This window comes from Sylvia atricapilla, chromosome 21 (genome assembly GCF_009819655.1).
Source record: "Sylvia atricapilla isolate bSylAtr1 chromosome 21, bSylAtr1.pri, whole genome shotgun sequence".
Taxonomy (NCBI): domain Eukaryota; kingdom Metazoa; phylum Chordata; class Aves; order Passeriformes; family Sylviidae; genus Sylvia; species Sylvia atricapilla.
In genome coordinates, this window is record NC_089160.1 from 356,687 (window position 1) to 459,698 (window position 103,012).

General features: G+C 60.5%; 9 protein-coding genes and 1 pseudogene across 22 annotated transcripts; 7 read left to right on the forward strand and 3 right to left on the reverse strand.

Annotated features, from left to right (window-relative positions):
• Positions 1-11,501: 11,501 nt before the first annotated feature.
• On the forward strand, positions 11,502-26,272 carry NHSL2 (NHS like 2). 5 transcript variants are annotated; one of them, XM_066333821.1, is made up of 8 exons: positions 11,502-11,699; positions 17,424-17,576; positions 18,347-18,518; positions 18,609-18,813; positions 19,695-19,826; positions 20,902-23,112; positions 23,201-23,333; positions 23,668-26,272. In XM_066333821.1, exons 2-8 carry the CDS (start codon positions 17,476-17,478, stop codon positions 23,978-23,980), a joined length of 3,267 nt encoding a protein of 1,088 aa, XP_066189918.1. In that variant the 5' UTR covers positions 11,502-11,699; positions 17,424-17,475; the 3' UTR covers positions 23,981-26,272. The 5 variants fall into 5 exon arrangements, with proteins under 5 accessions (XP_066189918.1, XP_066189917.1, XP_066189920.1 ...); XM_066333820.1 differs by having other exon boundaries at positions 18,382-18,518; XM_066333822.1 differs by lacking the exon at positions 11,502-11,699 and adding an exon at positions 15,636-15,670.
• On the forward strand, positions 14,484-16,732 carry LOC136370409 (uncharacterized; annotated as a pseudogene).
• Positions 26,273-26,890: 618 nt separating the features above from the next.
• On the forward strand, positions 26,891-27,922 carry PIN4 (peptidylprolyl cis/trans isomerase, NIMA-interacting 4). Its single transcript, XM_066333748.1, has 4 exons — positions 26,891-26,942; positions 27,329-27,399; positions 27,501-27,620; positions 27,747-27,922. Exons 1-4 carry the CDS (start codon positions 26,906-26,908, stop codon positions 27,903-27,905), a joined length of 387 nt encoding a protein of 128 aa, XP_066189845.1. The 5' UTR covers positions 26,891-26,905; the 3' UTR covers positions 27,906-27,922.
• A 1,545-nt stretch (positions 27,923-29,467) lies between these two features.
• On the reverse strand, positions 29,468-33,522 carry ERCC6L (ERCC excision repair 6 like, spindle assembly checkpoint helicase). The gene has a single exon (XM_066333825.1). It carries the CDS (start codon positions 33,410-33,412, stop codon positions 29,744-29,746), a length of 3,669 nt encoding a protein of 1,222 aa, XP_066189922.1. The 5' UTR covers positions 33,413-33,522; the 3' UTR covers positions 29,468-29,743.
• A 317-nt stretch (positions 33,523-33,839) lies between these two features.
• OCRL (OCRL inositol polyphosphate-5-phosphatase) lies at positions 33,840-55,377 on the forward strand. 5 transcript variants are annotated; one of them, XM_066333827.1, is made up of 24 exons: positions 34,065-34,185; positions 34,279-34,358; positions 34,815-34,894; positions 35,754-35,792; positions 36,189-36,299; positions 36,373-36,456; positions 36,754-36,874; positions 36,963-37,124; positions 38,005-38,106; positions 38,497-38,611; positions 40,119-40,235; positions 40,378-40,568; positions 41,904-42,015; positions 43,470-43,579; positions 44,507-44,642; positions 45,847-45,957; positions 46,263-46,428; positions 46,620-46,855; positions 50,183-50,206; positions 52,288-52,407; positions 52,641-52,725; positions 53,168-53,295; positions 53,776-53,887; positions 53,989-55,377. In XM_066333827.1, the coding sequence occupies exons 1-24, from the start codon at positions 34,153-34,155 to the stop codon at positions 54,111-54,113; spliced, it is 2,700 nt and encodes an 899-aa protein (XP_066189924.1). In that variant the 5' UTR covers positions 34,065-34,152; the 3' UTR covers positions 54,114-55,377. The 5 variants fall into 5 exon arrangements, with proteins under 5 accessions (XP_066189926.1, XP_066189927.1, XP_066189924.1 ...); XM_066333828.1 differs by having other exon boundaries at positions 36,192-36,299; XM_066333829.1 differs by lacking the exon at positions 34,815-34,894 and having other exon boundaries at positions 33,840-34,185.
• A 2,657-nt stretch (positions 55,378-58,034) lies between these two features.
• APLN (apelin) lies at positions 58,035-59,806 on the reverse strand. The gene is made up of 3 exons (XM_066333749.1): positions 59,730-59,806; positions 58,825-58,996; positions 58,035-58,734 (listed from the first exon to the last, which is right to left on the reverse strand). The coding sequence occupies exons 1-2, from the start codon at positions 59,803-59,805 to the stop codon at positions 58,830-58,832; spliced, it is 243 nt and encodes an 80-aa protein (XP_066189846.1). The 5' UTR covers position 59,806; the 3' UTR covers positions 58,035-58,734; positions 58,825-58,829.
• Positions 59,807-63,734: 3,928 nt separating this feature from the next.
• On the forward strand, positions 63,735-69,488 carry XPNPEP2 (X-prolyl aminopeptidase 2). The gene is made up of 21 exons (XM_066333832.1): positions 63,735-63,950; positions 64,526-64,599; positions 64,688-64,798; positions 64,878-64,941; positions 65,115-65,219; positions 65,357-65,443; positions 65,525-65,671; positions 65,779-65,880; positions 65,987-66,068; positions 66,444-66,639; positions 66,771-66,860; positions 66,961-67,070; positions 67,156-67,233; positions 67,313-67,384; positions 67,488-67,548; positions 67,694-67,763; positions 67,870-67,974; positions 68,365-68,424; positions 68,573-68,649; positions 68,774-68,872; positions 69,144-69,488. Exons 1-21 carry the CDS (start codon positions 63,905-63,907, stop codon positions 69,342-69,344), a joined length of 2,037 nt encoding a protein of 678 aa, XP_066189929.1. The 5' UTR covers positions 63,735-63,904; the 3' UTR covers positions 69,345-69,488.
• Positions 69,489-70,034: 546 nt separating this feature from the next.
• SASH3 (SAM and SH3 domain containing 3) lies at positions 70,035-75,048 on the forward strand. 4 transcript variants are annotated; one of them, XM_066333834.1, is made up of 8 exons: positions 70,035-70,270; positions 72,409-72,501; positions 72,703-72,852; positions 72,931-73,081; positions 73,155-73,303; positions 73,421-73,627; positions 73,885-74,035; positions 74,108-75,048. In XM_066333834.1, exons 1-8 carry the CDS (start codon positions 70,217-70,219, stop codon positions 74,443-74,445), a joined length of 1,293 nt encoding a protein of 430 aa, XP_066189931.1. In that variant the 5' UTR covers positions 70,035-70,216; the 3' UTR covers positions 74,446-75,048. The 4 variants fall into 4 exon arrangements, with proteins under 4 accessions (XP_066189931.1, XP_066189932.1, XP_066189934.1 ...); XM_066333835.1 differs by having other exon boundaries at positions 74,111-75,048; XM_066333837.1 differs by having other exon boundaries at positions 72,934-73,081.
• Positions 75,049-76,082: 1,034 nt separating this feature from the next.
• ZDHHC9 (zinc finger DHHC-type palmitoyltransferase 9) lies at positions 76,083-87,684 on the reverse strand. Of its 2 annotated transcripts, none has more exons than XM_066333838.1 (10): positions 87,618-87,684; positions 86,959-87,255; positions 80,112-80,272; positions 79,405-79,563; positions 78,451-78,588; positions 78,263-78,311; positions 77,896-77,998; positions 77,660-77,763; positions 77,385-77,550; positions 76,083-76,709 (listed from the first exon to the last, which is right to left on the reverse strand). In XM_066333838.1, the coding sequence occupies exons 2-10, from the start codon at positions 87,123-87,125 to the stop codon at positions 76,605-76,607; spliced, it is 1,152 nt and encodes a 383-aa protein (XP_066189935.1). In that variant the 5' UTR covers positions 87,126-87,255; positions 87,618-87,684; the 3' UTR covers positions 76,083-76,604. The 2 variants fall into 2 exon arrangements, with proteins under 2 accessions (XP_066189935.1, XP_066189936.1); XM_066333839.1 differs by having other exon boundaries at positions 77,896-77,993; positions 78,258-78,311.
• Positions 87,685-89,156: 1,472 nt separating this feature from the next.
• Positions 89,157-95,768, forward strand: UTP14A (UTP14A small subunit processome component). Of its 2 annotated transcripts, XM_066333841.1 has the most exons (15): positions 89,157-89,315; positions 89,567-89,631; positions 89,813-89,877; positions 89,990-90,132; positions 90,236-90,391; positions 91,272-91,391; positions 91,780-91,874; positions 91,974-92,097; positions 92,180-92,257; positions 92,698-93,040; positions 93,188-93,279; positions 93,319-93,861; positions 94,211-94,398; positions 94,466-94,565; positions 94,895-95,768. In XM_066333841.1, exons 1-15 carry the CDS (start codon positions 89,157-89,159, stop codon positions 95,294-95,296), a joined length of 2,673 nt encoding a protein of 890 aa, XP_066189938.1. In that variant the 3' UTR covers positions 95,297-95,768. The 2 variants fall into 2 exon arrangements, with proteins under 2 accessions (XP_066189938.1, XP_066189937.1); XM_066333840.1 differs by having other exon boundaries at positions 93,188-93,861.
• The last annotated feature ends 7,244 nt before the right edge of the window (positions 95,769-103,012 follow it).

A 103,012-nucleotide genomic window follows, 5' to 3' on the forward strand; every position in this document is an offset into this window, starting at 1 on the left:
CCCGCTCCGCGCCGCAGGTAAGGGAGCGCTCTGCGGGACGGGGCGTCCTGCGGGCCCCAGCGGCCGCTGCCGGAGCCGCCTCCCGCTCCGACACCTTCCCTGCCCTGCCCCGGGGCCGAGGGCTGCGCTGCCGCTCCTCCGACGTTGTCACCCCGCGTCCCCTCCCCGGGCGGGTGACCCGCGCCGGCTCCTGCTTTCGGGGCCCGTGGTCCCCGCTCCATCAGCGGGAGGGTCCGGGCGAGCAGGGCAGGAGTGGCAATGCCTCGCCGAAGCCCACGGTGCCAGCGGCCAGGGAACCGTGCCCGGCACCGGGGTGAGGTGTCGCTGGGATGCTGGTGGCCAGGGAACCTGGGGTGAGGCCAGGACAACCCCGCACCTTTTCCCTCTGCCCGGAGTTTATTCCCCTGCTCACAGCGGGCATTTTCCAGGTTGCCGGCCAAGCACACCTCACGCTGTGTCTGCAGTTACTGGGGGCTGTTTTGGGAAAGCGAGGACGCCAGGCTGTCAGGGCTGGCCCGTGCCACCCCTGCGCTGTCCCTGCCTCCGGTGCTTCACCTCATCCTGGAGCAGGGGACCGAGGGGGCTGTCCTGTCCTGTTTCACTCGGGGTGTTGTGTATCTGGGGAAAAGGTTGGGTTGTCACCCAGGCATCCTGTCAGCTCATCCCCTATCCTGGCAGCCAGCAGGGTTTGGGTTCCCTTGGACCGCTTCCACTTCCCATTCCAAGCATTTCGGTCTGGCACGGGCTGCTGTGCTGGGTCAAGAACAGGCAGCGCTTTTCGGGGGATCTTAAAATAGGCTCATTTAGGAGTTGTTTGTAGAAGTTTATTTTAAAGGCTTTGCGGGGTGGGGAGGGCAGGGCAGTGCTCCTCCAGCCCATTCCCCTTCAAGGACCGCACATTTCCCAGGCCCTTGGCAGAGCCTGTGCCTCTGCTTTCGGCAAATCCCCTCGCAAGGGTTCCCTTGCTGCTCCATCTGCCTGGAGCCATGGGAAACGACAGCTTGTGTCCCGGGTGTCCGGAAGGAGCAGAGCACCCAGCACCCTGGGATCTGCACTGCTCCTGGCGGTGCTGGGGACCCGTCGTTAGACCGAGAAAGCGGCTCCCACTGTCCCGGGCATGGACCAGGACAAATGAGGGGACAGCGAGGTTTCACAGTCACCCAAGCTGACCTGGGCACTGCACCCGAGTGTGCCAAACCTGGCAGCAGCATCACTGCCCGTGCTGGAGCAGGGTCTGCCGGTGGAGGAGGTGATTGTGTGGTAGGCAGATGGTCCCTCACTGCCTGTGTCTGGGGGGCTGGGGCTGCTCCAGGTGGCAGCGGGAGTACTGTGTGTGTGCCACGTGCTGGCAGAGGGTTAGTGTGGGGGGACAGTGGAGGACACCATGGAGGAGATGGCGTAGGGGACAGGGGTCAGTGTGGGGGGGATCGCCAGGGGACACCTGCAGCTGCTGCTGTGGGCAGGTGGAGCATTTAGCCCACGTTGTGTGTTCAGCTAATTCCAGGCACCTGGCGAGCAACACCACAGGTAGCTGCAGGTGTGTGTGTGTGAGGCAGCAGCACAAGGTCCTCCCGTGCTGCAGCTCCTCATTAGAACCATGAATATGTATGTATGGAGATGTGCTGGGCTGGCTCAGAGCTGAGGTCAGAGGTGTGTAGTGATAAAAATGCTATGATTTATCTTGTGGAAAGGGCTGGGGCGGTGTGAACAGAGCCAAGCTCACTTTCATTGCTGCTCAGTGGCACAGGGGCTTAGGAGGTCCATCTCCCCCTGCATCCTAAGAGAACACAGACCATTCACCCTCCCACGTCCTCCACATCCACCAGCTCTGGGGTGCCAGAGCTTCCAGTGTGACTGAACTTACTTGGGTAAAGAACAAAATCCCGACTGGTACTTCAGCAGCAGTGTGCTTTGCTGCAGCACCAGCCCTCGGTGAGGGGTCACATCACACATCTTGGGGGGACTGGATCTCCCTGTGAGCCCCCGGCACTGCGGGAGAGTGGTGGCTGCCCAGGCCTTGAGAACACCTCCCGCTGAGCTGCAGCACAGCAGGGACCGAGGAGTGAGGAGCAAACACTTAACAATGCCCCGCACTGGGCTTGGGGTTTATTTTCTCCTCTATTTCCATTTGTTGAAGAGGATCCAATGGCAAAAATCACATTTCCCCTCTTAAAATTGAATGGAAGCCCACGGAAGATGCTCCAGATGGAGCTCACCCAGGACCAGTTCTGCTCTGGTGCAGCCTCTGCTCAGCCACCATGGGTCCAGGTGACATGTCACAGCCTGTCTGGCTGCAGAGCAGCTCCCAAAGCTTTCCCCGACCTCCAAGACGTTTTCTCTGCCTGCATTTCTCCGAGCCAGCGGTGATTGCCGTGTCAGAGGGGTGAGCAGATCTCCCCAGGCTGCTGGTGCGCAGGAAGTGGGATGCTGACCAAGGCTGGATAGTTGGCTCGGCTGCCGGAGGAGGGGGAGAGGAGCCACACCCTCCTCTTAATCGTCTGCCGGCTCAGCGAGAGGCGGATGGATGTGTAACACAAGGCTCCCATCGGCCTCGCTCTGGCTGAACGCCGTCCTCGGCTCCGGGCTGCGGCCACTCCCTGAAAATGCGTGCTGCAGGCGGCGTGGGGGACAGGACACCCCAGCGCTGCTGCCAGGAGCTCCCCACACTGCCGACCTTCCTGCAAGAAAAGGGCAGCTCTGTCGGGCCTTTTGCAGCCTCCGTGGTCACAGTTTCCCCTGGCTCCCCGGCCCGTGGCAGAGCCTGGCCGTGCGGGGGGCACAGAGGGGACATCCTGAGAGCTGAGGATGGCACCTCCAGTTCATCGCTGTGACCTCCCTCCCACCCTGCTGAGCTTTCGTCAGGGCTGAGATTCCTGCTTGGATGGATCCAAATGCTCATTCCAAAAAAAACGTGTTTTCACCCTTGGGCGGTGTTTTGGGAGGGTTCATTTGAGAGCTGAGCTGGTGGCCCTTGCTCAGGAGCTGGGCTGTGGCGCTCGGGGGCAGTTAGGTCCCCTGGTCAGAGCAGGTCCTCCAGACCCCCGTCACCCAGTAAGAAGGGCATGAAAGCACGAGGGAGGACAGCTGCTGCTGTCCCCTCACAGCCTTGCCCCTGGTGTTTCTGCTGCCTCCTGCCCGGGCCGACTCTGCAGAGCAAGCTGAGGAGGAGCTCCACGAGCACCGGGGCTCCTGGTTCTTAGGAAGCACTTTCAGCCCCACTTCGGCTGGGAATACGGCAGCGCTTACGGACCAGGAACATGGATTGGCTTCAACTGTTTGTCTCCTTGGAGTTTGCGTCATCCTAAAGCAGCATGTGGGATGCATTCACCTCTGTGTGGAAGCAAGAGCTGGAGCCTGCCTTGGCAGCTGCCTCTCCAGCTGTGGGGAGCTCTGTGGTAGGGAGCTGCAGGGTCGCTCCCTGTGGCACCCGGGAGAGTTATCCATGCAGCAAGGCACCAGTGGCTGTGTTTGAGAGCAGATGACCCTTGGGGAGGGACACAGGAACCCAACAGAGACCCCCCCAGGCTGCTTAGGAACCCAGCAGTCCCTTGGGGATGCATATCCAGCTCCCAGGCTGGTCCGTGCTCCCTGGCTGCCCAGCACCATGCCCCTGGCCGTGCCCATTGCCCTGCAGGTGCTGGCACAGCGTGGCCACATGCCAGTCCCTGTGCGTGCACGGGAGCCCCTGGCTGCCAGCAGTCTGGACTGAGCAGGAGCTGGCACAGCATCCAACGGGCCAAGGATGCTGGCAAGTACAATCTTCTCCTTAGCCGTGCCAGCAGGCTGTGCCACATTCCTCCTGCTGTCCCGCTGGCCGCCCACCTTGGCATCGGGATGCCTGGCAGGGAATCAGGCTGGCGCCTCAGCCAGTGGCAGGCGTGTGGCTCTGTGGCATACCCACCAACACGGGGGGTGACTGTCCCCTGTCTGTCTGCTGGAGCCCAGCTCCACACGAGGCCAGCCTGGCACAGCAGTGCTGGCAGCTGGGCACAGCGCCAGGAGCCAGCGTGGAGCTCTGTGACATGGGGACACTGAGTGTGGCGGGCAGTGCAGGGATCAGGAGAGGATCATTACTCCTTGAGTTAATTAATGGCAGCAGATGAACGCAGACAGAGAACAAGGTAATTCCCCCTGTTACCCAGACAGTGGTTATGAGTGGCCATTTCCTCCCTTCCTGGCACCCTGAGTGGCTGGCTGCATCCATACGGAGCAGCACGGCCCCACCGTGAGCTTGGATCCTGACTCAGTGTCCTCATAGCCAGGGAGGAGGACGGGGACAGCAGGGCACCTCCCATCCCCAGCGCAGAGCATACCCCCCTGGCACACACGTGTCTGATTTTGTACATGTCTGAGTGCGCACACATGTCTCTGTTGCAGAGATGGGGGCTCATGGCATGCTGAGGTGCCAGGATCTGGGCTGTCAGTGCCCCTGGAAGGATGTTCCCAAGGAGCTTTGCTTGGTCTGTGCTTTGTGGCAATGTGGGGAGTCTCCACTACTGTGGGGTCAGCCTTGAGATCACCTCCCCTGGGTCGAGATTTTGCTCCAGTGCTTTCCCAGCCCTCCCAGCTGGCTGCTGTGGCTGCCCAGTGTCGGCACCTCTCCACTGGACAGGGCTTGTCCATCAGCATCCAGTCACTGCCATCCCCAGGGCTCCCTCACACAGCCGTGTCCTGTGAGCAGGGGGAGTAGATCCCCCGTTGCACAGCCAGCTTGGGGTGCCCTCTTGTCCAGAGCATGAGAAGGTTCCGGCGCTCCCCTGGGTGTTCCTCTCCCCACAGCTGCAGCCGGAGCCTCCCGGGTGGTCCTGGCTGTCAGGCAGAGCGTGGGCTGCCGAGGCCACCTGCGAGGGGCTGCCTGTGTGGGACCAGCTCCCTTTCGACTGCACTGGGACCCCGGCCAAGGGCAGGGGGGGTGGACAGCCACCTCCCTGACAGCCCTAGGGCGCTGCCAGCCTCAGGAAACCTTCACCTGGCTGCCTGTTAACTACAGGAGGGTCGGCTGCCCCTGCCCACAGCACCCCACGCAGGCTGGCACAGGTGGTGGATGCCATCTCCTCTCCAGGGGACCCACCATCACATCCCTTGCTGTGGCTCCCAGACCCACGGGCAAGACGCCGGCTGGCAGGATGCTCCATCCCTGCTCGATCTCCGTGCCTCCGGCACCCGCAGCAGGGATGTGTAGCTATGTCTTTAAGAAGGGCCTGGGCTGGGGTGGGAGAAGCGTTTTCATCCAGCCTTTCTCCAGAAACCTGGTTCGAGTTAGTGCGAGCAAGCGACTGCCAGAGCCGGCGCTCTTTGCCGTCCCCCGCTCCCGGCCGGGGCAGCCGCCAGCGCGGCCCGGCCACGGGGCTCGGGGCATCCCCTGAGGTGTGGGGCACTGCCGCAGCCCCTGGCCTCGGGCCCGCTGGGGAGAGGAAGAGGAGGAGGCAGAGTTGGGTAAGTGAGAGTTTTGTCCTTTCCTGCCTGTGGGACTCTCTGCCCCGCCCCGGGCGGGCCTGACGGCGCCGCAGGACAAGGGCACGGAGCCCTGGGTGTCACCGCGGTGGCTGTCACTGCAGGTGAGGGCGGCCAGCGGCAGCCCCGGGGCTGGCACAGCCCGGCTCCTCGCTCCTGCCTGTGTGCACCAAGGGACGGGTCCAGCTGGGCACCCAGTGCCCACCAAGGGGGGCTCACAGGCAGGACACACCGATGGTGGCAGCGGGCAGAGCCCCTGGAGGGGTGCAGTGCCCTCTGCTCCCTGGCACTGCCCTCTGCTCCCTGGCACTGCCCTCTGCTCCCTGGCAGTGGCCGTGCCCAGCACAAGAACTGGATGTGTCCCTCGTTTCCTGCTCACACACTCGTGGCACAGGTGACGGTGCCACAGCCCGTGGTGGCAGCCTGGCCCCGCACTGTTCTCTGGCACAGGGGGTTGGGGGGCGTTCAGAGGAAGCCTTGGGGGGCGTTCAGAGGAACCCTGGGGGGTGGGTGAAGGTTGTGGGGCGATCAGGGCTGGAGTGCCCCTGTCCTCTGCCTGACCCCACACTCAGCTTCCTGCTGAGCTCTCACACTGCCAGGAGTGCAGCAGCGCAAGGTGAGTGCATCCTACAGCCCCGGCACGGAGGGGGCACGGAGGGGACCCCTGGCAGTGCCTGTCCCGCGCAGGACAGCCGGGCCTCCGGTGCAGTTACCAGGACTTAGAACAAGGAAATGTGTTTGGTGCACTGGAGGAATCCCAGGAATGCAGAGCCTGGAGGGGGCTCGAAGTGGCACGAAGGTGTCACGGCAGCTCCAGCCCTGCGTGCAGATCCCCCGCCAGGCCTCGGGGGGTAGCTCGGGGGTCACCTTCAGCGGGGCGACAGAAGGTGCTGTGGGGCTCCTTGTCCCGGCTCTGCCCTCCAGCTTGGCAAGGACCCTGCCGGTGGCTTTGCCGGGACGTGGCAGCTCTCAGGGTCCAGTGCAGCCCTGGGAGTGACCTGTCCTGGTGCCGGCACGGGGCCGGGAGCCCTGGCCCTCTCCCCGGCTCTGGCCCGGCCCCAAGCCGTTGTTCTCCAATGAGCTCATCTGCCTCGCTGATTGTGAGCTTTAATATGGCCTCTCGTCCTGAAAATAACCAGCTCGGCCACTTAGCAAATGTTTATGGCTCCTCCAGAGCTGGGTTCTCCGCCAGGAGAGGGTCTGCTCTGGGAATGCAGAGCGGGGCCGTTCCTGCGCTGGGCTGGACGGGGCCCTGGTGGCACTGGCACTTCCCCGCTCAGTCCCCTGCACCCTCCTGCCCTCGGCCCGGGCACGGTGAGCCGGGTGTCCTGGGGAGCCGCCCAGACCTGCGGGGCTCCCGGCAGCCGTGTGGCCAGCACAGGGCAGGCAGCCGTCCTCGCGTGGGGCTCGAGGGGTCTGTGGGTCTGAGGCTGCCCCGCACAAGGTGACAAGTGGCTTGGGGTGACGGGCACCTTGTGTGGCTCCGCAGGGCAGGGAGCAGGACAATGGCCATGCTGTCGGATCACAGCCCCACGACCCGTAGTGCGGCTGTTGGTGCAGGGCCGCTGCCCCCTCCCTGACACCGTGTGCCGGGCTCAGCTGGGGCTGGGGGAAGCGGCAGAAAGTATTTTCTTGATGGAATTTCTGCGAACCGCCCCCAACTCGCCCCGGTCCTTCGCCTCCCTGGGGAGTGCAGAGGCTGGATGAGGTGGGTGGGAGGCAGCTCGCGCTGCCTACAGCCCCGTGCCCGGGTCCCTGTGAGCTGAAGCACTGCCACAGCCCAGCCCCAGAACAGGGACACAGCACGGGCAGCGGGGTGCCACGACGGGGCCCCTGCATCGCTGCAGCTGTCACACCCACCTGCTCCCACATCAGTCACACAAACTGCTCCTTGCACCAAGTACTGATCCAATTTGTGGCTGTTTCCATAACAACCTCCCAGCGCTTTCTGGTCCTTTCTGTTGCTATATGGATGCCAAGATCTGATGTGTCAGGGATGCTCCGTCCTGGGACACAGCGACTGGGCTGAACCATCCCAATCCCTCTTGGCTCCCAGAGGCAAAGGGCTGCACACCTGGGAGGTCTTGGCATGCTGGACAGGTCCTTCCACTCTGGGAAGGAGCTTTTTCTCCATGAGAGGGGTATGGTGAGGTTTGGGCCAGGGCAAGGAACCCAAGGGCAGTAGCTGATCCCAGACTCCTGGGGGCCCCAGCATAGAGCTGAGCTTTGTGCAGCTATGGTACTGCCCAGGATACTCAGTGCCAGGAATGGGGACCTTGGAGGCACTGGCAGACGGCCCTGTTTCTCCTACCTGAGATGGGATCACCACCAGGCCTGGCTCTTGCAATGTCCTGCAGCTCTCACACAGGGTTCCTGACCAAATCCAGCCCAAAACCTCTTGCCACACATCCTGTTTCCCTCTGCGCACGGCTCCAGCTGCTCTTGGAGCTGACCCCTGCCTCCTGTCAGAGGTCCTCGACCCCTTGCATCCATCCATCCATCCATCCATCCATCCATCCATCCATCCATCCATCCATCCCCTGCTCAGCCACCCACCCCACGGGGCCAGCATTAGGGTCCCCTCCCAGCCCCAACACCCCCGGTGTGCCCAGCCCCGGGACCTGACACGCATCCCCATCGCCCCAGGGGTGCCCAGCCCTGGCACCGCCTCATCCCCACCGCCCCGCTGGCTGTCCGGCCCCAGGACCCGCTCCGCTCATCCCTAAACCGAACAGCTCTGCCGGGGCTACCCAGCCCGAGGGCCCCCAACCCCACGTCCTCACCCTGGGGGCTCTCCAGCCCCGCTCCCCCGAACCGGCGGTGTGACGGCGCCCGGCCCCGGCGTCGCCCCACCGTCACCCCGACATCCCACACGCTCGGGGGGTGCCCAGCCGCGGTCTCGCCCTCCGCATCACCCCGGGAAGCCCCCCGGCCCATCCCCTCACCGTCTCCCCGCCGCCCCCGCCCGGCCCCCGCAGCCGCCGCCATTGGGCGCCCGTCGGGCTCGGCGGGGGCGGCGGGGCGGGGGCCGGGCCCGGTGCCGCCCGGCGCTGCGGGGCTCGGCCGGCCCGGGAGCGGAGCGGAGCGATGCGGCCCGGCCCCGCGGCTCCTCCCCGCGCGGCGCGGCGGGCCCGCCGGGGGGCGGCCGGGGGGCGGCCCGGGGGCGGCGGCGCGCGGAGCCCGGCCCGGGCGGCGGCGGAGGATGGGCAACGCGCAGCGGAAGGGGCCGCGCGGCCAGCGGCGGGGCAGGATGCGCTCGGCAACAGGTACCGGCGCGGGCGGGCCGGGAGCGAACCCGCGGCCCCGCCGCCCCCGGGAGCGCCGGCGGCCCCCCGAGCCCGGGGCCGCGGCCGAGGGCAGGGGCGGGCTCGGGCTCGGGCGGGCTGCGCTCGGCGCTCCCGGCCCCCCGCTCCCCGCGGGTCGCTTGGAGGACGCGGGCGGAGGTCACCCCGGCCGAGGCTCAGCCTCCTGCCGGGGACGGCGCGGGGTGAGGCTGGCGGCGGGGCCACCGCGGTCCCCGGCGTGTGGGACGGGTGCCGGCTGTCCGAGCTGCCGGGAGCCAGCCCCGTGCGGTGGGGGACCAGCCCTGGGTGCGGGGCTCCGGCCCCAAGTGCGGGGCTCCGGCCCCAGGCGGTGGGAAGCCGACTCCGAGCAGTGGGGATCCGGCCCCGACGTGCGAGGAGCCAGCCTGGGCGGTGGGGATCCGGCCCCGGGCATGGGAATCCAGTCCCAAGGTGTGGGAAGCGAGTCCCGGGTGTGGGGCTGCAGCCCAAGCCGTGGGGAGCCAGCCCTGGGGACAGGGATGCAGCCCCGAGGTGTGGGGTACCAGCCCCCTGCCATGGGAAGCCCTGCAGTTGCTGTCCCCGGAGCTGGGACTCCCCCTCCAGGCAGGGAGCCCAGTGCTGTCAGCCCCCACAGCCCAGCTCCCTTCTCCCACACACCGCACTGGTGGTGGGTGTCTGGGGGCTCTCGTACCACAAAGAACCCTGGGGAGGTGGACAGCCCTGCAGCTCTGCAGGGAGTTTTTGAGGGGGAGCAGAGGACTCACTCGGCACTGGGAGCGGGCACCGAGGGCAGGTGCCCTCTGAGGAAGCAGGGTCAGACGAGCATGACCTGTCTGGTCACTCCTTTGTCCCCAAGTAGCTGGTCCAGGCAGTTCAGCAACCCTCCCCAGTGCTCCAGCTCAGCTCCTGGGAATGCCAGAAGAGCCGGGAGCTGGGGTCTGCCACAACTCCTGGCGCCAGGCCCATCGGAGCCCTGGAGTCCCAGAGTGCAGCCTGCTGGGCTCTGCTGGCCCCAGCTCCTGCTGCCTTTTCCCTGCCTGCTGGCTTCGGAGTGGGACACAGCAGTGCAGGCAGCAGCGGGGAACTTCCAGCCCTGGGAGAGACCTCGGAAAGATTGCTTAGAAACTGCAGGAGAATGGGGACTGCTTGTCACAGCCCAAATGACTGTCACAGCTTAATAATCAGTGGGCAGAGAGGGTGGCAGCACAACCTGACGCTGTCTAATTTTGCAACCGCTGTTGTAGCAGTGGCTGCAAAGCACCAAATTGGGGCACAAGAACTTTGGGTTGCGCAGGAAGGGACCAGGAGAGAGGCTGAGCTGCAGGTCAGAGGGGGTGAGGGGTATGGGCTGGTCGGTGTTCATCACATCCCCCTTGGCTCCCCTCCTGGGAGCACGGCAAGTGGGCAGTGGGTGGACTGTGGGACTCAGGGGGACCATGGGATGCTGGCCTGTTCCCTACCAGGAGGAAGTGCCTGGACCACAGGGAGCTGGCCTGCAGGTCCTGAGGGATGAGGGGTGCTGTGCTGGCCACTACCCAGCACAGTGCCCTCGGCTCCCACTCGCAGGCATGGAAGATGAGCAGACCATCGGATGCTGCTCTGCTCCCTGCCCGCCTCTCCTACCTGGTGCCATTCCGAGGGAGAACTAATCACACTTCAGGGTTGTCAAAGGAATTCTTGGAGCTCCGGGAAGGGCCCAAGGGGGACTGTGGGGCCAGGCCCTGGCCAGAGCTGATTCATCTCTGTCCTCAGGTCACAGTTCCCCTCTAGCCTGGAGATCTCCAGCAGACCTCCGTCAGGTGCCTGGTTTCCCTGGAAAGACCTGCATCTGGCTGCTGGGGGCAGGGGAGAGTGGGATTTGGCACTGCATGGCTCTAAACTCACCTTGGGTGTAAACCTTGAGCAAATACTTGGACACTCACAGGGCTGGCAGTACCTCAGTGCCTGGGGGATTCCTGAGCAGTCGCACATGCTGAGCAGGCTTCCATGCAGAGAGGTGGCAGCAGGTCCCGGCTGGAGCTTATCCGCCAAGGGGCGGGAGCTGAGGCTCCGTAAGGAGCAGCCCTGTGGTGGGTGTGGGTCACTGATAGTGTGTGATATTCCTGAATGAAGTCTGCGCTGGGGGCAGCATTCTTGGCCCTGCCACAGCCCTGGCTCCCAGGAGCCTCCATCCTCGGGGAGAAGCCAGCTCAGCTTTACAAAGCCCTGGGGCACTGGGAAACCGGTCCCCAAGGAGCCTTTGCTCCAGGCTTTGGAAGGAGCTGAAGTGAGATGAAACTCTGGGAGCTCTGGCAGCTCCCCGGTCAGAGCCGGGGGGTTCAGAAGGGCCCCAGGTTTTGTTAGCTGTAAGGACTGAGGGAGCTGCTGGGCAGTGGCTCAGCTGGGCCGGGGGCAGCCACAGCCTCCAGGTGCTGGTTTCCCCACAAAGAGTCTCGTGGTTGCTCCATGTAGGAACAGCCATGCTCTGCTGGGGGGACAAACCCCACAAACTGTGTCCCCCCAGGTCACCCACCGCTCTCACATGGTGCTCCAGCCACAGTTGGGGGATATTTTGGTTCTGTGACCCTGTGCATCTCATGGAGTCCAGCCTGTCCTGGCTCTAGTGTCCCTCCCCAGGTGCTGCAGGAGGGATGCTCGTGGAGGGATGTGCATTCCTGAGTGACCCGCCGTGAGGGCGGGTGGATGTGGGATGGGCCATGCACAGCCACGGTCCCTACACTATCCTTCCCCAGGGAAGGAAGAGGGGCCGGGGCCAGGACAATGGGCTGTGGCTCTGACTCAAACAGCCAGTTCCTGGTTGCTTCCTCTCCGTGCTGGAGCTGCAGGCAGCGAGGACGGGGGAAGCTCAGTGCTCTCAGCCTGGTTTGAGGCAGAAGCTCCTGGGGGGCCGGAGCGAGAGGCCCCCAGCACTCACAGCCATGGCCAAGGTGGAGTGGCTCCTGGCACCCTGGCAGCGGGCAGGTAAGGCAGGCAGCAGGGCAGGGCTGAGGTGGGTGGTGGGGCAGAGGGGTCTGCAGGCACTGCTCATTCTGCACGGCAGGGCCCCGGGCTGGGGGCAGCTCTTAGGCACAGACCCTCTGCAGGCCATGCAATAGCCCAGGGGTCAGTGCTGTCCAGCAGTACCAGCCTTGTGCCACCTTTCCCAGACTGACCTGAGCTGTGCAGATCTCCTGTCCCTTTTAAATCTTTCTGCCATTCCCCAGCTGAGCGGGGTGTCCTTGCCCTTACAAAGCAAGAGAAAGACAGAGACATCCAGTCAATGTCCCACGGACCTCTCATCAGTCCTGCGGGGACAGATCCTGCCTGTACTGGTGCTACTGTGCCTTCCTGGCAGCTTCCACATGCTGATGGTAGCGGGAGGAGGGACCGTGGGACTGTGGACCATGGGTCGACACAAACAGCACAGACACCCAGGACCCTCACTGTTGTCACTGCTCTCACTCCTGCTGTAGCTGATTTCAGGTCTCAGGCCCCTTTGTCCCAGGACCTCTGGCCACATTCCCCTCTCAGGCGACTTCCTCGCATTGTCCCGGCCCCGCGGAGTGTAAAACCAGCCGGGCAGAGGGGAAGCTGCGCTTTCCTGGAAGGACCCCTCTGGAAGCAGGCTCTGGCACAGGCAGCCCACACTGGCCGGGGTGGTGAGCACTGCCTGGGCTTCCATGTGCCACTGAGCGGTCTCAGCCAGGCTGGGGACATCACAGTGAGAAGGCTGGTGGGCTACGGTCACCCTGTGCCCAGTGACTCCTTTGGTCATGACACTGTGATGTTGGGCTGCCAGGACCAGCTGGGTCTGACAGGTTGCTGTGCCAGGCTTCCTGAGGCTCTCAGGAAAGATTGTGCCTGGAGTTTTGCTGGGAAGCACGGGAGAGTGAGGGTTGCAGTATGAGGAGGCTGCCAGGGAGCCATGGCAGGGCTGGGAGAGGGCTCTGGGCACAGTCCTGCTGCCCGTGGTGGAAGGCTTGGTGCAGGAATCTGGGTCCAGCCAGACTCCAGGGCTCCAGTGCCTGTAACGGGGCTCCAGTGCTGCTGCTCTGCCCCAGGCAGCAGCCTGAGTCCACCTTGGCTGGAGTGGCCCCAGGCCAAGCCCTGCTGCAAGCGCGGCCACGGGCAGTTCCTGTCCCCACGGCACGGGCAGCGGGTGGCACACTGGGCTCCTCCCGGGCCAGCTTGGCCAGCCAAATCCTGCCGCACACATACCTCCCCTCCTGCCAAAACCCCCTGACCAGGGCCCGTTGCACTGCTGGGACTGAGTGCACACTGCACCTCTGAGTCCTGCTGATGGACAGGGACGTTATTGACTGGTTTGCTGCTGGTGGTTTTCACAGAAACCTCACATAAAACAGCCTTCTCCCCATGAGCTGAGGGACCGCCACAGCTGCCAAATCTGCCCTGCCGCCTGCAACTTCTGCAGTGCCCTTATCTCCCATCAGCACAACAATCAGCTGATTCCTTGTTAAACAGGGAGCTTGGAAGAGCTGAAAACCTCTGGCAGATCTGGTGTGTTGAGACAGTGTTGTTTCTCAGTGCCTGTGGTCCTGCTGGGCACCTGCATGGGAGCACGGGGACGTGCTGGACCAGGGTCCTGGCATGGCCAAGCTGGGGACTGGACATGGTGACCCTGAAAGGCTTCTGGCCCCTCTGGCCCCAAGCACTAGCAGGTCAGACGCCTGTGCAGGTGGCCCTGCCTCACTGGGGGATTGGAGCTATGCCACCAGACATGTGACAGTGTGTCCTGGAGAGCATCAGATTTGGACAGTGCACAGTCTCTTGACTTTTCCAGTGAGGGCTCATCCCAGGCAGAGCATGTGCAAGTGGCACACGGGGCAGGTCTGCTCAGTGAGTGGCACCTTGTGGCACTGGGCCTAGGGGTGTCGGCAGGGAGTCGCTTCAGGATTTCATTCAGACCTGGGTGGGCATCTGGCCCTGGGGCTGCCGTGCCCATGGACGTGGCTCTACATCCCGCAGGGGGCTGGTCCGGCAAGTCCGGTTCGGCAGGGGGTGAGCTTGGGACAGGAGGTGTTTCTGCAGCCGCTGCCAGCTCCCTCTGCGTGCCCTTTTCACTTCCTCTACACTAGCCGTGGAGCAGCATGTGCCTGGCTTGTACACGGGACCGTCCCCAAGCCGCACGCTCCGGCAGCAGACAGTCCGGGCTCGAGGGCAGGCCGCAGCGCTGGCTGGAGCCGGCGGCACACGGTCCCGGCACTGCGGCACACGGCTCCGCTGCCGGCAGCATCGGTCTGGGCGCCCGGGTTCAGTGCCCTCGGCCCGTGGCGAGCTCGGTGCTCCGGCCCGGCGGCGGCAGAAGCTGCTGCTGTGCCTGTACCCGTTGCCATGGCTGCTCTGCTGATGGCGCATCGCCTGCCGCTGCCGTTACATCATTGCTGCCAGGACTCCGCGCTGGCACACGGGGTCCGAGCGGCTCCAGGCGCGCCCCCGGCATCTCCTGCGCGTGGGGAGCGAGCCTGAGAGGGAAAATTTGGCGGTGAATTCAAGCAAGAGGCATCGTCTCACAGGAGCTTCGGCCTGGATTAAAACAGCTCTGATGGCTCTGTCAAATATCTCCCTGTGGATTCGGGATGCGTGGGCTGTGGGTGAGTAGGGGTGCTGGCATGGAGCAGGGGTGACTCAGGAGGTACTGAGGGGCTGGGGGTCCTGCAGGGACGCTGTTTCTGCAGGCGAGAGTGGAGCTCAGCTCCCCTTCAATGAACTTCTCTGGAATTCCACCTCAGTCCTTGTGTACCCGCCATGGCCACAATGCCCCGAGCCTGGACACTGGCTCATGCTCAGCAGGACCCTGAGGCTGCAGCATCGGCTGCAGCTGATGGTGCTGACTCTGGGGACGTCCCAGGCAGATGTCCATCGGCAGGCAGAGTAGGGGATGCTTCCTGCTCCTCTCCGCTTGTGCTGGGGCCAGGAGGGGGCCTGGTGCTAGCAGGGAGTGTGGTGAACCCTCCACCAGCCATGCCTCAGTTTCCCTCAGCAGCCAGGATCAGGTCAAGACCACGAGTTGGTGGGACAGAGCTGTCCCTCTGGCTCTGCTGTCCCAGGAAGCCCTTAATCTCCCGCAGGCATTCGCCACGGGGTTGGAGCACCTCAGAGGTATTTTGTGCTCTCTGATAAGCATGGCAGGAGGGTCACTGCCAAGGGCATTGGCTCAGCTCAGCTGCACTGTCCTGGCCGGCTGCTGTGTCCTCCTGCTGGACACTCCTGCTTGGCTGGGGCATCCCATGGCCACAGAGGGGTGGCAACTGAGCTTCCTTGGACACTTACAACCTGCCCTTGTAGTGAGCCTGCATCAGGCTGCTCTCAAATGCTGCCTGTCCCTTGGGAGCACTGTGGCAGTGGCACGGAATCAGGACTGCCAGCTCCTTACACCCTGTCGCTGAGCTGCCGTGCTGGGCTGGGCTGGGAGTGCTGCTCCCAACCCACCCTCAGAGCCACTGCTCCCAAACCACCCTCAGAGCCACTGCTCCCAAAACACCCTCGGAGCAGCGGCTCCCAGGGAGACAAAGCCTCAGGGTGCTGCTCTCTCTGGCACAGCGCTGTCCTTGCGGTTTGGGGCATCTGGGTGCCAGGAAGGTGCTTGGCTCATCCATTCCTGCCCCCAGCTGGGGAGATGAAACGCACGGTGCCTTGGTGATGCCAGCACCTTGGCAGTGCCAGCAGCTCGGCAGTGCCTGCCCCGCAGCCCACACTGGCTCAGGACCGCACTGTCACACTCCCGAAGGAGCACTGTCAGCAAAGAGGGGGAAGCTCCACGGGGCGGACCCCCGGCACTGCGGGTTCCTTTGCAGGGCAGGGTGCTGGGTGTGGGTGCTGCCGCGTTTCCGCCGCGCCCAGGGCAGCCCCGGGTTCGGTGCTGTGGTTTGCCCACGTGTCAGCACCCGGGCTGGGTGTCCCGGGTGACTGGGCTGCAGGGCCGAGGTGCAGAGGTGAGCTCCCGAATGCTGGGGAGGGCGGCAGGGGCTTGGAGAGCTGCAGGGGCTGCTCAGGATGTCCCCGAGCCCTCGGTGGGACGTGGCTGCACGGGGATATATGGGCAGAAGATGAGGAGCATCAGCTGTGCTGAGGCCAAAGGCTGGGGCTGTGTGAGCCAGGTAGTGGCTGCAGCAAGGCAGGATTCGGGGTGCACCCTTGGGGTGTTCTCAGAAATTACGGGGCAGCTTTGGACCTCCCACCTCGCCAAAAACATCAGGTTCTGGGGTCTGGGGTCTGCAGAGGTGAAGGTGTGGTCTCTGCCCGTGGCGCTGTGTGTCAGGGTTTTGGGGAGATGCCCAAACTTGCCCTGTGCATGGCACATGCACACATGCGCCCCAACACCTCTTGGTTGGTATGGAAACAAGTCAAATTATTTAGAGGAGGAAGAAGGGGGGAAAAAAAGGAAAAAACCCAGTGTTAAGGCCTGTCGTTATGGAAACAAATTATAAAAGTAACTAGGCTGGGGACATGGCACCTTGCTTTGGGGTGCTGGGCGTTGTGCAGGCTCCATCAGCTGGGGAAAGGGCATGAGGGCACCCAGGGGCACAGGAGTGTTGTAGGCAGGAGGGCACCTGGGGGCAGGAAGGCACCTGGGGGCAGGGGGATGCTCATGATGCAGTGCAGATGAGCTGGGCCCCAGCTGCCTGACTGGGGGCAGAGGGAAATGTGGCTTGTGCTGGGGGTCCCACACTTCTTTTGGGGCCATTTCCCTTTGCAGATGTGTGGGATTACTTCCGCTGCCTCAGCTGGGGCCTGGCATGGAGCCGCCTTTGGCAGCAGGGCAGTGGTGTGTCCCTGGGGCTGGGCACTGCACTGCAGGTGACCGAGGGGAAATGTTTGTCACTCACTGGTAATCGGAGCATCTCAGCTGATGGGGAAGGGGACAGGGACAGCCTAAATCCCCTAAAGACCCCGGTCATCCATATATCCCTGTGTAAAGCTCACAGAGACCCGCTTGTGCCTGCCAGGGTGTGGATGCCCTTGGAGACAATGTGCCAGTGGTGGCACTCCCTTGAATCCATGCTGAGTACAAACCCACATGCACTCTCAGCAGGCCAGCTGGGGCTGCAGCGTTCCCATGGCAAAGCCTGATTGTGGGAGCAGCGCTCAGCTCCCCACGGAGCCCGTTCCTGCTGAGCCCAGATCCTGCTCCCAGGGACTTTTCTATCCATCAGGGTGTTTCAGAGGGTCTGAGAGTCGTCACAGAGGTTTTCTTCCTTTGGAGAGATTCTGGGGTGTCCGTGCCAGGGAAGGGTTTCTGCAGCCACTGCCAGCTCCCTCTGTGTGCCCTTTTCACTTCCCTGTGAGCCCCAAGCTGCAGTGCAGTGGAAGTGACAGGTGCCTGGCTCCTGCCTTTCGTTGCAACTTCTGCTCCTCCACGGCCAGGATGTTGCTCCACCAGAACGTGCAGCATTTCCTGTGCCCGGGCGTGGTTAGGCAGGGGTGGCAGGGCTGCCTTCCTTCCCCAATTTCAGCCAGCTCCCTTCTTGGCAGCCCTCAGGGATAGTGTCCAGCCCCCAAAGTGGTGGTGGCAATAAGGGCTGGTCCCAGCAGTCAGCAGCCTGCCAGGGTGGGATACAGCCACATCTTGGCATTCCTGGAGAGCTGGGGTGGGATGAGCACTGTGCTGGCAGTGTTATCCCACAGCAGCACCTGCAGGGAAGCCACCCCCCACCTGCCTCTGACGCCACTCTCTCCTGCCTGCAGCCACCTCTAACCTGGACCTCGAGAGCAAGAAAGCCACCCCCACCAAGCTGCCATGGCAGCAGCCTGTGAACGTCTTCTTGGCCGCTGGGCGCCCACCCGGCATGGAGCAGCTGCACCAGGAGGCCCAGCTCAACCTCCAGAGCTTGCTGCAAGGTAGCAAGGAGAGGGGCTGGGGTGGGCTGGGTGAGGGTGGTGGGTGGGTGCTGCCTGGGCTAGGTGACCACTGTGAGCTCATTTCTCACTCGCATGTCTGAGCCACTCCTTGGACCTCACGAGGCTGCAGGAGTTGGGTCCTTGGGGTCCCAGCCTCCAGTAGCTCCTCACCAATCTCTGCCCCCAAGTCACTGCTGCAGGTGCCAAAGCAGCTGGGACCAGGATTGCCTGCTGGGGCCACTGAGGCCAGGGGGGCCACCAGAGCCCCACCACAACACAGGTCTCATAAGGACCTCAGGGATCTCCCACTGATTTGCCTAACTGGATCAACGTGGCCAGTGATTTTGTTTCCTCCCAATCTCTGGCCCAGGCTGTCACGTAGCCCTGGCGCTGATGCTCCTCAGGCATCAGATGAGATCAGCAACCCAGCCATCCAAAAGCTTGTAATCTCATTAAGTCAGCCTGAGCAGCCCTGCTTTCTGCCAGTCCACAGCCACCAGCATCAATTAGCTCAACAATTACAGGATGGGGACACACTGAGTTCCTGGCTGTTCCCACAGAGACCCACCACATCCCCTGACTGCGCCCCAGGAGGAGTGGGGCCAGCTGGGATCTTAGTGCTTCTTCAGTTCCCCCAGACCCTCCTTAGGGTCTCCCTTCCTCACCTTCTGAGCCATCTGTCCTGAGCAGGCATGGCCACACTAGGCTGGGGACAGCCAGAGGGGACAGTCACCATCCCTTCACATGCCCACTGCACCGGGATCTGGCAGCAGGAGCAGGGTCCCAGGTGCCGTTTTTCTTGCAGAGGAGTATGAGGAGCAGTACACTGAGAGCAGGGTCACCGGGCAGACCTTCCGTGCTGCTGGTCACATGCCCCCCGACACCTCTCCTGAGCCGTCACCTCGACCCCCACCTGCCAAGCGCCTTGAGTTTGTGCTTATGGTGAGTTCTGGGGTGGCAGGGTGGGCAGCAAGTCCCTGTTTGTGTTCCATCCTTGTCCCTTTGGTGGCTGACACGCCTTTCTTCCCGTAGCCCCCAAGCCAGCGAGCGGCTGAGGAGGAGAGCACCAGCAGCACTGTGCTCAGTGCTCGGCCTCCTGACACCTCCCTGAGCCTCCCCACCAGCCCGGACAAGCAGCCTCCCTGGCCCAGGGCCTTCCCCCTGCCCCCCGTGGAGGAAAAGCAGTGGCACCAGCCTGGCTCCATCCAGACCAACATTGTCCCCATCAATGTCTCTGGTAAGGCAGCATCCCGTGGTGCGGCAGGGGTACGCAGGGTGCGGGCAGAGGTGTGCCTCTGCAGCCACCTGGGGCAGAGTGCGGGTGGTTGGAGGGCTGTGGCTGCAGGTTGTGTTTCTGTGGGTTAGGTGGGCACTGGGGCAGAGAGGGGACAGCAGGGCCATGCTGTCATCATTCTCAGCCATCTCTTGTGCCATCTGCAGCTTTGTGCATCTAGTTTGCTGGCCATGCTGCTGGCAGGTCTCACATCCCTGACGTAATGTCCAGCCAGTCTGGTCTGTTGTCACCTAGGCGCTCACCACATGCCATGCACCTGACCTGTCTCACCTGTCTCCCCTGACATCCATCTGCTCATCCTCTCAGGGCCACAGCTCCCAGCAGCACTGTCCTGCCCAGTCCTTGCAGACACAGATGCCACGCTCTGGCCCAGGTCAGAGTCTGGGGCTGGTGGCTGAGTGAGGTGCCCCTTCTGAAGGGCAGAGGTGTCTCTCCGCCCTTTCTCTCCATCATGGAGAGCTGTGCCAGGGCCACACCGGTTCCTCTCCCTCTCCATGTCTCATGTACCTATTCCCAGTCTGGCTCAGCACAGTGGTGTGGGATCCAGCCTCACCAGCACAGACCAGTGCCTGTCACGCAGCGCGGGGCTGGTGTCTGTAGCTTTCCATCCATCCCACCTCTATCTGCAGCGTTCCCACTGTGCCTCCACCTTCCCCGTGCTCACCCCACATGGCTCACACCATCCTCCTGCATCCCACACTCCCAGCTGTGTCACCATCCCAGGCTGGGGACATGCAGAGAGCACGGGTGATGGAGGGGGATGAGCTCCTGGCCTGGCAGTGGCTCCCAGCACCGTGGTGTACCACTGTTTGTTTTGGCTACAGGGCAGCAGTTTGCTAGGCACGCGAGTGCTCGTCACTCCCTGTTTAACACAGAGACTGCGATGAACCCAAAGTCCACCCTGCGGCGTAGACGGACCATTATTGGATTCCCTAACCTGTCCCTGCGAGACCAAGGTGATGGCAAGAACCACTCAGGCAGCACCCAGGCAGGGCTGGCACCCCCCAGAGCTGCCCTGACAGTGGCACAGCCATCCCAGGGCTGGCAGCCAGCCCAGGCACAGACGGGCTCCTGGGTACATCCTGACCACGGGGAGGTGCAGGCACCACACTGACTCTGCACCCTCCGTAGGCACCAAGGTGCTGAGCACACTGGTGACACTGGGCTGGCCTGCGGCTGGCATGGCATCAGGGACAGCCCCTTTGTCCTGAGTCAGGGTTCAGAGACAGGAGTCACCCAGCCTCAGCTCCAACAGCTCCATATGCCCACCTTCCCCATGGACAGACCCTGTCACGGGGTGCTGTGACTGTGGGGCACACACCTGGCCAGGTCTTTGCTGGGGCTGGCAAGCTGGCCATGCCAGTGCCAAGGGTGTGCATGTGAGAGTGCCTGGGGTGCTTCCAGGCTGGCATTGGACCCTTGGGAACAGCAGCCACTGTGGCCCAGGGGCTCCATCCTGCTATCCCCTGTGGAAGGTGTAGAGAAATCAGAGCCAACCTCTCCGTGGAGGCAGGTACCATGGCACCAGCTGTTCCGAGGCAGTTTTCACAGAGGAAGGTTTCTTCCCATTACAGTGGTCAGACCATCAGCTTGTCATGGCTCCTCCTTTGGAGTCAGTCCACCGCATCCTTGAACATCCCTGTCTGCTGGGGGCGTTCAGACTGGGGCTGCTGGCTCCTTCCCCATCCTGGCTGTGCTGTGATGGGGTGACACTGTGAGGCACCATGTCCTTCCCTGTCCCAGCTGGCAGCGCCTGACCTGGCTCCTCCTGAACCCTATCTATATCCCCACTGTGGAGCAGCACCAGGGCAGCACTTTGGTTGCCATGGCACTGATGTCCCCATGGTAGAGCCTCCTGCCATGGCTGCTGGTTTGTCCTCAGCACATTCCAGCCAGTTCCAGATCCACATTTCGTGCCTGGGCAGAGGTGCAGCCTCAAGACTGGCCATGGGCTGGGACAGCATGCTGGGCAGGGCCATGTGCCTGTGAGTAAGGTAGGATGGTGCTCACCAGGCTCTTCTCTCCCTGCAGGCAGCGCCAACGGCCCCACATCCAGCACACACACGCCCATCGCTGAGTCCCTGTCCTGCAGCTTCGTGCCTGAGACCACGAGTGGGGGGACGACGCCCCAGGAGATCAGCCCTCGTCCACCCCTCTCAGCCCCACTGAGGAAGACCTTCAGTGACCTCGGGGCCCGCTGCTGCCAGCCACCTGCTCCCATGGATGGGGCAGCCAACCCTTGTGCCAGTGCCTGCAATGGGACACAGGGCACCCCTTTTTCCCCACCCTGGAGCCCCCTGGGTTATGGGAGCCCCCCCAGCCTCACCACTGGCCCGGTAAAGGGGCCCACCTGCACCTCACCAGGCGGCTCCATCCCATCGCCCAGCCCAGGCTCACCCACCACCTCCACCTCATTCTTCATCGCCACAGAAGAGCGCACGGGCAGCAATGGGCCCAGCTTCTTCTCTGGCCCAGTGCCTGCTTCCCCCACCAGCTCTGGGTGCATCCAGGGAGCCAAGGGGAATTTCTTGCCGGGAAGCCGAGAGGAGCTGGAGCCAGCAGCAGGGCCGGTGCAGCTGGAGGTGGAGCAGGCAGGCTGCCGGTTCCGTGAGCGGTCACTGTCAGTGCCCACTGACTCGGGGTCCCTCTGCTCTGTGGACATCGCATATGCCGAGACCCGGCGGGGCAGCACCAACTATGCCCTGGGCTACCCCAGCGCCAGCTCCGAGGGCAGCACCAGCACTGACAACATCTCCCTGGGGCTGGAGCCTGAGGGGCAGCGGCGGCGGCGCTCCAAGAGCATCTCCCTGAAGAAGGCCAAGAAGAAGCCCTCGCCACCCACACGCAGCGTCTCGCTGATCAAAGAGGGGCACGACAGTGACGTGGGGCTCAGTGCAGCACTTCCCAAGGACCAGCGGCCGAAGAGCCTGTGCATCCCACCGGAGCTCCAGGGTCACCGGCTGGTGCATGCCAACCCCCAGGGGAGTGCGGGCAGGGAGCCCAGCAGCACAGCTGCCCCCCACCAGTGGCATCTCACGGACTGGAGGGCCGGCAGTGATCCCTACCAGTCCCTCTCTGGCTCAAGCACAACCACAGGGACCACGGCCATTGAGTGTGCCAAGACACGGGGCAGCTCTGAGTCCCTTGTGTCCCCTTCAGTGTCCAGGGCCACGACGCCCTCCCAGCTCTCTGCTGAGGCAGACGTCAAGACCTCCTCGCCAGGCAGGCCCACAGGGCTGATGTCCCCATCGAGCGGGTACTCCAGTCAGTCGGAGACCCCAACCCCCACTGTACCCACCTCCACCGTCCTCGGGCACTCCCCACACCAGGTGCGTGTGAGGCCGCTGGTCCCCGAGAGAAAATCCTCTCTGCCCCCCACGTCCCCCATGGAGAGGAGCCCCAAGGGCAGGCTGTCCTTCGACCTCCCACTGACTCCACCCGCCCACCTTGACCTCTCAGGGCTGAAGATCTCCCTGAAGGGAAAGACGAAGGTCAGCCGGCACCACTCTGACTCCACCTTTGGCACCAAGCTGGCCCAGAAGACAAGTCCCATCACACCTGTCATGCCTGTGGTCACACAGTCCGACCTGCGCTCCGTTCGCCTCCGCTCCATCAGCCGCTCGGAGCCAGAGGACAACGCTGATGGCCCAGAGCACACGGAGGAGCCAGCACACGTCCCCTGCCCAGGGCCGGAGAGGAAAGTGAAGCCACCTGTGGCAGAGAAGCCACCTCTGGCCAGGCGCCCCCCATGCATCCTGCCCAAGCCCCTAGTGTTGCGGGAGGAGGGTCCCCTGTCCCCCAAATCCCCACCAGGCACTGCCACCCAGGAGAAGGGGCTGGCCCACGATGCCGTCGTGGTGCTGCGGAGAGGGGAGCTGGGGAGGGGTTCAGGGGAGCCCCACTTGTCCCTGGCCCCGGTGGGGCCCCGGCGGCTCTCGCAGGGCAGCCTGGACGAGCTGCGGCCAGAGCGGGGTGGTGCCAAGGGGGAGCGCAGGAGGGCCAAGGTGCCGCCGCCAGTGCCCAAAAAGCCCAGCGTGCTGCACCTGCCGCTCATGCCAGCTCTGGCACAGCAGGGAGCTGGTGGGGGGGACCTGCCACCCACCCCCAGCCCCATCATCACGCTGGACACTGACCCCTCCTGCTGCAACCCTGATGCTGAGGATCCACCATCCCCGAAGGCTGTGGACACCACAGGCTGGCAGGCTGCCAGCGAGTCTGCCAGTGAGCCTGCCTCAGAGCAAGGTGAGATCCCTTATGGTGGGATCACCCCAGGGAGAGGGGCTCCCCATGCTGCACAGGGGATTCACTGCTGCCATCTCCCTGCCCACAGGCAGCTCAGCAGAAGCCGGCACGGAAGAGAAGAGCTTTGTCAGCGACAAGACGGCTGAGTCCATCGTGGAGGAGGACGACGAGGTGTTCACAACGTCCCGCACCACAGAGGATCTCTTCACGGTGATCCACAGGTAAGGCTGGTGCTTGCACTGGAGGGGACAGTCCCTGTGCTCACTGCATCCCACCACTGTCACAGCTCTGGGTGTAGTGTCCCCCCATCACGACACCTCCATTTTCCATACTGGGGCCAGTGTTCATCCTTGGGGACAGCCCAGTTGCTGCTGCCTTGAGCAGACTGCAACCAGCAGGGAGGGTCCAGATTAGTCCTACCTGCCAGGAGCACCACCTGCCATGCTCATGTTGTCACCTTGCCCCAGCAGAGCAGGCTGGGCACTACCATGTCCCTCACTTTGGGACCTCACCCCAGCCCCAGACTGCTCCCACCCATGTCCCTTTGGTGCCTAGGTCGAAGAGGAAGGTCTTGGGGCGGAAAGAGCCTGGTGACACCTTCAGCAGCCGACCCACCTCCCACTCACCTGTAAAGACTTCAGGCTCCCCAGCTGGTGAGTCCCTGGCAGCAGCGGGCAGCAGTGGGAAGTCTTCCAGCAGGAATGAAGATTTTAAAGCCCTGCTCCAAAAGAAGAGCAGCAAAACCAGCCCTGGTACTCGGCCATCTGCTGCTGAACTGCTCAAGACCACAAACCCGCTGGCCCGGCGGGTCATCACAGAGTTTGCCCCTGAGCTGGACAGTGCAAACAGCTCCAAAAGCCAACCCTGACCACACAGGGGCCCCTCCAGGCGGAGGGGTGGCAATGGCTGCAGAGGGAGCGCTGCTGCAAAGGGCTGTCCTGGCTGCTGGGGAGCCCCTGTATCCTGCTGGGGGGTTCTTCTGCTTTTTTTCCTTATTTGGAGAGCTGCTGGCAGAGAGGCAGTGGCTGGAGCCCAAGCCCTCATGACTCTGGGCCCTTCTCATGAGGGAAGAAGCTGGAACTGGCCCTTGCTGAGCCAGCTCCTGGGATTGAAGGCTCCTGCCCAGGAACCAGAACAGGATCACAGCCCCCAGTGTTGCCCCATGCCTGCAGTGAAGCAGCTTGAGACTCTTTGGTCCCTTCGGCACGTGGTACTTTAAACAGCTTTTCTAATGCACAGTGGTGGTGATGTTTGATTCTCTTCCCTTTGACATTGTACCTTGAGTTTCCCATGCAGAGATGCCCTGGTTGAATTCAGCTGGACACACAGACGCACTTTGGGAAGACGCCAGGGGTTCGGCTGGATCTGCGGTTGCTTTCGAAGTGTCACAGGAGGTTTCCTGTCATTGCCCTGAGCACCCTTCCTGTCACACAGGGAACTGGCACCCAGCATCGGCAGCCAGCGCCACCACCTCAAGCCAAACTCCCACCCCTTGAAAGCCCCCAAAATGCTGCATTTTGGAGCTCCTCAGCTCTCAGTCCAAAAACAAACCCCGGGGTCACCTCCACTGCCAGACCCCTGGCCTCACTGCACAGGGGTCCGGCAGCCACCCCACTCCCTGCCAGCCCCCACACCAGGGGTCCTGCACCCGTCTGCCAGCTGGGGCCATGGGGGTACTGTGCCATGGGAAGGAAGCTCTTCCCCAGCTCTGCCTCCTGCATCTCCCCAACAGACTCTGCAACAACTTCTCCTGCTGCCCTGGCCACCGAAGGTCCTGGGATGCTACCAAGATGGTGGCTGGAATCCAGATGGACGTCACCTGAGCCACCTCCCTGGTGACTCCTGGGTCCCCCCAGGGTTGCCCACCACTCACCCATGCCCACCACTCCCACTTGCCAGCAGGGAGCTGAGCAAGGCCAAGTGGGACCAAGGCCAAGTGCCATCAGGGCATGTGCACACGGCCATGGAGGAGGGTTTGCATGTCCTCGGGTGGGATTTACCCCCCTCACCCTCTGCTGCCTCTTCCTGGCCTGGCTTCAGCATGGGAGCCCAGCAGCCACTAACAGAGGCCATGGTGTGGGGAGGAAACATCAGCTATGAGCATGGCCATGCACCCAGAGAAACAGGAAGGGCCAGCTGTGACTGACAAGGAAACAGGGTGTTTAGGGAAATTTCTGCTTGATTTCTTGATGTATTTCCACATGCTCCAGCCCTCCTGTGCTGTGGGGGAGCAGTGCAGTGTGTCCAGGCAGCAGCAGGGCACCACAGCACTGCTTCAGCTATCCCTCTGAGGGGCCTGGGCTACTCTGGAAGTCTGCCCCACCAGGAGCTCTGCATCCCCGGGGAGCATAGCCCAGGCAAACATTTCATCATCCTTACCCCAATCCTGGATCTGATCCCACTGAGGCTCCAATTGGTTCCCCTCTCCTCCATCCTGGTACTCACCCATCTCTCCCTTTCGTCTCCCAGGGCTGCAGATTTAAGCCTGTAATTAAGAGCCAGGCTGAGAAACTCAGGAAAAGAAAAAAAAAAAAAAAAAGAAAAAAGAAAAAAAGGAAAAAAAAAAAAGGAAAAAAAAAAAAAAAAAAGAGAGAAGAAAAAAAAGGAAAAAAAAAAAAAAGCTCTAAATGAATGCCCACATTTCACCCCCATCCCATGGCCCCAGCCAGTGGCATGGTGCTGGCGCAGGATGGGGCCAGGGCACAGCTTGGGAAGCTCTGGGGACGGGTTCATTTTGCACATGACTGCTCAGGAAACCAGGGAGGGAGCCGGTGAAGGGGGCTGGGAACTTGGATGGGGCAGGGACCCCCCTGCGCAGCACCCCCAGCACTGCTGGCAGCTGGAGTGGCCGATGCTGCAGGGAGGGAATGTCCAGCTGTGGGACAGAGATTGGCCATGGAATGGGGATGGGCTGTGCGATGGAAATTGCCCATGAAGATGGAGATCCTAATTTCCCTGGCCGAAGGAACATGTTCTTCCTGGGGCTCTTCCTGGCCGAGTGCTCGTCCCTGGCCGCTCACTGCCCGCTCCCTCTGGCTGCAGCTGTCCGCCGGGGTCCCGGGAAGGACAGCCCTGCCCTGGGATGGGGGCCGCCAAGGTGCCAACTATGGAATGTTGTACTTTTTATCTCGCCAGCTTGGTAAAGTGCTCCCTGCTGCCCGCCTGTGCCTGTGCTTCTTTGTGCTGCCGAGGGACGGGCGCTGGGGAGGTGGGCACCCCCTGGCACCCCCGGGTGGCTCGAGGGGAACCCGGCCCCAGCAGCTGGGGCCTTTCACAGCGTCTGCCACCGCTGCTGTGTCCCCCGTGGCTCTGGGGACTGTGTGAGGACAGTGTGAGGGGCTGGGGATGGGCTCGGCGTCCCGGAGGCAGGGGGGACAGACGTGAGGGACAGGGACAGCCCGCGGGGACTGCTGGGGTCAGCCTCGTACTGGGGGAGAGCGGGGACAGCGCTGGGCACTGGATACAGGCCGGGGGAGGACTGGCACTGGGCTCGGCATCCTGGGGCAGGGGGGATGGATGAGGGCGACAGCCCTGAGTGGTGGGGCCAGCTCTGGGCAGGCGCTGGGTACGGCCGTGGATGCCGAACTCAGCCCTGTACGCCGGGCAGCTCCAGACCTCTCCAGGCGGGCACGCCCCAGAGTCCCGCAGCCCCGCGTCCCCCGTGTCCCCGTGTCCCCGGCCCAGCGCGGCGGCTCCGTGCCGGCACGGCGCGGGCAGCCCGGGGCCTCGGCGCGGGGCAGCGGCAGCTCCGCCCGGCGGGCGGCGGGCAGCGCGGGGGCCTTCCGGCGGCAACATGGCGCCCAAGGGGAAAGGCGGCAAAGCCGGCAAGAGTGAGTGGGGCTGGGCGGCACCGGCACCGGCCGGGGGCTCGGGGATGGCACCGGCACCGGCCTGGGGCTCGGGGACGGCACCGGCACCGGCCGGGGGCTCGGGGACGGCACCGGGAGCGGCCTGGGGCTCGGGGACGGCACCGGGAGCGGCCGGGGGCTCGGGGACGGCACCGGAACCGGCCTGGGGCTCGGGGACGGCACCGGGACCGGCCGGGGGCTCGGGGATGGCACCGGCACCGGCCAGGGGCTCGGGGACGGCACCGGGAGCGGCCTGGGGCTCGGGGACGGCACCGGGAGCGGCGGGACGGGGGCTCGGGGCCGAGGCAGTCTCAGAGCCCGGCAGGGGTGGCAGGGACCGGACCTGTGTGAGGATACTCGGTTCACAGGCGGCGACAGCGGCGGCGGCGGCAGCGAGGGCAAAGCACAGGGCCCGAAGGGAGGCGGCAGCGCTGTCAAGGTGCGTGTGGGGAGCGGCGGCGGCCTGACGGGTGCGGGTTCTCCGCCGCGGCACCGGCAGGCTCGTCCCGCCCGGCACAGCCCCGCTGCCCTCCCCAACAGGTTCGGCACATCCTGTGCGAGAAGCACGGCCGGGCCATGGAGGCCATGGAGAAGCTGAAGTCCGGGCAGCGCTTTAGCGAGGTGGCGGCACAGTACAGCGAGGACAAGGCCAGGCAAGGGGTGAGTGAGTGCTGCGCCTGGCACAGGGCTCACTGCTTGTCACCAGCAGGAGCCGTCCCACGGCCACATCACCCAGCCTCTCTGCTCTTAGTCTCAAAGCTTAACCCCAGCGGTCGTTTCCTGCAGGGAGACCTGGGCTGGATGACCAGAGGCTCCATGGTGGGACCATTCCAGGAGGCAGCATTTGCCCTGCCTGTGAGCAGCATGGACAAGCCTGTGTACACAGACCCTCCCGTCAAGACCAAGTTTGGATACCACATTATCATGGTGGAAGGCAGAAAATAAAATGTGAATGACCACGATGACCTTGTTGACTGCTTGAATCCCGAGTCCCAGACACCTTGGCCTTGGAGCAAGTTGGGCACAACCAGCAACACACCTGGAGGCAGCTGGCTGTCCCTGCCACTCTGCTGGCAGAGCAGAGCCCTGCCTGGAGAGGTAAAGTGTCTCTGGGAAAGGTGAAACAAGAGCCTTTTACAGATGTTGAAGTCTCTGTTGCCTGGCAGATCAGCCTCTTTATCTCCTCTGGAGATAATGGTCTGTCAGTGGAGTGAGGTGCCCAGGCTTTTATCTGCAAACAGAAATGATGCAGAAAGGGACAGAGAGAGCCCCGGGGCTTGGTCTCTATCTCCATCTTCCCCAGGAGGATGCAGACGGCTCCCATGGTGTAGATTGTGCTCCAGGGTTGCAGGACAGCCCCTTCAGTGGAGGGTGGGTAACACTGGAGCAGGGTCAGGCCGGGCAGGGAAGGGGACAGCAGAGGAGGAAGAACTCTCTTCTTCCTAAAGTTCTACCTTGCCCACTCAGAGCTGGGGGAAGAAACTGGCTAACTCAGGTTTGAATAAGAAACAAGCCACTAAATGCTTGTGTGCCGCTTCCTGCCCCCCCTGTGCTATGGGATGTGCAAGGGAAGCAGCCCAGCAAGGTTCCTGCCATCTCGGGAATCCAGCCCAGAGCTGTGATCCCCTTCCTGCCCACAGAGCCCCCAAACCAGCCACAGCTCCAGGAACAGGCACCAGGTGAATGCCACACACAGAGCTCAGAGATCAGGAGGAAACATCAAAGAACAAAAGGTCTTTCTCTTCCCTCTCTTTTCAGGGTGTTGGTTTTGCTGAGTATGGAACGCTCAGAGAAGCCAATTAATGGCTTGCTATGGAGGGCAGATAGGCTGCCCAGAGCAGACACTGTCCAATGTAATGGTGCTGTTAATAAACCACTTGTTTCCAGGCTGCCAGAGCTCTGTTCTTTCTTTTGGCAAAAAGCACATTGACACAACTGCACCAGCAGAATTAGATCCGTGTTTTCTGTGGTTCCGAGGACAAAGAGCTCCTCTCTCGAACTGCAGAGCCCAGCCAGGTGTGGTGTCCTGTGCTAGTGTGGTACTGCAGAAGGCAGCATGCCATGCCACAAGGAAACATCCATATCTGCTGCTGTGCTTGTCACCAGGTGAGTCTGGCAGGAGTTAGGGACGAGCACACCAGACTGAGGCTGTGTTGGTGAGGGGCAGAGTCACTCAAAGCCAGAACCAGGAGCTTTTGAGCTGCTGGTTTGTGGGACTGAGGCACTGTCAGCCAGTTTGCTGACAACACTGAGCTGTGTGGTGTGATCACACACTAGAAGGGAAGGACAGATCCAGAGGGACCTGGACAGGCTGGAGAGGTGGGACCACATGCACCTTCAGGCACATAAATTGGCTTATTTAAAACCCAGGAGGGAGGAAGCACAGCAGCCCAAAGCTGGGCTGTACAGTGGCCATGGGACTGCACTGTCCCCGTCTCCTCATGGGGGGAGACCAGCAGAACTGGAGGGTAGAAAGGTGAAGCCGGGGCTGCCAGCAAGGAGAGGGGTTTAGACACCAACAATACCACTTTTTTTATTAAATACCCAGACAGGGACATGAACCATTTTCATCCTTGTGAGCTGACTGCACAGTAAAGTTCCCTCCACAGCATCCAACACCTGAATGTTTGGACTGGTTGCTCAAGCAGGAGGTGCTGAATTTGCTCTGTCACCAGGGTATATGGCAAGCACCAGCCTGGGGCTGGCTCAGGGATCCCAGGGCCGTGGTGCAGACACACGGTAACAAGGAACAGCCAGACTGCCATCACAGAGCCACATGCATGTCACTTCTGGGCCAGCTGCCTGTACAAGTTCAGAGTCAGAAGCAAAATTTCAGGATCTCCACTTTTTATATCAAGAGCTTGCAGGAAGCAGTCCAACGCCTCCTGGAGTTTTCCATCATTCTGAAGTTTCTTTCCACTGTGCACCAAGGTGTCATAATCTGCAGCAGGAGAATTCTGCCCAGTGCCCTTTTCAGAGCTGCTTTCCTGGAGGTAGTCAATCTTCTTGCCTGACTGGAGCTCAGTGTCACCCATGGATTCCTCCTGAGATGACTCTGTCTCCTCTGCCTCGGACTGCTCAGATTCCGTATTGTCTGTGTGGGAGGACTCTTCATTTGTATCAAGTGTTTCTCCAGTAGGTTCTTCTTCAGGCTCAGCAGATTCCCCAGTGCACTCCTCAGCTTCATCTTCCACAAGCCCATCTTGCTCCCCGTCACCATCATCATCGTCTTCTTCATCAGTGCTTCCTATGAATTCATCTACCAACCTGCTGCTGAGCGAGTGCCTAGTGGAAGCATTAGACACATTTCCACTGTTATTTAGTTGGGGAGAAAAGATGGCTTTAGCTCTTCTTTTGTCATATATAGGGGTGGAAGCACTAATTCCTTCTGGAAATCCGAGATGAATGCTGTTCCAAGGAGAGGAGGGCACTTGTTCAGACTGCTCTTCACTCTCACTGTCAGAAACAATTCTGTTTAAGCATTTCTTCCTATCAAAAGCAACGACACCACTGCTTTCGTCCAATGTTTTACTCTCTTGCAGGGAGGCATTTGGCTCTTCCTCAGCTGTGGGACAGGGTTTGCCATGGCTACTGGCCTCACTTGGCCAAGTTTTGTTAGGAGGTTCTCTGTCTGGAGATTTACACAAGCTTTCTGCCTGGAGTTGTAAGCTCTCCTTCTCAGGGTGTTCCACTGATCCATCTCTATTTGAGGCATCCTGCCATCCCTCTTCAGACTCTTCCAAAACCAGATTGAAGTCAACTTGATCCTGAAAAGAAGGAGCAGATGTACCCTCCAAGTTGTCTTCCAGCATATGAGACTTGTAGAGCTCAGCATTGATTTCTGGTGTAACATTTGATAAACTCAGCAGTGCAGAAGCTGGCTCAGGAACATTGTTCTGCTCTGTCCCCAGGGAAGTGTGTGGGTCAAGTACCTGAACTGACAGTTCTGCATCCCTTCTAGGATCATCGGCCTTGCCAGACTCAGAGGAATTGTGACAATGCCCAGACAGGTCATTCCTTGCCTCAGCCAAGCTGTCTGAATGTACCTGCAAATGCTGTTTCTCTTGGAGGCTCTGACTCCCTTTCATGTGTGCAGGGGATGATGGCGTAATGCTAGATTCAAGATTTTGCTCAGGTTCTCGTATATCAGGTTGTTCTGCTGTCTTACTGGTATTGAGCACTTCTGTCTGCATACTGGACACATCTCGGGCCCCTTGCCCTTCATCCAAGTCAACAACAGTCAGAGTTGTCATTTTGGAGCTGATATCGAGCACCTGGGCCTCCTCATCCTCTGTAAGATCAATAACTTTGTCTTTTTCATTTTCATCAGCTACTGGTGGTGAAACAAAGTGAATTTTGTCATTCAATGTTGGAGACAACTTCTTTGGCGCAGAAACTGATCCTGATGGTCTTTGCCAGTTCTCTTCACAAGCATTTCTGATCCCCTCCATCCTCTGATCTCTGAGCTGGGACTCCAGCTGGACCAGCTCGTGGGCTTTCTGTACCCTGTGCTGAATGTACTGCTGGGCTTCCTCGCTCTCCACCTGCTCCTCATGAGCCATCTCCTTTGTGTAGATCAGGTCATGGTCAGAAATGCCAAACATTGCCAGGGAATGCAGGTAAGCAAGGTGCTCATCCAGCTGCAGGTCAGATTTCCTTTGCATGGCGTGCAGGGACTGCAGCTGGATCTGAGTTGCAGATGTCCGAGTATCTTCCAAAGTGAAGAGCTCCCTTAGTTCCTGCTTGGAGAAATAACGGAACGGGTTCTTTTTGTCACCAGTGGTCTGTCTGATTAGCGAGTCCTTGAATACCTGCCGCCTGTATATCTTCTCTTCCACGGTGCCGCAGGTGATCAGTCTGTAAATCACTACGTTCTCTTTCTGCCCAATTCTGTAAGCTCTGTCCACAGCCTGAGCATCAGTTGCTGGATTCCAGCTGGGGTCAAAGATCACCACTCGGCTGGCTGCTGTCAAGGTTATGCCCACGCCCCCAACCTGCGTGGTGAGCAGGAAGACGGAGTAGTCGGTGTTGCTCTGGAAGGTGTTGATGCGCCTCTCCCGCTCCGTCAGGTGGGTCACTGTGCCGTCGATGCGCATGATCAGGAATTGCCGGCGGGACAGGACAAGCTCTATAATATCCAGCATCTTCCTCGACTGTGAGAACACCAGGGTTCGGTGTCCCTCTTCTCTCAGCCGTTCCAGCAGTCCCACAAGGAACTGCATCTTCCCAGACTCCTGGATCAGAGTCTCACCAGAGAGATGATCTATTTTGCTCATGCCTGAAAGCAAACCTGTTTCCATTCTGTAGTCCTGCTCGAAGCCCTCCTGCTCTTCCAAGCCCAGCTGGATACAGGCTCTTGCAGACAGAAGCCTGGGGTGGTCACAGAGTTTCTTCAGGACTGTCAGCTCAGCCAAAGGCGATCGAGTTGTCATCAGCACTTCCTTCACATGATCCAGGCAGAGAAAATTCCTGTAGATTTCTTCCTGCACCGGTGTCAGGTACACCCACACAACAAAGTCATTTTTCCTAGTGAGAGATGGCATGACAGGAGCCTTGTTCTTACTTGAATCCTCAGGAAGCGCAGCATCTGCATTATTGGCATGATAGCTTTTGATGTCTTCCTTGGTCCTTCTGAGGAAGTAGGGCTTTATAATTGCCATGAGATTCTCTGATATCTTTAGCCCCAGTGCTTTCTCACCTGGAGTCGCATCCTTCTCCCTCGCCCTGGTAATGGGATTCTCATATTCCATTTTAAAAGTTTTGGCAGTTCCCAGGAGGGAGCCTTGGCAGGCAAAGTCAAATAAGGACCACATTTCCCGCAGGTTGTTCTGCACGGGGGTGCCTGTAAGCAGGACACGGTGCTGGGCCGGGATTGCGTACACACACTTGGTTGTCTTGTTTGACGGGCACTTGATCTTATGTGCTTCATCGAGAATGACGTAGTCCCAGACAAACTCCTGCTCGTGGCGGCTGGCCAGTTGCTTCCAATTGTTAATAAGCATCTGGTAGCTCGTGATGATGATGCCATTCTTCCTCTGGACCCTCTCCAGGTTCCTGGTACGCTCTGTCTTCCTGGTGCCATGAAACTCCTTGACGCGTAGGCCAGGCGTCCAGCGAGCAAACTCGGCCAGCCAGCTGCTGACCAGGGTGGTAGGCATGATGAGCAGGACATGCTGGATGAGCTCAGCGTCGAACATACCTGAGAGGAAGGCGATCACCTGGATGGTCTTGCCCAGGCCCATGTCATCTGCCAGGACGCCACCAGGCTTGCCGTCCCGGTGCAGGCTGTACAGGAACGCAACACCTTCCCGCTGGTGCTGGAACAGCTTCTCGTGCATCTCCCCGTAGATCAGCAGGCCGCTGCCGCATACGTTCACGAAGCGCTCATCCTCCTCCTGCTGCGACTGCTGCTCCCGCTCGGCCTCCGCCAGCGCCTCCCGCACCCGCTGCATGCGGCCCTGCAGCTTCTCGCTGGGGCGGATGGCAGCCGCCAGCTGGAACAGCCGCAGCGCCTCCTCCAGGTCCCCGTCGGCCGCCGCCTCCTTCGCGCCCGTCACGAGCCTGGGGGAGTCACCGTGAGAACCGAGCGGCCAGGCACGGGCTACACCCGGGAGCGCCGGCCCGCCACCGCCTCCCCCGGCCCCGGCCCCGGCCCCGGCCCAGCCTGCCCACAGCCCCCCGCAGCCTCCCGGCCGCCCAGCTCCGTTCCCGCTCACCCCCGGTAGCGCTCCTCTTCCGCCGCCGCCTCTCCGGGCCCAGGGGCGGCCATGGCGGCGGCGCTGCCGCCCTGCGCTTCGAACGCGGCCCTTCCCGTCCTGCCCTGCGCCACATGCAAATCAGCAGCGCTCGCAGCCAATCAACGCCGGGGGCGAGAGCAAAGGGGCGGGGTCGAGCGCCGTCCGCGCCTCCTCCCGGGCTGGGGGGGCGCGGGGACCGGCCCCGGTGCCGCCCGGTGCCGCCCGGTCCCTTTCCCGCCGCGCGGTGGGAAGCAAGGCGCGGGCCATCCGGGGGGAGCTCGGCAGACTCAGAAGTGTCCCCCCGCCACCGTGCGCTCCCGGTTCCTGCCGCGCCATCGGTGCACGTCACGGGCGAGGGCGGTGGGGTCCTCCCGCCAGCAGAGGGCGCGGCGGCGGGCGCCGCTTGTGCTCCGCGCCCGTGCCCCGCCGGAGTCGCCGGGAGACCGAGCGCTGCCATGGAGGCGCGCGCCGCGGGCTGCGGCCTGCTCGTATCCACCGGGCACGGCGGGGCCGGGCGGGGGGGGGGCGGCGGTGGGGCGGGCCGGGCCGGTCACCGGAGCGTTCCTTAACTGCTGGCGCAGAGCGTTGCCGGCGCGGAGGTGCGGGCCGGGCGGCGGGAGCCGTGCGTGCTCGGCCTGGAGCGGCGGGCCGGCCGCTACGGGTGAGTGCCAGCCCGGCGGGGCCCGGCAGACCTCGGGGGGTGCCGCTGCCGCCGAGCTGGGGCGGCACCCGCCGTGCCCGGGCGCTGCTCGGTTCTCCGCCGAGCTGCCGCAGCCGTCCTGACTCTGGGGTCAGGCTTCCCTCTCCCCGCGGGCGGGGACCCCGGGACCGGCGCTCCGGAGGTCCCGTCCCGGCTCCCCGATGCTCAACCGGAGCCGCTGCCCCCGCGGTGTGGGACCTGCCCCATGGCAGGAAGAGTTCCACGGCTCTTACACTCCCCCGGGGATCAGCGTCTTGCGTGGTCTCAGCTTCGTGTCTTTTTCCTCCTCCTGCCCCAGAAGCTTAGGATAAAAATCAAACGTTGTGTCTCTATACCTCTATACACACAGCTCCCGTTTGTGCGTGTGTGAGCAGGGCGTTGCTGCCGGGTCGTTACAAGCCTTCCTTCTGTCTGCAGGGTCGTTATTCGCTCCCAGGAGAAAGAAAACTCTGATCCGGATTATATTCCCATCAATAGCCGCTTTAAATGTGTGCAAGGTACTGACTGCCGGGGGGAAGGTTGAGAATCCCCTGCTGTCCATCTGCAAACCCTAAATTTAGTGGTGTTTCCTGGTGTTACCTGCCTCCTGAGCCACAGTGGGTTGAATCCCTTCCCTGTGAAACGGCAACTCGTATTTTATGGAATCTCCTTGTTCCTCATCCAAGCAGGTTGTCATTCCATATCAGCATGCAGTTGTGAGGAGCTTGGCTGGCTCCAGTGCGTGGTGGGCTTGGCACCACGCTGAGCCAGCACATGCAGAGCCTGGTTTCAGGGTCTGGAATTCGGTGTCTGCTGGTGTCTGTTTTTCAGGCTTCTCTGCTATTGCAAGAGTTGGGAGCTGTTGCCTTTTCCTGCACGTTTACATCTAAACTTCCATAAAGTCTAGCAAGCTCTCAGCATCCCACCTGTTGGATGAGGAAGGGCTTTAGATCTTGTCTTGGAAGAACTTAAATAGCAGCAAGTGGCCCTGGGGTGAAGCCTTGTAAGGATTAAAAGTCCTTTTTCCTGAATTTACTCATTCACTTGTGTGCAGATGTTCTGCCCCTGGTCTTGCTCTGTAGAGAAGCTCTGAAGTTTCTTGTCAAGTTGGTCTTTCCCAAAGTAGCTGCAGTGATGGGGAAAAACTGTCCAGGTGTATGAGAGCTGTGTGCTGGGAATCTCCCTGGGATACTTGTTGGGCGGTGACTGTCCAGGTTCTCTCTGCCAGAACCGTTAGGAATGTACAGATGTAAATTAGAGCTCTTTGTTCCTGTTAGGACTCTTTCATGGCTGGTAGCAGGCAGTGTAATTATGTGAGTCTTCAATTGCTGCAGCATCAAGCGTGAGCTCTACTGATCCTGTTTCTCTCTTTTCTAGAGGCAGAAGAAACACTGCTGATTGATATAGCTACAAACAGTAAGTTTCATAAGGGCAGTGGTGTAGCTAAAGGTCCTGTCAGGGAGCAGCCACTGGTGCTTGTTTTGCCCCAGGCTCTGTGTTTGTCCCCTGCTCAAACAAGGATTGTTTTCCCTCTGATGTTGTCATCTGGCTCTGTCACAGACAAAGTTTGAAATGCAAATGATTGAAATGTTTGCAATTTTTCTTCCTGCTTTTGGAACTCTTCTCTTAGAGCTTTCAGTAAGGAGGATTCCTAAAGCCAGGAGAACGTGCTGGGGATACCCCAAGCAGGGTGGGGGAACCTCCCAAGTGCAGGGACAGTAACTTAGGTGCAGGTTTCCATCGCAGACAGCACCTGAAGCTGCTGGGGGCTCTGTGAGCCAGCCTGGGCTGACTCAGTGAGTGTGTTTGAAGCAGGCTGCAAGGTCCGGATCCAGGGTGACGAGGCGCCGGAGCGGCTCTTTGAGATCCCTGACGAGGAGCGCTGCTTGGGCTTCCTGTCTGAAGTGCAGAGCATACAGGAAGGTGAGTGGAGTTGCCCCCTGTGCGTGTGAAATCCTCTGCCAGCAGTTTCTGACAGGGATGGGTTTTTTCCCAGCACACCTGAAAGCATCTCATCCTGAACCTAAGGACTCAGCCATTTGGCACCAGGTGGAGAAGAGCCTCACGTGTCTATCTCCAGGTACAGTTGGCTTTGCTCCAGGACCTGTGCAGTGCTGGGGTACCCAGAGCAGGAGCTGGATCAAGCCCTGTTAATTCCTTCCCGAGTGCTATTTTCAACCTTGGTTTGTGCATGTTAAGCTCCTTCCTGCCTTGACATGTGGTTAGTGCCCCTTTCTCCCATTTCCAGGGTCACACCATTGATGTATTCCTATTATCATTTGGTTGTTTTGCTCTCTGTGGAGTTACATCTTTTTGTTCTTGATCTGAGCTGTTTCAGATTGGTTCTCAGGTTGTTTTCTTGGATTTTTCATTGCAGGAGCTCTGGGGTTTGAGGATGACTTCAACACTCTGAGCCTAGAAGAGAAAAGGAACATGCAAAACCACCAGTCAGGATCTCGACGGGAGCCCCCGCCTCCTCCTGTCCCTCAGAATAAGCAGTAAGTAAAGCAAGGGATCTGTTCCCTTTTTTACTTTTCTTCCTAGACAGCAGAACTAGTTCTAGTGCTGCTCTTGCCTCTTTCCTAGATCTCAGCGAGAGAGAGAAGGCACATCCAGAGACCAGCCCAAGGTGACCAACACGATGCGCAAGATGTTTTTGCCTAGCACACAGTCGGGGCAGAGAGAGGGGCTCATCAAACATGTGCTGGCCAAGAGGGAGAAGGCCTACATCAACCTGCACAACTTCAGGTGAGAGCTGGGAGGGAAGGACAGAGCTGTGGGATCTCTCCTGTGAGCTTGGATCTCACAGGAGATTGGACCCTGGCAGCTGCTGATGGGTTGCAGCTCAGGTGGCCAATGAGGATGGTAGAGGCCAAAAGTCACCGAGTGTCCGTGGGGCAGCTGCTCCTTTTGTCTTCTTTCTGTGTGTGTCATGTCTCCTGAGCCTTGGTATGGCTGTAGCAGGTGGGCAGGAGTGAAGACAGATGTCCCACCATAGTATCGTGGTCTTGCCCCTCTTGGTGTTGAAAGAGCCAGATGTTTGCTGGTGGAAATGTCTTACTCTGAGAGGAGTGTCACTGGGAGTGAGCCAAGCCTGGGAGAATTTTCGAGGAGCAGCTGAGGGAGCAGGGGAGCCTCAGCCTGGAGAAAAGGAGACTCGGAGACCTTCTGGCTCTCCGCAACTTCCTGACAGGAGTGGGCAGCTGTGGGGGTCAGGCTTATCTCCCAGGGACCAAGGGAGAGTACAAGAGGAAAGGGCCTCAAACTGCACCAGAAAAGGTTCAGGTTGGACACCAGGGGGAATTTTTTCATGGAAGGGGTGGTCAGGCATTTGGAAGGGGCTGCCTAGAGAGATTTAGAGTCCCCATCTCTGGAGGTGTGCATGGAATGCCTGGACATGGCACTCAGTGCTTTGGGCTGGGTGACAAGGTGGGGATTTGGCACAGGTTAGACTCAATGACCCTGGAGGTCATTTCCAGCCTCAGCGATTCTGTGACTTTCAGTTCTCCCATGGCTGTCATTGCTCCATGCAGGGACAGCTCACAGTGTGTGCTTCCAGCCAGAACTCTGCTGTGCTGCTGTGGTTTTCACTGTGTTTGCAAACAGATCAGCTGCTTCTGTGTTGTAGGTTCTTTGTGGGAACGTGGAATGTGAATGGGCAGTCTCCTGACAGCTTCTTGAATCCATGGCTGGTGTGTGACATGGAGCCTCCAGATTTCTACTGCATCGGGTGAGCAGCTGGGGGTCCAGGAGGGCTGGGTCAGGTTTGTGTTCCTGTCATGCTCCAGAGGCTGCACAAAGCTGAGCTGTGTCACACAGGGGCTGTCTGAGGGCAAAAAGCCATCGCATGAGGCAGAGGATCGGGTTGGACAAAGTTGGCATGACACAGTAGATTTTCCTGGAGGCACTGTCCTCTGCCTAAAGTGGTGTTCTCAGGGAGAAGCTTGCTGGGGCGTTTGGGGTAGGATCTCAAAGGCAGTGCAGAGAAATTCCACTGCTTTATTTAGCAAGTGGCCATAAGGAGCTGTTCCTCCAAGGGCTGTTGCTGGAGGTTTCATGTTCCTGTAGGAAGAGGGAGATGTGTAGGAGGGCTGGAGGTGCTAAGCTCTTGGGTTTCCAGGTTCCAGGAACTGGACCTCAGCACGGAGGCTTTTTTCTACCTTGATTCTACAAAGGAGCAGGAGTGGCTGTCTGCTGTGGAGAGGTGTCTGCACCCTAAGGCCAAATACAAGAAAGTGAGTTCTGCTCAGTGTCATGGGGGTTTGTCATGGAGCTGACATGATGGGAAGGAAAAAGGAAAAGGACTTCCCTTTTCCTTCCTGTCCAAGGAGCAAGGCTTGGAGAAATTAAGGGTGATTCTGGGCATGTGTCAAATGTATCAAGTTAAATCTGTTTCTGCACCGCAGTTGTAGGGAAATGTTGTGCTCTGAAGCAGAAATTTATAAAGGAGGAGGTTACAATACCTTTATCAAATAGGAGGTAGGTGTTAGGAAAGCAGCGGGTTCAATTTCTCTACCTATGTTACCTTTTCATCCTGTAGTGTAGAGGCCAGTTGTATTCTGATGTGATAAATTAAATGAGGAAGTTTCCCCTGAAGGAATAGGATGATTTATGAAGTGAAATCATTCAGATGCTGCTGTCTTGAGTCAGAATTGCTGTGGGAGCAGGACTGTTGGCTGGTTTAGACCAAGACATCAGTTTTATCTCTGCTATGACAAACCTTTTTGCTACAGGGACCAGTTCTGAATACCCGAATGGGTTTCCCTTTCCTCCCTAGCCAGTGTGTTTGCTGTCACACCCCATCCTGCTTCCTCTGAGCAGGTGTTACTGGGAATGAAGCAGGGAATAGAGTATCTGGCTGAACTGAGAGCCATCAAGGGCAGCCAGGAGTCATGGCCCAAACTGCAGAGAGGCTCCTGCCTCCTCCCCTCCCTTTGCTTCGCCTGGGTTTTGGGGAATTTCTCCCACCCTAGTGAGGGAGAGCACAGGATATGGCTGCAGGAGGAGGATATGGCTGAAGCTGTAGATAAGGCTTGTGGTCACTTGCAAATTCTGCTCCTGCAGAGCAGACTGGGTGCTGGGCCCTTGCAGCCAAATTCTCTGCTCTCAGCTTCTTTCTTCACTCTACAGACTTTATCCCAACACATGTGAATTTTGCTTTGCATAGAGGTGAGCATGCAGACTGTGCTCCAGCAGGGGAGGCCTTGTCACTGTTCCAGAGTGGTGATACCACTGGTTTGGAGGTGCAGGAAGGTCACAGATTAGGCAAGTGTTGGCTTAGCACACGTCAAAGACCAGCAGCAGACCTAAGGTCCCTTCTGGGAGAGGGCCCATGAGCACAGTGTTCACCTCTGTGGACTGAGCTCTGTGGGAGCAGATACTGCTCAGATCCAGAGAGGCCCTTGGCTTTAGGGAGTGAGTATTTCCTGAGGGTGAGTCAGTCTGTGTAGCTCAGAGATGTCTTTTGCTGCCCTGTGCATCAGGCAGGTCTGCCTCAGGGAAATAAGAACATCTCTGTCCATTCCCCTCTACTGGAGTCTGCAGTGAGCCCAGGTGAGCTCTGACCCCTGCTGCACCTGCAGCCTCAGGACAGCCCCAGCTTTCAGGTTCTATTGTTGCAATTAGGGATTGAGTAGAGAACATGAGGACCAGGGAGAGCCAGAGCACCAGGCAGAGCAGATCAGATCAGAGCTGCATTCCCACTGCCTTTCTGGGAATTCAGGATCCCATTTATTTTTGCAGGTGCAAATGGTCCGCCTGGTTGGGATGATGTTGGTCATATTTGCTAAGAAGGATCATCTGAGCAATATCAGAGAGGTCGTGACAGAGTCTGTGGGCACAGGAGTCATGGGGAAGATGGTGAGTCACCAAGGCCAGCTTGTTGCTTCCCTGTCCCCATGCAAGAGGTGCAGTCTGGTTTGGTTCACCTGTGCCACCCCAGTCCTCTGGCCGTGCCTCACCTGCCAGCTGCTCCAACCCCACTGGTCCTTCCTGTCCCCAGGGCAACAAGGGTGGTGTGGCCATCAGGTTCATGTTCCACAACACCACCTTCTGTGTTGTCAACTCCCACCTGGCTGCCCACGTGGAGGACTTTGAGCGCCGAAACCAGGACTACAAGGACATCTGTGCCCGGATGAGCTTCCTGGTCCCCAGTCCTGACAGCCTGTCTGAGGTCAACATCATGAAGCACGAGTGAGTTGTACCCTTTGGAAGTGGGGTCAGGTAGCCCAAGTCAGGTCAGAACTGCAGCAACTGGAGATTTCATGGAGTTTTCTGGCTTGATGACATAACTGGAAATCCCAAGGGCTGTGCTATGCTGCAGTTCCTGCAGACAAACTAGTTACCACCTTGCTGCAGCGCCTTGTGCACCCTGTCCCCAATGTCCCTCTCCTTGCATTTGTGTATAACTTCCTTTTCAGCAGGTCTAAACAGAGTACAAATGGTTGGTACTTCTGTAATTAATACTTAAACCGTTTAAAACCCAAAAAAGTAGAGTGGATTAGTAAACAAAAAAAAAACTTCAAATATTAGATTATCCTTGATAATCCACTAATGGAAATGTTGAGGTTTGACTGTAAACAGGAAGGGCTTTGCTACTAGCAAGAGGGTTAAATTTTAGTCTTTAAATGAAACCTTTATGGAGTAAAGAGTGAGTCCCACGAGTGTTTCTCTAGCTGCTGATAGCAAGAAGGCTGTAGCCTGTTTGGAAGCCTGGAGAGGAGCAGGGTGCTGGTGAGGTGTGGCTGACAGCTGGGATGGGAGACAATGTCCAGAAGGTTGTAAACTCCAGGGACCTAATTCTGCTCCTGCTAATTCTGCATCAGGCAGTCTTGGCTCAATAAGTGGTGCAGCAGTGGCCTGCTCTGGTTGAAGGAAAGGCAGTGAAAAACCAACAGGTCAGAACAGGGTGTCACATGAGGGATAACCCTGCAGGTACAGATGCCTCACCTGTCTGCTGCCTGACAGGCTGGCTCCACCTAATGAGCTCCACCATTGCCCTCTTCTTAACATGAGAAGAGCCTCAATACTGGCTGGATTTTGTGTGAACGCTGGTTTTGCTTCATTACAGAGTCAGTGCTGTTCTCTGGCTTTTTTCAGCCTGAGACAAATACATTATCTCCTGCTAAACCAAGTCTTCAATCTTTGGGGAATTCCAAAGGAGCTGGACTTAGTCCTGTAGGATGTGCTGTCACTAGAAATTTCTGCTGTTGGACTCAATCTTTAATGTCTCCTTTTTGTGTTCCACATGGCTCAGCTTTAATGTGGTTTAAAAAGGGGAGCTGTTAATTGCTGATCTGCTCCCAGAATTCTTCCCTGTGTGGGTGGTGAGGCCCTGGCACAGGCTGCCCAGAGAAGCTGTGGCTGCTCCCTCCCTGGAATTGTTCAAGGCCAGGCTGGATGGGGCCTGGAGCAACCTGGGATAGTGGAAGTTGTCCCTGCTCATGGCAGGGGGCAGAAACAAGATGAGCTTTAAGCTCGTTTCCAAACCAGACCATTCCATGATTCTGTGTGTATCTTTGTTGGCAGTGTTGTTATCTGGCTGGGAGACCTGAACTACAGGCTGTGTCTGCTGGATGCCAGTGAGGTGAAAAATCTCATCAGCAAGAACGAGCTTCAGAAGCTGCTGACATATGACCAGGTCAGTGAACTCACATTTGCCCCATCCCTGGTGGGTCACCTTGGTTTAGGATGTGCCTCTGCTGGGGAGGAGCTGGCAGATGTGGAGCTGGAGAAGGGGCTGGAGCACAAATCTGATGGGGAGCAGCTGAGGGGGGCTCAGCCCGGAGAAAAGAAGGTCCCCAGGAGAGACCTTCTCACTCTCTACAGCTCCCTGAGAGGAGGGTGCAGTCAGGTGAGGGTTGGTCTCTTCTCCCAGGTAACAACTGGCAGGATAAGAGGAAACAGCCTCAGATTGTGCCAGGAGACATTATGGTTGGATATTAGGGATTTTTTTTTTTTTAATGGAAAGTGCTGTCCTGCCATGGCACAGACTGCCCAGAGCCGTGATGTCTTCATTTCTGGGGTGATTTAACAGACACATAGAGGTGGCACGTGGGGATGTAGGTTAGTTGTGGCCTTAACAGTGCTGGTGGAACAGTTGGACTCAATGGTTTTGGAGGGCTTTTCCAACCTACATAATTCAGTGGCACTCTGCAATAAGGGTCTGGACACAGACAGACAGACACTGGACCCTGACAGAGCTCTGGGTGTGCTGGTTGCAACATCCCTCTAAACAAAACCAGATTGTCTCTACTGGGGTAACTGGGTGACTCAGGCAGTCACAGTGTGTGTCTGTGTGTCAGTGCAGGAGTTCTCTCTTAGGTACAAACTGTAAGCTGAACATAGGCATTTGTAACAGCCACAAAAGCTGCTGTGACCAGTGTTGTGGAAGAGGTATTGATCTGGAGCCCAAATCTGATCAGCCAGTTTTACCTGAATTCTGTGCTGTCTCCTTACCTGCTTGGCACTTCCCTGCAGCACATGAAGCTGGTGGCAGGTACCTTTCAGGTGGAAGGGCTGCACCCAGGAAACGTGAACAGCAGTGGTGCAGTATCACCTCTGACACAGTTTAGCAGTCAGTTTGGTTGATTGTCTCCTGTAGCTCGTTTTTGCTGTACTGCAGAGCTTCATGCAAGAAACAGGTGCAGCTTAGGTCTTGGTGAGGAAAACATGCAGGAGATTTTTCAGTAGAGGAAAGGAGCAAAGGAGGGTGGTGTCACATTATTAGGCAAGTGCAGTCCTGAGGCTCTTGCTAAAGTGGCTGGTGGGGAAAGATTAATGATGGTAATCTTAATCCTGAAAACTGATGAAAGCATTTAGTAATTAATATTTTCCTTAACTCTTGCTTGCTGCTGCCTACGTGGTCTGGTGAGCAGTACCATGCCCATTTGCACTTGGTCTGTTTGGAAAACATTCCACTTGTGTGTTAAAGGTCTGAGAGGCAGTTTGGGGGTGTCTGTGAATCCCACAGAATGACCACAGGCTGTGGTTGCTCTGCCTTTAGATCTGCTCTCTGACATTGCTGTGGCAGGGGAGGGTTTCTTGGGTTTGGTTTGGGTTTTTTCTTTTTAACGTTTTCTTTTTCTGCTTTAGCTGAATATTCAGCGCACTCAGAAGAAAGCATTTGCAGATTTCATAGAGGGAGATATTAAATTCATCCCCACGTATAAATATGACTCTAAAACAGATCGCTGGGACTCCAGGTACATTGGCTGCCACTGGGCTTATTTACCTATGACATAAGGTGCATTTTCTCATGACACTTGATTTCCTGCTTCCTAGAGCTGTGATACCTGTCAGTGTTATGTTTGGCATTCCTTTCTTTCCCACTTTCTGCAATAAGCAGCCCCTGTGTATGCTGACCAGGCACATCCCTTAAACCTCTGTTGCTGATTCCACTGGATGGAGGCAGGTGAAGTGTGAGCTCAGGTGACCCTCACTGGGGGCTTTTTCTATTACCAGGGACAGGCCAACAGGATAAAAAAGAAATTGAAGAGCTAAGGAAACAGGCTTTCTGAGTCACCCTGTCCCCTGACTTGCACACCCACTGGGTGGCTGCACTGATAGCAGCTGTGGTTCTGCTTGGTGCCTCCCACAGACACAGCTAGATCTGCTGCAGGGGCTGCTCCAAAGGGAGAAACTCCCAGGAAAGACTTTCAAACCATGTAGTGTTTGGATTTGACTCGCAGTGTTTATGAATCAGCACAGGAGTTAATCTGAAGAAGGATAACCCAGGATTCAGGCTTCACAACATGACAGTAATCACTGAGTAGACTTTCCATAGTGGAAACAATAAGTGATGGGCTGGATTGTGGGCAGAAAGGTCTGGCAGCACAGGACAGTCCTGCGGCTTGGCTCACAGCACACATGGCTTCAGGCTGTGGAAATGGGCTTGACTGAGGGTTATTTTGTGTCCTGATGCTGGAAGGGATGGGAATTTTATCTGCTGTATTGGGAAGGGGGGAGAGAGCAGCAGAAATAACAGAATTCAAGTTGGGGTAAGTGACAGGAGTTCATCCCATCAGTGCTGTCATGATGTGGGTGGAGGGAACTGCCTTGTTGGGAAGCGGAGCAGCTTGGATGCTCGACAGGATCGTTGGGTTCCCCTGGTGACCTGTTTGTGTTTGTAGTGGGAAGTGCCGCGTGCCAGCGTGGTGTGACCGGATCCTGTGGAGAGGAGGGAACGTCAGTCAGCTGCGCTACAGCAGTCACATGGAGCTCAAGACCAGTGACCACAAGCCCGTCAGCGCCCTGTTCCGCATCGGGGTGGGTTGTGTGGTGGGCAGGAGCCCAGCACTGCCAGGCATTCCAGGATTACCTGGAGGCGCTGCGGGAGTGGCACCTCTGCCGAGGCTCTTGCAAGAGGACAGGTGAACCCAGCTGAGGTGTGCCCGCTGTGGAGGTGCTGCCTCTGGCAGTGCTGGAATGTGGGAGTTCCACTGTTCCCTCCTCCACATGGAGACACAGCAGCAGCCTGGACCTGGCTGTACCTGTGCTGTGTCATCTGGTTCACGCCTGAATTTCTTCAGAGTAGAGGCAGCAAATTTGGGTTTTCTGCTGCAGCAAATGGGGACACTCCGTATCCATCTTTGCTACCTCCTGTCCCTGGGTGGCTCAGGTCACAGAATGGGTCAGGTCACAGAATGGGTCAGGTTGAAAGGGACCACAGTGGGTTGTTTGGTCCCATCTCCCTGCTCCAGCAGGGCCATCCCAGAGCACATGGCACAGGATTGTGTCCAGGCAGTTCTGGACTCTCTCCACTGAGGGGGATTTCACAATCTCTCTGGGGAGTCCATTTCAGTGCTCAGTCACCCACACAGTGAAGAAGTTTTTCCTCATGTTCAGGTGAAACTTCTTGGGAGCAGTTCCTGCTCATTCCTCTGGTGCCATTGCTGGGCCCCACAGAGCAGAGCCTGGGCCCTGCTCTGAGCCCTCCCTGCAGGCAGGGGCAGACAGGGCTGAGAGCCCTTCTTAGCTATGTCTCCTCTTGAGGGGGAACAGCCCCAGCTCCCTCAGCCTTTAGCATCACTGTAGTTTTTGCTGGCTCCACTCCAGGCGTTCCATATCTCCTGTAGTGGGGAGCCCAGAACAGACACAACACTTCATGTGTGCCTCACCTGGGCTGAATAGGATAGCCTGAGTCTGGTTAAAGAAAAGCCTTTCTCCTTTCCATCTGGAGATTCAGGAGGAATGCTGCAGCATGCCAGTGCTGTCTCACAGAGGTTGCCTCCAGTGATCTCCCAGTTGTGTGACCAGTGGCCAGACAGACCCTGGTAACATCTGCAGGGGTGAAATCTGTGTGAAGCTGCAGACGCAGCTTGGGGCTGCACATGTGTGTGAACTCTCTCAGCCTTGCTTCTACAGAAGCCAGTGCTTAGAGAAATAATTCACTTCTGCAGTTTGCTCCTACCAAGAGAGTTCCTGTGAAAACCAGTCAGAAGCTTTGCTGAGTGTTTTTTGCCTCCCACAGGTGAAGGTTGTGGATGAGCAGAAGTATCGGAAGCTCTTTGAAGACATTGTTCGTATAATGGACAGGATGGAGAACGACTTTCTTCCTTCATTGGAGCTGAGCAGGAGAGAGGTGAGGATGAAACTGGGATCACTGTCACTGCCCAAACACAGCAACCTTCAAAGTGCCAGAACTTTTTTCAAAGACTTAGTTTCAATAAACTGGATTATAGGAAATTGAACTCTATCCTTTACCTTACGATCAGGAATTGGGTTAACAAGGAAATGTTGTCTTGGATCCTTGGCAGGACTTCTATGAGGAATTCTGCATTGGGTGGGCTCCTCTCACGCATGGGGGGGCCACTGCAGAGTCTGTGGGGGGCTGGCCGTGGGCCTTACCCTGGCACTAATATCACTTGATTTCTCTTTGCTCTGCAGTTCGAGTTTGAGAACGTGAAGTTCCGTCAGCTGCAGAAACAGAAGTTCCAGATTACCAATAATGGGCAGGTCACCTGTCACTTCTCCTTCATCCCGAAGCTCAATGACAGCCACTACTGCAAGCCATGGCTTCGAGCTGAGCCTTGTGAAGGTTACCTGGAACCAGGTGAGTGTACTGCTGTAGACCCCCCATCCCATCTCCATTCAGTCCTGCCTGTCTTTGCAGTGTCTCACCTTTCTTGCCATCAGTCTTGTCTGTCTTTCCTGCTGTGGCCTTTGTCCCTACGACTGTATGTGTGTCCTTGTCATCCCTTTGGAGAGTGTCCATGTGTTCCTGAGAGCTGCAGTGTGTTGCAGATGAGAGCACGGAGATCTCCCTGGATGTGTACGTCAGCAAGGACTCAGTCACCCTCCTGAACTCCGGTGAGGATAAAATTGAGGACATTCTTGTCCTGCACCTGGACCGAGGGAAGGACTATTTCCTGACCATCAGTGGGACCTACCTGCCCAGCTGCTTTGGCACCTCGCTCGAGGCCCTGTGCCGCATGAAGCGACCCATCCGAGAGGTTCCAGTCACCAAACTCATAGACCTGGTGAGTTCTGAAGCAGCTCTTTTAACCCAGAGAGACCTGATTCCCTTCTGATTGCTCCCAAAAAGCAGGAGCAGTGCCTTCAGCTCAGGTTGTCTGTGCTGGCTCTGAGCTGAGTGACTTCTCAGAGCTTGAGGTGCTCTTTTGTTCTTCCCATCTACCACAGCTGATGGCTTTGGACAGCCTGTTCTTTATCCCTTTTTTCGGAGTAGGCTCTAAATATTGTTTGATGGGACAAAAAAGTGATGCCACCACCTCATGTTGGTGTTACTGGTGCTGGCAGGCTCAGCTGGGTGGCACTACGGTGTCATAAGAGATGTGATTTGTGTTCTCTCATCCAAGCTATATGGGGGAATTTCCTTCTGGATGCATTCCCATTGCTCAGGGGAAGGAGCAAGCAGAAGCAGGAGGACCGAAGGAAAGTCTGTGGTGTGGGTGTGGGATGCTAAAGGACACAGCTCAACAGATGAGCCAGCCTCTCTGGCCATTTCCTCCCACACCAACCACAGTGAGAAATAATGCCTCAGGTGAGAGATAACTCATCTCTGTGGTGCAGCAGACTGTTCCTCCCCTCAGCCTTTGCCAGCCTCCAGCATCAATATTCCTGCTCCCACAGTTCTCTGTGGCATGAGAGAGGGTGCAGTGGTGCCCTAGTCACCTCTTTGGGTCCTCTCAGCTGTTTCTGGGGTTGTCCCATTTTGGGGATGTAGTTCTGATTTCCAGGCTGGTTTCATCCATCTCTCCTCACTCCTCACCTGGCCATGTTCCCGTGAGGTGCAGCAGCTCCTGAGAGCCAGTTTCATGTCCACATTCTTGTTTAGCCAGGAGAGTCCTTTCCTTCTGTCCACCTGAAAGCTCAGCCCCATTGTTTGAGTCTCACCTTTCCTATCTCACAGTCACACCCTTACATGAGGGGTTTTGTCCAGTAAGCTGCTGCTTTTCCACCTTTGTAGATTAGCCAGCTTCCACTCCCATTGCCTCCACATTTTCTTATCCCTTCAGCAGTTGTCCAGTGTCTCTCCCTGCCTCTTCCCATTCCCATCTTTTATTACTTTTCTCACAAGTCCAGTATACAGAGAAGTCAGTTTTATACCAGAATTCTGACATTTGAACACACAATCAGACTAGGCAGTATCCAGGCAGCAAGACAGAGTGTTTGCCTCCTCAGGTCAAGCAACTGATCCAGGCTTCAGGCTCTTCAGATTTCAGAGGATTTGGTTGAAAGTCAGTCTTGTTCTAGAAGTGAGTCTGGAATATTTCACTGGCCTTGGTTGCTTTTCCACCTGCTTTTTCCAGTTCAGCACCAACTTCTTGCTTGATAGAGAGGAATTTGGGCCCAGACTCTTGGCCCTGCCCTCACAGACACACACTGTTGGATTTGTAAGAGTCCACTGAGGCTTCTTCTCCTTTCATGTATAGATTTCCTTTTCCTGTTACTCAGTGAAACATCTAGAAATAAAGGAAGCAAAACGATTAGCAAAGAGCATCTGCTTCAGTGTCTGCAGCAGGGACACACTCTCCAAAAGAACAGCAGGGGCACACAGACACTCTGCAAAGCTCTCCCTATGGATGTGGGAGATATTTTAAGTTTTTTGCTTCTGATTTTGCCTGTGAGCTGAGACCTTGGAGCCGGACCAAGCTGAGCGCTTACTGCCTTGGGTCAGTGGTGCTGGTGCTGCCTGCCCTGCAACCTGGAGCATTTGGGTGCAGTTCCCTGAGTTTTGGTGCTGCTCAGGCTGTGTGAGGCTGGCAGTGTCTGTGCCTTAGAACCTTCTGCACTTGGATGTGCTCATCCTTCAGTGCAGCCCACATTTTCCTCAGCCTGGCTGGACTCTGTCTGGTTTTCAGTGGAGAGTGGTCTGGAGATCAGTCACTGACAGGCTGAGGTAGGTGGGTGCAGGGTAGCACCGTGTAGGTGGGAGTTTGTCTGGGAATGGTTCTCCTGGTTCTCCCAGGAGGGAGACGCTGACATGGTCGCTGTCACTTGTGATTTCAGTATTAGTGCCTCATCCTGTTTTTTCTTGGGATCCTACTTTGGGTTTTAAAAAGCCTCTTGAAGAACCCCTGTCAGGAACAAGTGAGTCTTGTGAGGCAGATCATGCTGAAGGCTCAACATTAGGAAGAAATTGTTCCCTGTAACTGTGGGGAAGCCCTGGCACAGTTTTCCCAGAGCTGTCCCATCCCTGGAAGTGTCCAAGGCCAGGTTGAAAAGGGTTTGGAGCAACCTGGGGTAGTGGAAGATGTCCCTGCCCGTGATAGGGGCGTGGAATGAGATGAGCTTTAAGGTCTCTCCCAGCCCAAAGCACCTGGTGATTTGTGGAGAGGTGGGCAGCCAGCCTCAGCTTGGGCGGTGAGGTGGAGATGACTCACCGTTCTAAAACGTGCAGGTGGCTGTCTGCCCTCCCAAACCTGTGACTGTGTCCCTCCCCCTGTGCCTCAGGAGAGAAACCTGTGCCAGCTCCTGTTTGGAGCAAGCTGTTCCCGGGAAGAGGCCGGTCTGTTGTGGTTCTGTCAGAATTCAGGGAGCCTCCAGAGGGAGCAGGCACTGCTGGGGCCACAAGGGACCCTAAGGAGATGCTGCTCCCTCCTGGTGTCCCTGTGCCATGGGAGCTGCAGCCCCCAGCTCCGCCTGGGGATGCACTGGGGCTGTTTCCACTCTGAAAGGCTGATCTGCCAAGACTCAGTGTGGACAGCCTGCTTCTGTTCTCTCCTGCAGACCCCATGGGCAGTGCCCAGCCAGCCCTGGCTGTACAGGAATGGCTGTTTGGGGATGCTGAGGGCTTGGCACACTGCTCTCAGTGCTGTGCTAATGCTCTTAGGCTGCAGCAGCAGCCGGGTTGGAGCACAAACACTCATTTCCCTGACTGTACCAAAAGCTGCTTAGGGGCCCTGTGAGCTCCACAGCTGCCACACACTCAGAAACACAGATTTAGCCAGGGAACGTTTTATCTCTGGCCTGGTCACAAGAGGAGTTGGCTGAAATAACATAGGGACAGTGATTCTGACTTCTTCCTGGTGGACAGGACTCCCCTGCCCACGACTCACCTGCCCGTGGCTGGGCTTTGGCCACTGAACAATGCTGTCCAGGCCCCTTGGAGGGGCTTCCAGAAATCCGGACAAGGCTGTGCATCATGTGAGCAGGATTGTTGCTAATTGGCAGGCGACACAGGTTTAACTTTGGCCATGTCAGCAAAATGTGTGAAGTACCTGGTGTTCACTGGGTTCTTTTAATGCAAATTAGGCTTCTGCTTAATCACAAGAGTTAATCTAAGAGTACTTTCTCCATCTTAACCACACTTTTTCCTCTCCTCTCTTTCCTGCTGCTCTCAGGAAGAAGACAGCTTCTTAGAAAAGGTAACACAAGCAATTGCTGTGTCGCAGTCTGCTTCTCAGTGGTGTGTTTGTAAAGAATGAGAGCTTTTCCCTTGTTTTCTGTGGCAGAGGGAAGGGAGGGGAGCACAGAGGGGACGTGGCTGCCAGCAAAGCTTCTTAGCACAGCTGTGGGCTGGACGAGAGCACGGAGAAGCACACAGTGACCCCAGAGCCAAGCCCAACTGAGATGTTAAAAGCTCATCAGATTTGCTTTGGGGGAATAAAAAATACTCTCCTGATCCTGACAGCAGTGCTGGATATTCCCAAAAAAGATTGGCAGCCTTTGACATACCTCTGATCATAAGGAGTTCACCACAGCATCCTCTCAGACCTGTGGGAGGAGGGCTGGAATGGGAAACTCAGGTTCCTTCCTTGCATCTGGTTGTGTCCCTTGGAGGTGGAGGTTTCTGTGTCTGCTCAAGCAGTGGAGCTGGGGCTGCTGGCTCTGGTGGCCACAACGCCCGAGCGGGGTCACTGCTTCCCCTGGGACCCGTGCTCAGTGCTGGAGGCAGCAAGGAAAACGTCCTTGGGAGATGCTGGGTGTGTTCATATTCCCCTGCACTGGCTCTGATATTTGTAACGTGTTGGAGCTGCTTCCACACTGGGCTGCCCAATCTGAGTGAGTCGTTCCTCTCTGGGCAGCCAACACAGTGGCAGAGTAAAACAGGAGAGAGGAAGGAATGTTCTCTCCAAGAGGGGCTCGAGCTCGGGTGTTTAACCACATGGAGCTCGCAGACTCCCTCCTGGCAGAGAAGGGAGGAATTCTGATGCTTCCATCTGGCCGTGGGAGGGACGTGGCCGTGCCTCCCTTCCTCCGGCGGCAGGAGAGGGCGCTCGGGGCCCGGCCAGCCTGGTCTTGCTCCTCCTCCTCTTCCTCCTCCTCTCCCCGAGGCGCCTCGAGCCTTCTCTTCCCTCTGTGCCTGGGATCCCCTGCCGCAGCTTTCCCAGTCGTGCCAAGGGCTGCTTCAGAGCTTGGTCCAGTGATGCCCTGGCACAGGATGTAGAAGAGTGTCCTCAGCTCTGGGAGAGGGTCTGCAGCTCTCTCCCTTAGAGGAATTGTGTCATGCTCTTGTCTGACACGCTGCTTCCCGACCTTCCCAGTGCATGTAGCTGAGCAGGGCAGCCATGCAGCCTGACTGCTCACCTACTGCTGCGGTCAGAGCAGGTGCTGTGCAGGGCAGAGCTGTGCTGCCTGGCAAGTGGGGCCACTGCCCGTGCCACCAGGGTTGTGTCAGTTTGGGGTGTCTGTGGGCATAGCAGGGAAGCTGTCCCTGGCTGCTGGCAGTGGCTGTGTGTGCTGCAGGGACAACCATGGCAGTTGTTGCCTCATTTGGAGTGAGGTGCTTTCCGTGTGGCTTGTGGACTCCTGCTGGTGGCGGGTTTGTGCTCCTGCTTGTGCTGGTTCCTGGGTGCTTTGGGAATGCTGGGCATGGCTTCCTTCTTGGAGGTCACAGGAATGTGAGTGATCGTGAAGTGAGAGTAAAATCCAGCCAAGAACATGGATCCGGTTAAAGCTTGGTGTGATGGAGACGTCTGAGCCATGGAGCTCATCAGCTCTTCCACAGGAGTAAGCAGGAGCTGTGACAGTCGTGGTGGGTACTCAGTGAGAGCTGTCCTTGGGAAAATCAGGGAAGAAACCTGAGGGATCAGGACAGTCCCAGAGCCGTGAGAGCCGCTGTTGCTGGAGCACCCTGGAGTCAGGGAAGGTGTGGGGTCACTGGGCAGGGGCTGGGCTCCCCAGCCTGGCAGCTCCCCCAGCACAGGGACTTGCTGGTCCCAGCCTCTGTTGGCTGTGGGCTGGGAGCTGGGCTGGGGCACCGTGGGCAGCCAGAGCCCCTCCTGGGGGCTGAGGCTCTTGGGGAGCCCAGGCAGCTTGTTCCATGGGGCAGCAGGAGGGAGAGGACAGGACCTGTGCAGCAATGGCTGGTGCTGTGAAAGTGAGTCAGGGCTAGAGCACCCCGGGGTCCTGCTCCTTCCACTCTCCCAGTTTTCCCTACCAGGGGCTAAGGCCTGAGACAGGAGGGACTGAGGTTTCCCTGAGCCCTTGTGTGCTTTCTTCCCAGGAGAAATCCATCCTGCAGATGGGCTCCCTGGACAGTGAGGAGGCAAGTGAGGTGCCACTGCAGGTGCCAAAGGAGATCTGGCTCTTGGTGGACCACCTATTCAAGCATGCCCTCCATCAGGTGAGATGGAGGGTGAGGGAGAGGGCCTCTGCCACACTGGAGCTCTCCTGGTGACCCTGTTCCTCACAAGCACCTGGAGATCAGCTCCAGTTTGGTGTTCACGTGGCAAGGCTTTTCCCTGTGCTCGAGGCACTGGTGAGGTGTCCCAGGGTTCCCCATTCACTGCGAGTCACCATGTGCCTCAGCCTTTGTAGGAAAGGTGACTTACTCCATCCCTGTGCTGTTTTTGGCAGGAGGACCTGTTCCAGACCCCAGGCATGCAGGAAGAGTTGGAGCAGATCATTGACTGCCTGGACACCAGCATTCCTGAGACAATCCGTATCCTTCCGTGATGGATCTCTGCTGGGGGGAGTTCCCTCTTGGGAGAGCTTGTCTGTCACCTTTACCTGCCAGGGTTCCTGCCAGGGGTGGGCTCCCCTTGGTCCCCCCACAACCTCTCTGAAAGTTGAATCTGTGATGGCCAAAGCAGCCAGGGGATGTGGAGGCTTTCTGCAGGGCTGTGCCAAGTGCAGGAGCTGGGATACTGAGGAGCAGGGTGTGGAGAAGAGGCTAATGGAGCAGGGGGCTCCTGTGCAGCCACAGGGTGGGAAACAGTGCAGGGTGGATGGATCAGCGTTTCTCATGGGTGGAGGACAGTGAAGGAGAGGGAGGAGGAGAAGAGGTTAGACAGGCAGAGAACTTGTGTGACCTCCAGCAAGATGAGCATCAGGGGGGAGGAGATCTCTCTGCTCAGCATGACCCTTGATTCCCAGCAATCCAGCGGGCAGTAATCACTCCGTGGCGGAAGCTCTCCTCATCTTCCTGGAGGCTCTGCCAGAGCCTGTGATCTGCTACGAGCTGTACCAGCGGTGTCTGGAGGGCTCCCACAGCAGCAGGCTGTGCCGACAGGTCTGAGCCTGTGCTGGCGTGTGGGGCTGCTGCCATGGGCTGTGGCCCTGAGCCTGTCTGGGCCCTGCTCCCTACCCAGGGGCTGGCAGTGCCTCTGGGAGAGTGGGCAGCTCTTCCAGAGAGACCCTGAGCCCCTGCTCAGAGCTACAATTCCTGTCCTTCCATGGAGGGCTGTGCGTGGCTCTTAACAGCTGGTGGGGTAGCAGGCCAGGCCAAGCATGTCCCTGAGGAGAGGGGGAGGTTTCGGGGCGATGAGAGCTGGGATCTGACTGGAAAACAAGCAGGAAGCAGCCCCAGGGCAGTGGGGGCTTTTTCCTGGTGGCACAGCTTTCCTTGAAGCAGTGTCAACCAGGGGCCACAGCCCACAAGTGCCATCAGCACTGGGCTGCAGCTGTGGGTGAGTTGCTGTGGAGCCCAGAATGCCACACACGGCTGCAGCAGCGGGGTCTGGGAGAGCTGCCTGACACCATTCCCTCGCAGGTGATCCTTCAGCTGCCGAGCTGCCACCGCAATGTGTTTCGGTACCTGATGTCCTTCCTGCGGGAGCTGCTCAGGTACTCGGAGGACAACAACATCAGCGCCACCATGATCGGTGAGTGTCGTTCCTCTGCAGCCCTCGCTCCATCCCAGCCTCTTCCGCACCTCCCAAAGTCTTTACTCGTCACCGGTGACTGTCCTTACCTGCCTCCACAGCCGCCCTGTTCTCCAGCCTCCTCCTGCGCCCTCCGCCCAACCTGATGGCCAAGCAGACCCAGCAGGACCGCCAGCGTGCCATCAACTTTCTCTACAGCTTCCTGCTCACTGGGGACGAGGAGTGACCCGTGCCGTGTGCCAAAGCCGGGCCCGCGCTCCGGCCGGGCCCCTCACAGCTCCAGGGGGTAAAGGCTCGCAGCTCTGCAAGTGCCGTGTTTACAGTCGGAAGGGACGCGTTCCCCCTCCTCGCCCAGCCATGCCCCACGCTGCAGAGGACCTGCACGCTCACTGCACTGCCATCCGCCTCTGGAGCCTCCGGCTTCCCCGCGGGAGCCAGGTGGAGCTGTCCGTACCCGAGCACTGTGCCAGCACCCGTTGTCCCATGGCAGTGTCACCGTTTCCCCAGGTCACGTTTCTCTCTGTGCCGCCCCCGTCTCCCAAGAGCTGCTGTGGAAAAGGGTGGAGATGGCTGGTGCTCTCGGAGGCCGTGGCACGCCGCATCCCTCCAGTGCCAGGTACATGTGCATACACCACTCCAGACTGCTGTGGAGCGTGTGCCACCCTCTGCCACACAGCCCTGCCAGCCCTGATGCCATCACTGTGCTATGGACCGTGCTGACCCAGGAAGGTCGTTTGGACATTCAGCCTCTCCCCTTTGACAGGGCCTTTCCCCTCTCCCCTCCTTCCCAGGACACAGGGCCTTGGCACACAGGTCTGTCCTGCACCTCCCATTCTGCCCTCACTTTCCCTGCCCTGCCCCAGCTTCCCCCGAAGACAGGAATGGTGGGTGACCAGTGGCCAGGGTCAGAGCCACGAGCTGCCCTCTGCTCCTCCTGTGCCATCCTGTGTGCCTTGAGCAGCATGGGACCACTGTCCCTCCAGCCCAGCTTACGGTGTGGGGGTAGGACAGGCTGGGTGACCATGTGCCACTAGATGGAGTCCATTCTCTCCTTCCTGGGCTGCTAGCAGAGGGTGGAGGTTTGGAGGAGTGAAAGGAGACAGAAGTGCTCCTCGAGGGGCCAGAGGAGCAGCTGGGTTGCTGTGCAGGGGGCTGCAGTGCAAGGGTCACACAGAGCAGGCTGAGGGGACAGCCCTGGGGCTGGTCACTGAAGGTACAAGAGTGACAAGAGTCCCACTGAAACACTACGAGCTCTGTGGGGCCACGTGGCCTCAGGTGAGCGAGGCCAAAGCCAAGGGGAGGGGGTTGTGGTCACAGAGCCCCTGCCAGTGCCTGGGCTTAGCCCAGGGTGTCGTGTGGCCTTGTGGTCCCCATGCACGGGCTGAGCTGCCACAGGCTCCCTCCCTTCTGCCTTTTTCTTTTCCTTAAAATTTTTAAATTACATAATTTATTGGGAAACTGTTCGTTCCAAATAAACCTCCGTTGTGCAAGGCCTGGGGGGCTGCATGGGGTGCGCCTGCCCTCGCTCCCGCAGCTCTGCACTGTTGTGGAGTCCTGCCTGGAGCTCCAGGTTTGCTCCGGGGGCAGCTGAGGGCTGGGCTCTCCCCCCGCCAGCCATGCAGCGTGCTGGGCACAGCTGGGGACAGTGGCACAGGGTCCTGTGCCGCTGGTTCCTGCTGATTGAGCTGCTGGGTGCCCCCCGATGTGCTGACACTGCAGTCCAGTGGTGGCACATGTCACTCCGGCATGGAGATGGCACTGGGTCTGGCCAGGCGCTGGTGCCTGTGTGCGGCACACGGCTTTGGCAGCCCTGGGCAGGGATGCCTGTGGTGCCAAGGCCCTGCTGGGCTGGCAGGGGGAGAGGTGGTGGAGAAAGCCTGTGTGTCCTGCCGCAGGAAAAGGCGGCCAGTGTCATCTCCATCTGCTTCCTGCCGGCTCCTCGGGAGCAGGGCTGTGCCTGGGCAGCTGCTGCCGTGCTGTCACCGAGGTGACCAGCACAAGGTACCGGCATTGTTCCTGCAGCCGCCGCATTCCTGCCCCTGCCAGCGGAAATGCCGGAGCAAGTGCAAAGGCATGATGCTCCTTGGGGATGGAACAAAGCCTGGGCCTGCCCATCCTCCTCCTCAGGAGGCTTCAGGGCACTTGTGGGAGACCCTGAAGGCTTTTTGGGGTGCAGTTCCGGGGGGCTCTTTCATGCATCAGCCCACCATGAACGTGGGCACTGAGGGATGCTGGTGATGCTCAGGTGGTGGGGCTGGAGGAGCTGGTGGTGTCCCACAGCCACACTGAACGTGCCTAGCCAGCCCTACGTGAGCAGTGAGCTGTCCCTGTTCCCCCGGGGAGAGCCAGAGATCCCCAGGGACCGCAGGGCTCTTGCTCAGCCCTCTCCGAGTGCCGCTGGCATCCCTCTTTCCCTGCTCAGACCCCCTCCGTGCCCTGCCAGAACACACCCTGCTTGCACAGCCAGGGACAGGACTGCCCTGTGCCCCTGTGCCCACATCCCAGCAGTGCCCCTGTGCCCACTGCCCACTCTGCCCAGCTCCTGCTGCAGTGGAGGAGCCCTGGCACTGCCGTGGCACACGGCACGGGGAGCAGGGCTGAGCTCAGCAGCTCGCACCTGCCTGCGGGCAGCTGGCCAGGCCAGGAAGAGCCAGAGATTCCTTAGGTCTCCCGGCCCAGAAGCCCTTTCCTCCTTCCAGGCTGGCCACAGCCCAACCAGGAGGTCCTCCCTGGCCTCGTCCTTGCCGGCTGGCGCAGGAGGGCTGGGGTCAGGGCTCAGCTGTGCAGCCGCTGGCCACAGCCCAAGCTCCTGGAGCTGGGCGATGCCTGCGGGACGTGGGACATCGCTGCCTTGCTGGCACGGCCACAGCAGTCTATCCAGGGGTCTTCTGGGCCCCCCACTGCCAGTCCTGCCCATGTCCTCCTCACCGAATCTCTGGTGCCTGCTGCTGCGGCTCGGGAGGCAGAGCAGGGCAGCGAAGGGTGGTTCGAAGTGCAGGGGTAGAGCCCTCCCGGCTCAAGTGAGCAGCAGCAGCGCTGTAGGCTGGCAGTGGAGGACCCATAACCCCCAGCACCCCAGAGCTGGAGCTGGGGGCAGCTGCAGGAGACTGTGCCTGGGGTCCCGTGTCCGGCCCCACTCCAGCTCTGGAGGCTGCTGGCTCTGGAAAACTGGGCACGAGGGCCAGGACGTGAGCGGGCAGCCCCTGCCCACCCGGATGACGGGGGTGCCGGCAGTGTTCTGTCGGGTGTCCCCGAAGCCGGCTGGGGTGGCAGGGTCGCTCAGGGCAGGCGGCAGCGGCGCCGTGGGGCAGCGGCGGCTCGCAGTGTCCCCGCGGGTGGCGGCGTGGCGGGGCGCTGGCGCGGGGCCGGGCAGCGCATCCCTCCCGCTCCCTGCGGATGAGCTAATGGAGGCCAGCTGGGTCCCGGCTCTTCCCAGCCCGCAGCTGCAGCCCTTCCGCTGCTGCACAGCCCCTTAACCCGCTCCCCGCCGGCGCTGCCCGCGGCCCTCCTGGGCACTCCGCTGCAAACAGCGAGGGGTCTGGGGGCTCCGCGTGGGCGCCACCGCTCTCGGCGTCCACCCACGGCTGGGGGTGTCCTGTCCCACGGGGTCCCATCCCTTTGCAGGGCTCAGCCCCTCCTCTCCACCTGCAGGTCCTACAGGGACCCTCAGGCCCCTGAGCCTTGGCCCCCTGATCCCCATGTGGGTCCTGCTCACACCCAGCCCCATGGGGTGAGGACATCAAGGTGGGGGATGCAAGGATGGGGACACGTAGGGGAAGAATGCCGAGGATATGAGGGACAGGGACACCAGAAACAGGGATGCCAGGGATAGCAGTGGCTGAACACAAGGCACAGGGATACCCAGGATCAGCATCCTTATGCCCTTCCAGCATCCCCTCCTCCATCTCCCAGCCTTTGTGAGCTGTTTTTCCACCCTCCTCACCGATTCCTCAGGCTCAGCACATGGCTTCACCTTGCTGAGCACCTTCTCTGCCAGCAATGGGCTGGGGCAGGGACTGTCACGGCCCCAGCCATGACCCTCAGTGCCTATAGAGAGCCCCATGAGGGAGCAGAGCCACCTGAGATCCCTCCCCATCAGCAGATGAGCAACCCCTACCTGCCCTTCCAGAAATCAGCATTTACTGAGTTAATAATCATAACTCTTTATTATAAAGATATATTTACATGGAATAAATCTTTACAGACAGAGGAGACAATCAGCGGGGCCCAGCTCAGAGCCAGGGCCCCTCCTTTGGTGTATGGCAGAGCTTGACAGAGACCCCAGAGCCCCCCCGTTCCTGCTGTCCCATGGCGTGAAGCAGAGAGGCCCAGGGCCCCACAGAATGTCCTGGGTGGGCACCCCACACCACCACGAGGGGGGTCTGCCAGTGGGAGAGGGAGGGCAGCTCACCCCGGGTGTGGAATGAGCACCGTGGGAATAAATAGACCCAGGACAAGCCGTGTGCTCCCCCTGGCATGGGGGTGGCAGACAGGGCCGGGGCAGGACGCAGAGGAAGCTCACAGAGCCCTGAGGAGAAGATGCTCTGCCTGACAAAGTGCAAAGCGCAAAGGCCGTGGTCCCCGCAGGCCGGTGGCCGAGCCAGCGCCGTGCCCACGGGACGGGGCTTCACGGCAACCCCGGCCCCTCTGCAGGCAGCTCCCTCCAGCCAGCCCTGCGAGTCGTGAGGAGGGGCAGAACGCACCCACAGTGGCAGACGTGGCCCTGGGGCCACCGGCGGGAGCAGCAGGGGCCAGCTGAGGGCTGGCGGGGCCGGAGGACGAGCAGAGCGGGTGGGAGAACACGCGAGCGATGGAAAAGCCGTGTCCACGGAAGGCCGGTGGCAGCCCTGCAATGACAGCAAGCCCAATACTTGGTGAGTTCCCTCATGGCACCGTCACACGTTTCCCTGCATCCCCCACGCCCCACTGCACTTTACCTGGCTCAGAACGGCATGGGGCCCTTGTGCGAGAGCCGGGGCCGGGGCCGCCGGTACCTCCGCCAGCCCCCGGGCCGCTGGCCGGTCCCACGCCGAGCACCCCGCGGCCGCAGCAGCCTTGGGGTGAGGCCAGCCTGGGCGTCCTCCCCATCCGGCGCCTTCCGCAGCGGCCCTGAGGAGATCAGCAACAGCGTTAGCCCTGTGTCCCCACGCAGGACAGGGACAACAGTTCCGCGGGGCTGCCTGGCCCTGGGCCGGCCGGCTGCCTGGGTTGCCTCCACCGAGAGCCATCACCGCCCAGTGCCTCCTGCGCCACCTGTGCCAGGCACGGCCACCTGTGCCAGGCACGGCCACCTGTGCCAGGCACGGCCACCTCGTGCGGCCACCAGCCTCAGTGCAGGGCACGGGGCTGCTCAGGCTCTGCCGTCGGCCCTCGCCACAGTCACCCCCTCGGTGCCACCAGGACCCCGCGCTGGTGGCCGGATCCCCGTCGTGCCTGGTGCTCCCAGCCGCGCTCCCGTTCCCCCGGGGCCCTGGAGCCCCCGGCCGGGATGCTCCGGTCCCCGGGTGCCTGGCGGGGATGCTCTGGTGCCAGCCCCGAGCCCAGCAGCCCCGCGGGGCCGGTGGGCAGCCAGGCCCGGGGCCGTGTCCCGCGTGGGTCCTTGCGGGATCCGGCGGTGCCCGGGGCTGTCAGCGAGGCTTCGAACGCTCCCGCCTCCGCACAGGGACCGAGGAGGTTTTGGCTCCGGAGCAAGCGCTTTGTCTTTTCGCAGCCCGGGGGCAGACCCCGGCGGTGCGGGCGGAGGTGCCGCTCCCCCCTCGACCCGCGGCCACCCCGGCGCGGTCCCCGCGGTCCCCTCTCCGCTCCCCCCGTCCCTTCATCCCGGCGGGCTCCCCGCTCTCACCGGGGGCGGCCAGGACGAGCCCGAGCAGCAGCAGCAGCAGCAGCAGAGGGGCCAGGAGCCGGCGCGGCGCGGCCATGGCGGGGGGCGGCGGGGGGCGGCGGGGGCGGCCGCCGGGGGAGCCGCATTTGTAGGCGGTGAGAGCCCGGCCCGGCCCCGCCGCCTCCCGTCATCTGGCCCCCGGGCCGGGGGAGAGGTGTCCGCCCCCCGCCCTGCCCCGCCCCGCCGCCGGGACACCTCCGCGGGTGTCCCCCGCTCCGGGTTTGCTGCCCGATCCCCTCCCGCCGCATCCTCCGGGCCATTCCCCACCCACAGCCCCTTCATCTCCCCCCCGGGGCTCTGAGACCACGCCAGCTTGTCCGGGGACCCCCGTCCTGCCAAATCTGGGACCCCTGCCCAGCCTGGATCCAGCATTTCCCATTCCACCCTGGTCCTGGTCCCAGCCTGATCCTCATGTTCTGGGACCCTGCACTTCCCCGGGCTCACACAGCCCCTCCCAGTGCCCGCGTTCCCGGTACCCAAGGGGGCAGGGGGCTACAGTCCCCTCCAGCCCCTCCAGCCAGGCAGTGTCTGCAGAGGGGTCGGTGTGTGGTGAAGTGCCCACCACCCCATCACAGAGGGCTGGAAGGAGAGAAATTGGGAATTACTTTGAGCCCAGGAAGAAGGGAGAGGTGAGAAAAGGGGTTAAGGATTGGGGGGTTTTCTCATTACCTTGCTCTGATTTGATTTGTGATAAATACATAAAAAGGGAGATTTAGCTCAGATATTAGGAAGAATTCTTGGCTGTGAGGGGATGAGGCCCTGGCACAGGGTGCCCAGAGCAGCTGTGACTGCCCCTGGCTCCCTGGAAGTGTCCAAGGCCAGGTTGGACAGGGTTTGGAGCATTGGGACAGTGGAAGGTGTCCCTGCCCCTGGCAGGAGCTTGGAACAAGATGAGCTTTAAGGTCCCTTCCAACTGAAACCATTATTCCATGATTTTATGAAATTCAATTAATTTCCCCAAACTGAGTCAGGTTTACCCATGCCTGCACCTGGTGATATCCTGGTCCTTATCTCGAACTTTTCCTTGTATTTTCCCTCCCCGATCAACTGAGGACAGAGGGATGCAGCAGCTTTGGGGGCAGCTGGCCGGGGTAACCCCCCCACACACACACAAAGGGGGGTGGCATCAACCCTCAAAAAGGTGGAGGACAAGCACAACTGCACCCCGAGAGAGCCCCTGCCAGTGGGGCGGGGGAGGTGACCCCAACAGGGTGTGGGAGCAAAGAGGGGCATAGGGGGGCTGCAAGAGGAGTTGCATGGCGCTGTGGGATGTGGAGGGGGGCTCTGGGGGGGCCTGCAGTGGGTCAGGGTGTATGGGAGGGCTCCTGGAGGGAGCGGTCACTGTATTGGGTTGTGGGGGGCTCTAGGAGGGGATACAGGAGGTGGGGGATATGAGGAGGGGCTGTACCCAGTGTGTTGGTACCATGTCACAGCTCCACAGGTGTCAGCGGTACCACGAGAGGGGCACATCCCCTGGACCTGTTCCAGCACTGCTGGCTGTGGCCCCTCGTCCCAGCCAGGTTCTCCTGCAGCCCCTGCTTCTGGTGCAATGTGGGCTCAGCACTCCCCGCCGGTGCTGTGCACCCCCAAACCGGGAGTGCCTCCTCAGGGGGAGCAGGAGCTGCAGCCTCAGGCCCGCAGACCGGCTGCCGAGCTCTGCGGTACAGGGAGGACTCCCCAACCCACCCTGGGGCAGGCATCGCCGGGCACACCCTGCCCTCCGGGGCATCCTCGGGGATCCTGGCAGCATCCCGGTGCCACCAGCGCCTTCCGCATTCCTGCGCCCGCACACCCTCCCCACGTCCTGTTTGCCGGGCGCGTCACCCCGGCCTGAGTCACCCCGCGGCCCCTGCAGGTGACGGAAGGCCAACAATAGCCCACAAAGGGAGGATGTCCCCCCAAAGCCTTCCTCCGGCTCGTCTTCGAGGAAACCTCCCGCGGGAGGAACGGGCCCCACCGGATGCTCGGTGGCCAAGGAGCTTCGTCCTGTTGACGCTGGCTCAGAGTGACACGAGGCCCTGGGGTCCGCGGGGATGGCCCGTGCCACCTGCCGTGCACGGGGACGAGGGTGATGGCACCGCGGGTGTGGTGGCACCGCGGGGTGTGGTGGCACCGCGGGGTGGAGCTCCAGGGGTAGCGATAAACGGGGTGTGGATTCCCTGGGAGTGGGGTGCAGCCGTGGGGTGAGGGGTGCAGCCCCCGTCCCCAGCCCTGCCAGCAGCCGGGCAGGGAGGACAAAGCACCATTAACGCGTGTCACTAATGAACAGGATGGCAGCAAAGCGCTGCCTGACTGTCCCCGCGGCACCGCATCCTTGGGAACCTGCCCCAACAATCACTGCAGCTTTGCTGTCCCTCTCCCACCTGTCCCTGTCTTGCCTCTGGTGGGGACCCTCCTCCTGCCCCTTCCTGGGCTCCTCTCAGAGAGGGGGAGCAGCGGGTGATGCCGGACACAGCCCGAGAACCTCCGTGACACGAGCGTTCCAGGGCTCAGCCGGAGAGAGCAGATGGCGAGGGACATCCCGGCTCTGCTGCTGCCGGAGCCGCAGGGGGGTTAGAGACAGGACACGGGACACTGGGACACGGGACAGCGGCTCCGTGCTGCGGTCCTGGTGCCACCTCGTGGTGAGCAGGGTCCCAGTGCCACAGCTGGACAGTCGGAGAGGTGTCACGGTGGGTGGAAAGGTGACACTGCAGGACCCGCGGGCATGGACACGCTGGACAGTTTGGGGACACAGCCGGACAGTCCCTGAGGGGACACAGCTGGACAGTCAGAACAGTGATACATCCGAGAGTTTGGGGACACAGCCGGACAGTCAGTGAGGTGACACAGCCAGACAGTCACTGCAAGGGTAGGGTGGGTAAGCACCTGTCTGCCCAAGAGGCCGTGAAGTGCCATTAGGAAGAGGCAGCAGCTCGGAGGGTTGGTGGTCCCCACACAGACCCAGCTCTGCCCAGCCTTGAGGCCGAGCCTGTGGGATGCAGGGACCCCAGGGAGAGGGGGTCACATCCCAAAGATCTTCATGGGCTATGGTGAATAACGATCCTGGGGGTGGGAATGTGAGTCTGTGGGGACAAACCTTTTGGCAGGGCCCATTGCAACAGATCAAGGCAGGGTGATTTTAAGCTAAAGAGGGTTGGTGTGGATTAGATACAGGAAGGAAATTCTTCCCTATGAGGGTGGTGAGGCCCTGGCACAGGTTGCCCAGAGCAGCTGTGGCTGCCTCACCCCTGGAAGTGTCCAAGGCCAGGCTGGAAAGGGCTTGGAGGCACCTGTGATAGTGGAAGATGTCCGTGCCCATGGCAGAGGGTCAAAACTAGAGGACATCTAATGTCCCTTCCAGACCAAACCAGTCTGCAACTCCATGACCTGTCCTGGGTGGGGACCTGCATTCATCCCTGGATATCTGTGTCCCAGGGATGAACACCTCCAGTGCCCGTGGCAGCAAGTCTGCCCCTCTCCCAGCCTTTCTCTCCACACTCAGAGCCATTAAACCTCTGGAGGAGGTACCTGTGCAATCAAAGTGACAGGCCTCGGGGTCAAGGCTGCTTATGATGAAGATAATGAGGTTTTAGCAAGGCAGATGCACGGAGGTGGGGAGCTGCTGGGCCTGGCAGGACAAAGGGTACATCCCAGCGGGATCCTCCCATGGAGCACAGGTCCCTGTGCAGCCTCAGCAGAGACTGCTGCTCCTGGGGCCGGGACAGGGGCTGGTGCCCGCCTGCAAGGCTCCATGTCCTGTGGAGGAGCAGGGATGGCTTCGGGGGGCATCTGGCCCACACCCCACAGATCCCAGGTCAGCTCTCCATAGATCTAAATCCCAGGGATTCCCCAGTGAGCGAAGCCTTTCCCTGACCTCTCCCTGGCCATCAGGTAGTGACAAGATTAGTTGGCATGCTTCCAGTTCTGCTCCTGCAGGATCTTTGGACTTTGTGCTGATTTTGCTGTTTGCTTTTATTTAGCAGCGGAATTCACTTTTCAAAGGGCCAACAAACCCTGCTCCCCACGCCCTGTATCAGCTGGTGCGTCGTCCCTCCCACTCCGCATCGCTCTGCCCCTGGGGCAAAGGCACAGGAGGAGGGACCTGTCACGCACAGTGTCCCCTTGGTGCCCCGTCGCTCGTGGCCGGCACAGCCATGTGTCCCCCGCTCTGGATCGCAGCCTGGGCGCTCCTGCTCCACGGTACGGCAGAGGCTGGGCGGGGCGCTGGGGTGGTTCGGCACGTCCGGGACCCCGGTATGGAGAACCTGGGATGTCCCAGCCGCAGCTCTGGGTGAAGCAGGGGTGGGTCCACCCCGGGCTAGGAGGCAGACTGTGTGTCCTGGGCCCAAAGTGAGGAGCCAGGTGCCAGCTGGTGATGGAGAGCCCAGGGAGTGATGGTGGGCCCCCGTCACTCAGCCCTGGGGAGAGGTGCGGTCCAGCTGGACGTGGCCCCACCGTCAGCCAGTTCCTCCCGTGGCACCAGTGCTGGGATGCTCCGGGCAGGCTCCTGCCAGCCCCTCCATGCTCCATGCTGGGCACCGGCTGCTCCCCGGGATCATCCCACCGTACCACAGGCACCGGGAGATTTACCTCCTCTCGAACCAGGGGACAACGTCGGTTTTCATCCGCTATTCCTGGGGCTAAAAACATTGAGTTTTGCAAAAAGCTCCAGAGCTGGGCTGGCTGATGTTTGGGGCTGGAGGCAAGGGTCACAGCTGCCTGGTGCAGACCCCCCCGGCTGCAACCTGAAGCTCCTGGGTATCGCCTGCCCACAGGCTGTGCTGCAGGGAGGGCACCGCAGGTCCTTTCCACCAGGAGTGACATTCGGGATTGTTCCTCGGACCCACCGGTGAGCCCTGCCTTGCTCCCCCCTCCCTGTTCCTGAGCCCCCCGGCACGGGTTCCCCCCAATCCCATGACATCTTCCTGTGCCACCAGTACCTGCCACCAACGGCCACCAACAGCACGGCGCGCCTGGCCGCGCTGCGCGGCATCCTGCGGACACGAGGCGCCCACGCCTACATCGTGCCCTCCACGGATGCCCACATGGTAAGGCAGGAGTCCCCTGCGGCCCCGGGGACCTGCTCCCTCCCCACGGCCACCTCTCACAGCTTCACCCCGGCTCCAGAGCGAGTACATCTCCGAGCGGGACGCCCGCCTGGGCTGGCTCACTGGTTTCACCGGCTCCGCAGGTGGGGTATCCCCCAAACCCAGGTCACTGCTCGGGGGGCTGGCACCTGCCTGCTGGTCCTCATTCCTGGGGATCCATGTGCATGGCACGGTCCCACTCCCTGAGCCTCTGGGAGTCCCTGCCGGCCGCAGGGAGAGAGAAAAAGGTGACCCCCGAGCTCTCCCCCTGTCCCAGGCACCGCTGTGGTGACGCAGGACAAGGCTGCCCTGTGGACTGACAGCCGCTACTGGACCCAGGCAGAGCGGGAGCTGGACTGCAACTGGGAGCTGCAGAGGACAAGTCAGTGGTGGCAGGACGGAGGGCTGCTGAGTGTCCCCGCTCCCAAAACCCTTCAGCCCCTGCCACAGCCTCCCCTGGGCTCAGAACGGGCTGCGACGCGGTGCAAACCCGCGGTGCCAGCCAGCTCTCTCCCGCAGCCTCCATCGAGTCCATCGGGATGTGGATCCTAGAGGCGGTTCCTGCGGAGGGGAACGTCAGTTTGGACCCCTTCCTCTTCTCCATCGGTAGGACAGGCTGACTCTGGGGGGCAGCCTGAGGGTTCAGATTCACCAGGAGCTAAAACCTGCGGGCTGCTCACCCCCCAGACACCTGGAACAGCTACAGCCGGGCTCTGTACGGCTCCGGCCGGACCCTGCTCCCCCTTGAGACCAACCTTGTGGATCAGGCATGGGGTGACCAGAGACCCCTTCCCTCCTCCAGTGAGATCTACAGCCTCCCGGCAGAGTTCACAGGTGTGAAGCCAGCCTCCTGCAGCTGCCGGCTGGGCAGTCACCCACAGCACCCCAGCCTGGGGCCGCAGTGGCCCGTGCCCTGGGCTGACCTCTTGCCCGCCTCGCAGGGAGCAGATGGCAGGAGAAGGTGGCTGGGATCCGGCAGAGGATGGAGCAGCACGTGCGGCGCCCCACGGCTGTGCTGCTGTCAGGGCTGGAGGAGACGGCCTGTAGGTACCCAGGGTGTCATGGGGAGCCACGGCAGGGGCCTGGGCTCAAACCCCGCGGGCGGGAGGGCAGTAGCAGTCCCAGGCACAGAGGTCTCATTCCTGGCAGGGCTCTTCAACCTCCGCGGAGATGACATCCCCTACAACCCCGTCTTCTATTCCTACACCCTCCTGACCAACACGACCATAAGGTGGGCAGCACGTCCCTGTGGGCACGGGGCGTGGAGCGGGCTCATCACCCACCCCCCTTCCACCCTTCCTTTCCCCATGAGACCCTCCTCTCAGCCCTGTTGCCCCTTATCCCCAGAGCCACCACATCCCGCCATGCTCAGCCCCACTGACTGTCCTTCTGAGCCACACATCTTCCCCAATCCACCCCCCACTCCCCGCCCACCCCAGGGCACGGCACATTCCCTTTCCTCTCAGGCTGAGCTCCTCCCGTTCCCAGCCCAGCATCCCTCTGAGCCCCCCAGGTCCCTCCTCTCTGCTGGCGTGGCCGGGTTTGGGGGGACCAAAGGCAGAAGGTGATACCCCGTCTGTGCCTGCTCCACCCTGTCCCTCCGCAGCCTGTTCGTGGAGGAGTCCCGGCTCTCGGCAGGGGCTCGGGAGTCCCTGGGCTCGGGCTGCCCGGGGCCCCTGTGTGTGGAGCTGCAGGAGTACGGGCAGGTGAGCTCCCATCTGCGCTCCTACGCCCAGGGCAACGTCACCGTGTGGCTGGGCACCGAGTACACCACCTACGGCCTCTACAGCATCATCCCCCAGGTGGGCACCGAGCCTGGCCATGGGGCATGTGGGTCCTGCAGGTTCAGGGACGGCCCCATGTCACCACGTTGTGGCTGCCTCTGGGTCCTGAGGGGACAGGTAGCTGTGTCACCTCTTGCCTGTCCTCACAGGAGAAGCTACTGGAAGAGAACTACTCACCAGTCATGATGGCCAAGGCCGTGAAAAATGCCCACGAGCAGGAGATGCTGCGAGCTGCCCACGTAAGGCTTGTCCCCCTCCCCACAGTCTCCTGCAGAACAGGGGAGACCAGGGGAAGCAGAGTGCTGATGCCTCCTCCCCACTCACACCGGGGACCCCCAGGTCCGGGACGCGGTGGCCGTCATCCAGTACCTGCTGTGGTTGGAGAAGACAGTCCCGCAGGGGCAGGTGGATGAGTTTTCGGGGGCTCAGCACATCAATGCACTTCGCTGGTCAGTGCTGCCCCCAGGCCTGCCCTGCCCAGTGACGGGCAGCTGGGGACCCCCAACACCTCCCCTCCTCCCTGCTGCCTTCCAGGGCCCAGGAGCACAGCCGCGGGCCCAGCTTCCAGTCCATCTCTGCCAGCGGGCTCAATGCAGCGCTGGCTCACTACAGGTATGGCTGGGCACAGTGGGCAGGGGATGGTGGGCAATGGGCAGCCGGGAGAGGGCTCTGACCCCTCCTTCCCTCACAGCCCTTCCAACGGGAGCAGCCGGACACTGTCTGCAAGAGAGATGTACCTCTTTGACACTGGAGGGCAATATCTGTGCGTAGCTTTGAACAGAGACCCCCACCACAGCCCCACATCCAGGGGCCCCCAAAGCTGGGGCTGGGGCTGCATCAGCCCCGTTCATGACCCCCCTTTCCAGGGACGGGACAACAGACATCACTCGCACAGTGCACTGGGGTGAGCCCACCCCACTCCAGAAGGTACCAGCCCTTCCCGTGTCAACCAACATCCCCTGCACTGCCCAGAACCCACCAGGGCACTCAGCACCACAGCCCTAGGCAGGGCTGGATGTGCAGGGATGGGTGTCTGGGTATCACCACACTCACTCCCCATCGTGCCCTACAGGAAGCCTACACCCGTGTGCTGATGGGCAACATTGACCTCTCCCGCCTCGTGTTCCCATCCAACACAGCAGGTGGGTGCCAAACCTCGTGTGCACAGAACCACTGGCACAGGGAGCAGGAGGGCAAAGAGGGGCCTCATAGGCTCCTCGGCCCCCATCCCATCTCTTCATTCCACAGGGAGAACAGTGGAGTCCTTCGCCCGCCGGGCACTTTGGGAGGTTGGACTCAACTATGGCCATGGGACCGGCCATGGCATTGGCAACTTCCTCTCCGTCCATGAGTGTAGGTGCCACCAGCCTGGTGCTGGGCATGTGAGCTGAGCTACGGGGACAGGGACGAGGACAGGAGCTCACTGGGGGCTTCTCATCACCCAGCAGAGCCTCCATAAGGGACAGGGGAAACCCAACTTGCTACATCTTGTGGTCTTTGCCAGGGTGGCCCCATGATTTTTGCTGAGGTGGTCCCAACGTTTTTAATGGGATGATCCTTGTCCTTGTAGAGGTCCTTGCCATGGTGGCCCCATAGCCCTTGCCTTGGTGGCTCTGTGGTCCTTGCTGGGGTGTCCTTGTGCTGGCCCCATGGTTCTCTCTGGTGTGGCACCTTGGTCCTCGCTGGGGTGTCCCTGCAGCACATGCCATCCCCAGAGCTCTAACCCACTCCCTGTGCCTGCAGGGCCCGTGGGGTTCCAGTCCAACAACGTGCCGCTGGAGGCCGGCATGTTCACCTCCATCGGTATGTCCCAGCACCCCAACTGGCACCCCAGCTCCCCGGGACAGCCCCAGGCACAGAGCCCACCAGGGACGGGGTGTCAGCTCTCAGCCCCGCTGGGGTGGGCTGGGGGAGCCTCTGGGGTTGGGGGTTCACCAGGCGTGTTCCTCAGAGCCTGGCTATTACCAGGATGGCGAGTTCGGGATCCGCATTGAGGATATCGCCCTCGTGGTGGAGGCACAGACGGAGGTAGGGCAGTGGGGATGGGGCGAAAGGGGTGACAGGGGTGGCACACTGAGGGCCCTGCATTGAGTCAGGGGTGGGGGCAACTCCAAGGGGGTAAAGGACACCCAAACACACCTCTCTGTGGCAGCACCAGAGCGAGGAGGAGCCTTTTCTGACCTTCGAGGTGGTGTCCCTGGTGCCCTATGACCGCAATCTCATCGACCTCAGCCTCCTGTCCCCAGAGCAGGTACAGAGGTGTGCTCAGGATGGGGAGGGGAGCGGGAATGCAAGGTCAGCACAGGAGCTTGGGAGGTGGATGCAGCAACAAAACAGGACCACGGCATGGGGCTGGAGTGGGTAAATGAGGCCAGAGCAAGGATGGATGCACGGATGAAGAGGGGCAATGAGCTCTGCAGGTGGGGCCAGCAGCTGGGATGTGGGGCAGCTGGGCGGGGAAGGCCAAAGTGGGGGGCAGCATCCTGGCCAGCCCCACAGCTCTCCACGGTGCCTGGCTGCAGATCCGCTACCTGAACTCCTACTACGAGAGGATCCGGGCACACGTGGGGCCGGAGCTGCGGCGGCAGCAGCTGGAGGAGGCGTATGCCTGGCTGCAGGAGAGCACCGAGCCCTTCCCTGTGAGCAGTGCTGCCACTGCCACCGTGGGCACGCTGGCCCTCGCCTCGCTGCTCCCGATGCTGCTCAGCGGGCTGGGGGCCTGACCCTGCACCCACCGCTGCCTTCCGCCACGGCCGGCTCTTCCTCTGCCCTCACTTCCTTTTGTTGGTGTATTCTATTTGCTCATCTGTGATTAAACATGAGCAAGGCAGGCCTGCCGTGCCCTGCCGTGCCCTGCCGTGCCCTGCTGTGCCCTGCTGTGCCCTGCTGTGCCCTGCTGTGCTCGACGTGCTGTGCATTGCCTCACCAGTGAGTTAGGGCTGGAGTCTGGCCCCCAACCCCACTCCTGTGACCCTGCCTGTGCCGCCTTGTCCAGCCCTGAGGCGACCAACGCCCAGAGCGAGGAGATGGATTAGGACAGATTGTAATTCTGGGGCAAAAGATGGAGGATTTGGAGTGATGCAGGGCAGCTGGCCCAACCGGTGATGTCCCCACGGGTGCCAGCAATGGAGTGACCATGAGCACATCCCACCTGGTGTGATGCCGAGCTGGGAGGACCTACAGATACAGGGGACATCCCAGGCCAAGTGTCACACAGAGGGCTTGGCTATCACGTCCAAGCAGGATAATGAAGCACGGAGGTGGGCCGGACAGAGGGGCTGGGGACTGTCACCTTTTGCCTGGGTGAACACATGATGCCCAACTGCCATGGCCAAGGCGCAGCATCACCGAGGGGCGGCACGGCCGAGAGCTCTCAGGGTGCAGACACCGTCCCCGCCCAGGGGCCCCGGGCAGGGCAGCAGCTCGGTGGAGGGTTTCCTTCCTCCTGCCCCAGCCCGCACTTCAGCAGCACCCCGAGCGCGGCTGCAAGCGCCTCTCATGTGACCGGCCGCTTCCTGAGCTCCCTCCCCGGTGCCGGTGCCGCGGGACGCCGTCGCACTGCCCGGCGCTGATCCCTGGCCGCCGGCCCAGCGCCATGCTGCGCCGCAAGCCCTCCAACGCCGGCGACAAGGAGCCGGGACACAGGAAGGTGAGTGCTGGCGGCGTCCAGGGGCCTGAGCACCGCGTATGTCCCGGCACATCCAGAGATGCCCGACCCCGGGCTGCCGTGGGATGCTGCACGGGAGGACTGGCGCCGGGGGCTGGGGCAGGGCCCCGGGGGCTGGGGCAGCTGCCCTGCCCTCGGTTTGTCTCTGCTGCCACCAGCCACTGCGGCCTCGCCAGTGCGTGCTGCTGGCCTTGTCCGGCTCCCGCTCTTCCAGGCTTCCACCCTGTCGGGATGTGGGGCTGGGATGTGCATCCCTCGGGATCAACGTGGATCAGCTCGGGTGCCGCTGGGACCCCCGGGGCTCCGCTGGGGGAGGCTGTGCCCTCCCCACCCCTCCATGGCCTCCCTAGACGCGGGCGGCTGCCTGTCATTTCCTGGGGTGGCCGTGGCTGCGGTGGCAAGGTGCTGCGGTTGAGGCTGCAGCTCCATCACGTGCGTCAGTGCTTCCTCCGGCGGCCCTGCCGTGAGCTGGGGGCCTCAGCAGCCACAGCTGCCAATGCCACGGCCTCTCAAGAGTCCCTTGAGTGGCACAGCCACGTACCACCCTCTGGCTGAAGGCTGGAGGCTGACTCACCAACGGGGGCCAAAACTGGCTCCTTGCCCCCCGCCCAGGTCTCGCACCAGCTGGCACTTCAGCTCTTGCCAAGCTTTGCTGGACTGGCATTAGCATCAGCAAGGCACCACGGGGAGCAGGGGCAGTGCCTGGTGCTGGGGTCCTGCCCACGACAGGCGCACACCCTGCCATGGCAGCTCCTCCGTGCTTCCGCAGGAGATCTGGGTGAAATCCCCCTCCCTGCACTGGGGTGGCCCATCCAGCCTGCCCAGCCCCAGTGGGCATCCCCTGCCCTCGCCCAGCCACAGCCACTCTCACTTCCCCCTCCTGCCCTGCTTCGGGAGCGCCCGGCCCCCTGACTCATGTCCCTGTGCCAGGCTCTCCATGGCTCCTCCAGCCCCAGGGCAGTTCTGCCTCAGAGCTGTTTTATCTCAGCAGTGAGGCCCTGGGGGCTTCAGCAGACCTGGATCTGGTGGATTCAGGGCACTGGGCTGGGAGCAGGGCAAAAGCATCTCCTCTGCACAGATGCACCTGGAGCTGGCCTAAAGCCACAGCAGGTGTGTGGCTGGGTCACACTGTGAGCCAGCCCTCTGCAAGGAATGGCAAAACCAAGTGCTCAGGGACACTCAGTGGAGCCGAGATGAGGAGGAGAATAAAGAGGAGACAGCACAGGGCCAGGCTGTGCAGGGCCAGGAAGGGCTTGGCTGCCACAGGAGCTGCTGAGCTGCCTGAGAACGGAAATCCCTGGTTGTGGGGGGGCAGAGTGAGCACCGTGCTGTGTTCTCTGAGCGCCTCAAGAGTGCTGGCAGTGGCACCACGCCCCAGTGTGTGAGCATCCAGGGATGAGGGACACCTGGGCCCATGTGGCTGTGCTGGCACCAAGGACACTCCTGGCATGGAGAAACTCTTCCATGTGAGACAGGCACCTGAGGCCATGGAGAGGAAGGCAGGCAGGGGGCACAGGAAAGACTGAAAGGGACAGAGATGGAGAGGTGCACCAGGACTGAGATCCAAAACCAGCTTTGATGGCTTAGGCATGGAGGTGGCACCCAGTCAGCTGGTGATGCTGGGGTTGTGCTCTTTGGGCTGTGAGGTGACACTCACGGGTGGAAAACATGGAAAACTTACAGTCCTGGAGCTGACCCTGTGGGTAGCAGCAGGGATTTGGCTGCTATGGTGCTACCTGCCCTTCACTGCTTGCCCACCTGCGGTGAGAGGAGCTGCAGCACTGCAGAGACCCGTGTCCCCCCCTGTCCTGGCCCATGTGCGAGGGTGGCATCATGGCACAGCCCCGGGCTGCTCTCAGCATGGCAGTACCAGGCTCCACACCAGAGCACCCCTGCCCTGGGAATACTGTGCCAAGCAACTGCACAGGCACCAAGAGCCCCACATCCCAATTCTGGACAGTTCATGGTACATGGCAGCTCCTGGAAGAGAGCAAAAAACTCTCCCCAGCACTGGCATCACCCCGGGATGGGCAGAGCAGCCCGAAGGGTGGAGAGGAGCTGGGGCAGGTGATGTAGGAAGAAGCCCATCTCCCCCCTCACACCTCTGCTCCTGCTCCCAGCTTTCCCTACAGCGTTCCAGCAGCTTCAAGGACTTCGGCAAGTCCAAGGTCAGCTCCCCCGTGTCAAGTGAGGAGTTCAACCTGGAGGAGAAAGTGAGTTCCCAGCACCCCCGGGACAGCAGCACCCCTTGACACAATCCTCCTCCCCCGGGAACAGCCCATTTCAGGGCTGGCTTCCCAAAACTCCTGCTCTTGCCGGTGGCCCCTGTGTCATGGAGCAGCCCCAGGGCGCCAGCAGTGGTGGGATTTGGATCTCACAGCCCTGTCTGCCTTCACTATTCATCCCTCTGGCAGATCCCTGAGGATGACGCCAGCAGTGCCAGTCCCGAGGAGGCCGTGCGGAGCAGCGGGACAAAGCTGGGCAGGAAGTGGCGGGCGGTCATCTCCCGCACCATGAACCGCAAGATGGGCAGGATGGCCGTGAGAGCGCTGGCCGAGGGGAAGGTGAGCAGGGCTGTGGGCACATGGACAGGTGAGCGGGGGACAGCTCCCCCTCCCTTGGCCTGACCGCAGTGCCCCCAGCAGGGAGAGGTGGAGGAGGAGGGCTCGCCATGCCCCCTGTCCCCAACCAGCAGCGTGGAAGAGCAGAGCCATGACAAGGTGCCCCTGTCCTACCTGGAGCTGGAGGAGGAGGAGGACGGGCGCCCAGCCCTCAGACGCCAGACGTCCAGTGGTGAGGCCAGCCCCGAAGGGACACCGGCCTGATGTCCCCGGCCGGGCACATCCTGACCCCCTCCTCTCTGCAGGCAGCAACATTCCCAGCCCTGGCGATCCTGGGGACAGCCGGCAGCTGGAGGAGACCATCCCAGCCTACACTGGCCCCTTCTGCGGCCGGGCCCGCGTCCACACTGACTTCACCCCCAGCCCCTATGACAAGGACTCCCTGAAGCTGCGGGTGAGCCACTGCAGCCCCGGGGAGGGAGGGAGGGTGGCTGGGGCCCCCCTGAGCTGCGAGTGTTCCCTGGCTGTCCCCAAGCCTGCACCCACCACCATCCCATGTCCCTTGGCCTAGAAAGGGGACATCATCGGCATCATTGAGAAGCCACCTGTGGGCACCTGGACCGGGCTGCTCAACAACAAGGTGGGCTCCTTCAAGTTCATCTATGTGGATGTGATCCCCGAGGAGACAGTCCCTGCCCGCAGGAGTCGGGGCTCCAGCCGCAACAAGCGCCTCAAGCCCAAGACCCTCCATGAGCTGCTGGAGCGCATCAACCTGCAGGTGAGGGGCAGGGACCGTGGGGACAGCACCCAGCAGGGACCGGTGTGCCAGCAGAGGGACCAACCCCTCTCCCCTTTACCTGTGCGGGTCCTTCCACCAAGCACCCCAGGGGCACAGAAGGGACACACGGGGCATTTCTGGACAACGCGGGGGCAGGTGCCCACCATGAACTCGCTGAGAGGGGAGCCACAGGGACAGCACCAGGGGTCAGGGGGAGCCACTCAAACCCGTTCACCCCTGCCCATGTCCCCACCCAGGAACACACCTCCACCCTCCTGCTGAACGGGTACCAGACCCTGGAGGACTTCAAGGAGCTGCGGGAGACGCACCTGAACGAACTGCACATCACGGACCCGCAGCACCGCGCCAAGCTGCTGACGGCCGCTGAGCTCCTCCTGGACTATGACAGTAAGGCTCCTGGGGAGGGGCAGACCCCGGACTGGGCACCCCAGCAGCACACTAACTCAGCCCCTCTCCCAGCAGCCAGCGAGCCAGAGGATGGGGACACCTCCGAAGCCCTGCCATCGCCCTCAGAGCCCAAAGGGGACATTCCCCGGGACTCCGGCTGCTTCGAGGGATCGGAGACCCTGGATGGCAGTCGGGAGGAGGCCGAGCTGGGGGTTCCTGAGGAGCAGCAGGGGCTCTCTCCATGGCAGAACCCCCCTGAGCCTGCCGGCACCGCCACTTCCCGCTCTGGCCCCAACAGTGGGGCTGGACTGGAGGGGATGGCTGCTGGCAGGGGACAGGGGGGCACCAGTGGTGGCACCTCTGGGCCCGGCTCGGTCCCTGCACCAGGGCCAGATCCTGGGTGGGCATGAGGTGCCCCAGGGCATTTTGCACGGCACTGCCTGGCACCACTGCCCCGAGGCAGGGGCTCTGGGCACGCCGGAACACCGCACTCCGCTGGAATACCGCCAAGACACCACAGGCATTGGCTGCTTTCCCCAGGTTTGCCGGCAGGCTCCGGAAGGGAGCAGGGGATGGAAGCCGTGTCTGCAGGCAACTGAAGCCTGCCAGGACACTGTCGCTTCTCAACACAGACGCACGGTCTCAGGTGAGACCCCTTCCTCACCTGCCGTACAAGATGCAAATAACACAGCTAAGACACCACCCTGGAAGTGTGAGATGGAGAGTCCTGGAATGCACAGGGAAGGGGGAAGAGGCAGCTGACTTGGGGCAACACAGACATGCAGGGGCTATCGCTCAGCGATTTTTGAACCAATTAGATTTCCTTCATTGTTTTAAAATTAAAAAAAAAAAAAAAGAAAGAAAAAAAAATAAAGAACACCCGACCCTCATCCAACCCCTTCCTTCCTTCTGGAGACCCTGACCTGTGCAGGCAGGTCCTGGCAGGCAGCACTCAACACTCCTCGTGGAACAGGGAGCAGCAGAGCCAAAAAAATACACTTTTTCGCACCGAATTGGAGATTTGGTCAGTAGCGTCTTGGGGCGACTCCCACAGGGCGGGGCGCAGGAGCCCCGACCCCGGAGGACGGAACGGCACGGGGCTGGGCTGGCTGCGGGGCCACGGCCGGGGCTCCTGCCCTGCTCCGTTCCAGCTGTGCCAGCTGTGCCAGCTGTGCCCTGTCAGCCCCGCGGGAGAGGCGGCAGCGCGGGTTAACACCGCGCCCCTCGCTGCCAGCCACAGCCGGGCAAGGGGCGAGGAGGGAGGCACGGGCTCCAGAGGGAGCGGGACAGCGGCTGCGCCCGCGCCTCACCACTGCTGAACGCAGGCATGGAGCAGCACCGTTCCCACCGCGGGCAAGAGCATCAGGGACACACACACGGGGCACCGGCCAGGCAGGACAGCCCCAGCAGCCGTCACACACCTCCGGGAGGAACGGGAGTGCCCAGCACCGTGGTGTGGGATGTGCAGCCGCCAGGGCACAGAATGGCCTCTCCTCCACCAGCGACCCCCGCGGGGATCCCAGAGGTGTGAGGGTCCTGCCCGTGCAGGACGGGGACTGTGGAGAACAGGGAGCCCTGCCATGGCACAGAGCTCCCCCACATCCCCCCAGCCTCTCCTCCTCTGTCGAGGCCACACCAGTGACTGACAGCACACAGCGGGCAGCTGGCACAATCCCGGGAAGATGCCAGTCTCCCAAAGCCAGTCCAGGATGGCTGAGAACAGCAGACCAAGGCAAGGGGGGGGCACGGGGACACAATGACACAACACAGAATCGGGGCTGGGGTTCTGGCCGAGCTGCCCTGCCACAGCTGGGGAGGGCTCAGTGTGGACACCTAGCAGCAAATGCAGCCCAGCACCAGCCAGCAGACAGCGGCACAGGCAGACCCTTTCCTGCAGCTCAGTCCACCCTGGCTGCCCTCTCCCTCCCCCAAAGCTCCGGGTGGTGTGAGCGCCAGGACAGGATGGGAAAGAGGGTCCCCTCATAGCTGCTGCACTGTTACATCACATGGAAAGGAGCACAGGAAGAAAGCTACTTAAAAAACACCGTCAGCAGACCTCCTTCCCACTTGTTTGGGTCCTTGGGGGCACCAAAATGTCTCCTGACAAGCCTTGCCACGCCAACCACAAAACAACGCCACGGATTAGAGGAAGGAGGGAGGAGGGGAGAGAGGACGCTGCTGCCAGGATTGCTTTCCCCTTCCTTGGGGACTCCTCAGCACGAGGGAGCACGCTGGCCCTACAGCCTTGCCCTGTCACAGCTGGGCCCCGCTGCAGGGACAGCCCCAGCCCCGAGCTGGGATGGAGCATCCAGGACAGCCTGCAGAGCCAGAGGTGCGGCCACAGGCAGACCTGCCTTGGCGGTGGCAGTGCCCCACGGTGACCAGGGCGTGCCACCCGCGCTCGCTGTCCTGTGCCACCGCGCGAGGCCAGCGCTGTCCGCGCCGCGGCAATGACTAAAGCAAAATGGCCATGGGGAATCGGGTGCCTGTCATCCAGCCCTTCTCCTCTCCTCCACCACTTCCAGCTTTGATTAGACAAAACAACAAAGTTCTTCCTTCCAAGCAGATGCTAGTGCTCTGCTCGCCCAGCGTCCAGGGAGGGCACCGGGAGCTCCCCGGGCGTCCGCTGCTTCTCCTCTGGCATCTCGGTGTCGCTCACAGATGGCACAGGCACCTGCAGAGAGAGGACAGGGTGAGCTGCAGGGACAGCCCAGGGCAGAGCTCGAGCACACAGGGCCCCACCGCTCTGCTACTGCCTCCAGCTCTACTAGCAGCATCTCAGCTGGGCTTGGGAAAAGGAGAAACTGAAACCAGGGGCCAGCCAACAGGCAGAACAGCACCTTCAGGAAGAGCTGGAGCACTGGACTGCTCCAGCAGAAGTGTCTGGACTGTGTCCATCAGAGAAGGGCAGCTCGTGCCCAAGCTGAGCCATTTCCCACCACGTTCATGGAATAATTTAGGTGGGAAGGGCACTCTGGAGGTCTCCTGTCTAACTATGTCCTTAAAGCAGGACTAAACACAGAGCAGGCTGCTCAGGGCCACAGCAGCTTTCTGCAAGGATGGATATCCCAGGGACAGCCCTGCAGCTCACACACATCACCAGAACATGTCTGCATCCTCCCAGCCCTGCCAAGCTCCATGGGCTCCTGAGTGCTCTCATGGCAGGACTGATCTCCTTTGAGGAAATCCAAGGAAACCAAGACATGCTGGTTTCCAGGGTCAGAGCAAACAAGATTTTCAGCAGCAGCCTCTCACATGCCCCCCCATGACATTTTGTCCTTCTGAAGTCACACTCCCAGGTTTCTCTTACTGTCCCAGAGCCCTCCCAGCTCCCAAGGGGATCACTCACGGCACTGGGGGAAGGAATGCTGCCGTCCTGCTGCTTTATGCCACCCTCCTGGGCTTGCCCAGAGCCCTGTGTGGCCAGGGGCTCCTGCGTGCCGGGTCCCCGTGGGCACGACCCCTCCTGAGCTGTGCTCTCCTCCTGCTGCAGGATGCCCCGTCTGTCCAGGACACTGCAAGAACACAGCCACGCCATCAGAGCCCACGTCCCCCCAAATGCCAGCTCTCCTAGCAGAAGTGCTGGTGGAAGACAAAGGTCAAGGCTGCACCCCAAGAGCTCACCTGGGGGGCAGGGGCCCGCAGAGCACCTCACAGCAGTTCTTCACTATGTTGCCATGGCTATAGGGATTCTGCACACGGTTCTTCCCAGTCCAGGAGCCCTTAATCTGAAACAGTTGGGCACAAGCTCAGGTTTACTCCAAGGACACCCTGCCCCAGCCCCCAGATCCTGTGTCAGGCACGGCCTTGACACACTGAGGAACGGCGACGGCTCAGAGGAAGAGGAAGACTCGACTTACGTCCTCGTTGGTTGTCTGATTCAGTGCCACCAGGAAGGTGTGGAACCCAGTTAGCCCCACCACCGACCACAGCGTGAAGAAACAGATGAGCACCTCCAGTACAGTGAGAACAGTTAAGGACTGGGAACAGGCTGAGAGCAGGCCCAGCCCACCTGTTACTGCCCCCAGAAACACCAACTTCTCTTCCTCTCCTTGCCACTGTTTTCTGTTTTTCACCTCCCAAAAGCCAAGAAACTGCTCCCCACACTGTCATCCCGGGGAAAATGCTCACAAAGACCCAGAGTGGCCTAGGCAGCCACTCCACAACACAGCTCCCTCTAATCCCCAGTTTTGGAGAAGTCAAGCCCTCAGGACCATGGAAGGATATGTCCCTGGGGTTTCCTTCAAAGTGTTCAGAAACCCAATCTTCAGAGATTCTGCAATATAAAAAGAGATTTTTTTTTTTCCTCTGGAACATCCCACTGAGTCCAGTTCCCTCTCCCACTCCATCACTCTGGTTTCACACCCCCATCTGTAGCCCCACTCCCTCCCTCCCAGCTCTCCAGGCAGACTCACTCAGTGCTACGTAGACGATGTTGAAGGTGAAGATGTAGATGGTGAGGAGGGAGAGCGAGAGGATGAAGAGGTAGAAGTAGCGGTAGTTCCTCTTCCCCACACAGTTGCCAACCCAGGGACAGTGATGGTCAAAGCGCTCTGGGGAAGCCAAGATAAAGATTAGCACTGCTCTGGCACAGTCCTGCCCACCTCGAGATCCTTGCTCCTGTGCTCCCACTTCAAAAATCCCCCAGGCTGACACAAACTGCCAAGTTCAACCCTCTGCTCAGTCAGGACGACCCCATATCCTGACCTCCTTTCAGGAGGTCAAAAAGTCCACAATTGTTTTATAATGATTCTTTTTGCACATTAGGGGAGATGTTGAGTTTGACCCCTCGGGTGCCTTCTCTCCCTGGGGTACATCAGCCACAGCACATGGGATAGATGAAGGCCTGGGGATCCCCAAGTTCTTACCCTGGAATAATCAGGAGAAGGTTCAAGAAACTGCATAAACACACAAAAGCTGGGAATCTGAAGAGGAGGAAAGGGGTCCAAAAGGATGGGATTTCTGCCTGCAGCAGTGATGCTGAACATGAGCCAGTTACATACACAGAATGAGGACAACAACAAGGGCACCCAGGGAATGGCATAATCTCTATGCTGATGAAGGAGCCGCTGTCACCTGAGACATAACTCTGCACTGGAACCTTCCAGTCCTGCAAGGGCAGAGTCCAGTGGAACTCAAAAATGGGCTGCACACGTCCACAGTTCAGCTGGACTCTGTTATTGCCAAAGGCCTGGCAAAGAGGAACCACCTGGCTGCACGTTCTGAGCAAACCTCAAGCTCCTCGAGCACAAGACGAGGCAGCCTGGACACTTGAGCAGCCCAGAGCTGTCCAGCACGAGGCTGGGCACGGGTGTGTCCCTGTTCTAAGGCTCTCTGCCAGGAGCAGGGGCAGGCCAGGCCCCACTCACCCACGCAGTTGTCACAGATGCTGCAGTGAGAGGCGCGGGGCGGCCGGAAGATCTTACAGGTGTAGCAGTACTTGAGCTTCACGATCTGGTTGTTGATCTGGAAGTTCTTGATGCGCGGTGGGGGCCGCTGACCCTGCGGCACGGTGCCGTTGGTGGCCTCTGCCAGAGAGAACCGGGCACAGATTGGACCTGCTGCTCCAACACAACGGGCCTCAAACAACAACTCGCTTCCCTGCCTTTCCTACCAGCAGGATGGGAGCCTGCTGGCTCCGGAGCCGGAGGCTGCAGCTCTGCTCACGTGGGCCAGAGCCAACTTGGCAGCTTGGAGGCAGGAAAAGGGATGCCAGAGCTTTCATGGGCTTGTTGAGAGTGGGCTGGGTGTTATCACCTGCATCCACCAAACCTCCTCTCTCCCTGAAGGATCAAGGGGACCACATCAAGGTTTCTGCACCCCTACTCAAAGGCAAACTGAGTTTGTATGGGAGAGAAAGCAGCAGGTGAAACTGCTCCTAGAGAGGGGCACAGGTACATCTGAAGGTGCTGCCTTCTTGAGACTCGGCCAAGTACAGTGAGCCAGCAGATTGGGGCAATCCTCACTTTTGGAGGTCCAGCCAGGAAGATAAGCTCTGCAGGGACTGTAACCTAGAAATATGCCATAAATGGAGTGTATCCTCCAGCCCCCAGCAGCTTGGCCGCCCCACACTCACCAATCTCCATCTCAATGAAGGCTGCCTCGTCGGGCAGGGCCCTGGGGATCACACCAGGGTCGCTGAAGCTCGTCCGCAGCAGCGTGGCCATGGCAAACAGGAAGAGAACTGCTGCAAACACAGGGATGGCCGGGGACAGCTGGACAGCCAGGTACCGGCACCTGCAGACAGGGACAGGAGGGGATGAGTCAGACTCATGGCCTGGCACAGCCTCAGAGCCCGGGCACTCCGCAGCACTGCTTAGATCTGGAGCAGGGAAGCTCTTCAGTGTATCCTTCTGATACTGATCCTTCTGCTATCCTTCTGATCCCATCACCACAGGGGAACACTCCCGGGGCAGCTCCCAACAACCAGGCCCCATGACAGCATCTCCATGTTTTCCACCAGCTAGGCACAGACACTTCCCAGCATTTGTTTTCAGCTCCTGTTTTAAGCAATGCCAGAAACACAACCAGGGAGCTGGAGAGACCTTTTCCATCACATTCCTGCTGCCAAGGGATGGGCCAGACGACTGTGAGGAGTTACCCAAGGCCTGGTGAGGGACCCCACACCTGGAGAGCTGGAAGGCATGGAAGCCTGTGGGGATGGTGGCAATCTCTGGCTAACCCCTAAAGAGCAGGAGCTTCCAGCACCACAGAAATTATTGGGATTAAGCACATCCTGTACTTCTTAGGAATGAATTCCTGTGGAAGCGCAACATTCCTATGCATCAAGACATTTGGCTTCCTTTGGCTTCCCTGAGACAATGGACTAAAATACTCCAAAAAAAGCAGAAAGGCTCCTACTTTAAGAATCCCCCAGCTCAAAAGAGAACAAGGTTTGTTTGCTCTATAAATGCAGCAAGGCCCAATGAGGAGTTTGTGGTGCTGATCCCACTGATGGAGGAGATGCAAAGGGAGCATAGGACTTATCTCACCATTGCCATGCTGCTCCTGGACACCCACATAGGTCCCCATAGGTGCTCCAGCCCTAGCCGTGTGAGAGGCCTGGGCAGAAGTCATATTTTAAAAACATACTGGGCTAAAAAAACCCCATATTTTACCCTGATTCCTTCAGAAAACCCCACCAATGTTGGGGCAAAGTTCCTATGGAGCTGTGCTATGGTTTAAGTGAAACTCCACCTAAATCTCATCACTCCTTGCACACATCCCTTTCCCAGCCAGCACCCAGGCTTTCAGCCACCTGGATTTCTAGGAGCCACCCTTTATCCCTACTGGGGAGGGGTGGATCCAGACTCCTGCTGTTCCACAGTTACTCTCCATGGGAGCATCTGGCTGCTGTGGTGAGGGGCCAGGGATTATCCTCCCTGGGGGGGCTGCCATTCCAAGTAAGGCCATTTCCATGACCTTCACTGCACTATTTAATTCTGGACAGCATTCCCACCACAGGTTCCCCAAACAATGCATTTTCCAGCTCCAGCTGGCAGCACCAGGCTCCACAGGCCCACTGCAGGAGCATTTCCTGGGCCATTGCTTGACTCCAGCACTGTCCCCCACGTGTGACAGGGACAGAAGGGCTGTACACTGGAGCTACAGCACACTCCAGTCACAGCTGCAACACCAGGAGCAACACACAGCCCCTTAACCAACATCCTCCATTTCAGACACTGCACACTCTGCTGTTCCCCAAAACAACGTCCCTGTGCCCAGCCCTGCCCACAGATGAAGAACTGGAGGGCTGAGCTTATTGTCTTCAGGCAGCCCAAGATAACTTTGCACTCCCTTTGCAAGGGCAAAGTCCAGGGACAGCCGTGAGTCAGTCAGCAAGTAAACAAAAACCTTGGAGCCCACTTGGGGTAGGAATATGGCATCAGGAACACGGAACATGGATTTAGGCACAGGTCAGCCTCTTCTCCTAGGCAATCAGTGACACGACAAGAGGACACAGCCCCAAGCTATGCCAGGGGAGGTTCAGGTTGGACATCAGGAGAAATTTCTCCATGGAAAGGGCTGTTGGGCATTGGAAGGGGCTTCCCAGGGAGGTGGTGGAGTCCCCATCCCTGGAGGTGTCCAAGGAAGAACTGGAGGTGGCACTCAGCACTCTGGTCTGATTGACAAGGTGGTGACCAGTCACAGGTCGGACTTGATGGTCTCGGGGGTCTTTTACACCATAAATGATTCTGTGATTATTACTTGAAAAGCTGGACACTGTCTGCCCCAAAGGGCTGCAGCCTGACCCTTGTCCAGCTAACACGACAGCTTTTGGAACTGCTGTGACAACATGAACATATTGTGGGTTTAAATTAGGATCCATGAGCTGTGTTAAAGCTGAGGCGTGGCCCTTCTGCTTCCACACAGGCTCAGCTCAGCTTCCCTTAGCTGGGCTGACTTCTGCGGCCCCTTGCAAGTGAGGGCAGAGGTAAGAGCCAGAAAAGCTCCCACCACAGTGAAACTGCATCACCATGCCCAGGGTGGAGCCCAGCGTGGAGACCAGCGTGGAGACCAGGATGGAGCCCAGGATGGAGACCAGCGTGGAGCCCAGTGTGGAGACCAGGATGGAGACCAGCGTGGAGCCCAGGGTGGAGCCCAGCATGAAGACCACCAGGTGCCTCCCACCCTCCACAGTGCTGACGGGGTCTCGCTCTTCAGGTGACTTCCAGGGAACGCGTCCCTGGCAGGGAAAGCAGCCCCACAGGGCCCTGACTTGGTACTCAGGTACCCACTAGCAATGGGGTATCTTCAGTCTGCATCTTGTCTCTAAGGCAATTTCACTGCTCAGGAACAGACATTTGAAGATCTTTTGTCTGGGAGAGCTCAGAGCCAACAGAGATGCTCTGTTGGCATGTGAGGATGCTGCTCCCCCACTCCCAGCACCATATCTGTTCCCGGGAGCATTTTGTCACCAAAAAGCAGACAATAACAGCACTATCACAACTCATCCTCACAGCAGGGTGGGCTGGGGGCAGGAAGGCTGAACAAAGAGATCATTGGAATGGGGAGAAGGGGGAGAGGCAGCTGGGAGGTGCCATGAATTACGGTATTTGGCTGGTTACTCTGCACCCACTTGGGAAGGTCTGTTGTAATCAGCACATTGAGCAAAGCTCTGGAGGAAGGGGAAAGCCACCATGCCAGCCCTGGTGACAGGGACTGCAGGCACAGCCACACCAGGGCTCAGCACAAGCTCTGCAGTATCACTCCCCCACGTCTCACCTGCAAATCACCTGTTTAACCTTCCTCAGCTACAGCACAACCCCACTCTGGGCCTGGTGTGAGTGCCAGAAGAGCTGTATCTCTCCCCAGTGCCTGACCCCAGCAGGGCACTCCAGCCTGGCTGTGCTGGGTGTTCACACCAGGGGTGGGATGGGGTCTAGCATCCACTCTTTGTGGTAGGAGTGAAAGCAGCTGCTCCAAAGCCCAGCCTCACCACAACCCTGTGTCCAGGCTCTTCCCAGCAGCACCAGGCAGGGCTGGAGCTCTCCCTGGAACCTCTCCCCATCTGCCAGCACTGCCACATCAACAGCCAGCACACGCCACGTGTTTCTGACCCAGCTGAGGGAGAAGACAGACATGTTATGCCGATGTAATTGCTCTTTTCCCAGCTAAAATCTCAAATCTCCGCACAGGCAAATCACCCCGAGATCCATCCAGGAATGGGGATGCCACAGAGGATGTGGAGGCTGCAGGGAGGGCAAAGTCATCTCCTGAGAAGGAGCCCACATATGAAAAAAGGTCAATCCAAACCCCAGGAGTGGCCACTTCTTGCAGAAACAGGAACAAAACAAGCTGAACTCTGGACACCAAAAGTCCACTTCTATTGAGATAAATTACAGTGATTAAAAAGCACCAATTACCTCACGTGTAAGCTTTGACCATGGTTGACAGAGATCTAACTAGAGGTAATGCCAGCTTAGAGGCCCCTCTGTGAGTCTTCAGCTTCTGGGCTTTGAAAATCAAAACTAAAAAATAAAGTCACACAAGGGGCAGTGTAGGTGTTTTCAATTCATCCGAAAACAAAGATTCTCATCTCTACATCTCATCAAACATTTTCATCTCTACAAGCTAAGAAAGTAGGAAAACCAAAGTGACAATCATGCCTGGGCACTGGAAAATCCAAGAGCAGCCTCTTCCCATGAGGAGCCAGTGTTCCTGGTGCTATCATGCCTCTAACATTTGCAGACATCAAGTTTTGTGCTGAAAAGCCAGAGACAAAAGATATCCCATTGCCTTCAGCTGAGTATGGAACTCACTTCAGAGAGACAGGAATTGCAAGGAGAACTCCCAGCCTGAGAGCAGACACTGCATCCCATCATCCTAGCTCCTAAAGGGATTTTTTACAGGTCCTTTACCTGCTCTTCTCCTCATGCTGGAAACACCTCAAGCACACAGCAGCTAAGTGCCCCACCACAGGGCTGAAATACCATCAGGAGTCAGTGAAACTGCATTTTACGAACACGTCCCGGAGCCTGCAGGGAGCAGCCCCAGGCAGCGGAGCCGGCGAGAGAGGTGTCCTTGGGCAGAGGACTCCGGCCGGTCGCTGCAGAGCCCTTCCCGGGAGCTCCGTGCGAGGGAGGAGCCGGAGCCCGGGCACAGCACCGAGCTCTGCCAGCCTCTAGCTCCTGTTTGCTCCCGGGCGGAGAGACTCCCCCGACCCCAGGCCACGGAGCTGCGCTTTGGGGGATCGGCACACAGCGATTCCCACCCACGGGGCTGAGGTGGCACAGCGCTGGAGAAACTCGGAGGGCAAAACCAGCAGCGGCAGCGGCTCCGCGAACGCAGCCACGGCTCCAGAGGCCGGGAAGGCAGGGCAGGGGCTCATCTCCCGATACCGGTGTCAGTCCCCAGCGGCGGAGCCGTAACCGCAGCCGGAGCCCGGAGTGCCGGGATCGAGCCCAGCCCGGCGCAGGGCGAGCAGCCAGACAGCTCCTGGCTCCAGGCACCCCGAGCCGCGCTCAGACAAGGTGTGACTGCGCAAGTGATTCAGCTGAATGGAGCAGGCGGCACAGCACAGGCAGCCTGCAGTGAGCGAGGGAAAGGCTCCGCCGCCCACCGCCGGCTGCCGCGCTCCAAATCCACACACCAGCTTCACGGGGGAAACCAGGAATCACCAGGCAAACACTAAAGGATCTGCCAAACACTGAGACAAACAAACAGCAGTGAAAGATCAAGGCTGAGATCCTTACCCAAAGCTCCCTACACATCCAGGGCAGGCAAGGCTCCTGCGCAGGCAAGCTGCTTATCTCAGCCTGATCAATGAAACAGAGACCTTGGGGAATGTTTCCAGCTGGAAAGGCAACATTTCATCCTTATCCCGAATTCAAAAATCCCCAAACAAGTTCAAAACAACTCCCTCCCTTCCGAACAAAAAAACACTGAGGTGTTCTGCACTGAAAGAATCAATTGAGTATTTGAATTTTCCCAAACTTTTCCTTATCTCCCTCAGATTATTTACCCAAAATTCAGAGGTGATCCTGTTCCCAGCAGCATTCCCCCCACAGAGCCCAGTCTCCAGGTCTAGGCACAGCCTGGATGTCTTGGTGCAAGTGACCCCTCCACAGGCCTCTGCCTACCAGAGCATGGAAAGGGGCTTCTCAAGGAATTTCCAGTCACGTTCCTGACTAACCACAGCGTAGGTCTGGAAAACAGCCTTGGCTCACTCTGCCTAGCGCAACCACGGCAGAGCGGGATGTGCTTCACTCTCCTGCTATGGACAGGATCCACAGGGAGCCAGAGCAATTATCCCTCAAATCAGTGTTTCTGGTGAAGCAATAAGCGTTTCTGGAGCAGCAACACTTATTAGTTCTTCCTGTAAGGCAGGAAGGCTCAGCTCCATTTTCCAGATGGAAAAAAACCCCAAACATCAAACCAAGAGTGGTACCTCACTTGGTACCTCGGAATTCAGACCGAGCCAGGGAGAATTTGGACAGGGAACCAGGGAGAGACACACTAGGCCAGGAAATGTGGAAACAAGTTCCTTGGCTTAGGAATGATGCTAAAGAGGACAGCATCTGGGCCGAGGGCTTTTTGGAACTGCAGGAACAGCCAGGGCTTTGCCAGCGAGCAGGTCCTTCCACTCGTTCTTCTGGGCTTTGTAAGCTTATATGTTACCCAATCCTGTTCCAGCCCTTCTGCTGCTCCAGAACACAAACGTGTCCATAGAGACCAAGGAAAGGAAGTTTTGCAGTGGTTTAGCTGATCCAAGCTCACCCTCTAGCCAGGCAACAGGGGTGTCCTACCCCCTCCCACAGCACTGGCCCGGACAAACACAGGCTTTTCCCTTTTTGCTTGTTTTTTGATTTTAGGATTAGTCGAAGGCCAGCCCAACTGCCAAGGAGAGCTGAGGGAACAGGGCAGATCCCTCTTTTTCAGCAGGATCAAAGGTTTTGGCTGAAGGTCTCTATGCTGCCGAGGTGATGTGAGGGGTGGTCGGATCCTTCCCAAATCCCAGCACGGCTCCAGCTGCAGTGCAGCCTGGTGCTGGGGGTAGGTCAGAATGGCAGGACCCCCAGGCTCACTCCGTATTAATCCTCCCCGGTGGGGCTGACGGGGGGCTGCAGTCCCACCAGGGGCAGGGACAGAGGCTGGGCCCCAGGGCTGCAGCAGCAGCGCCCTCGCACTCTGACCGTCCTGGAGCCAGGAACACTCGGGACAAGGGACTGCCAAGTCCCAGACAGAAGGTGACCCGTGGGGAAACACGGTCACCCCGCGCACAGCAGTGGGGAAGCTCCGGCAGGGCCCATTCTCCCCAAAACCTCCAGGATCAGTCTACTGAGGGTGAGGAAGCCGATCTGGACAAGGGGAGCCACGCTCTGCCAGGCTGCAGCACGCCAGGCTCCCGTCCCTCCCCGCCGGCCCCGGGCACATCGGGGCCCAGCCCCAGCCCCGTCCCGCAGGGTCCCCGGGGAACTCACTCGAAGGCGAAGAAGAGGGCACAAGTGCCGAGGATGAGGAAGAGCGTCAGGTAGAAGATGCCCTTCTGCCGGGCCATCATAATACGGCCGTCGCAGCAGAAGGTGTTCCTGCCCGGCAGCTTCTCCCATTTCCGAACCACCTTCTTCCTCGCCACCATCACCGACATGGCGGGGCCGTCAGTGGCGCGGCAGCGGCCGCCGCACGTTCGGGCGCTGCTGCTGCTGCTCCTCCGCCGCCCGCGAGCCCGGCATCATCGGGGCCCCGCGGGGCAGCGCTGGGCTGGGCCGGGCGGGCGGCTGCAGGAGAGGGAACGGGGAGAGCGCTCGGTCAGCACCGGGGCGGCGGCGGCAGAGGCGCGGGGGGCGGCGGCCGCCGTCGCCATGGAAACCCCGCGCCCGGGAGGGGCGCTGCCGTGGGAATCCACCAGGGAGGGGACGCGGGGCGCGGCCGGGAAGACCCTCGGCTGGGCGGGAGGGGGCGGCGGGGCGGCTCCGCACCGGGAGGGGACGCGGCAGGGCCGGGCCGCACGGGGCAGGGCAGCCCCGGTTCTGCGGGCGTGCCGAGACCCGGCGGGGACAGAGCGGAAGGGAAGGGTTAGAGAGGAGACGGGAGAGAAGGAGAAGGGAGGAGAGGGGAGGGGCCCCGCGCCGCCGCTCACCCGGTGCCGGTGCCGCTCGGGCCGCGCCGATCGCTCCCTCCGCGCCGGGAGGGGCTGCCACGCCCCGCGACCACCCGGGGCGGGGCCGCCGCCGCCATTGGTCTCGCAGCTCCCTCCGCCCCGCCCCGCTACTTTCCGCCTTCCCATTGGGCGACTGCGCTGTCACTCCGTGCCATCTCCTCCCGCCCCGCCGCTTCCCGCCGCTCCATTGGTCACCAGCGCTGTCACTTCGTGGTGACTCCTCTCTCCCCGCCTCTTCTCTCCGGCCCATTGGCCGTGCGCGCTGCCACTCCGCGCAGTTTGCCCCGCCCCAGTGCGGACAAGGGAGGGCGGGGGCGGGGCGGGGGCGAGGCACGTGGCGGGGGCGCGGCGGGGCGGGGCGGGGCGGGGCGGGGCGGGGCGGGGCGGTGGCCCCGGTTTGGCTCGGCTCGGCTCGGCTCGGCTCGGCTCGGCTCGGCTCAGCTCGGCTCGGCCCGGCCCGGCCCGGCCCTGCCCTGCCCAGCCCCGCCCGGCCCCGCCCCACCCCGGCGGCTCCCTCCAGACTTCCCGGTGCAGTCCCGGTGGGAAACGACCGGCGCTGCCCCCCGTTCCTCTTTTCTATTTTCTCGCACCGGGTGCCCACAAGGACCGGGCTGCCGAGCCGCAGGGAGCGCATTGGATGCTCCCGTCGGGGGGTCCCCTCCCCGCCCCTCCCACAGCATCCGCACATTTCCACATTTCGCACAGTAGTTTACACACGGTTTTTCACGCTCAGATCCTGGGGTTGGGTTCGGAGAGCCCCCCAGGATCCCATCCCCGGCATCTTGCCGCCGGCATACCATCCTTCCCTGGGCACCCCACCTCGGGGCGTCCCGCCCCTGGCATCCCACCCCCGGCAGCACTCTCTGCCATCCCACATACAGCGCTCCCGCTGGACACATGGCTGCCAGCAAAGGCACGGCCCGGAGCGTCAAATCCGAGGGGAAAATACAGAAGTTTTCCCGCGGTTGTTGCTATAGAGACGCGAGCAGACGGGGAACGACTCGTTATCCCTCTCCCTCCGGCAGGCCCCTGCCCCAAGCCCCCTGAGCGCCCAGCTCGGGATGGAGGAGAAGAACCCCAGAGGACGAGAAGGACGAATGCTGTGGGCGCAGTGACAGACACTGACACTTCTTCGGAGCTGAGAACTCCGTGGTTTTGCTCCAGTGATCCTCTGAATCCCATCAACCCCAAAAGTGCTCTCAGGAGCCGGGTGCGGCCGGGCGGGAGGAGCCGTTGGTGCGGGAGCTCCATCCCCGAGCCCGCGGGAAAACAGCGAATCCTGGAATCCTTGGGGCTGGGGGGACCCACGAGGGTCACGGACGGAGCAGAGATCCTCAGAGCTGCCACCGCCGACTGCCCCTGCCCGGTGAACCGGGGGCGCCCTGGGAGGGCCAGAGCTGTCCCGGAGCCCCCGAGGGCTCCATCCGAGGCGGGGACTGCGGTGTCCGTGTCCCGGTCCCTCCCGGGACTCCCTGGGTCCCCGCCGGTCCGACCGCCCCTCCCGCCGGACCCGCTGCCATGGCAATGCTGACGTCACGGAGGCGCGCTCTACGGCAGGGCGCGAGGGCTCGGCGCGACACTCGGTGGCGCTTTGCGGCAGTACCGGCGTGCGGAGCCATGGCGGAGGAGGACCCGGCAGCGGCGGCGCCCGGGAGCGGCAGCGAGAGCGAGGAGGGGGTGAGCGGGGCCGGAAAGAACGCGATGGGCTCTCAGAACGGCCTCCGTCGCTATTTGCGGGGCTCCGGGCGCTCTCCTGGCCAGGATGGGCGCAGCGGAGGACGGCGTGGCCTGGCCGGGGGTGTCGGGCCCGGGACCCGGCCGGGCGGTGCCGTGGGGGGACCGGGGAGTACGCGAGAGCGGGCGCTGGGGCCATCCCCGCGGCCGCGCTCTGCCGGGTTGGGTCTGTGACCGCGTGTGCCGTGTGGCAGGAGGATGGCGAGCGGCGGCACCGGCAGCTCCTGGAGGCGATCAGCGCCTTGTCCGGACGGAAACGGTGAGTGCGGGGTACGGGCGTCTCGCGTTTAGGCCCCGGGGCTCTTGCAGCAGCCGCGCCGCGAGAGGCTGCACAGGAAGGGCGGCAGGTGGGACAGTTCTCTGTCCCTGCCCCAAACCCTCCAGGGGCAGCCGGGGGACACGAGGAACCTTTGGGATTGTTTTCTGTCCCTCTCTCGCAGGCGGAAGCTGGCGGAGCGCTCGGAGGCCAGCGGCCAGGTGTCCGAGTTCAATGTCACCTGCAAAGGTGAGGCGGGGAGCTGGGCAGGGCTCGGGGATCTGGGACGACGCTGCCCACCGGGAGCCACCGTGAAGGCTGGGACAGCTCCCTCACCTGGCAGTGCCGTACCTGTGCGTAGGTGCTGGGGAAAAGCTGGTTCTGTCGGAGCTGCTGCAGCCCATCCATCCCAAATCCGCGCTGGGCAGCGTGAGGAAGGAGCTGGCCAGAGTGAAGCGGAAGGCGGCAGTGGAGCTGCCACTGAGCAAAGAGGAGGCCAAGAGGGTGAGTGCAGGGAGCCAGGGGGGTCTGAGGTGAGCCCCCGGGACCCCTGTGCCCCACCCTGATGCCAGCATCGCCTTTCTCTGCCCATCCTGTTCCCGTTCAGGTGGTGAGGGAGGCCGCCTACGTCACCACCTCGAAGGACGTGGGGAAGTGGCAGCAGGTGGTCCTGCAGAACCGGCGCGCAGAGCAGCTGGTGTTCCCCCTGCGGCAGGACATCCCCACTGTCACCCCTCTGGAGAGGGCCACCTCGGCCTGGAAGGTGGGCACTGGGGGTCACATGGCTGGGGTGGCACTGGGGGTTCAGGCTGTAGGGTCATCTGGGGCAGGTCGATGTCTCCTGGCTGTGCTGGGGGCAGTGATGGAGGTGAGGAAGGCCCAGCCTGTGGCTGACACTGAGCAGGTGCCCGCTGAGCTCGGGAAGGTTAGGAGGGCAGTCTGTGTTTCCCACACAGAGTAGGTGTGTAAATTCAATCTGGGACAAGCCAGGTAAGGTGTGAGCAGAGGGTTTGGAGCCTGCTCTGTCCCCTCTCCTCCTTGTAGCCTCTAAGGGCCAGACACATGGGAGTGTCCCTTGGCCACAAGTGCTGAGACAGATGGGAATTGGTTTGCCAAGTCCTGCGTGCCTGAAAACATCCCTTACAAAAGAGGGATGTGTTTGGGTTTGAATGCAAGTTCTTGTGGGGTTTTGCTGCTGACAGGAGGCCACTGCCACACCTAGGAGTTGTCAGATGCCCAGGTGAGGGAGGGGCAGCCCATGCTGAACTCCCAACAAACCTGTCACTCACACTGATCTGCCCAAAGGTCCATTTATGTTTCGGAGAAACATGGCATTGTGTGGTCTGGAACTCCTGCTCCATACTCCTTGTGTGGTGCCACCTGGTCAGCACTGCCTGGCAACTGGGAGGCCATTTCTCTAATGTGGGAGGAATTCTATCTGCCTTCACCTGGCCGTGTGGCCCAAGGGCTGTGGTGTGGGACCTGTGAGTGGGGCTGTGACCACACAGTCCCCCAAAGCAGGGGACACTTCTCTGGGCCTTCACAGACCTACTTGGGGGCAGTGAGAATAGGTGGGGACATCCAGTGGAGCACTGGCCCTTGCAGTTTTCCTCATCCTCTTGCCATGTCTACTGTCCCAACAGGCCCGAACTCCACTAGAGCAGGAGATCTTTGGATTGCTCCACAAGACACAGCAGCCTATCACAGACCCGCTGTTGACACCAGAGGAGATGACCTCACTGCAGGCCATGAGCTTGGAGGAGGTGAGGCTTCACCCTGGCTCTGGGGGCTTCTTCCTTGGCCTCATCGCTCACCCCGTGCTCCTGGTGCTCACCCCGTGCTCCTGGTGCTCACCCTGTGCTCCTGGTGCTCACCCCGTGCTCCTGGTGCTCACCCTGTGCTCCTGGTGCTCACCCCGTGCTCCTGGTGCTCACCCCGTGCTCCTGGTGCTCACCCCGTGCTCCTGGTGCTCACCCTGTGCTCCTGGTGCTCACCCTGTGCTCCTGGTGCTCACCCCGTGCTCCTGGTGCTCACCCCGTGCTCCTGGTGCTCACCCCGTGCTCCTGGTGCTCACCCCGTGCTCCTGGTGCTCACCCCGTGCTCCTGGTGCTCACCCCGTGCTCCTGGTGCTCACCCCGTGCTCCCTGGCAGGCCCAGCGCAGGAGGAAGGAGCTGCAGAAGGCCCGGGCAGTGCAGTCCTACTACGAGGCCAAGGCTCGGCGAACAAAGCGGATCAAGAGCAAGAAGTGAGGCTGTGCCTGTGCTGGGCTGGACACGCTGGGAGGGCTGGGCCTCCCCGCCTTGCCCGTGGCCTGCCCAGCCCCTCAGCCCCCCCTGTGCTGCAGGTACCACCGTGTGCTCAAGAAGAGCCGGAGGCGCCAGGCCCTGAAGGAGTTTGAGCAGCTGCACAAATCGGACCCTGCGGCCGCCTTGGCACGGCTGGAGGAGCTGGAGCAGCTCAGGATGCAGGTGCTGCCTTGGCACCTCTGCCCCACCTCTCGGGAGGGCCCTGCTCCTTGGAGAACTCTGTGTGATGCTTCTCTTCCCCCAGGAGCGGATGAGCCTCAAGCACCAGAACAAGGGAAAATGGGCCCGATCCAGGGCCATTATGGCGAAGTATGACCTCGAGGTGAGATGGAGCCACAGAAGGGTTTGGTGGGAAGGGATCTTAAAGTTCATCCAGTTCCACCCCCCTGCCATGGACAGGGACACTTTCCACTAGACCGAGTTGCTCTAAGCCCTGAGCTGCCTGGCCTTGAACATTTCTGGGGATGGAGCAGCCACAGCTTCTCTGGGCAATCTCTGCCAGGGCTCCCCACCCTCACAGGAAGAATTTCTTCCCAATGTCCCGTCTATCCCTGCCTTCTGTCAGTGTGCAGCCATCCCACCTTGTCCTGTCCCTCCAAGCCACAGTATAAGGGCTTTCTATCTCTTATAAGCCCTTTTATGCATTGGAATGCCACAACAGGGTCCTCAGTGCTGCCTGGGGAAGTAGGGGAGGCTGAGGTGGGCAGGGAAGGTTGGGAATGTTGTGTCTGCCCTGTGTTAGAGCCTCTCGCTGCTCTCCAGGCCCGCAAGGCCATGCAGGAGCAGCTGGCCAGGAACAAGGAGCTGATGCAGAAGGTGCGGGTGGAACCGCCCGAGCAGGAGCCGTGTGAGGTGCCTGAGGAGGACACCACAGCCTTGCCCGTGCCCACTGGGGCCGGCGGGGCTAATCCCTGGATGCTGGGCAAGCCCAGTGGCCCATCCCTGGAGCCTGATGCACAGGAGGGTCCAAGAGATGACACAGAGCCTGGTACTGTGGAGAACAAGGACGAGATGGAAGAGGAAGAGGAGCTGTCGGAGGAAGAAGCTCTGCTGCAGGACTTCAAGCAGAAGCGACGGGAGAGGACTGGGAGCCCTGAGGGGCATGGTGAGGAGCTTGAGACCCCACGCTGGGTGGGCTGGGAGTGCTGTGGGGCTGGACAAAGGTAGGGGAATCTGGGGACAATTTTTGGCTGGTTTCACTCAGCTGTCCTTACTCTCTGCCCTGTGGAGTGACCATTTCTACCCTCAACAGGTAGAAAACAGCAAGCTGTAGGTGCTGATGAGACTGAGGCCAACGCTGAGCAGCCCAGGGACAGCCCAGTCCCCCCAGCCTGTGCTGAGGAGGTGGAGGACAGCCCAGTACCCCCAGCCTGTGCTGAGCAGCTGGAGGACAGCCCAGTCGCCCCAGCCTGTGCTGAGCAGCCCAGGGACAGCCCAGTCCCCCCAGCCTGTGCTGAGGAGCTGGAGGACAGTGCAGTCCCCCCAGCCTGTGCTGAGGAGGTGGAGGACAGTGCAGTCCCCCCAGGCTGTGCTGAGGAGCTGGAGGACAGTGCAGTACCCCCAGCCTGTGCTGAGCAGCTGGAGGACAGCCCAGTACCCCCAGCCTGTGCTGAGGAGCTGGTGAGCACACCACTGGAGCTGCCCCCTGAGGCCCAGGAGCAGCTCCTGCTCTCGGAGCAGCTGCACCGTGTGCAGACCATGGAGGATTTGGAGAGTCTGGCCAAGGAGGAGCTTGTGGAAGAGCAGGAGAAGCTGGTAGCCGCAAGACCAAGGAAGCGAGCACAGCAGCAGGAGGAAGGCAGAACTGGGGACAAACGTACCAAGAAAACACCAGCAAAGAGGAAGATGATCAGCCTGGAGGCTGTGCTGGATGGGAAGCCTCAGGAGATGGACTGCCCCAGCCTACCTGTGGTCCTGGAGGAGGAGGTGAGCACGACAGGCCTTCCCCATGGTCCCCAGTACCCAAAACACCCATCCAGTAATGCCCAAACCATAAAGTCCCAGTATACCCAAACCAGGTAACCCCAAACTCCCTTCCAATAACCCCAAACTGGGTAACTCCCAGTAATTCTAAACCTCCTCCCAGTAACTAGAAGCTCCAAACCAGTTACTCCCAGTACTCCTAAACCCCCTTACAGTAACTCCAAACCCCACCAGTAATGCCCAGTAACTTTGACCCTACTTCCCACTCTCCCTAGTACCCACAAACCCTCTCCCAGTGCCTCCCAATTTGTCCCAATAACCCTTAAGCCCACTGTGCCTCGTCCTCGTGCAGGAGGGTGGCATCGAGCAGCATGGGATGATCACGGAGGCGTTTGCTGGGGACGACGTGGTCGCCGACTTCCGCCGGGAGAAGCGCAGGGTGGAGGAGGCGGCGAAGCCCCAGCCCGTGAACCTGGTGCTGCCAGGCTGGGGCGAGTGGGGCGGCACGGGGCTCAAACCCAGCGGCAGGAAGATCAAGAGGTGAGTGTGGGAGAGCCCAGGGGTGCGCCCAGCCCCGTGCCAGCCCTGACCCCTCACTTGCCCACAGGTTCCTGATCAAGCCGCCACCAGCTCCTCCGCGGAAGGACCGGCACCTGCCCCACGTCATCATTAGCGAGAAGCGCAACATCCACGCAGCAGCACATCAGGTGGGGTGCACCTGGTGTCCATGAAAGCTCTAGCCCCTGGGCGAGCCTGGGGCATTCCTCTGATCCCTTCCCAAAACATCCACAGTCCCTGCCTGTAATCCATGCCCAGTGCTTAGCTTCCATCTTAAACAGCTGGGACGTGAAGGAGGAGGGATGTACAGGGTTGCTGCCCTGGTGGTGGTGGTTGTTCCAGCCCTCTTGGGCTCTGCTGGCAGTGGAAATGGAAGCAGAGCATAATTGGGTCCTGGACAGTGGACATTGGGGGCAGGATAGGCTGGAAAAGCTGGGCTGGCTGGCTCGGGGCCGTTACCCCTGCAGTGTTCCCACAGGTCAGCGAGCTGCCCTTCCCCTTCGAGCGGCAGCAGCAGTTTGAGCAGAGCATGCGGACGCCGGTGGGCACCACGTGGAACACTCAGCGTGCCTTCCAGAAGCTGACGGCCCCTCGAGTCATCACCCGCGCTGGCCACATCATCCAGCCCATCTCTGCCGAGGACATCCCCGACACAGCCCCTGGCAGCAGGGCCAGGCTTGGGGGGGAGGCCTTGCCTGAGGGGAAGGCTGTGCCCAGGGGGAAGGCTGTGCCCAGGGGGAAGGCTGTGCCCGGGGGAAAGGCTGTGCCCGGGGGAAAGGCTGTGCCCAGGGGGAAGGCTGTGCCCGGGGGGAAGGCTGTGCCCAGGGGGAAGGCTGTGCCCAGGGGGAAGACACAATCTGGGTGCCGCAAAGGGCAGTAGCTCTGTGTCTGCAGCCTGAGAGCTCGAACTGGAGTGAGCAGGGAACCAGGAGCAGCTCCTGGTTCTGTCCAGTTCCTTCTTCATCTTTCTCTGCAATAAAACCCAGGGCTGCCCTTCCTGTGCTGTCTGCGTGGCTGCCTTGGCAGTGTCGGGGGCTAGGTTGGGCACGCCATCCTTTGGGGTCCATGCAGGGTCAGGTGCTTCGGCGAAGTTGAAGATGAGAGCTTGGTCAGGAGCTCGTAGTGGGGCACGTCTGGGAGCATGGTGAGGGACTGGAATAGCTGCCAACATCCTGTGCTGTGCCTTTGTCTTTTATATCCCCATTTTTGTACCTAAATAGATTTTTAAATCTTGGCCAAAGGGGCTTTCTCCCCACCTTGTCATACTGAGCCTGTCCTGGGCAGTGTTTCTCAGGTCCAGCTGCACTGCCAAAGCACCTGCTCAGTACCTAATAAACCTGATCACCTGGAAATGGCTCTGTTAGGTGCTGCTGCTGCTCTGCACGTGTTGGGAGCTGGCTCTGTCCACGGGCAGCCCCCACTTCTGCTGCCCACCTCCAGGCCCATGCTCTGTGCCCAGCCACCCGTCAGGGTGTGACAGTGAGGTGCCTCTCAGGGGTTGGTTGGTGCGTCCATCAGAAGTGGAGGGATGTGCCAGAGCCTTAAAGACTGGGCAGGGATCCCCCCAGGCCTCTCCCCCCACTTACAACGTGGGCCGTGCTTAGTGCCAGTTGGAGAGACACTTCCTTGCCCCAGCGCAGGAGCTGGAGCTGCTGCTGATCCCAGGAAACGTGTCCCTCGTGTCAAGGACGCCTCCTCCCACCTTGGCACTGCAGCCCGCCCCGGGCACGGCCTGTCCCCGGGGCCAGCCTTGTCCCTTGCAGCTGGGTCAAAGCAGAAAACGGGGATCGTGCCGTGGGGCCGGGGTGCAGGCAGCCGCCGTGCTGACTGCGGGCATCCCGCGGGGCTCTGGCTCTGCCTGCGCTGGGAGGGGACTGGGGGCGCTGTGCCGGGGACCCTCCCGAGTGTCTCTGGCCCTGCAGCACCCGGGGCGGGGATCAGAGGGCGCCGGCCGTGACGGGGCCACGGTTGTGTTGCTTGGGGGAAAAAAGAAAAAAAAAAAAAAAAAAAAAAGGAAGCGGAGAGCATTTCCGTGCCGTGACGCCGAGAGCCCCTCGCGAGGCCGGTGGCCCCAGCAGAGGCTGCGTGTCCCTGTGCTACGGGAAACCTTCGCCCCGGGGATGTCGTGAAGGACAGGGGGGCTCGTGTTTGCTTTAGTAATAGGGGCAGCGCTCCGAGCAGGGGGGAGCAGCATCCCCTGCCAGCCCCTCCACTGCCTGCAGCCCCCCAGAGCCCCCCGGTCCCCGGCGGCTGAGGCCAGCACATCCCCGCGGCACCGCTGTCCCTGTCCCTCTTACAAGAGCCCTCCCTCGCCTGCCCCGGCCAATGGCTCTGCCTTCCTCCTGCCCAACCCGGACAGCGTTTGGCTGGACACGGTGGGCTGTCCCAGCGCTCAGCCCACCTCCTCAGCTCCAGCCCCGGGATGTTCGGGGTACCGGGCTGGGAGCGCCCCGGGGTCTGTCACAGCAGAGCTGGCCCGGGCTCAGCGGGCCCCGCGGAGAGCTCCTCTGCTGTTTGCCCCTCCGCAGGGAGGAGGAACCCCACACACGTCTTCAGCCCCCGAATTTGGCCCACCCCACGGGAAAAGGGTGCTGCCGTCTGTGGTGTCACCTGTGTCCCTGAGGAGGGGGACACTGCCCCGCGAGGTCTGGCCCTGCCCCAGCCTGTACTGGGACCCCCCTAGCTCCGATGTGATGCTCCCTCCAGGGCCGGGAGGATGGTGGGACCAGGGCAGTCCTCAGGTGCAGATCCACAGAGGAGCGAGGCCAGCAGGTGTAGCACCAACTCAGACCTGGAGCAAGCCGGTCTGCAGTTGGCACAATCTGGATCATCTGGAGCAGCGACAGGACCTGCCAAAGTGCAGACCCCTGTATGGATCCCTGCCTCGCACAGAGCTGGTGGGTCATAGCCTGAGTGTGGGTGATGCTCGGCGTGGGAGGGAGCAGCTGTAGCCACACATCTGAATCTGCCTCATCCTGTGAGGGATGGCAGCACTGGACTGGACTGGCTTGAACTGGGGCTTCCACTATCCAGAGATGCTTCAAAAATAAACGGGCACAGCATTAGCATGAGCTGCTGGGTTGAGTAGGAGGGACTGTTATGGGAGAACCACTAGTGCTGACATCCCGGCCCCTCCGGGCTCCTGCCACAGCACAGGCTCCTCTGGAGCCCCCACATCGAGACAACGTTTGTCCCTCTGACTTCTCTGCAGAAATGGATTTACTGGGCACAGGAGCTTGGGTTTTGTCAGTTAATACCCCGTTACAGTCCTGCCGCAGGACAGGGGGATGCCAGGGATGCTCACTGGCAGCTCCCAGGGCGGCGGGGAAGGGGGCAAGAGCCCTTTGTAGAGGGACAGTAACCGGCCGGGAATCCGGCGCGGCTTCGGGCTGGGTGGCTCCCCGCGGGGACTTCCCCGGCCTGATCCGCGCTGTCCCCGTGCCAGCGGGGCCGGCCGCGGGCTGCGAGTGGAGGAGAGCCCGGACAAAGCCCCGTTGTCGCCGGCCACCGCGCCGGGAGCCCCGGGGCCGCGGTGCGAACACGCAACCGTCCCTCAGCCGCGGCAGCGCCGCGTCCCCCGAGAGCCGCGGGCGGCTGCGGCTGCTCTTACTGGCCTACTTTCCGGGCTACGTCAACGCCGGGCTTAGGAGCCGGGAGCCGCGGCCGAGCCGCTCCCGGTGCCGCCGGGGAGCGCGGCCAACCCGGGCCCGGGGCCGCCCGGCCTGGCCCCCACGTGGGCGGCGGGCAGCGGGGCAGGGCCGGCCGTGCTGCCGAGGGGCTGGGGACGAGGCCACCGCGAGGTCCCCCGGGACAGGGACCCACCCGAGAGCAAGGGCCGCCCCAGCGCCGCGGAGCTGCCGGTGCAGCCGGGCTCCTGCACCCCGCGTCCCGGGAGGCCGGTGGGAGCGGAACGGAGTAAAAGGCAGATTTAAAATCAACAAACAAGAGGCTTTTGGTCGCTGGTCTTTTTGGGGGTTGGGTTTTTTTGTTTCTTTTTTCTTATCTTTTTTTTTCTTTTTTTTTTTTTTTAAAGCAGACTATAAATAACCTGTAAAATATTTCGTCTGGGCTGTTTCTGCAGCTGAAATCTTGTCCCTCTGGCTTCCCAAGCTCAGGATGTGAGTGTGAGCACTGGGGCCGCCGTGGAGCAGTCCTGGATCCCCGGGGTGGATCTCTGGGCTCCTGTACCTTTGCTCGCTGGGATCGGGGAATTTCCGTGTCCCTGAACACCTCCACCCCCACGGGCTGGAAGCGGTCCTCCCCAGAATGGGCCCGAGCTCCACTCCCAGGGGAGAGAGAGGAGCTGAGCACTAACCCCCGACCGCACGGAGGCCAGAGGCTCAGCTTGGCACAGCGCGGGACAAACAGGGCAGGGGAGGCAGGACTGGGGCAGGAACGTCAGGCTCAGAAATGCTCTCCGCAGCCCGTCCCGTGCCGGGGACAGGGGTGCTCCCCGCTCCCCAAACCTCTCAGCCTCCATCACCCCGCAGCAGGGGCGCGCTGACACCTCGATCCTCCCGCCGCCGTAGCCGCTGCCCGGCGCATCCCGGCCGCATCCGGGCGCCGCAGCGGTTTCCGTGGAGATGGCATCTCCCCAGCCCGCACCGCCCGAGCCGGGGGTTTCCATGGAGATGCCGTATCCAGCACGGCACAACCTGAGCCGGAGATTCTGCCGAGATGCTGTAGCCGGGACCCTCGCCCCGCAGCGGGAGCACGCCCGGGACGTGGGTGGCCGAGGCCCTGCACGGCTCGGGGGTCCCTGTGCTGTTACCGCCGCTCCTCGCACCGGTTCGGTGACAGCGCTGGGACACCGATACCTGCGGCTCTGAACATCCTGGGGGAGCTGTCGCCAGACTTGTCACCCTCCAGAGCAGGAACCCGCTCACTCGGGCTGTGCTGTCACATTCAGGGTCTCCAAGAGACGGCAGGTCTCTGCCTGTACCCAGCTGCCTGGAGAGGAAATCCCTGTGTCCCCCGACGACTTTGTCCCTGCTGCCACCCTGCAGCTCCCCCAGTGACACGTCAGGGTGGGATGTCAGTGACGCCAGGTGGGAAGCAAGGCACCGTGCTGCACTCCTGCACCAGGGGATCAGGTACCCAGCCCTAAACCAGCAGCATCCCAGAGCTGCGGGACACCTGGTCGAGTTCCAGAGCAGCCAGCGCCAAAAACCTCCCAGGGGGGACACGAAGGGCCCCAAAGGGCAGGACTGAGGCCAATCTGGGGGGTGAGCAGAGGCAGATGTCCTCCTGGCAGGCAGCTGTGTGTACGTGTGCCCTGGCCAGTGTTACAACAGCAGCTTCATTTGAGCACAGCTGCCGCAGAGGTGGCACCTTCCCTTCTGCACGACAGAGCTCTGGCAAGCCCCAAGCTCCCACCACAGAGCCAGGAGGAAGAAGCATGGGAACACTCCTGGGACACATGCTGGGACACACTCCTGCCCACTCAGTGCCTGTGGGAGACGTGGGGCTGGTTCAGCTCCATGTCTCTCCTTGCCCCAGCCTCCTCCATGCTCCTGCTCCACCTCTGCTCCCGGCTGGACCTTCCTTGGCCACCCTTGTCCTGCCCAAACTAAGGCCATCTGGACCCTCCAGGGGTGCTTCTTAGCCGGCAGTGCAGCCACCAGGAGCCTGGGGGTGATGCCTGCATTGCTGGGATTCCAGCCTCCAGCTCCTGGGGGGCTCGAGCCCCCACACAGCCCGGCCACTGCCAGGACTGCCAGCAGCACTTCCAGCGTCCCCCAGGCACAGGCTGTGAGATGCAGCACTGTGGTCAGAGCCCAGCTCTTTGTCTGCTGTTGTAATTAGGAGCCCTCGGTGGCTACCGAGGCCAGACCAGGGAAGCTCAGGGCTGGGGGACAGACACTAAAGGAGCTGGAATCTGGCATGGCAGCCTGGGAGCAGGGGCAGGCCCTGTTCTTCCCACAGCCAGCTACTCTCTAGAGCCTTGTGCTGCATTGAAAAGGGCTGGAGTGTAGGCAGGGCTCTGTGTGGGCACCCCTCTCAACCCTGTCAGCCCTGCAGGGCTCCTCACCTGCTTTCTGGGCTCCCCTGGCACCCCAACCTCTGCTCACCCACTGTATCTTCCTCCCCTCCATCACTTTGCCCTTGCTGCCAAGTCTTCCTTTGGCTCCCAGGCACAACATGGTTCCTCCCTGCCTTATCCTGGTGATCCCACATTCTCACCCGTCAGCGGTGCCCTCCCAGCCCTGGGCTTCTCCTGGGATGTGGAGGAGGAGGGCAGCAGAGACAGCGTGTGCCTGCTGACTCCTGTCTGTACTGCTCCCCATGGGCAGCACACACTTCTCCAGCCACCATGGAGGCCTGGAGTGGAGAAGGAGGAAGAGGCCAATCCCAAATTCCCTTGGATGGTCAAAGAGGAAGTCAACCAAAATCTCAATCCATGAAATTCCCTTCCCAAGGCAGGAGCAGCCTTGTTTTGGCCCCAGCAGCTGGGTTCAAAATGTCAGCCCCTGAGCTCATAACAGATCCAGTTTCTCACACAGGAGGTGGGATCTGTCCCATATCCCTCCTGAGCACTGTGTCCCTTGGGAAGCAGAGGGAAGAGGGGCTGCACAGCAGGACAGCAGGCAGCAGCCTGGCCTGTCATGTGCCCTGCAGTACTTGTGGCCTCCCTGCCCACCCTTCCCTGTCCCCAGCAGGGAGGACAAGGCAGCCACTCTGACACTGTCACCTTCTTTCTGCAGTGCCACCCATGCTGCCAGTGGTCGTTGTCAGAGCGGGGACAGCCCACGGAATGTGGGAGGATGAGGACTGTGGTTAGAGGTGACACCTCTCCACAGTGTCACTGCACCAGCCAAACCCAGGTGAGCTCTGTCTGCCTCAGAAGGAGTGGCATGGAGGGTCCTTCTTCAGAAAAGCCCCAAGAAACCCAGTGAGAAACCTCCAGACCCCGCAGAAATGGACACCCTGTTCCTCCCAATGGGACACCCATCCCCTAGCTCCTCAGCCACAACTCCACCTTCCCAGTGAAATCTGAGGTGTCCGGGGCAGAACCAGCCCTGGACATGGAGGTGACATGGAGTACATGAGGCATCATCTCATCCCTCTTCTTCTGGCGCCAGGAACTATAAGCCACCTTTGCTGTCACCAGCGGCCCCCACCCTGCCAGAGGAGAAGGCTCCACGATCCCAGTTTATCCAGAGACACCTGCCAGCCTGGCTGCTTGGCCACGGCTGGCACCAACATGATTCCCAGAAGGGGCAGGGTCTCCCCACAGCAGCCCGGCAGGAGCAGAGTGTGCCATGCCCAGCTGGATATGTCAGCCAACGTGTTCTGGTTTCTGGCCAGGGAGGGGGCAGTGATGCGGATTCTGCCCAAAAAACAGTGGGGAGAGGAGATATAAAAAAGGACACAAAACGCAGCAGTCATGACAAAAGCACAGTACTGCAGAGCCGGTCAGAGATGAGCGCTCAGGCCCCGGGGGCCCAGGGGACACACAGGTCAGGGGCTGCCCCGAGCACTCAGAGGGCTCACGGGTGCCCTTGGAGCTGCGGAGCTTGGCAGGAGTCCTGCTGCCCAGGAAGGTGGTGTGGAGGAAATGCTGAGGTGAGGCAGCAGCTGGGGCTGCTGGAGGCTCCTGGGGGATGTGTCCCTGGGATCGAGGGGGAAAAGAGCCCCCAGCTCCCCCTGCAGCACAAGGCCTGGCTTGATTGCCTTGAGGAATTACTCATGAGGGTTCCTTATCATATTTTCACTGCAACAGATCATTCCCATTGGCATTTCCTCAAGTTAGTCCATGACTGGTACCTGATTAGCTCCACTCCCTGATGGAGAACACCCCTTATTCCCCAGACTTACCCCTTTCCCTGGAACATGACAGCCACAACATTTTTCACCACCACCTCTTAAGGTCCTTTGGTGCAAATTATACCATGCTGAAGATTTTAAAGGTTCTATTTAAATGGGACAGGGGCAGTGGCATGTTGGAGGATGCAGTGGTCGGATGCAGAGCTCTCCCAGTCAGCACCATGCAACCCTGGGTGTGATTCCTGCAGGGATGGGGTGAGGCAGCTGCAGGATGAGGCTGTTACTCAAACTGTCTGTTTTTAATTTGACCAGGATGCAAATAAGGCAGGTCTTTATGAACCTGGGGTCATGTGCCCATCTCAGGCTCTGCTAGCCTGGCTTTCTGACCATCACCCAACCTGAAACGCCTCTTGGAGCACCTCTTTTACCCACGGTCTAGTTGCGGAGGCAACAGTGGGAAAAGGTTCAATATAATGTGGAGAAGTGGAGTAATTCCCCTCTGCAGGAAGAGCTTCCTCCCTCACGGCCTTCCTCAGTGGAGCCCTGGCTCTCTGCCTTCCCACGGTTCTGGCAGCCCCATGTTTCACCCTGCCAGACCTCACAGTGCTGTCTTACAATCCCCGAATCTCATGCCCCACGAGCTCAGCACTCTTCTGCCCACAGACCCCTGCCCCAAACTGCTCTCCAAGCCCTCACACACCCAAAAGGGGGACGGGCCATCTCCTGCCCCAGGCTGCTGTGGCCTTTTCTGCAGCAAAATAGAGCTCGATCTCTGCGTAAGTTGTTTTTTCCACTCCTTAGGCAGCGAAAAGGTTTGGGGCTGAGGCTG

Coding starts and splice junctions, on each gene's coding strand:
- OCRL (XM_066333827.1), top strand. CDS start 34,153: ATGGAGGCGCGCGCCGCGGGCTGCGGCCTGCTC. Junction 38,107..38,496: donor CCAGATTTCTACTGCATCGG/GTGAGCAGCTGG, acceptor TTGGGTTTCCAG/GTTCCAGGAACTGGACCTCA. Junction 46,856..50,182: donor TCACCAAACTCATAGACCTG/GTGAGTTCTGAA, acceptor TGCTGCTCTCAG/GAAGAAGACAGCTTCTTAGA.
- UTP14A (XM_066333840.1), top strand. CDS start 89,157: ATGGCAATGCTGACGTCACGGAGGCGCGCTCTACGGCAGGGCGCGAGG. Junction 93,041..93,187: donor TGGGAGCCCTGAGGGGCATG/GTGAGGAGCTTG, acceptor TACCCTCAACAG/GTAGAAAACAGCAAGCTGTA. Junction 93,862..94,210: donor CTGTGGTCCTGGAGGAGGAG/GTGAGCACGACA, acceptor GTCCTCGTGCAG/GAGGGTGGCATCGAGCAGCA.
- XPNPEP2 (XM_066333832.1), top strand. CDS start 63,905: ATGTGTCCCCCGCTCTGGATCGCAGCCTGGGCGCTCCTGCTCCACG. Junction 65,881..65,986: donor AGGGCTGGAGGAGACGGCCT/GTAGGTACCCAG, acceptor CATTCCTGGCAG/GGCTCTTCAACCTCCGCGGA. Junction 66,861..66,960: donor AGATGCTGCGAGCTGCCCAC/GTAAGGCTTGTC, acceptor GGGGACCCCCAG/GTCCGGGACGCGGTGGCCGT.
- PIN4 (XM_066333748.1), top strand. CDS start 26,906: ATGGCGCCCAAGGGGAAAGGCGGCAAAGCCGGCAAGA. Junction 26,943..27,328: donor AGGCGGCAAAGCCGGCAAGA/GTGAGTGGGGCT, acceptor CTCGGTTCACAG/GCGGCGACAGCGGCGGCGGC. Junction 27,400..27,500: donor GAGGCGGCAGCGCTGTCAAG/GTGCGTGTGGGG, acceptor CCTCCCCAACAG/GTTCGGCACATCCTGTGCGA.
- SASH3 (XM_066333833.1), top strand. CDS start 72,259: ATGGCAGCTCCTGGAAGAGAGCAAAAAACTCTCCCCAGCACTGGCATC. Junction 72,502..72,702: donor AGTTCAACCTGGAGGAGAAA/GTGAGTTCCCAG, acceptor TCCCTCTGGCAG/ATCCCTGAGGATGACGCCAG. Junction 74,036..74,107: donor GCTCCTCCTGGACTATGACA/GTAAGGCTCCTG, acceptor CCCCTCTCCCAG/CAGCCAGCGAGCCAGAGGAT.
- NHSL2 (XM_066333820.1), top strand. CDS start 11,657: ATGGCCAAGGTGGAGTGGCTCCTGGCACCCTGGCAGCGGGCAG. Junction 19,827..20,901: donor CCTGTCCCTGCGAGACCAAG/GTGATGGCAAGA, acceptor CTCTCCCTGCAG/GCAGCGCCAACGGCCCCACA. Junction 23,334..23,667: donor CTCTTCACGGTGATCCACAG/GTAAGGCTGGTG, acceptor TTTGGTGCCTAG/GTCGAAGAGGAAGGTCTTGG.
- ERCC6L (XM_066333825.1), bottom strand. CDS start 33,412: ATGCAGCGGGTGCGGGAGGCGCTGGCGGAGGCCGAGCGGGAGCAGCAG.
- APLN (XM_066333749.1), bottom strand. CDS start 59,805: ATGGCCGCGCCGCGCCGGCTCCTGGCCCCTCTGCTGCTGCTGCTGCTG. Junction 58,997..59,729: donor GCTCGTCCTGGCCGCCCCCG/GTGAGAGCGGGG, acceptor TGATCTCCTCAG/GGCCGCTGCGGAAGGCGCCG.
- ZDHHC9 (XM_066333838.1), bottom strand. CDS start 87,125: ATGTCGGTGATGGTGGCGAGGAAGAAGGTGGTTCGGAAATGGGAGAAG. Junction 78,589..79,404: donor CATCTGTGACAACTGCGTGG/GTGAGTGGGGCC, acceptor TGGCTTCCCCAG/AGCGCTTTGACCATCACTGT. Junction 77,999..78,262: donor TTGAAGGAAACCCCAGGGAC/ATATCCTTCCAT, acceptor AACTGTTCTCAC/TGTACTGGAGGTGCTCATCT.